Source organism: Sorex fumeus, unplaced genomic scaffold (genome assembly GCF_029834395.1).
Source record: "Sorex fumeus unplaced genomic scaffold, SorFum_2.1 ptg000026l, whole genome shotgun sequence".
Lineage (NCBI taxonomy): Eukaryota > Metazoa > Chordata > Mammalia > Eulipotyphla > Soricidae > Sorex > Sorex fumeus.
In genome coordinates, this window is record NW_026606083.1 from 7,862,501 (window position 1) to 7,983,004 (window position 120,504).

The following is a 120,504-nucleotide window of genomic DNA, read 5'->3' on the forward strand; positions in this document are numbered from 1 at the left end:
TGCAGCCAATCCTGGCCCATTCTTGGGGGCCTTTGTTCCACTTGTCCAACCCTCCTCTCCCTCAGAGCCCACAGCCGTGTCTCAAAGTTCCCATATCAGAGACCCAGCCCTGCCTCAGTGACCAGGCAGCATTCCCTCAGGGTCCCTGTCCCTTAGATTCTGCCAACCTGGCCCAGACCCTCCCTGTGTCAGGCTCCTGGTGCCTGCTGACGTGGCGTCTGGGGAAATGCCCCATTTCCCCCCAACAGCCACGGAGCTTTTCTGGAGAGGCAGAAGTTTCTAAAGAGCTTCGTGAACTTGGATGTTCTGGAATTCCCCTCTCATCCAAACTCCCTGAATGTTTGTCAGAGCAAGTCAGCAGCTCGTGCTTGCCCTGCACCTCACAGCTCCGTGCACGGCTGAGTGAGCCCCTTCTGGCAGCACTCCTGATGCTGCCAGCAGCTCGTGTGACTGTCCGTGGGAAAGGGCCGGAGGAAGAATTAACTCAGGAAGAATGAGGAAAGTGGGCAGGGACCGGATCCAGCAGGAGGTGAAAGGCAGGCCGCAGATCCGAGGATATGGCAGAGGCCGTAGGCAAGGAAGAGGTGCCAGGAACTCTGGAGAGGCAGAGCGGAGCCACCTGGGGCCTCACTGTCCTGCTGCGGCCCAGCCAGGACTCCACGGTTGCCGCCCTGGACAGGGACAATGCCCCCTGCAGCAGCGCACGGCACAGAGGGCCTCAAAACATCCACTCGGGTCAGCCCAGTGGCACTGAGTCCCGGGTCAATGCCACAGTGTTGATGGCCATGTCCATGACTGCACTGGCCAAGCTGACCAGTAAAAACCAACTCGTCCTGGTCCTCTTTCCCGGGTGACCGCATCAAAGGCCCTTTGTAGGAGAAGCTGGTTGGCCATTCTGGACGTCTGCAGGTGGATGTGGGCTTCACGCTGAGTGTAAAGAAAATGCAGAGTGCCCCATGAAGCAGGAGGACAGTGAGCTAGGATGGAGCTGGCCTGGAGCCAGGAAGGACCCGAAGACCATCACCCCAGCAAGCCCTTTGCTCCATCACACCCCATAGCGGGGAATGGGGCTCTTGTCTTAGTCAGCATTAGCAGGGAGGCCATAGAACAATACAGTACATGGATTAAGGCAGGAGATGGGACAGAGGCTGCAGAGGGACAGAACCACTAGCTGAGTGATGGATTGGAGTTCTGTGTGCTTGGCTGTTGGGTTGGATCACCCCTTCTTAGTTTAAGTAACCCCTCTGCTTTGATGACATTTATCAGCATATGAAAATACTGTAAGGGCCTCAAAGGTAGAAGATCCCAAAGTGCTTCAGGAAACTGAGTGCGTTACCACTCACTGCGGAGTCAAGGGCTCTGAAGGAACCAAGATGTTCCTCGACGGATATCTGGATGGTTGTTGAGAAAGCTCTTGAGAAGAAAGGAAACAGTGTGAGCTGTGAGACAGGGTGGCCTGTGTGTTCTCTCCTGTCCTCCAGCCCACAGAGCCAGACCGTGTCCTCCAGGAGGGACCATTGGGCACAGCAAGACTGGCGCCAAGGGTGGGCTAGAGCCACCCCAGACTGCCTTGTGGCTACCGGGGCAAAAATATGTCCTGGAAATATGGGAAGTGAATCCATTGAAGAGGAAGACTGGGAAAGTTCAAGAAAAAAGCTGTCCTTTGCAGGAAATGCCAAGTTTCCGAGTGTTATTTATTTCCCAGAGGGAAAAAACAGGCCCCCGGGAAGAGCCACTGTGAATGTGGGTCTGAGGAGCAGGAGGAGCACTGCTCCCATGAAGCACTCAGGAGGGAGTGGTCTCCGAGCCCCAAGCATGGGTGGGCAGGGCTAGCTTCTGCAGAACCACAGAAGAGACAGGTGGCAACTTGACTCCAGAGTTCCAGAAACGAGGACCCCTCGGAAGGGCCCAGGGTGCAACAGAGCTGGTGCTCGGTGATCCTGAGACACGGGCCGGGCATCTCAGACCAACGGCTCCTGCTCTTCTCTCAGGCCCCTGGGTGCCGCGCGCCTGTGCTCTGCTAGGAGCACCACCAGCGGCTTCCGGTCCCATCCAGCCCAGGGGCTGCTCTGACTGCTTCTCACAGGCTCCTCCCTGATTTCTCCTACTTCACCATCTCCAGCCAGCATGTCCCACCCAGCACCAGCCCGCAGAGCCGGGCACTGGACAGGCCAGTTCACTCACGACCCACTGCCTGCCCTATGGCACTACCCGAGAGATCCTTCCCAACTACATCCGCCAACATGTTCTGGACACGTGACACGTGTCTCTATGTCCGTGGTGCCGGCTTGCCCTTCCCTTGTGAATAGGCATGAACTTCTCGAAGACCTCCTAGAATTGGCACGGCTGGTACACACACATACACTCACCCAGACCCCAACTCCCTCTCCTGCGCCTGCCCCCGGGCACCTGAACAGCTGTTCCATGCCAAGAGTCTCTCTCCTCAATTCAGCCCTCACGAGCTTTCTCAACAGTGAAGGCCCAGGGGCACAATTATAGAAGGAGCACCCAGAAGAGGGGTACAGTCATTATAGGAGCACACATCAGAGGAGCACACATCAGAGGAGTATGCATCAGAGGAGCACCCATTAGAGGAGCACAGCCATGAGAGGAGCAACCATCAGAAACTCAAACCCACTGAGGCTGCCAGACTTGAAAATGTCCCTTGCTCCCTTATGCCAGAGAGGGCGTCTTGTCCAGGCCAGGGAAGCTGGCCTCCACGTCCCTTGGAGAGGAGGTACCTGTGCCCTGAGGTCCCGAAGCCCAAGCATGAAGCATGGATTCTGGGTGCGCCCTGAAGCTGATTCCCACAGGGGAGGCATTGTGGTCTGCTCCGGAAAGGCGCTAAGGGCCTGCATCTCCTGCGGCAGCGCCCCCTGTCCCTCCTGCGGTGCTGCCCTGGGCTGATGTCTGGAGAGCAGCTTCCAAGGATGCCTTGAGCCCAGGGGCCTGAGTCAAGGGGCACTGGATAGAATAAACGTGCCTAGTGGACAGCTAGGGCCCAGGAGAACCACGGGTGCCTGGGGCGGAGGACCAGCACACGCTCCCTCCTTGGTCTGTAAGCTGAACGTCAGCCCTCAGGAGGGATCTGGGCCCAAACAAAAGCAGCTCTTCCTAAGCACGGGACTTCCATGTTCTGGAACCTCCCGTGCTCCTCCTCGCCTCAGAATAGACCACATCTCAGCACCAGGATCGGAGTGTGAGCCAGGATGGGCCCAGTGCTCGTGTTAAGTGCCCCAAACAGGACAGAGCGGGCAGGAAGGAAGGTGTCCAGCAGGACTCCAAGGGACGCGCCGGGCGGGAGCTTGTCCTTCCCTCTGCCCACGAGCTTTGGGCAGAGAGTATAAATGTTGAGGGAAGTTACTTTCTGTTTTGATGATGCGAAGGCATTAAAAACAAAGGACAATTTCCCTTTGTTTAAATTAATTTCCCCTATTTGCTTTTCTTGCAAAGCATTTTAGTGTAGACAGGAACTTTAGGATTGTTTACTAGCTTGGAGTTTCTCAATCAGATTGGAGGGAGGGCCTATGGCTGAGGCCCCCTCCCCCCCCCCAGATCCATGTCACTGTGGAGTCACAGCATGAGACTGATGCAGGCAGGCAGGCAGGGAAAGGCCCTCGGCAATGAAGCCTAGGTCAATGAAATTTCTGGGAAGGAAAGTTCTAAGGCTGACCCAACTTGTGGGTACAGAAAGCAACACACGAGTAAGACCTTCAGCAGCGGACCATGAGGAGATTTGTCCCCTCTTCATGAAGGAAGGGGCTGGAGCGATAGCACAGTGGTAGGGCGTTTGCCTTGCACGCAGCCAATATGGCCGACCCAAGTTCGATTCCTTCGCCCCTCTCGGAGAGCCCAGCAAGCTACCGAGAGTATCTTGCCCGCACGGCAGAGCCTGGCGAGCTCCCCATGATGTATTCAATATGCCAAACACAGTAACAACAAAGTCTCCAATGGAGACGTTACTGGGCCCGCTCGAGCAAATCGATGAACAACGGGAGGGCCTTTACTTTGCTTACTTTACATGAAGGAAATCCCTCAAATACCCTCAGGACCTCTCCCTTAATCCAATTAATTTTAGTGATTCAGCCCAGAGAAGATCCAGCAGGACCAAAAGGAAACGAAAAGGAGTTTCAAAGGCTGCACCCAATTCTACCCATTTAGCAAAAGACTCTTACCTAGGCAGAAGCCCAGGTGGGGCAGGTTGGAGAAACCCTATAAATGCCACTCTGACCAAAATGAGGGCGTGCATATGCTGCCCCAGCCCAGGTGCTGCTTGCATCCATGTGGACGAGCATATGTGTCACCCGCATCTCCCCTGTTGAGATGCGAACCTTCATGCTTTCCTGTCTAATGCTGCGGGGAGGGGGGATGCAGGGGCTCTCTCCGCCCTTGGAGAAGGCCGGTTCTCTCCTGAGCACACTACTCACTTTCTCTCTCTCCTTCCCTTCAAAACCTCCAAATAAAAACTAACTTCACTGCTCGTCTAGTCCTGAAATTCCTTTCTGTGAGGCGAGACGAGACCCCAGTAACCCTTGGGCCTGGGTGGCAGAGGCGGATCAGGAGAAAGTGACTGTCTTTCTCCTCCCTGCTTCACATAAGCCACCCGTGGGGCCACGACTAGGGTGCAGCCTGCAGAGGAAGGAGGAAAGGTGGGAGGGGCCCAGTGGGATAAGACTCAAGCAATAAAGCCACCTGCCTCCGGGTCAGCAGAGGGCAAGTGACCTTGACATTCTTACAACAAAAGAAAAAGAAAACAGTAAATAGCCAGAAGTCATTCAGAAAGATAAGAACCAGCGTGAACCAGCACAAAAATGGAATAATCTCCTGTTAGTCTCTCCCTCAGCCGCCTGTGTGGGTTGCTCTGTGTGTTCCTCAAGTGGGTGTTTTCCTGGGTGCAGGGGACCCTCCCAGCCTTCTGCCCAGAAAAGGCCTGTGTGGCCCCAGGATTATATGCCCAAAGCAAAGTAATTTAAATCAAGGAAAAAATGGGGGTGAAGGGGGCCCAAATAAAATGGGGAGAAGCAGACCTCACGCTCTGTGTGTATTAGGACCACGGGAAATTGGCTCTCTCCCTCTCTCCCCTTCTCTGTCTGTCTGTATCTCCATCTCCCCCCCACCCCCGCCATCACTGTATCACTGTCATCCTGTTGTTCATGGATTGCCTTGAGCAGGCCCCAGTAATGTCTCCTTTGTCCTAGCCCTGAGATTTTAAAAAGTGCCACATTCGAGGCTCTTTCAGGGTCAGGAGAATGAGACCCATCATTGTTACTGGTTTTTGGCATATTGAATACACCACGGGGAGTTTGCCAGACTCTGCTGTGTGGGCAGAATACTTTTGGTAGCCTGCCAGGTACTCCAGAGTAAGAACTAGATAATAAAATGTTGCATGGCCTCGAATGCGGCTGTGCGCTTCCAGGAGCAGGGTTTTATAGGCTCTGGGTCTTGGCCGTTGATGGGAGTTCACGGCGCCAGGGGCAGTTGATGGGTGTAACACCTACATACTGGAAGGTGGGGGGATCTGGGTGGAGGAGGCCCCAATTCCAATCCAAGCAGGCTTGGAGATCTACGCACCGGGTCCCGCACACCTGGGTTCCTCTGACGGTTCCTTCATGCGTGAGGCTCATCCAAATGTGTGGAGAGTGGTCTTAAGCATGGCTGTGGCTGGAACCGGAGGTCTTCAGCTGCCGGGGCTCTGCTCTAGGTGGGGAGGGAAACTCACCCACTCTCCTCCAAGGGGCCCCGGTGAGGACAGCCAGGCGCAGAGGCACCATTTGTAACTTATTTTTTTCCCTCTACTGCTCATGGAAGTGTTGCATGGAGGAAAATTGGGGCTAGAGCAATAGTCCAATGGGGAAGGCATTTACCTTGCACAGAGCTGACCTGGGTTCGGTCCCCAACATCCCATAGGTCCCCAGGCGCCACCAGGAGTGATCCCCCAGCACAGAGCCAGGAGAAATCCCTGAGCATCACTGGATGCAACTCCACCGCCATACAGAGCCCGTGGGGTTGCTGCTCTGCCTCCGGGCCTTGGAGAGGGAGCATGCCAGGGTCTGCTTCCTTGCATGGAAAGTGGATAATAGTGAAACCTCTGTTGTCAGGAATATCGAGTATTCCGCCTGGCATTTAGCACCCGCTGGCTGTTCAATAAATCAGACCTCTCATAGAAAACATCATTCCATTTTTTAACTAGCAAGGGCTCTTTTATTTCTTCAAGGCCAACTTGATGGAGACTGTACTAGTACATTGAAGTGAATTAAAAGCCAGAGTGAGAAATTAGGGGTAGACAGGTTCATAAATTATGAGGAGGCATTGGAATGCCTCCGAGAACTGAATCATCTAGAGAATCTAACCACTGCACAGAAGTTGATAAGAAAACCAGTGGCTATCACGGAGAAGTCTGAAGTTTCAGCTAGGGGTTCACGCTGGTTTAGTTAGACACAGCTACAGTGGTTTCTTGAAAATGCATTAAAAATATGCCTTATGGGCCCACCCAGCCCCCACTCCAGACCCCTTATCTACCACAAAAATTATCCCTTTCCACATTACTCATCTGTCACACTGGGATCATCAGATACCATTATTTCTGAAAAGGACATACCTGTGTCTCCATTTTCTGGGATGGACTCTTAGAGGATGGATCCTCTGCACAGTTGCCTTCAAGAGACTAGGGTGAGAAAAGAAGAAGTCAATGAAATTTGCTTATAAGTGGATGGATGTGGAGAGTATCATGCTAAGTGAAATGAGTCAGAGAGAGGACAGACATAGAACGACTGCACTCAATTGTGGGATATAAAATAACATAGTATGAGACTAAAACCCAAGGACAGTAGAGACCAGAGCCAGGAATATTGCTTCATGGCTGGAAGCCTGTCTCATGAGCTGGGGGAGAAGGCAGCTGGGATGGAGAAGGGGACCACTGAGTCAATGATGGTTGGAGGGATTGCTCGGGATGGGAGACGTGTGCTGAAAGTAGATAAAGGACCAAACACGATGGCCTCTCAGTATCTGTATTGCAAACCATGATGCCCCAAAGTGGAGAGAGAGTATGGGGGAATCTGTCTGCCATAGAGGCAGGGGGAGGAGTGGGGTAGTGAGGGAGGGATACTGGGTACATTGGTGGAAAATGTGCACTGGTGGAGGGATGGGTGTTCCATCCCTGTGTGACTGAAACTCAATCATGAAAGCCTGTAACTGTATCTCACATTGATTCAATACGGTCACGGTCCTCCCGTTGTTCATCGATTTGCTCGAGCGGGCCCAGTAACGTCTCCATCGTGAGACTGTTGTTACTGTGTTTGTTACTGTTGAATACATCACAGGTAGCTTGCCAGGCTTTGCAGTGCGGGCGAGATACTCTCGGGCTCTCCGAGAGGGGCAGAGGAATCGAAATCGGGTCGGCCATGTTGGCTGCGTGCAAGGCAATCGCCCTACCCGCTGTGCTATCGCTCCAGCCCAGTGATTCAATACATAAAAATGAATTAATTAATTAAAAAAAATTAGGGTGAAAAGGTGGGGTAGATGAACCGCAGGACCTGGCAGTGGCATTCTGGGGACCTCCCGGGCCATCACACAGCTTGCAGGATGCCACATGCTGACCCTCAGTGCCTCATGGCTGACACACAGTTCCCTGTCAGGCTGAGAAATGAAGAAACACTAGCACCAGGTGTTTGAATTCAGTGAACTCCAAACTAGATTTCTCTCCCCTGCCTTTTTGTTGACGAATACCACTTGATTTCCCCCCCCGCCCCCCCAGTGGACTTGCTCTTTGAGGAAGAACTACCAGTGACCACGTGTGAATAGGACCTAGAGAGCTTGGCCCAGAACTGTGAAGAGAAAATGGGTGGAGAGGAGTCCGTGGTAGAGCCATCTGTCCTGCCCATTGAGGGTCCCCCCCCCCGCCCCCCCGAGCAGGGAATTGCCAGGAAGCAGGGAGAGGAGAAGTAGGAGGGGCGGGGGTCTACCATCTTCCTCTTGACCCAGTGGTCCCCAGGGAAGCACCTGGAAGAGTTCAGACTTTTGAAGTGCTGTGCCAATGGACATGCATCCCTCTCTTCGCTGGGCAGCTCAGACTGTGCTATTTCCCGTCTGATGGGCCTGGCATGGGAATTAATCCCCAGCCCCAAATTCTCAGCTGAACCACCTGACACAGAGTATTCAGCTGCTTCTCCCTGGATTTCACCCAGGCCGGGAGAAAACAAGTTCTCTTTCCTTTGGCCACTGACTGCCAAGGCAGGAAGCTGGGATCTGGGCGTAGTTCCTCCAAAAGGCATCCTGATTGAGCCATTCCAGATTCTGCCACGTGACTGCCCTCAGCCGCTGGCTCTGGGTAACCCCATGACCTTCCCTTTCACAGGTGTGCAGCTGGAATTTCAGAGCAGGAGGCAGTGGAGGAAAAATGAATGAAACTTCCCCCTTTATACTCCAGCCTGCGCCTTGAAAATCAAGCTCATTAGCAAGAAGCGCAAAAATTCCGATTTTCAACTTGCATTTTTTTTTTTTATGTAGGGGTATTGCTATTTATTCAGCTACTGATTAGGCTGATTGAATTGTGCATGAACTCCACCTTACTTTTTTTCCCCCATTTTTTAATAATTTTATTTATTGAATCACCGTGAGAGCAGTTACAAAACTTTTGGGTTTAAGTCTCAGTCATACAATGAAACACCTGTACCTTCACCAGTGCCCATTCTCCATCACCAAAAACTCCAGTTTACCCCCATCCCACAGCCTCCCTCTACCTGTGGGGCAGTTGATTTCCACATTACTCTCTCTCTACTTTGATTACATTCAATATTTTGACGCCAGACCCACCATTATTATTTGGGATTTTACCCCAACACTCAGATCTGCCGAAAAGGCAACAGTAGACAATTTGTTTCCTATTGCTGGTTATGAATAACATATGATGTCGCACAGCTGCAGTAGTGTCCACGCGACTTTGAAATTCCGAAATTTTAACAATTAAATCTGGAGGGATTTCTTGCCCAAACTTGCTGGGATCCAAGATTTGTTCCTGAGTCTCTGGAATCATGGCCGTTAGGCAGCTTGATCAGGAGCCAGAGAGGCAGTTCATGGGCAGCGACTTGGGGTTTCATTGGGGTGGGGAGCAAAGGACCGACTCCACCTACATCTTGTGAAGCCCCATGTGTCTCATCACTGCAGGCCCAAACCTGACTGTCCAGTGGCCTCTGAAGGATGGCGGCCACCGGATCACGAGGGGGAACAGGCCAAGGCACAAAACCTATTCCCACCTGGGGTGTCAACTTGCAGTCTTTATGATGCCAACCTTCACAGCCACTTGAGTCATCCATTTCCTTCGTAAATGACGAGATTATCACGCAACAGAATGGCCCTGGGGTGCCCACTGCTCTTTCTGAGTCTCTAATAAACCCAAAGCCTGGCTGTGGCCTTTCAAAACCCCAGGAGGTGCAGCGCATCCGTGGAAGAAGCTGGCATCAGAAATAGGACCTGTTGCCCTTCCCAGCAAGGAGTCTTGGGTTGGGGAGGAGTTTGTGTTTTTTGCTGTTTGTGTGGAAGAGTACAGATTTCCTTGGTCTCAGTGATAGACCCAGGTGGCCCTCCTGCTCACTAGCTCCCTAGTTTCACACCCCCACCCCCACCCCATGGGCACCACAGGTACATGGGGATGTTCGAGGGATTGATGTAGGTGGCTCCATGGGCAACTGATGGGAAGTGGGGAGGATAAAGACGGTCACTTTCTCCCCATCAGCCTCTGCCATCCAGGACCCAGGGTTACTGAGTTCTTATCTCACCTGGCAGAAAAGAATTTCAGGAGTAGACAAGCAGTGAAGTAAATAGATTTTATTTGGTGGTTTTTTTAGGGGGAGGGAGGAAAGAGAGAGAAAGAGAGTGTAACGTGCTTAAGAGAGAACGCGGGCTTCTCCAAGAGCAGAGATAGAGCCCCTACACACACCCCAGCATTAGACACAAAAGCATGAAAGTCCACCTCACAAGAGGGGAGATGCAGGCACCACATATGCTCAGGCACGTGGGCGCAAGCAGCACATAGGCTCGGGTGGCATATGCGCCCCTTCCTTGTTCAAGATGGCCTTTATAGGGTTTCTCTAACCTGCCCCCATGTGGGGCCTGCCCCCAGATAAGAGTCCAGAAAGTTCTAAGATCAACCTTAGAACTTTCCTTCCCAAAAGTTTTGTTGACCTAAGTTTCATTGCCAAGGGCCTTTCCCTGCCTACCTGCGTACATCACGACCACCTGGGATGCCAGGGATAGAAGCAGGGCCAGGCACGGAGGGCAAGCACCCCATCTGATGCACTATCTCTGCCCTGATATTTTCACTTTTAATCTAATTTTCCTCAGCAAGTATTTGACCTACAGAGAGAGCCAGCTGGAGGGCGTGTGTGTGACCTGTCTGCTGGCATTGGCCCCCCAACAGAGTCTGGGCAGGTTTCTTCTAACGGGACTGGAAGATGCAGTGGTCACGTGAGGGGTCTTGTTCAGGAGACAGCAAGGCAGGGAGATGGTGTTCCTGAGTCTCTCTCTTTCCAGAGGGCCCCATGCCTAGGAATAAGAACACCTGTGAGGATAATTTTTATTATTTTAAGAAATATTTATTTATTTATTTATTTGTTTTTGCTTTTTGAGTCATACCCAGTGATGTTCAGGGGTTCCTCCTGGCTCTGCACTCAGGAATTACTCCTGGAGGTGCTTGGGGGACCACATGGGGTGCTGTGAATTTAACCCGGGTCAGCTGCATGCAAGGCAACGCCCTCCCCTCTGTGCTATCATTCCAGCCCCAAGGATAGTTTTTAAACTCAAACAGAGAACTGCAGGCATCATGACTCCATGAAAAGAGAGAAAACAAATTTCTGCTCCCAGTCCGACCCCCAATCCTATAGTCTAAAGTCAGAGTACAAATCTCCCTTCACTCAAGACACTTCCGGCCAGCCATCAGCCATGACTGAACTCAGGCAAACACTGGGGAAACTTCAGGAACATGGAACATTATGGTCCCTTCTAAATCTCAACAGCGGATCCCTGGCCGAGACCTATTCTAGGGAAAGTGAATCACTAAATCTTTCAACACATCGATTCCAGGGGATTCACTGCTCTGCCACTTTATAGACCTCAAAGCATCCATCTGACAGTGGCTTGCATTTCTAAATTTGCTGTGTCAGATTTCATTCCATTTGATAATACCTTATAAAAGGCTTTATGGAAGACTACCACCAGTTTGTAACGTGTGGGTTCTATCAGAAGACCTCTTTAAGAAAGAAACGCTTAAGAATGTTCCCACCCAAGCCTGCCTCATGGGCTGGGGGAGAAGGCAGCAGGTATAGAGAAAGGATCACTAGTCAATGATAGTTGGAGGGATCGCTCGGGATGGAAGATGTGTGCTGAAAGTAGATAAAGGGCCAAATGTGATGGCCTCTCTGTATCTGTATTGCAAACCATAATGCCCCAAAGTAGAGAGTATGGGAGAAACTACCTGCCACAGAGGTAGGGGGAAGGGTGGGAGGGGGGGCGGATACTAGGGACATTTGTGGTGGAAAATGTGCATTGGTGGAGGAATGGGTGTTTGATTAATGTGACTGAAACTCAAACATGAAAGCTTTGAAAGTGTTGCTCATGGTGATTTGATTAAAAAAAATTTAAGAAAGTAATAAGAAAATAATTATCATTTTATACTATCAAAAGACAAAAAAAAAAAAGAATGTCCCCACCCACTGGGACACATTTTCCTCATTATTCTCCTGGAGACCAAGAGCTCCACTAACTGAGGTTCCACCCCCAGCTTCAGGCTGGCAGCAGTGTGACAAATGCGCACACAGAAGTGACGAGCACGGAGACAGCAGCTTGAAAGTCGCGCTTGTTTTCTGCTGGAACACAGTGTTCTCAGCTTTGTGACCAGCACGGAGCAGCTGGGAGGCTCCTGCCGTTCGTTAGTGAGCAGTGGCCGGATAGACTGTACAGACTTCTGCAGTCTCCAAAGAAACGGCCAAACCCTTCTCTAAATTGATTTTTCATGTTTATTTCTTTGGATTTGGAACTAGAGTAACTTTTCCATGGCTGGCTTTGAGAGCTGGTTCAAATTACATTAGGCTTCCTTGGGGTTGCAAATAAATGCTCAGGCCCCAGACCCCAAACCTGAGTGGTGGGTGAGGAATGAGGAAAGTGAGCTGACCTGTAAGTCACACGGGGTTGCCAAACACCTCTCTCAGCACACATTTGTGCAAATGCACTCGAGCAGGAGGCAGATGGTTCTACAGGGTTTACAGCTGGAGAAACTCAAGGACAAATTTCACTCGTGTTTAAATCATCTTCATTGATAATCAGGGCACTGATTCATTTCATTACTTAAACTGTCTGAACTTGGGGTGGTGAGAAAAAGAGAGAGTGAGAGTGAGCAAGAGCGAGAGAGGGAGAGAGAGACGGAGAGAAAAAGGAGAGAGAGAGAGAGAAAGAGTAGAGAGAGGGACAGAGAAGGGAGAGAGGGAGAGGTAGAGAGAGATAGGAAGAGAGAGGGAGGGAGGGAGAGAAGGAAAGAGGAGAGAGAAGGAGAGGGAGAGGGAAAGATGAGAGAGGCAGAGAGAGGGAGAGAGAGAGCTAGAGAGAGAGAGAGAGAGATCCTCTTCTACCCCAGTACAACCCCCTCACAACCAGATTCATCCTGGTGACACAGGAGCAGGGATGACGCATCTTTGTTCCTCCACGGTCCCCAGGGTCTTCAATTTTTTTTTCTTTTAGGGTCATACCCGACAATGCACAGGAGTTACTCCTGGCTCATGCACTCAGGAATTACTCCTGGCGGTGCTCAGGGGACCATATAGGATACTGGGAATCAAACTCAGGTCGGCCGCATGCAAGGCAAACACCCTACCCACTGTGCTATCACTCCAGCCCTTCAATATTTATAAAGATGCTCAGATACAGAGTTGTTAAGTAGAAAAGTTTCTAGGAAAGTAGAAGAGAAATGAAAAGGAACTCAAGAGGGAGGACCAGGTCCACGAGGCTCTTCCTGTGGGTTTCCCAGGGACCCTGGGTCTTGGTGTTACAGGGGAGTGAAAGGTGGAGTGGCTGTGTGGCCTGTGGGTGGAAGTCGGGTTCCTGGCACTTCCAGCAAGCCATGGGAGTGTCACAGGGACTGCCCGGGTCCGGCCTTCGTTCAGGTACTCCAGATGAGCCTAAGCTCTGGGCAGAATTTTATCCTGGGCTCTTCCGGATAAACAGGGACTTAACAATTGTCCAACATAAGAGCCCAGGAATTCCCAGGAATCAAAAAAGTAGAACGGGCAGTCAAAAATGAGCCTGCTCTGAATGTTTAGAAACAGACTCTTGGGCCAGAGTGATAGCACAGCGGGTAGGGCATTTGCCTTGCACGCAGCCAACCTGGGTTCAATCCCTGGCATTCCATATGGTCCCCCAAGCACTCAGGAGTAATACTGTAATTACTCAGTAGTACCTGAGTGCAGAGCTAGGAGTAACCCTTGAGCATCGCTGGGTGTGACCCAAAAAGCAAAAATAAGAACAAAAACAAAAACAGAATGGACTCTTGCGGAAATCAGCACATTTACTTGATTTCTGGACCATGCCTGGCGTGGTTCAGCGTCACTTCCAACTGTGCTTGGGAGACCATGTGGTGCCAAGTGTCAAACCCGGGGACCCCGTGTGCAAAGCATGCATTCAGTCTGTTAGGCTCTTGGTCCAGAAAGTATCATGGAGAACAAGAAGCGGACTGGGGTTTTCTGACTCCAGCACACACAAGCTCACTCTGTACCCATAGTCTTTGAATTGGCACGGGAAAAAAGCATTGGGATGTGTACTCTCAAAGTATGTACTTGTTATTGTATTTTATTGTACTTATAAAATTCACACACATGCATATAAAAATTACTTGTAAAGTATGTATGCATAAAATCTTGTTCCATATAAACACATGAATTTATAAGCACATCTAATGTATATTATAAGATATATATTTATATATATTTGAGAGATAAAGAATGAAGGTATAACACAGCGGTAGGGCGTTTGCCTTGCACACAGCCGGCCCAGTGGAGCCAGGTTCGATTCCTCCACCCCTCTTGGAGAGCCCAGCAAGCTACCTAGAGTATCTCTCCTGCACAGCAGAGCCTGGCAAGCTACCCGTGATGTATTCAATATGCCAAACACAGTAACAAGTGTCACAATGGAGATGTAACTGGGCCCGCTCGAGCAAATAGATGAAAAACAGGAGAACAGTGCAGTGCAACAGTGAGAGATAAATAAAATCTCACGAATGGGGTTATTTGTTGAAGGATCTAAAAGCAATTAATACTAACATCTGAGGAAGTTTAAAAAGAGTCCGAGTCCTGGTCAAACATTGTGTGACTCCATGATTTTCATGTAGGCAGGTAGTCAGGAAAAGACTCTAGGCAATAAAACTTAGGTCAACAAAAATTCTAAGGCTGATTCGCCCTGTGGATACGGAAAACAGACCTAATAAGATCTTCAGTAGCTAGTGACCCTGAGGAGATTGGACCCCTCCTCAAGAAGTTCCTCAAACCTTCAGACCTCTCCCTTAATTCTTAACTTTAGTGATTCAGCTCCAAGAAGACACCAGAACATTCCAGATCAAGACAACCTGGGAAGAGCCTATAAAAGCCACCTTGAACAAAAGAAGGGCTCTGCTTTCACCCTCGTGGCCAAGCACATGTGTCACCTGCATCTCCCCTCGTGAGATGTGTACTTTCACACTTTCATGTCTAATGCTGGGATGCGTGTAGGGGCTCTCTCCACCCTTGGAGAAGCCTGCGTTCTCTCTTGAGCGCATTCTCTCTCTCTCTCTCTCTCTCTCTCTCTCTCTCTCTCTCTCTCTCTCTCCTTCCACACTTTCAAAAAACCCTCCAAATAAAATGTGTTTTACTTCACTGCTCACTGCTTGTCTACTCCTGAAATTCTTTTCTGTGAGCAAGACAAGAACCCAATAACCCTGGATCTTGGCTGGAAGAAGCAGATCGGGAGAAGGTGACAGTCTTTCTCTCCTCATGACGCACATTAGCCACCCGTGGGGTCCACTGACATCAATTTTTCTTTTCTTTTTTTGGGGGGGGTCATACCCAGAGATTCTCAGGGGTTCCTCCTGGCTGTACACTCAGGAATTACTTCTAGCGGTGCTCCGGGGACCATATAGGGTGCTGGGAATTGAACCCGGGTTGGCTGTGTGAAAGGTAAATGCCCTCCCTGCTGTGCTATTGCTCCAGCCTCAACTCTGTGATTTGTGGCCGGCATCTAAATTTAGCCTTTCCCACCTGGTTTAATTTTGGACTGTTGTTTCCCTTCTGTCACACACACACAGTTGTTTAGTGAAATGCAACTAAAACAGTTCTCTTTACGACATTTTTATCGGCCAGTCAGAAAGCATTGGGGCTTTTCTCTTTTTAACAACATGGTTCAGAATACTTGAAATTCATTTCTCTAAATCTTTTGAACTGACTATGAAACTTCTTCCAACTGATGTTGGTGGGCCCCATGGATGACTTATGTGAAGTGGGGAGGAAAAAGAGGGTCACTTTCTCCCGATCCGCCACTGCCACCCGGGACCCAGGGTTACTGGGTTCTTGTCTTGCCTCATGGAAAGGAATTTCAGGAGTAGACAGCAGTGAAATTACATAGTTTTTATTTGGAGGTTTTGAAGGGAAGAAGGGAGAGAAAGTGAGAGAGAGGGTGGAGAGTAATGTGCTCAAGAGAACGCCCTCTCCAAGGGCAGAGAGAGCCCCTACACACATCCTAGCATTAGATACGAAAGCATGAAAGTCCACATCTCAAAAGGGGAGGTGCGGATGATACACGTGCTCGGCCATGTGGGCACAAGCAGCACATGGACTCACTTGGGCAGCATATGCATGCCCTTCCTTTGTTCACGGTGGCTTTTATAGGCTCTTCTCGGGTTGTCTTGATCAGGAATGCTCTGGAGTCTTCTTGGGGCTAAATCATTAAAGTTAATTGGATTAAGGGAGAGGTCTGAGGGTTTGAGGAACTTCTTGGGGAGAGATCCAATCTCCTCAGGGTTCGCCGCTGAAGAGTTTACCAAGTCTCTGTTTTCCATATCCACAGGTGGATCAGCCTTAGAATTTTTGTTGACCTAAGTTTCATTTCCAAGGACCTTTCCCTGTCTACCTGCCTACATCACACTGTGAAACACTGTGAAAGTATGAGCACATGGTAATGTCAAGTGATTCCCTTAAGTCGTCTTAAAAAAAAAAAGGAAAGAAAAACCCACTCACAATGACGGAAACAATTTCCTGAGATCCCTTTTTGGGAACTCCCTAGTGAAATCCTTGATATTTTCCACCATAATGTTGTTTTCTTCTCAGGAAGGACAGGGAGGAGGTGTGTCGGCTGCTGCTGGGGCTGTCCGGGTGGCTGCTCTTATTCGGGAAGGTCAGTGACTCGGGGCACTCAATTCTTTGGCAAAAGCAAAAACAACGCGATTTATCTTTCCGTTCTCAGCAACTTCAACACTGGCAAAACCAGCAGTCATGCTCTGAGGGAGGAGTTCTGCGGCCACCTCCCCTGTGATGCGAACGAACTGCAGGAGTAAAGGGTAGTCCTGCCTGAGACCACCCCACCCCTGCCAGCCCAGCCAGCCTGGCCCTGGACGCCGGCTTCGAACCGAACCTTCAGGGTAGAGGTGGGCAGTACCAGGCCATCTCACCCACACCCACAGCTTTTCAGACTCATATTTAAGGGCATCACAATGTTTCTTCTCAAGGCAAAGACTTCCTCAGTTTCCCTCCCTTAGCCCCCCATCAGCCCTGTTTGTCATAGCTGCCTGTTCATGCCAGTCTGTCTGCAGCGGCTGTGGCACCTTGGGTGTCTCCAGGAGGGCTGCTCTCTGTGTGATGTGCAGCTGCTGTCTCCGCCTTGATGCTGCTCACTCAGCGCTGGTCGTCACTGCATCCCTCCTGGAGAACCGTCTCTGCCCTCCTTCCTCTCTGAGCAATGTGCAGTCCACACCAGCCTCTGCTGGGAATGTTCCCCTTTCCCGGCCCTGTCTCAGAGCCCAGGGACCATGGCTTCTGAGGTTGAAGACCCTGCCCGGTCTCGGCCTGCTGGCCCCTTCCTCTGCTCCTGAATGAAGGCCCCCAGGTCACTCTCCCTGGTCCTTCACCTCACCAGTACCGTTTGTCCACAGCTTAGGTGCAGTAACCTCCTGCCAAACACATCTACAGATATGACATGAGCCACTCCACCAACCAGGAGGCAGAATAACAGCATTGCAGAGCGTTATTCAACTGCTAGCGCAGTTCCACAAAGACCTTCCTCTTCTCAGAAGGGCTGGGGGAGCCCCGAGGACAGAGCAGCCAAGGAGCACGGGTTGGGTGGGTGCCCTTCCCTGGAGAGTAGCCCGCGACTCACTGATGCACAGGCTGTGAACCAGCAAGGCTGCTGCAACTCTGCAGCGGGCGGTGTCCTGGGTCAGCTCTGCAGTGGGCAGTCCTGAAATTATAGCTGTGCTATAGCTGAGCCCAGAGCGCGCCAGAAAGCGCCTTGGAGAGGACGGCGTCTTACTCGAGGAGCAGACGAGTGTGTGCGGCCTTCCTCTGCACACCTGTCTCTTCCTGCTCAGTCTACTCCCCACTCAGAGTCCGGCCAGCAGAGCTGCCAGTGGGCTCAGGTGTGGCTGTTTATGAAGCTTGATCAGATCAGCATTTCCTGAAGTCCGTGACACCAGCTTGGGGGGTGGTGATGGGGGGAACAATGCGGGGCATGGGGCCACGTCAGGACAATTGGGGAGTACTTCATTTGTTCTTTTAAAGAAACATTTCCAGAGGTGGAGCTATAGGACAGTGGGGAGGGCGTTTGCCTTGCACTCAGTCAACCCATGTTCGAACCCTGGCATCCCATAGGGTCCCCCAAGCAATGCCAGGATTAATTCCTGAGTGCAGAGTCAGGAGTAATCTCTGGGGTATCGCTGAGTGTGACACCCCCCCCCCAAAAAAAAAACAAAAAATAAACCAAACCAAAAAAGAGAAATATTTCCAGGGAAACAGTAAGTAATTTTTATTTTCTGAAAAGGGGGTGGAGAGGCAAATACATTTGGGGAGAGTCCCTCGTCTGCACCTTCTCTCCATCCCAGTCACCAGCTTTCTGAGAGATAGGGTTCTGATCTACACGCTGCTCTGTAAAATGTCAGACACACGCTGCCCCGGCTTCTCACAATGTTCCTCTTGGTGCTGACAGAGCTCTCTGCTTCATGCCGCCCTCACCCACTGCTTCCCGGTGGAGGGTCACAGGTATGTCCAAGCTCATGAACAACGGCAGTGGAGTTCACCCTAACTACTCTTCAGCTCGCTAAGAATGCACAGCCCTGTGGAATGAGAGCCATTTGCCTGTCAACTGTACTTCATTTACAGCAGTGCTGAAAATAATTAGGAAACAAAAAGTTTCAGTGCCCTTGAGACTCTGCTTCGGGGAAAGATTTACTCCATGAGCTAAACCACTCTTGACTTTAAAGTCGCAGAGGATATAACAGTGCAAACGTTCCAAAATGCTCCCTGGAAATCTGACCTTCGTCCTTTATTATCTATTACAGATAAAATCATCTAGGGTAGAAATCTCACTTTTAAAAAAATCTGAAAATTCAGGCAGCTATTTACTTTTGATTACCCACTTCTAGTTGTATTATATATGTAATTAGGTTTATATAGATCTGATTAACTATACACACATATAATTAGGTCATCCTTGGAGGGTAAGACCTGAATGCTCTCTGATTATGCTAAAGAAACTGTTCAGAAGAGACACAGCCTTGCTGGGTGTAGAGCTGGGAAGAAGCCAGATGAACCTCTTATTCCACAAATGAGCCGGAAGGTTCAGAATGGGGGTGCCATTCTGAGGTCAGCTGGGAAATTACACTGGTAGAGGGATGGGTGTTGGAACATTGAATGCCTGAAACCCAATCATGAACAGCTTTGTAAAAATAAATAAACAAATAAACCCAGTGCCCAGGAGGGCCTGAGTGCCTCCTGCATTTAGCTTTGAAGGAGCCTGTGGCTCCTTGCTTCCAGTCTGCCCAGTGAAGTGCTCCCAACCACACCACGCCCATTAATATCATTTCACTGCTACCCACGTGGGGTCCCATGAACACAACCAAGGGCAGGGGGCAGACCACTCTTGGCACGCCTAACTTCCACTCCCCGTCTCTGCTGGAGCAGAGCATTTCTGTGGCACCATGCCATTAGAAGGACAGGCTCCCCTGGGCTACTCACCCTCCTGCCGTGTGCAGACCGCTCTGGCTCAGATCTGGGCAGGGTCCGTCTGTAGCACCTCTCTGCACTGGGGGGTGGCTGCAGGAACGGAACCACTCCTGGCCCACTAGTGCTCTGCTCTGGGGTGAGGGGCTGGGCTGAGCTTGTGTATGATGAAGGAGAGTGAGAAATTGGAGCGGGGGTCGGGAAGTCTGGCGGGGATGGGCCGTGGACTGTGGGGGTGTCCAGCACCTTGTGTGGTGGCATATTTTGAAGGGATGAGAACCTGCCCTCCTGAAACAGTCTGTCCTTTGTTAAAGGAAGAGAAAGGCAGAGAGGGATGGTGTCTGGGTGACATTCGGGGCGCTACCCATTAGAGGCAGCAGAGGAGACCATGCCAAGGACCCAGTGCCGTGTGCCCTGACCCAGGTCCCAGACCTTGCCACCTCTAGGGGAAGGGAGGAAGGAGGCAGACAGCAGGTGGCTACTGACAGCAGTCCTAGTGCCCTCAGGGGATTCCACAGTCCCAGAGATGGCGCAAGCTGAGTCCAGCTTGCCCATACACGTGGGGCTGGGCAACGGGAGTCTAGGCCAGCACAGAAGCTGAGGAAACCCCACCTGCCGCTCATGCTTCTCTTCACAGACTCCTGGTTCACGTGGAGGGTGGGGACTGCTGAGCAGTTAGGAATGGGCAGAGGGGGCCGTGAGCCTTGGGAGGAATAGGGGCTCTGCTAGCATGCAGCACCTCCCTGCAGCTGGGGACTGATAGGGGGCCTGGGACTGGGGACGGGCCCAGGGGTGCGTGCGCCTCGGGCTAGCGGCCCTGCACCACTGCACACCGTCTGTCCATAGGAAACACAACCTGATTCTGCTGCCCTTATTTTTTTTTCTTTGTTCTGGGTTCTGTGGCTGGGGGTGTCGCTGCTACTAGCCTGGGGGATCCCAGGGGTCAGGGATGGAACTGAGCTTTCTGCATGCAAAGTTCTCAGGCTCCTGAACCCGGACTGTGAACCCCCAAACTCACAGCTCACTGCACTCTGGACCCTCCAAATGCAGAGCAGGCAGCAAAGTGTCGCTAAAGAACCGCGTGATGGAGACTACCAGGCAGATGCAAGAATGAGATGGTGTCTTAGCCCATATTTGAAACCAAGACACCAAGATTTGAACAAATTTATACTGGGCCTAAACTTTTCCTTTTCTTTAGCACCCGGATTTAGAGCAATGGGTTGAAAGCCAGTTTTTAAAATTCCCTGACATAAGGAAAAGTCACATTACAACTAAAAAAGCAAAGCCAAGTGCTTTTTGGTAGGTAAGACATTTAAACAAATCTATGCTGTTGATTGCCAGAATGCTTTGATGTTTCCTTGTGGAACTTTCAAAGAATTTTCTAATTCATTTGAGACTTAATTTTGTGTCTTCATTATTAACTGGAAAGTAAGCAGCCACTATGACAAAACAATTTGCTAACAGTAGCTACCAAGGGATTACACCAGTTCGATTGTATGGTGCCGTTACTCAAGGGGAAACGTTATAAATTGTAATTTCCAGATTGCCAGATTATTGTGCTCTCTCCAATGATTACCCTCCCTCATTGGCTGGAATCTGCCGATTTCTGCACAATTTAATAAGAATATTTGACTTCCCAAACCCCAGAAGAATCTCAGGGGGCAGCGTTTCAACTGAAATGGAAAAGGTTTGAGCTCTTTCTCAGCAGCATGGGCAGCACTTCTGGACTCACCTTCCTGCTGCTCCCCACTCCAACCTCCCCAGTTTCCAAGAACATAATCTGTAGTATTCTCTTCGCATTGAATTAGGGATAGGGCATGCTGGGTTTTTTTTTTTCCCTCTTTCGGTCACAGCCAGCGATGCTCGGTACTCTGGTGGTGCTCGGGGGACCATATGGGATGCTGGAATTCGAACCTGGGTCAGCTGTGTGTAAGGCAAACGCCCTCCCCGCTGTGCTATCACTCTTGTCCCAGGGCGTGCTGTTATTACAGGTTTTCTGCCTGCTGATGGCATTGTGAACACACACCATTTTATGCGCAGATGAAACGCAGCCAGTGTCTTGCTGAGACCCGTCAGTTTGCACAGCATTAACTAAGTCAACTGAATAAAAGTTCTCCCAGATGACCTAGTGAAGAAGTTCTATTTGGCTGTTGCCTGCATGGCGTCCCCACGTAAGGGTGCTCTCTGCAAAATCCCAAAGCTCTGAGGTGTCCCAGGACTATCAGACTCCTGCCCCGTCCACACATTAATTTTACTTTGCTTCACTGATTCATGGATCAAATCAATGAGCTTGTGAGTTGTGTCATACCTCGTGGGTCTCTGCCTCTTTGGAGTGGGGTTGAAACAAGTTTTTTTTCTGTGATATTCTGAGTTGCAGGCATATTGGGTCCTTTTGAGGATTTATTATCCTCAAAGACACATCTACTGGGGAGGCTGATGGAAGGAGGGTAAACTCTTAGAATCTAATCTTACGAACTCATGGTCCTTTACTGAACAATTTGTGAATAGTGCCCCCTGCAGGGAGGGAGGGAAGTCTGCCATGTGCTGAAGGCACCAGGGTGAGAGGGGGCTGCCTGTCCCCCAGAATCCCCATCCCCCCACCTGCACAGGGAACCGGAGTTCACTCTGGGGAACAGATCTCAGAGCCGACACCCCACCCACATCTTCCCAGTGGAGGGTGCGGACGCGCGTGGAAGCAAGGACAATCGGTGCTATTGAGAAGGAAGCTGGCCCCTGGGAGCCCCTTGGCCCTGGCCACCGGGCATTCACTCTGCATTCCCCGTAATGGGAGGTGTGGAATCCAACAGTCACCTGACACACGGAATTCCTCATGTTTGAGAACTGGAAGGAATGAGGGTGCAGAGCAGCCTGGGGCCCAAGCCCAGAGCATTTAGTTCTGTCTTCGTGGGGCCGGCAAGCCGGCACACGGCCCTGATTCCCTCCAGCACCACCACTGAGACTTTCCAGCAGCAAATGCTGCCGTGCCTGGCCCGAGAATGACGGCCCCCGAGTGTCACCACAACCCTTTTGTCCTTATTTTAGCTTATCTGAAAAGTCAACTTGCCCGGGCTTCCTCTCAGCTGAAATTCGCAGACGCTCTACTAGCTGGCGTTCCTGATGATTCTGCGGTGTAGCTCACTGAGGCCTCTTCCCTACAAAGCTTCAAACACCAGCTTCAGCACCCACCCTCTTCACCAGTTGAGTGTGTGCCTCCTCCCGCCCAGGTGTGGTGCAGCTGATACTCCCCATTCTCCCCGGGCGCAGCCACATGCCCACTTTCCCCTGCCTAACCTCCTGCAGCGGGGACAGCAGCAGCCCCCAAAGCCAGGAGAGGAGCAGGGAGTGTGGCGGAATGATAGGCCTGCTAATTAATAGAGTTTGAGGGGCAGCACAGAAAGAAAGGTGGGCTTTGAAGAAAGTTTGGTGTTCATTCAATTTAGCTCTGGAAAAGTGTTCCGATCTCGCGCGACAATAGAATCGTGAATTTCTGTCCACAGAGATCATCACACACAAGCCAAAGAGGACAAGGATATTGGGGAAGTAAGGGAAGACTAAAATAACCACAAGGATGGAGGCAAGAGGTAAGCAGCAGTGTTCAAGAAAAAGAATTGACACAATTCTCGATAAAACACCAGATGTGAGGGGCTGGAGCAATAGCACAGCGAGTAGGGCATTTGCCCTGCACACAGCTGACCTGGGTTCGATTCCCAGCATCCCATATGGTCCCCCGAGCACCGCCAGGAGTGATTCCTGATTGCAAAGCCAGGAGTAACCCCTGAGCATCGCCGGGTGTGACCCAAAAAGAAAAAAAAAAGGCAGATGTGAGCATGTGGCTGCCGAATGCACAATTGCTGGGGATTTGTAAATACAGGCGTAAGTGTATAGCAAAGGGGGCCACAAAACCCAAAGCTGAATAACCCTAATAATGCTGATGCTAAAAAATATGCTTGGATGCAGACAACCACCTCAGAATTCATTTTCCTTTATTAACAATGTGGCTTACAAGTCTTCAAGTAGAAAGGGGTTTTCCATTTAGAATAGAAATTAAAATAGAACTCTGCTATAGATTTTATTTACATGAGAACGTATATACAGAATACAATCTTACAGCAGACAACATGCCCTTTGTCCTACAAACCTCAAAATCCAAAACACCCATTTTCCCTTTCTATGCACTAGAACATACACGACACAGGAGTGAAGCTTCCAGAAAAAAAAATTCAAAGTGGGCGGTGAGCAAGCGGACATATGCTGGCGGTCATTATGCTTCCGGGTCACGCCAGCTCCCTTCCCAACACGATTGTCCTCTGCCAATGAAGACTCTGTCCCACCCCGAGGCTATTCCAGAACCTTCTTTTTCCACGCAGACACCTCAGGAGGTGCTTTTCCCCTGCCTGAGAGCCACACGGATGCCCTGTCCCCTTGAGACCCTGGGAAGGACAGCTTCTGGGGAGAGGAAGTGAGTCCCACGTAAGAGAAGCAACCAGCGTCCGACCACACAGGGAGTGAACTCCTTTGAATTTACATAAACTCTGAACAGAAAATGATAAGAGCATCCTTCTTAGGGGCCAAGACTGCCCCCCCTTGCTTAAGCTGCTGCAGCAGATACACTCAGTGTACCTCGATATCTGCTTTAAAGGCCCTCGAGCCCCTGGTTCCCTTCAGATGCTGTCAGATTTCTACAGGGCGAGACCGCCTCTGAGCAGCAGAGCAAGCCAGGCTTCCAAGGGGCAGCATCTGCATCCAGTTCCCTATGGGAACTGGGGTTTGCACAGGAAAGTCCTCCTGCCTCCAGGACGAGGCCCGAGCCCACCTTCAGAGGAAGCCCTGGGTCACCATTCCAGACACTGCTCACGGGGACAGCGTGTCTGAGTTGAAGGCTGGGGTGGCGAGCCTGACCAAGGAATAGATCACACGAGATGGCCTTCCATGTGACAGAACCAGTGACCACCCCCCCCACCTCCCCACGGTCATGCAGCTCGCAGACTGGGTGGGGCTCAAGGACCCCAACTTCCAGGGGCGATTCTGCAGGGTGATTTCTTCCCAAGCAAAGACTTTTCTGCCCCACCCCAACTCCTTTCAGGTGGGGATTCTTGTGCGTGGGATCTTCCCCACTTGGCAGCTCTGACCCTGCGGGCAGTGAGACCCACACGCTATGATGCACTTTCGTGGCCAATACCCAGACAGCAGAGATGATGGGGGCCCCTAGGGGCCAGGGGCAGAGGTGGCTGGGATAGGGAGCAGAGGCAGGGGGAGGCCTGGCAGGCCACAGGTGATCCTATGTGGGCCTGCAGGAGACTAACTGCAGAGTGCCTGGCTGGGGGCGGATGCTGGGGAGAGGCAGGTGTGACAAGGCAGTGCTCACCTGATCTTGGGGGAATTGCTGGCCTTCAGTGGATGCAGTCGAGAGCTGGGGGGGCTGGAGGGCGCCAATGCTTCCTGACAGCGGGGGGCTGGTGTGTGTGGACACGGGCAGCCTCACCCACATCCCACGCACATTGACACCTGGTATTGCAAGGACTGAGGGTCCAGGATTCCAGGAGCTGCCCGCCCAGGAGGCCCCCTTCCCCCCTCCCCCCCAGGCTATAACCAGGCCTGAGACGGCCCCCTGCCACATGCCGTTCACCGTCCTTCTGATTCACATGCCCAGGCTCAGCCTGCAAGGCCACCACCAGGGCTCATGGGGGCGCTGCCCTACATCAGGCTGGTCCTGGCACCAGCCCCCTCGGATGGGGCCCAGCAGGCCACCTGGCGCCCCCCACTCACTCCCCACCTGAGCCCCAGCATATCCCCAGGCCCAACGCTGAAAGTGGGTGGCCAGAACCTGAGGAACCTTGGCGCCTGGCCGCATACTGTGGGCAGGGCCTCTGCATCCCGCCCGGCTCCAAGTGTGCCACGAGGGGTGGCCAGGAACCCCAGTAAGCGAGGTGCCTGGCACTCTCAGGGCCCGGTGGTGGCCGCCTCTCTGGAACAGTGGGAAGAGCAGCAGGTGAGGGCCACAGTGGCTCGGGTGGGTGGGGGCAGGGACAGGGGCCACAGCACACGCTCATGAGTTTGTCTGCATGTGGCACCACGTGACTGCTGTACCAGCATGTACCACCTGTGTGGGCACACAAGGGCAGTGCCAAGCCGACTCCCAGCGGAGTTGGCCATAGGAGAACCACCAAGCATGTCACTCTTCAAGTGAAGGGACGGGTGTGGTGTGAGCCAACCGGGGCACGGCAGCTCCCACTTCCTGTCCATCCCTCACTCGGGCCAATCCGGACTCTTCCCCTTTGGGCCTGGGCAGAGGCACTAAGGAGCTGGCAGCCGGCGTGGGCACACCTTCCCAACCCCTTCTGCCCACCTGCCTCTGAGAGCCGCAGCTTTTCCTTCTGGGGCAGAATTGGAAACGGGGGCAGTGAATGAGAAAGCTGCTGGGACCCAGGCCCCGAGGGGCTCACGGGTGGGTGGGCACCCTGGGAGTGGCCACTCACTGCCATGCCTGCTGCCCACTCCCACAGGGCCGTCTGGCCCCAGTCTGCATCCAACAGCAGCCCAAGCCCCCGAAGGACCCCCACAGCAGCCTTGGGAGGTCCCAGATACTCCAACCAGGGCCTCCTTGGCACAGCCACAGACGAGGCCGGGTGAGCCCTGGTCCTGGCATTCAGAGGCCATGTGAGGGATCTAGAAGGCAGGTTTCGGGTGCGGGTGCGGAGCAGGAAGATAGACGCGGGGCCCTGATGACTGCAGATGTCCCCACTCCCGGGCAGCCTCCTGTCCCGGGTGCAGGCACACAGCGGGGGCACCATGCCCGTGTCCCAGCGCCAGAAGGAGGTCAGTTGGCATACTGGGCGTAGAAGGCCAGCTTCACTCGCTCGATCTGGTGGCACAGCTTGATGGCGGGGCCCAGCTTCAGCTCCAGGCACTCCTGCACTGTGGGCAGCGTCAGCAGCAGCAGTGCCTGCCCGTCGATGTCCTGCAGGGACAGGTCAGGTCAGGGGGGCACAGCCGGGACCACGGGGCTGCCCTGCCAGTGGGAAGGAGCGTGGCCACCCTGCCTGGCCACTCTCAGCATCCCCACCCCCTGCAGGCCCACAGCGGCCACCTGCTCCTGGAAGATCTTGGCCAGTGGTGCGCAGTCCGTGAGCTTGATGAAGCGCACCACGTCGGTGACCGTCCACTCCAGTGGGTTGCTGTCCAGGACGAGTCTCTCCTCCTCCTCCTCTGCGGGTGGGGCGTCCTGCGGAGGGATGGGCATGGCCACTTTCCCTAGGCCCGCACTTCGGTCTCCTGGGGACTGTGAGGCACCCTGGGTCCGCCTGGGGGGACCTGGGTCTGGACTTGGAAGGGGCAGTTGGGGGGGCAGACAGAGGCTCAGCCCAGACATTTGGGGTCTGCTGAGGACTCAGCCCCATCTGACGGGCAGGGCACAGGCCACAGGCCACATGCCCCATCCAGCCTTGTGGACATAGGCCTGATCCCCATTTAACCCCGAGACGGTGGATACAGACTCTGACCCCGCCCCCCCATCCAGTCCTGAGACTGTGGACACAGGCCCGTCCTCCATTTAGCCCCGAGACCACGGTGTCCTTTTGTTGGACCGATTGTTCTCCGTGGCCGGCCCCTGCACTGACCCGGTTCTCCAAGCTATCCGAGGGCTCTAAAACATTACCCTGGGGTCTTACTCTGGGACAAGACCCCTGCAGCCCTCACTCTGCTCCTTTGGGGGCTCACACCCAGTGGTGCAGGTGACCCTGGGCCGGGTCCCTGTTGCCCCCCGCGCTCTCCCTCCAGCCGTGCTGCCGTACCTCAGCTGTGTCCTGGCCGGCTGCCAGGCCCCCCTGGACGCAGGCAGGGGGCAGGGCCCTGCGGCCCCGATGTGTCCTCTCAGGGGGCAGCTGGCATGGGGGCTTCGAGCTGCTCCTCAAGGCTGTGGCCCCGGGGGCTCGGGCAGCCAGCAGCTCGTTGGACATGTCCGTCTGGTCATCGTGGGGCTCTGAGCCACTGCCCTCGCCCATGCTCTCCTCGTCCGGGGCCTCTGCCACATTGTCCTCACTCTCCTGGAGAGATGCACAAGCATTGGGTAGTGGGGACGGGGCGGGGGGTGCCAATGGGGCTGGCATGCAGGCTAGTGGGGGACACGTACCTCCCCAGAGGCGGCCGCTGCCCCTATGGGGGACGGTTGCTGCTGCCTCTGCGCCAGAAGAGACCTGCGCCGTTTCCGCCGCCGCGCCGGCCTGGGGGGGGCCGCTGTCCATGCTGCGCTCGCCCACCGGGGGCCTGCTGACTTTCCTTCTCTTCCCGTAGCAGTAGGCTGCCAGCGAGAGGGCAGCGGTCACCGCCAGGCCAGAGCGGGGGGGGCCAGACGGGATGGGGCGAGGAGGGTGGGAGCCGAGCGGGCACCAGGTGAGGCCGGGTGGGAGGTGGCCCCCAAGGCCAGAGCGTGGGACAGCGGGAAGGGGCCCCCGCCCGGCCCCCCACTCACTGTACTTGGTCTTGGTGTACGTGGAGCAGTTCTCGGGGCAGTGCTCGGCCACCTGCATGGGGCTGAAGAGGTTCGGGCAGCACTCCAGCCGGGCACACACGCGCCGGCAGAAGGCTGCCACCTGCGCAGCCGTGCGGACGATCTTGGCCACAGCCCGGTAGGTTTTACCTCTGTACCTGGACCCCGGGGGGGAAGGAGCTGGTCAGTGGACCTGCAGGTTTCCCTGCAGTCCCTGCTGTGTCTTGGCCCTGCAGATGCATGGGGCTGGGGTCACTCCCGGACATACCCAACCTGGCCTACAATGCCCCCTGGGCTGGCTGGCCGGCGCTTGGAGTGTGAGGTGTGGAGGAAGGAATTTAGTCTCTGAGTATGAGGACGGACGGGCACCCCTGATGCGAGGCATCTGCCGGGCTCTACCCACATGAGGGGGATGACGGCGTGACTCCCTGGGCACGGCCACTCACTTAGCCTTCAGCGTCTCCTCCTGGAAATCCCAGTGCGGGTCCTCGACCAGTTGCAGCTCACGGAGCACCTGGCCGGGCTTGTAGGCCGCGTTGATGATCATGCCAAGGACCTGCGGATGGGAGGCGATGATGGATGATGACCCCTCATGGCCCTGCTGACGGTCAGTGAAGCAGAGGAGGGGACGGGACACTCTGTGGGCCCCGGCGGGGTTGCCACAGGCCAGACACATGGGGGGCAGGAGGAAGCAGCCCAGTCCCTGGACTAGAACAGGGTGGGGGGGGGCCCTGGTCTGGGGGAAACCAGCTCCTGCAAAGGGCCCTGGGGGCCACTGCCAACCTCCGTCCACCCTCATCGCCTCACTTGCTCACCAGGAGGCCCCATGGCACTCCCTCCCAGCATCTATCACCCAACCCTGAGCCCCAGACCCGTCCGTGTCTGCACCAGAACCTATCGCAGCTGTCTGGACCCTCGGCAGGAACGTGGATACCCTAGTGGGCAGGGCAGGTCACTCTGGGCCAATGGTCATGGACACTACTGTCCAACACTGACCCTCAGAACTGTGTACTGCAGGGCCTCCTCTTCAGGCGGGCGGCCATGGGGAGGAAGGCCCGAGTCTCTGAGGGTCCGCAGAATTCCACTAGAGTCTGAAGTGGGCCCTGCCTTTGTCTCCCAGAACCCTCTCGTGGCCCCAGGGTAGCCAGGGGTGCAGGGCCACGCAAGGGGCATGGCCTAGGGCCCGCCCAGGGAGGCAGGGAGACTCCCGCATCCCGGCCCTTCCACACTGTCCTTCCCAGAAGCCTACCCTCGCTTGTCTGAGCCCCAGGCACCCTCGGCGGAATCTTCCAGAACCCTACTGCTTACAGCTCATGCTCCATTCGGGAGAAACGTGCAGGGGATCCCTTGGGGTAAGAGTGTGCAGGACATTGGGACGCGGGAGGCGCCTGACCCGAGTCAGCATCTCATGTGACCCCACCAAGCGTACCCATGACCCCGTGGAACTCACCTCCTTGAGGACCAGCACGCACTTGCCAGGCCCCACGGAGCGCGGCAGCTCGGCGAGGCGGCCCTTGTTGAGGTAGGGGCCCGAGAAGCAGCGGTGGTTGATGAAGAGCTGCGGGCAGCAGTACTTGCCATTGGCGGGGCCTGCCAAGAGAGCTGGGCTCAGTGCTTAGAGGCCGCTCCTGGCAGTGCCCGAGGGTAAGGCCTGAGCCAGACCCCTGGGGCATCTCCCCAGCCCCGGGTTGAGACTGCAAGCAGCTCAGGAGTCCTTTCCCCTAAGGTCCTGAGAACCGTCTCAGGCCACAGGACAAAAAGCAGAGCAGAGAGGCCCGAGTTGCAGAGGCCTCTGTTGACGCCAAAGGAAGACCAGGTGCTGGGAGCCCACCGGACCGGAGCCACCCACTGTCTCCCCGCCTCATCCCCCAGGATTCTCTCACCTGTGGCGTCCAGGTGAGGCAGTACACAGAGTTCTCTGTGCGGTATCCTCTCCACAGGCACTGAGGAGGGAGAGCTGTGGGCAGAGAGAACGAGAGCGTCCTGGGCCCGAGCAGCAGCCAGCATGCCCCGAGCTTCTGTTCTCAGAGAAGGATCCAGCAGGGTTAGATGTTGTGTGTGCAGGTGAGTGCCTACCTGCACGTGTGCCTGTGTGTACATGTGTCTGTGCACGCATGTGTGTGCATGCATGGAGGCCACGTGTCTGCATGTGCACGCATGCCTAGATCTCAGTACACACACGTGGTGCCTGTGCACACGCATGTGAATGTGAGTGTCCACGCATCTGCACACACCGAGTGCAGCAGTGGAAATGACATCACCCTGGAGGGCGATTCTTGGATCTGCCCAGGTACCCCCAGAAGCCCCCAGCCCTGCCCTGCTTAGGGGTCCCGGGCACGAGGGCCTGGGGCTGTTGGGCTTGCCTTGAGTCGTGGAGGGCAGTGGCGCCTAATCCCCCCTCCTGGTCTAAGGGCAAACATGCTCCAGGCCGTCTTCCAGGGCTCCAGGCTCCTCCCCAGGGGGGGCTCTGTGGGGACCCAGGGGCCCAGTAAACCACGTACAGAGCAGGAGGGCCAAGGGGCACTGGCTCCCAGGGCAGAAGCCACCGGGGAAGGAAGGGAAGCAACAGACAGCTGGGCCTGCAGCATTGCTCAGAGACGCCCTGGCCCCTGCCTGAGTGAAGAATGGGGTCGACAGGGCCCAGCACACACACACACACACACACACACACACACATACACACACACTTATACAGACACACATATATACAGACACACAAAGGTACAAAGACACAGACACACATAAACACATATATACAGACACACACACATACATATACAGGCACATAGACACATACAGAGAACACACTGACACACACATATATAGACATACAGACACAGACACAGAAATACATACATACACACACAGAGAGACACACACATATACAGGCAGAGACACACCAAGACACACAGACACAGACACAAACACAGACACACAAACATATATACACAAACACAGACAGACAACACACATCTACAGGCACACAGACCCATACATAGAGACACACTGAGACACATAAACACATATACAGACACAGACACACACAGAAACACACATATATACAGACACAGAGAGACACACATATAGGCACACAGGCAAATACACACACATACATTTATACAGACACACATATATACAGACACACACACAAAGGTACAAAGACACAGACACACATAAACACATATATACAGACAGACACATACATATACAGGCACATAGACACATACAGAGAACACACTGACACACAGAGACACACATATATAGACATACAGACACAGACACAGAAATACACACATACACACACAGAGAGACACACATATACAGGCAGACAGAGACACACCAAGACACACAGACACAGACACAAACACAGACACACAAACATATATACACAAACACAGACAGACAACACACATCTACAGGCACACAGACCCATACATAGAGACACACTGAGACACATAAACACATATACAGACACAGACAGACACACACAGAAACACACATATATACAGACACATACAGAGAGACACACATATAGGCACACAGGCAAATACACACACACACACACACACACACACAGCCAGTCTAGGAGTGAGAATTCAAACCTGACCTGAGCTACTGGTGCAAACTGGCTGTCCCGTTTCCCTGTGAAACTGTAGCTGGAAGTAACTCCCGGTTACATCTAACCCTGAGTTTAGAAACCAAGAGTGCCCCCAAACTGCTGCTCCATTCAAATCCCAACATGGTTTGACTTGGCTTCGTCCTACTGAAATGCGACTTCAGCTTGACCCGGGCGTGGGGTCAACAGTGCTCTGGGGCTGTTTTTATGAAGGAAGCGGAACTCCTGGCGGGAACCTGCACTACCTCTGTGCTCTTACACAAATACCCAGTCAGCGCCCCCACTGACGCCCTTCAATCAGGGTCCCCCAGTCACTCACCCTGGAATGTAACTTAATTCTCCTATAACCCTGCTACAATGTAACAGACTGCAACTGAGATTTCAGACGGCAGAGTTGCTGTTTGCATCCCCTCTGCAGGCAGCATGACTTCAGCAAGTGTGCTGGTGATGTCATGGTGGCTGCTGACGTCCGGGTCATGGCAGTGCCTGGCCCAGTCTTCTCCTCGAAGGGCCAGACACCTGCAGGGTGTTGAGGGTGTTGCAGGGCTCCCCCGTTAGATCAGGCCTGAGTGTCCCCCAGGAAGCCTGCGAGGGGCATTTACGCCTTCTGTCCCCCTGCTGACCAGGAAGTGCCACCCTGCCTCCGTCCTCTGCCAGGACACACGACCGTCCCCTATGCTCTGAGTGGGAGAAAGGAACTCACTGTTTCTCTGGTTGCACCACCGCAATCTTCCTTTGCTTCTGTGCTGTGGGACAGGCAAGAAGGAGGGAAACACAGTCAGCCTCGCTCGTGGGCGGGGAGGGCGCATCTGAAACAGAGCTCAGCCTTTTCTTTTTTTCATTTATGTGTCCCTCTTTTCTTAATTAAAGAACTGTGATTTACGAAGTTACCAACAGTTGAGTTTCAGGCCAACCCAAGCCTACCACCTGCGTAAGCTTCACCTCCCCCACTGTCCCCATTTTCCCTCCCACTGCAGCCCCTGCCCTGTCCCCCTGTCACCCTGAAAGTCTCCTGACAAGGTTTCAGGGTTGAGCTTAGCTCTTGTGTCTTCAGTGTTGCTGTGTTTGGGTCTGTGGCTCTACTCTCACTCCGTCAGGCATAACTGAAGCCCCGATGCCTGCTCATCCATTATCCCCGCTCTCTTCTCCCTAGATTCTCTCCTTCCCCATCCTCCTCCCTAACCATCGGGGCCCGGGGTGGGGGGTATCCAAGCATCCCCTTTACTACAGTGCATTTCCCCATCCAGTATTCTATACATCACAAATAAGAGATCATCCTGTGTTTACCATTTTTCTTCTGGCTTACTTCACACAACTTCCAGTTCCAACCAGGTGGTAGCAAATTGCCCAATTTCATCATTCCTCGCAGCTACCTAGTGTTCCACCGTGTATCTATATGCCACATCTTCATAATCCATTCATCGAAAACAACTCAGTTAAAAATCACAATTTTTAAAATTGTGATTTCATTCCTGCCCCCCTTTTATTTCTTCCAGCATAAAACTGACCTTGATGCATCAGAAACGAGGACTCAGGAGAATGTGGTGTATTTATTCCTATCACTCAAGCGGCCAGTCTCATATAAAACATGTGTGTAACAAGAAGAAACCGTGCCCTCAGTGACCAGACACTGAAAGAGAGCGCGGGAAGGGACGACTCTCCAGAATGCCTTTCCTCCCGCAGGAAGCAGGAAGGCAAACACTCTCCAAGCAGCAGACACCCGTCAAGTTTAATGATGTGTTCTTACACGAAAACATTTTATTACTGGCGGGTGGATGGGTGCCGAGTGAGTCTGTCTGTGACGTAAGCGAGCCAGCTATGTTTGGGGTACGGACAGCTCCAGTTTATGCTTGTAATAGATCAGAATCACCAAGTCCAGACCCTTTGGCATCTCTCAAGTCTGGCACAGACAGGCTGTGTTTCCCCACACGAGCATCAGTTAACTCCAGAAAAGGTTTGAAAGCTGTCAAGAGATTGGCAGGGCTGGGCTAGAGTACTTGCTTCTTCAAAGCAGAATGGGAGTGAGGATAAAGATGCCTGAGAGAGGCTGGAGCAATAGCACCTTGGGGAAGGCGTTTGCCTTGCACGCAGCCAAGCTGGGTTCGATTCCTAGCACCCCAGAACCACCAGGAATTCCTGTGTACAGAGCCAGGAGTAACCCCTGTGCATCACTGGGTGTAACCCAAAAAGAAAAAAATAAAAGACGCCTGAAAGCTGCCAGTGTGGGGTCACCTGCCTGTTCATGGTCTTCGCATCCAGACGCTGGCAAGGACAAGTGGGAACCTGCCATCCAGGTGGGAAGTGAGCAGAAGACGACTGGCTACTGATGGGGAGGGCATGCCCCATGGTGCTCTGGGGTGAGTGCTCAGGACGAGACACACAGGCAGCTCCCACTTGGGCCCGGGGATGCTGCAGACTCGGTGAGAACACAGCCACGAGGGAAACAGGCTCTCAGCTCTACATTTCTCAGGGAGATCGGGGAGAGGGGAAGGCGGCTCCTCGAAGGGCCAGGCTCCTTGACCCTCCGGAGCCAAGTACAGAGAGGAGCCCCCTAGAAGTCACCTTGACCCACCCTCTGGACAATCAAGGCCTGTCAAGCAGAAACTATCCACCCTGCTGAAGCACTGTCAGTGACTGTCATGGACGCACCTTCATAAATCTGCTGACAGCTGGCTCTGGGAGGCCAGCGAGGAAAGGAACTCCCTCCCGGGCAGATGGGGCCTGTGGTGGGGGCTGGAGAGAAGGCGCGCTTGCAGATGAAGCACAGGGAGAAAGTACTAGAATATCTTTCACGGAAATGAAAACCCTGTCTCTTTAAGGGATGGCAGTTTTAAATAGTGCCCCCAGTTCACCTTAGGGTCAAAGCAGAAATGTCAACGGTGATCAGTCTTGAAGAGTTTTAAGTGGGATCATTAGGTGGCAATGGTCTATAAGAACATTAGCATAGTGTGTGTGTGTGTGTGTGTGTGTGTGTGTGGTATGCGTGCGCACGCTGATTTGTAGTTTCTTTGTTCAAGGTGTGTGTGTGTATGCACAGTGATACGGAGTTTCTTTGCCTGGTGCGTGTGTGTGTGTGTGTGTGTGTGTGTGTGTGTGTGCATGCCTATGTGTGCGTGCGTGTGTGTGTGTGTGTGTGTATGCCAATATCCCAAACCTCTGCCCACCCGATGTCGCCCCCAGCTCACTCACTCGCCGTCTTGAGGGGTGTGGTCAGAGGGTAAGCGTTGGCCTCGCACCAGCCCACCGGGAAGATGTCCATGGACTCCACGTCCACGATGAACTCGGGCACGGGTGTCTGGAGACCTGCAGGGAGAAGGCAGGCACAGGTCGGGTCAGGACAGAGAGTGAGGGGAGAGACATAGGGTGGAGGCGCGGGGCAGGCAGGCCCTGCCCTTCCTCAGAAGAGTCTCGAGGTGAATCAGATGAGGTGGAGGGGGTGGGGTCATGGATACTTAGTAGCTACCCAGACTGCATCTAGGGTAACCCTTAGCATGAGGGCACTGACCATCACACCAGAAGGCAACAGGAGACTGCAGCAATGGGCATTTCTCTGACCATCATACTGACTGCTTACTGACCATCACACTGATCAACACATTGACCATCACACTGGTGTGTGATGCTCTAGAAGACTCCAGTAATGAGAGACTTCTCTGACCATCACATGGACAATCCACTGACTGTCTACTGCACACTGATCATCACACTTACTGTCCACTGACTGTCACATTGATCGACCACTGACCATTCACTGAACCATCACACTGACCATCACAATATCACACTGACCATCCCACTGACTAGCCACTGACTGTCACACTGATCATCCACTGACCGTCCACTAAACCATCAGACTGACCATTACACTATCACACTGACGATCCACTAACTGTCCACTGACTGTCACACTGATCATCACACTGACCATCACACTGTCACACTGACCATCCCACTGACTGTCACACTGACTTTCCACTGACCATCACACTGACATCACACTGTCACGCTGATCATAGCACTGACCACTACACCATGACACTGACCATCCCACTGACCATTCACTGACTGTCACACTGATCGTCCACTGTACACTGACCATCACACTGACCATCTCAAGGCCCTAGAAGATTCAGTGACTCAGGAATGAGACCGCCTCCCTTGGTTTGAGTAGATACTTAAGAAACTACTTCAGCATCACCACAGAGCAAAGGGAAAAGAGAAGACCTGGGGCTAATGGGAGCAGGCTGGCCACGTAACCTAGAGCACAGACACCAGTAAGAGGGGAGACACAGAAAACACACTGAGGCAGTGTCCAGAAAATACCGGGGAAGATGCGAGAACCAGAGTCCAAAGATGGAGCTCGGGCACTCTCGGAGCAGGGGCCAGAGTCGCTCAGCTGCTCGGTCGCTACCCAGAGAACAGGAGAGGAGGGGAGTCGGCCCCATGGCACGCCCATGTCCCCACACAACAGCTGGTGCCTCCCATCATGCCTCCCCCAAATCCTAACTTCATAATCCGCAAACAGAGAGGGTCGCCCCATGGCACCCCAGTGCCCGCCTGCAGTGCTCTGGAATTCCTCCCCCAGCCCTAAAGTACAAGTTGTAAGGATGTTCTTTGATAAGCCCAGGTTCCTGATTTAGTGCCGAACCAGCACACAGGTGCACGGAAAGTGCTGGAATGTTCCACGGCAGTTCCATGACAGACACATCCCTGTTTGGTCACTCTGCACGTTTGTTTTCAGAGAAAGTGAGTGTGAGGCTGACACTCTGTTTGCTAAACTCCCGCAGAAGCAGAAAGATAGAGAACACAGGTGACACAGCATGATCACTGCCCAACACGGCTCAGCCAACAGCAACCATTTCTGCTTCATGTTACGTGACTCATGTTTCATCCCATCACCAAAGACGTCTTCAAATAAGCAAGAGATTCAAAACCAACTAAGGGAGAGTGCTCTCCCAGGCAGCCCTGAAACAAGACCTCAACTTAGTCTTCAGAGCAGACTCCCCCAGGGGGCCAGTGAGGGGGTCCCAAGTCTTCCTCCCTACACAAGGGCACCTTCTCATCTTCAGACTAACAGACACAGGGCATGTTTCTTAGCGACTCAAACCCTCCGCTGGCAGCCTGGGTGGACGCATCTACCGGGGATCTCTGCATGTTCGTCTTCATGTCTGGGCACAGAACAGATTTTCAAGGTCAGCATCTCAGCACAGCAGGGACTGGGGCTCGTTCACCCCTCGCATCAGACGAATGATGACAAGCCTCGGCTTCCAGGCCCACAGGAGCGCCTTGGGAGGCTGTTGTGCCCACGCTCGAAAGCGCTTTGATCTGAGCTGGGAAAGTGTGTGGCTCGAGTGAACAAGGTACCTTCCAGCAACAACACAACCAGCAACTCCTTCCCGAGTGCCAGCAAGTCTTCAGCCCTGTCCTGTCTCGTCCCAGTTCCAGCCCTGGGGACTGATGGGAAGGGGTTGAAAGTTTTCCCACCTCTGACCTGTTTGTAAATACTGATGCTTCCTTCGCTCCCTCAACATTCTAAGCTGGACAGACTCAGAATTACCCTTGAAAAATTACCCTCTGCTTGCTGAATGGTCCAGTGGTGTACAAATGAAACAATGAAAAGGTTAAGCAGTGCTTTCTTGGTTTTCCTAGAAGTTTCAAACTACCGATGCCACACTCCAAGCTTTACCGTGGACCAGAGCAATTCTAATATTGCTACTCCGAGCCCCACCAGGAGTGATTCCTGAGCACCACAAGGAGAGGACCCCAAACAAACAAATAAGCAGAGATAAGAAAGTGACCAGAAAGCAAAGCATGCTGACTCTGGGGCCCACAGCAAGCGCGGAAGCTGGACGCAGAGGGGAAGCAATGGGAAGAAGCCCTGTGCTCTGGGTCTCCAGAGAACATCCATATAGAAGTGCCCTACCTTGTCTTCCTTGCCAAACACAAGCCCCATCCCTAACAATGCCCCCCACCGCCACGACACCGACATCTTCATCCAGCACCCAGCACACTAGCTCCTTTTAAAGGTCCTTAAAACAGCTATCTCACTTCAAGAAGTCAAATATTCAATGAAAACCATCATTCAAATGACCTAAAAGTGGTCAATTAGCCATGTGTTGACAAGATTTCAAGCCAATTTAAAGCATAAAAAAACCCTCGTTCATCGTCATGAAGTGCTTCATAAATCTCAAGTGTTGAACAAATGGCACCATCGGAATAACCATGATCATAAAGATAATTGAACAGACCCTTAGTGACCAGAGCAAATCACTGACCTTCGTCCCAGGACTGAGCCAGCTGCTGAGATAAGGAAGCAGACAAGCCCTGAGTCCTAATCTCTATCCCTTTAGCAGGCAAATGTTCCAGGCAGCAAAGGGGAAAAACAACAACAATAAAGAATGAAAGAAAACCTGACCCAAGCAACATCAGGAGACCAAATGGAATTTTATGCGTGTGCGTTGATTTTTTTATAGTATGAGACATACGCACGCACCGTCTTGAGCAGTATCCTAGATGGATAATATCCACAGATATTATCCAATTTCTAATTTCCTTTCCATGCTGAACCAATTTCCTTTGAATACCCAAGTCTGAAGTGGTGGACTTCCGATGCATCTTCTGATGTTTTCTAAACTAATCTCAGGATGACAGGAGGGAAGTGTGGGGTTGGGGGGGGGGGGGGGGGAACACGAGCCTCCACGATGGATGCAGTTCTTTGTGAGAAAGTTCTCTCCAAATACAAACAACATGGGGGAAAGATAGTCTGAGGGATGCCACACGTTGCTTCCTGTTGTGTTTCCTAAGACTCGGGAGAGAGCTGCAGGGTCGGTGAACTTAGCCATGAACATGATGGCCAGCGTGGTGGGCTGGGAGGAAGCTGGCATGCCCGACACTGAGAAGCACTCAGGGACAGCAAGAGGGTCCCTCCCCTCAACACCAACAGTGTGAGGCCATTAATAGCTGCAAAGCGTTGGGGAGTGCAGGCTGCTAAATAAATAAAGACCACTGAAGAAATGTAACTGAACAGGCTGAAAAAATGTAACTGAATGTGATTTGGAGACATGGGCTCCAAATCGTACCATTTTCTGTTTTCACATTAACACTGTAAACAAGACTCCCATCTCCTGACAAGGCATAGCCGCATCTAAGGTGGCAAATTCCATTTAAGGATTAGGAATGGGAGAGGATCTTGCTTCTCCAAGGGCAGTTGGCTCAACTTGGCTAGTCATAATGTAAAGTTCTGAGCGACACCAGAGATGCTTTTCAGCTCTTCGTCTAATCTTAGCTAATTCCAGCTTGCAGTCCTACTTCCTTGGAATTCCACTCAGCCATCAACTTTGGGAGCATTTCCTTTTATTTCAAATGGATTTTGAAATCCTAAACCACAGCAGGTTTGAAACTAATTTCTGGGAATTAGTGACACAAAGGAAGTACAGCTACAAGCACTGGAGACCCCGTGTAGGTACTCTACACCTTTCAAGGTCATATCACACCGGATCTGACCTTCACCATTAGGAAAGAGACACAGCACCCACAGTATTATCCTCTAAGCTTCCTATGTCAGGGTGGTCCGAGCATGGTGAAGAATGAACCTGCAGACCAGGAGAGCTGACATTAGGACACTGTTCACACTGTCTTGTTTTTCTGTGGGTATCACCAACACTGAGGAAGGGTTATGAAAACGAACAAAAATGAAACTAATAAACAAATATCCATTTTAAATCAGGGGAGACCGGGGGAAACATCAGATATCTAATTTGTTTACATTCTTTCTCATTGAAAATAAAATCTAAAATAAAGTCTTCTATTAAGACCCTAAACCTGATCAAGATATTTGCCCTTTACTTCTGCTTACAAAACACGTGATTCTGAAAAATGTCTGTACAATCATACATAACATGTAGCTTTGATACAGAACAGTTTAAGTATCATTAAACAAACAAGTCTAAACCCTGGTTATTATCTATCTGAAGAGAAAGTCATTTCTGGTTACTATTTTAAGGGGGGAAAACCCCACAAGAACCTCTTGGAAGAAACCAAAGTAAAGGGTATTCTTCACATTAAAATTTACCTTTGTACTTTTATCCTATTAATAGCCAAGACCTCAAATACCCGTTTTAGTGACTCATATTAATTTAATTGTGACATTAGCACTCATAATCATAGATGTAAAGAGTCCTCTGTATTCCAAACATAATCATCCCCTCCCCCTCGGAATCTCATTTCATGGACTTATTAGTTCAGATGAGCGCCTCTGAATGAATTTCTATTTGATTAGCTTCACCTATTTAAGAACACTGAATAATTTAAGATGTTTACCTAAAGGGAGAGTGACGCTCTCCGGAAGATCTGTTCCCCCAACGTGCCCCAACGTGCGTCTCTACGTACCCCAATGCGCCCCAACGATGCGCCCGAACGCACCCCAACGTGCTTCCTAACGCACCCCGACACGCCCAAACGTGCGTCCTAACGCACCCTGACGTGCGTCCAAACGTGCGTCCTAACGCGCCCCAGATGCACCCGACACACCCCAACGTGCACTCGCACGTGCCCCCTAGGTGCCCCAACGTGCGCCTGAATGCGCCCCGACCTACCTTCCAGGTGAAGCCACAGCAGCCTCCCCTTCACGCCCACCACCGAGGCCACGCACAGCTCCCGGGGGTTCCGGGGGTTCACGGCTTCAAGTTTCATGTTCTTTGTGAAGCCTCGGCTGAACGCAGTCTGAAAGACAGAGACGTGGCCCCAAGTTTCAGACACGGTGTGAGCACAGGAGACACACACACACACACACACTCAGTACACATACACACCTGCACACTCACAATACACACACTCACACAATACATACACATATGCACTTACACATGTAACACATAACTCAAATATAAATATGCACACACAATTCAAATACACACATGCACACTAACACACATGCACTCACATAATACATGTGCACAGACTCATGCACTCACACAATACACTCAAACATGCAACACACACAACAAATACACATATACATACAATGTACACAATATAAGTGCACACCTGCACACTCACAATACACACACATGCACTCTCATACTATACTCCCACATGAAACACAACACAAATATACATTGCATAGTCACATATACAATACAAATACACACATGCACACTCACATCACACAATATCCATGCACACATGCACTCACATTCACATGCAACACAACACAAATATACATACACAATACAAATACACATATGCACATGCACACTGACAATACACATGCACACAGACACACATACACTCACAAACTCACATATGCAACATATACAACACAAATATACATATGTACACTCAATACAAATACACATATGCACACACACGCACTCTCATACATGCAACACAATTCAAATATATACATATACTCACAGTATACATACATACATAACACAACACACATGCAACATACAATACAAATACACATATGCTCACATACTTGCACTCACACAATACACATACACAGGACAATACAAATACACACATACACACTTACATACTCATGCAATACACATACACATATGCTCACACACAGGCACTCACACAATACATACACATGACACATAATACAAGCAACACACATACACAACATAAATACATGCACATACAATACACACAATATACATAATCACACACATATGCACTCATGCATATTCACATTCACACATGCTTACTCATGCATACACTCACACACATATGTCCCCCAACCACATTTAGTCACTGCAACAAGACAGTGAATACACTCATACATCCAGCACTCACACACACACACACACACACACACTCGTACACACCCACTTACCCATGCACACTGTCTCACACACACCATGACAAGACAGTGAAACATGCACACACACGTTTGCACAGTGACAGGATAATGAGATCCAAGAATATACAAACCCATGCACTGCTCTGAAGTAATGGACCACACATAATCACAAAGTTACATTACACTCACATACATACACAAACACACAGGCACATTACACCCATACATATCACATTACACCCACACATACACAGCCACATCACTGCCACCCGGCCCCACACAATCACATTACACCCACATACACACACAGTCGCATCACCCCCACCCATATTCCCACACACATATGCTCACATTACACTCACACGCTGCTATAACTCACCTGCCCCTTCACCCACTAGCTTACCACACACAGTCCTCCTCTGCGGGCACAGGGGCCCACGCATGTCATTCCCAGGTTTCCGTCCCCTGGGAGTCCAGAGTGAGGACTCTACTTGGGGTGTCCGTGGGCGAGCAGCCTCCAGGGCTGTGCCCCTTCCTTGCTCTCCCCCTCTCTGTGGGCACTGCCTGGCCCGGCCCAGCTCCGGCTCGGGCAGGAGCACCGCTCACTGAAGCTGTTTGTGTGTGCCTGTGCTGCTCTCGGCCCCCTGGCTCCCGTGTTCTCCAGCCAGACCGTGAACGCGCACTTTTAGGGCGGGATTTGCTTTATGGTGTGTGTATTGTATGTGCATGTATTTATGTTGTGTATGTGTGTTGCTTGTATTATGACGCTATTCAGGTCTCCCAAAGAAGAATAGAAAGAGCTATGCTTGGAATATCACGTTTCACTCAAATGAGAGAACGAATCTGGAGTTCTGACATCCGTCGACGATCAAGGATCAGGGACGCTGTCTCATTTGCCAAGGTGTCGAAAATCAGATGGGCTGGTCACGTAATGAGATTTAAAGACGACCGTTGGACTAGAGCTGTTACTGATTGGATTCCACGGGATGTCAAGAGACCGCGTGGCCGCCCACCTACCAGATGGTCAGACTTCTTCGTCAAGATCATGAACGATCGGTTTGAGGCCCTTCATGTTCCTGGAGCGAACAGATGCCATTGGGCTACACTAGCACGCGACAGGGACAAATGGAGACATTACTGGCGCCCGCTCGAGCAAATCGATGACTAACGGGAAGTTAAGTGATTAAGTGATTAAGCTGTTCTCTCTGCAGCTTCATCACAGGCCCTAGCAGGACCGAGGAACGTGTCCTGTCCCCACGTGGTTCCTGGGGCCCTCTGGACACCACTGGCTTCCTAACTCCTCCTGGGAGTAGGAAGGGCTCCATTCTGGGCTCCGCATTTCCATGACCTCAGATAACAGGGTTAGACATCGAGTTTTGGGCGCTCTGGGTACTCCTACACATCCCGGCAGCTCTTGAGTCTTATAGCAGGCGGCTGCCCGGGAGGGACCACACTGGGGACCACAGGCTCTTTCCAGCTCTCAGCCTTGGCCCAAGATGCTATAAACCCTCATGCACGAATTCTCATGGGAACCCAGTGCCCCTGACGTTGTCTTGGGGCTGCCACAGCAAAGGCGCTCCTCGGGTCATTCGTGCGAGCAGCAGGCTGGTCCTGCCCGTCTCATGGCCTTTCCTGTGCCCGCATCCTGGACTTCTCTTCCCTGCCTACCTCTGTGGAAACCCAAACTCAAACCACAGCCCTCTGCTGAGGTCCCAGGGTCTGGCGGACACAAGTGGGCCATCGACCACGTTTTCACTGCTCGAGAAGCAGCATCAAGGGCTACTTTGTAAGAAAATGCCACTTCAGTCACGCCACTTTCTCCTAGCACCTGCTCCCTCCACGCCCCCTGCTCCTCCCCATGGCCAAGGAAGTTGCCTTATTCCTATTCCTTCCTACCATCTGGGCCATGCCCACTATGTGCATTCCCTCCACCCAGGCTGGAAGCAAAATTCACTCCTGATATTTAAAAGTAAATATCATATCGCTCACTGCTATAAATTTTAACAAGTTTGACAAAATAGTATGACTGCGTCTATTTTGGGCTGGAGCAGTAGCACAGTGGGTAGGGTGTTTGCCTTGCAAGCAGCCAACATGGCCGACCCAAGTTTGATTCCTCCGCCCCTCTTGGAGAGCCCAGCAAGCTACTGAGAGTATCTTGCCCACATGGCAGAGCCTGGCAAGCTACCCGTGATGTATTCAATATGCCAAACACAGTAACACTTGTCACGGTGGAGATGTTACTGGACCTGCTTGAGCAAATCGATGAACAATGGGAGGACAGTGACAGTGACAGTGTCTATTTTGAAATGTATGAACTGAGATCAGGCAACGGGCTCCCGTAAGCAGCCCAGGTTACGCCCTTTTTGTGACCAGTGAAAAGAAACTGGAGCAGTGGGCTGACCCATCTTTCATATAGGCTGAGCAGAAGATGCTATGACCTCTCTACGGAACCAACATGAAACTCTGCAGTGGCCGTGAAGACCCGATGTGCCACTTTCCTTTTGTTCCTTTGGGAACTGGGAGGAAGGATGCTCCAGGCAGGCTATTTCCTGTGACCCACTGTCTGCCTTCCTGAGTGCCGGTGCACACAGCTGCCCAGCTGCTCACAGCTTCACGGCTGCCTGCAAAGCCTCTCAGTCAGTGCAAATGCACTGCTTAGCTAGGGAAAATTACAACCACACGACCTCTTTCCACCCCAGTTGGCAGCCTAAGGGTAATTTATAAAGGATCAATAACTAGCCCACTGCCGGTGCTTGTGTTTCATTCGGCCTCTGCTGGGTGGCTTCATCCCGGGTCCACCCTGAGTGTGAGATATCTCCTGGCCCTGCATTTCACCTCTCCTGAGGACACCTGAGTTGTGTGGTTAAAACTGAATCCATAATAAACCTCCCATTCAGAAGCACTTGCAGCGAGCTCACCACACTCGGCAAAGTACTGGGGATGTGCTACAGCTGCCAATGGGCGGCAACCACGCAACGGGAACAAAGGAAGCAGGTGCTTTCCCAAGGGATATGCGGCACTTCGGCTGGGCAGCCAGACCCTGGGGCTCAGGGGGCGCCTGGATGAGGCTGGGGCTCCAACCATTCAATCCACGCAAACAAGTGCTGGTTGAAAGGGAGCAGAAACTGACCCCCTGGGCATGGCCGCAGCAACGGGCCACACGCACACGAGGGGAAGGGCAGGATTTTCCTCCCTGCACTAACTAGGGCCAGGAGCAGCTCTGTCCAGGCTTGTTTGGCCTCCAGCTGTGCCCAGGAAGCAGCTATCTCCTTCACAAGTCCACAGGGCCAAAGGGGTCTGCAGAGCTGCGCCTGTCTCCTGGAAGCCCCTGCAGAGAGCACATTCGAGAACACGAGCACCCAACTGGGGGCACCGTGCCGGGGGGCCTGCAGCCCCACTGGGGCCAGGGACTGGCGCGGCAGGGGTGAGTCACCGTCTCTCTTCACAGCTCTGAGGGGGGATGAGTTGAGACGGTCATTCCTGAACGACTGATACAAGAAACTCCTGTCACAGTTAAGCCAAGGCACACACGTGCAAACACACACACGTACATACGCATGTATGCACCCATATGCACAAACACGCAAACACACATGCATACACGCGCACACACAAATACATGCACACATACATACACATATGCATGCAAGCACACACACACACAAATAAATACATGCACATACATGCGCACACACCCGCACGCACCCATACCCACACACACAGATACTATAATACACCAGTAACTCTTTGAGAATGAGGAAGGGACTTAGCGTAAGGAGAGCCCAAAGTGGATTCCGAGAAATGAGGATGCTTATGCTTTAAGACTCTGTTTCATCCCCCTGCGTTGGGGCCACACCTGGCAATGCTCAGGGCTGACTCCCAGCTCGGCACTCAGGAGTGACTCCTGGCTGTATGGGAAGCTGGGGATCGAGCCCAGGCTGGTCACGAGCAAGGCAAGTACCTTACCTGCTGTGCTATGGCTGTGGCCCCAAGACCCTTGTATTGATGTGGGGGGGTCTTCCCAGGGGGACTCAGGCCAGGCAGCTCCTGGTTACCCAGGAGGCCGCTCCGTGTTGAGAAGGGGAGGTGCCGCTTACGTTTCTGAAGCAGAAGGCTGGTGCCTCCTCCGTGCCATGCTGCTCATGGTAGTCGGCCCAGTTGAAAGCCCGGCCAGCATAGCCTGCACAAAGTAAAGGAGAGCACGTGAGGTGGGCAGGGCAGGGGTGGTGGCTGGGACCCAACAAGGATGCCTGTGCCTCAGGCAGAGCCTTCTCAGCAGGGAGCCTGTCCTCGTAGGGTCCCTCTCCCTCTCTTCCCTTCACCTGGCATGTGTGCATACATACAGCCCTAGCATGTGTGTGCTCACACATACACTCCATCACATGTGCTGACACACAGTCCACCATGTGTGTACTCACACACACACACTCCATCTCGTGTGCGCTGACACACACACTCCATTGTGTGTGTGTGTGTGTGTGTGTGTGTGTGATATAACAAATCCATCCTGAGGTGCAGGCAAGCCTTGGAAAGACGCTGCTGGGGCCCATGCTCAGGTATGCAAGCGGCCGTGGGGGGTCAGCTGTGCCCCGAGCAGTCGCCTGGTTTGAGGGGGAGCGAGAGAAATCTCGGATTTCCTGAATCCTTCTCAGGGCCTCCTGACCACCTCCTTCCCCAGACACCTGCTGCTCACTGGGCCTTCGGCTGCCGCAGCCCACGGTCTCAGGGTACGCCTGGCTGCCCTGGGGAAACGGAGGCCCCGCAGCCCTTCTTTCCATCTGACCCTCACCAGGAAACAGTTTGTTCCTTCACTTACTGAGCTCAGATGATGGATAGGGGAGGGGCCCACGGGGGGAGTAGGGAGGTGCTCCTGCTGCCGTCGGGGGCCCTACAGGGCCAGGAGTGGAACCAGGTGGTGGGATGCCAGGCACGCACGTTACACCAGCCCCGAGCCAGTCTTCTAAGATGGGAGGGGATGTGGTAAGGGAAGGCTGACCCTCAACCCCACTCCCCGACAGCCATGCATGGAAGAGGGACCCCAGCCCTGGGACACCCCTGTTATTCCATCCCATGGGTCCATCATTCCCTTCCCACAAGCTGCCTCCAGGCACTGCGATGTGATGCATCCTCTCCAGAAGGTTATGGAAAGTTCTGTGAGTCCTCCCTGCATCCCTCCCTCTATAGCCTCCCTCCACCAAGCAGTGTTCTGTGCCCTGCCCATGCCCTGGAAGCTCTCTGAGCCCACGGGGCATGCCCAAAGGTCATGCACCTTAGCATAAGTTCCAGGGAAGAAAAGTAGGTCTGGGCCCATCTCTAAACCAGTGTCTGGCTCTGCTGTCCAGCAAAAGACACTCACAGCAGGATACAGCTGCCAGTGGCAGTGGGGAGCAGGACAGGCTGTGGGATTCACAGCCTGGCAATGGGAGACCCCAGGGCCCACCCCCTCCTGCTCCTGAGCTCCCAAGGGACGGTCTCCATGTGGCCTCCAGGTGACAGCTGCCCTGCCCCTCGGTCACAGCAGAACTCTCTCCTTTCTCTTATGGTGGCCTGTTCCCGTGGCCACTCCCCGGGGGACAGCCGGCCTGGGGGTGGGGGGGGTGGACAGGAGCTGAACTGCATTGGGAGTCTGGCCTGTGAGGCTGCGGGGGACCAGTTCCGTTGATATAGGAGACTTGTGGGGCCCAATGCCTCTCCCGGGGCTGCCTGGCCACTCCAGGAGAGGGAACACGTGTGTATGTGGCAACTCCGGGCAATGGAGGCCAGCATGGCTGTGTCCCCCAGGGACCCGCCCATCCACTCACTCAGGTGGAGTCTGGCATTCCCCAGGGCTGGCATCTGCTCAGAGAAAAATGTCACCTGGCACAGAGCAGTGACTGGGTTTCTCTTACTTGTCACCTCCAGCAGGGCCTCTCGGCCACAGCCTGTGCCCAGCGACCGGCCCTCGCCCTGACGAGCAGAGCCGTCCTCTGCCAGCATCTCCAGGGCGGTCACATGGCGCTGGGTACTGGGAAACGAATTACTCTGCTCTGGACCAGCCTCTCTGCAGCATGGCTTTCTACCCCCCCCCCCCCCCCCCCCGCTTCTCTGAGGGACCTTTATTCACTTCGTCACTTAAAATTCCTTTCCCCTGGCCGATAATGAGCTCTCTTTGGACAGTTGTTTTGTGACAGCTCAGAAAATAACGGCTACATAAAAACAAATTGTGGTGGTTTGGATAATAGAGACGACAGGAGTCAATTAGGCTCATTAATCAACAAAGACAGAACAAGAAGTACCAAGGCCTCACCAGAGCCAGGAAAACATGCTTAATGCAGGGAGGGGGAGAGGGAGGTGGCCCAGAGGAAAGTGGATAAGAGGCCCCACAGCCCAAGCTGGCCAGGGCTGCCCGAGCCGTGGGAGGTGGCTGGACCGCAGCCACTCGAGTTACTGAAGCTTTCATTGGTGCTTATTCTGAATGACGGTCCAGCTGTTACAGGTCACTGGCCATTTCCTGATGATACACATTAATTGGCATAAAACAGTCCCACTCACAACCAAACCCATCAGCAGGTCAGCGGCCAGGCTCGGGAAAACAGGTCGGCAGGGAAACCGTTCGTGAACTTTGACACAACGACTCTGCTTCTGGGAATGTATATCGTTAAAAAACCCAAAATCCAGTAAAAATATTCTCCGTGGAGATACAAAGGCGGTCTTGTTGACGATGATGGGGGGCGGGGCGGGTCTCTGCCATTCGCAGAGGAGACCCTCCTGATGGCTTCCGACGTGAAGCTGGGCAGGCATGAAATCGCACCGTTTGTCGGGGGAAAAAATCGCGGAGAATGATTGTTGGAGGTTTCAATGGAGACTCAGCAGACAGACATGTGGGAACGTGTCCCACGCCGTGGGAAAAGCAGGAGACTGGAAGAACCAGAGAGTTGGAATAATCGCAGGGCCGGGACGCCTGCATCCGGCATTCCCCAGCCTTCTAATCTGTTCCACAGTTTCAGCGAATCACCGTAGGGGCACTTACTCTGACACACGGCCATCTCGGCCCCGCCACTGGCGTCAGTCCAAGGAGCCCTCACATATGGCCGAGCCCCCCAAGTCCATGGTCAGCCTCCTGGCCCTCACGTGCTGGGGGAGCCAGATTCCCCCATTCCTGAAGAAAGTCACCCCCTTCCCCCAGTGCTAGGAAGTGAGTGAGGACCAGCGGAGGCAATGCTGAGTGCCTGAACCCCAGAGCAGAGAGGCTGAAACGGTGGTGGGGGACCGTCACAGGGGTGGGGCTCAGGGCTCTCTAGGGGCTCCCCCACACCTGGACAGGCATGATTCTGCTTCACCAAACACCTCGCAGTCACACATGGTGATCTCGTTGGCTGGCGCCTTCTCCCGACACCCATGAGGGCTCCCATGAGGGCTACAGTGGATTCCACCGCACACGGCACCAGGCTCCCAGCCAGGACTTGCCACCTTTCACCTAGAACCTCTTCCAGCACTTGCACCCTGCCCAGGCAGCAGCTGGTAAAGGTTAATGGTCACTTCTGCTCACACATCACCATGGAAACAGAGCAGCTCAGCCCATTCTAGGGGAGACTCTGGGGATGAGATGTTCCTATCACTGGTCTCTGCCACGACATGCCAAGAAGGGCAGTGATGTCATTTCCACAGAGCACGTCAGATGCCAGAGCTCAGCGGGTCAGGCATGTGCCTGGCATGTTGGGGGCCGGGTTCCAAGCCCTGAGCTCTGAGCGAGGAGGCAACCCTGAGTACTGCTGGGTGAGACTCAAAAATAAAAAGTCACAAAGCAACTCATGGTTGGTCCACAGCCAATAAAGCCCAGGGCGTGTTTCTCCTAGGATGCCTGATCTCACATCTGGTCACTTCTCACTGACCGGCCACCTGCTGGGTTAAACCAAAAGACGCAGCTCTTCAAGGTCTGGTCCCGGCTTACTTGTGGAGCAAACGCTTGGGCACTGGTACCTTGGGAGCTCCTCCCCGCCCCAGCGCCGTTGACTGTCTCCAGGCCAAGAGAGACCGTTTCCTTTTCATATCTTTTTTCTCCCCACTTTTTAAAAACTTTTTTCTATTGAATCACTGTGGGACAGACCCCTACAAAGCTGTTCATGATTGGGTTTCAGTCATACAGTGTTCCAACACCCTTCCCTCCACCAGTGCAAATTTCCCAGCACCTGTGTCCCCGGGTTCCCTCCCATCACCCTCCACCCCCCACCCCTGCCTGCCTCTATGGCAGACACTTCTCTGTCTCTGTCTCTGCTCTGTCTCTGTCTCTGTCTCTCTCTCTCACTTCCCCATGTCCAGTGGCAGAGGTATCTCCCTTCGGTTGCTCTGGTCCACGAGACGAAAGCCGTCTGAGGCTCAGGCCGCACCCGGTAACTGGACCCGCTGTTTTCCATTCTGGCAGAAAACTCAATAACATGACACACTCGCTTGGGGAGAACAAACACAGCACGTGGAAACTCACACTGTGACAGGCCTCCTCACGCCGGCCTTTCCACAACACCCATGTCTAGCGAGCGGGGTGTTCATGAGCACACACGTTGCCCCACATCGAGGCCGCAAAGCATGGGAAAACATCCTGGTACTTGACTCCCAGCCCCGGGGAGCGTGGAGGATGTGCCGGCCAGGGGCCGCTGGGGAAACCCCCGGATCCCTTCCAGCAGCACCTCACAAATCAGCTCATGCCAGCCACAGGCCCAAGTGCAGCCCAGGCACGGCACGGAAGAGCTGCCACGGAGCCACGTGTTCTGAGCTGCAGCTCTCGAACGTTATTCCCCAGAAATGGGATTCTTTGCTTGGACCTGCCATCTCAGGCACAGAAAAGGTTCTGAGAGTCTGACCAGCTAGTCGGGCCTAAGACCACCCAAGTCCCTGCCCACCATGACTCTGAAGAAGAATGGACACAGAGCTCAGTGTGGGTCTGTGAGAAAACGTGTTAGCACATGTGATGGGGGTTCTAAGACCACGTGCCAGCACCTGACAAACAGCTTATCCTCACAGGGTCCTCATTCCCCTTGCACCCAGGGACCGAGGGGTTTCAATCCCGCAGTTACAAAAACCCTTGACCCTTAGTAACGCCTGTTTACTTTTGATAATACATTTAGATCTTTTTAAATGAAAACTTAAGAAATTCTTTCCCCGAGTTTCCTGTGAGCCTTGCTCCCATGTCCCTACTCCTAACGTCACACGGAAGTCAATTTTCCCCGTTTCTCATATCACCTGCCATTTCTTGTCACAACCACGCCTTCAGACTCAACAGGCGCCAGGTGGGGACAGCGCTGGCCCTCCCGAGCCCCTGCACGCACCTTTGGGAGGGGTGAGGTCGGCTCCGTTCCTCAGGCACCACTGGGCGGGTAAGACCCCTGAGGAGTCCGCGTGGCACAGCATGGAGGGAGCACTGGGCTCTGGCCGCAGGTCATCAATGGTCACTTGGAAGAAGTGATTGTTAAAGACCTGGAAGGAGAGAGACAAGAGCCCAGTGTCAGTCTTGGGTGTGGGGACGGCCGTGTCCAGGCATCGTGTGGGCACAGACGGAAGGTCAGACACTGCAGCCAGTGGCTCTGGGGGGCCGGAGTGAGGGGGAGACGAGAGCCAGAAGCCTGGAGCCTGGCCGGAAACTAATGACAGTCACACAGCCCCTCGGCCTCCTGCAATGACCCACACTCTTGTCCATCCGTCCCTGCGATCTGGCTGGTGCTCTGGGACTGCCCTGGGACCACAGCCTTCGCTCTGACGATCTCCCGGAGCATCTCTCGAAACTGTGGCCCAGAAGTTTCCCTCCTCTGACACCCCAAACGCTTTTCCAAGAGGCCCAGCAGCAGTGAAGGGGCGCGAGAGAGGGAAAGGCTGGACCCTGACAGCAGGAGACCCCCAGACAAGGCCGCTGGCTTGGCCCCCATGGGGACGGCAGACCCAGGCAAAGGCCATCCTCCCAGTGCTGAGCTGGACGCTCCGAGTCCAAGGCCAGGAGGGGAGCATGCTCCCGCCTCATTCTCCTGTCACCGCAGCCCAGTCTGAGGTTTGCCCTGAGAAGCGAGTGTAAGGGGCAGAAGCCGAGCTCCCTACCTGGCTGGTCCGCAGGCCCACTACAGCGCTGTCCAGCCCACCCTGGCCCCAGATCTGCTTTCTCTCGGCTGCCGGCCACTCCCATCTGAGCCCAAGGAGGAGACGCTGTGCACAACTTGGGTCACGCTTATGCTGTCCGGGATCCCCACAGTGCTGGGGATGGAGCCCACCATTACTGAAAGGCATGGGCTACACTACTCATCAGCCACTGCGCCCAGAAGGCCGCTGCACCCCAAGTCTGTTCTGCCTGGGCCAGCTGGGGGGAAGCCCCAGGCGCACTCACCTTGGTCACTGACGCGGGACAGATCTGAAAGGGCTCCCTCGAGTTCACGGTTTCCAGCTTCATCCCAACCGTGAAGGAATGGCTTGGCAAATCGGCATGGTCCTGCGGAAGGATGGGACGCGTGAGGGTTGAGGGCAGCGGAAGGCCCCGACCTGACCACGGTGCTCCCGACCACTGAGATGAGATGGAAATGCACACACACACACACACACACAACACATACAATAGACACACATACACGCATCCATACACACATACACACATATACAAACATCGTACATACATATACATACATACATACATACATACACATATATACACACATACATACACATATAACACATACACACATATACACATATACACATACACGCACACACATTCACACATACATACACACACACAACCCTACTGCGATTTCGCTGTGTTTCTGCAGGTGGAGGGGCAGGATGCAGCCTTTGTGGCCAGCCTGGGCAGTGTCCAGTGTCCCTAGGGCTCCCACGTGCCTGACAGACCTGGAGATGCACGGCCAGAGCACGCAGGCAACCGGCTCCTGAGGAGCCAGACGCAAAGGATCCCAGCCCGGCCTCACTGCCTACCGCGAGCACCGAAGGCAGAGAGAAGAGGGGCTGGCACCAGGCCGGGGGAGGCCCTTAGCTCTGAACGCTGCTGGCCAGCTGGGAGGTCAGGACCGAGGGGTCTGGCAGTCTACCCTGGGGCAGGCGCTGTGCGGTCAGCTCCCCTCTGGGTGCGCCTCACTGCTTCATGATTCCTCCTCCTCCTCTTCCTCCTCCTCCTCCTCGGGCCCCACTTCAGCCACCGGGCCCAGGAAAGCGGCCAAGTATCCACGTGAGCAAGGTGGCACACGGCAAAGGGGGTGAAGGACTGACAGCCCGGTCAGCGCCACCCTAGAAGGAGCCTCAGAATGCACACATGGACTTGGGGTCGTGACAATTGGGGACAGAGGCTGGGGGGGGGGGGGCGGGGAGGGTCCAGGAGGATGGCTGGGTATGAGAGGCCATGTGAGGCTTTCCATCTGATCTGAAGTCCCGAGAGGCAGATAAGGTTTAGAAATAATAGCCAACCCACCAAGATACAGGCCGCTGTGTGGGTGTGCAGGACTCACAGTTCCTGAGTGCGGAGAGACCAGATGGGACAGTCCCAACCCCACGGGGCCCTCCGTAAAACCCTAGCTCTGGGGGTGGCCCCCAGGCTCCCAGGAGGAACCAACACTACCCGCCAATTCCCTCCTTGATGGGGCCATGGAGAGCCGCAGATACTGGTCTCACAGGCTGGGGTCAGATGGGGGTCCCCACTGACATCCCAGCTTAAGTGCACAGGCAGCAGGGTGCCTGGGAGATGGAGGGGACAGTAGAAGAGGGAGGCCTGCAGGACAGCCGTGGGTCAGCTGATGCCACTGCAGGGGTCCCCTCTGTGGCCTGGGGCCTTCTCGAATGCTGGATCACGCGTGCGGTGCAGACCCCCCCTAGCTTCCTGTGTAAGGCACATGAGCCAACGTGCAGTTCTGGCCCACAGGACCTTGCATGTGGCCTCTGGTTGGGTCAAAGTGCTCTTTGCCAAGCCTGAGGCAGGTTCACTCGACGTCACGGTCAGCTCTGGAGGGTGGCTGGACACGCCCTCACTCCCGGGCCCAGCGCTATGTGCATCCACCCAGCGGGCATTAGGATGCCAGCCTGATCCCCTCACCAGCGCAATTACGTCTCAATTCCACGGCCCTGAATTAAATTTACTCACTGAAATATTTATAACAAAAGGGCAATAAAATACCTGTAAACTGAACACTAATGAGCATTTCCATTTCTCACTTAGAGATGTAAACAGCAATCTGATTTGCAAGTCACGCAGTAAATCAAGACTGAAAAAAATACTAGGTGAGAAACGGCGCCACACAGCCATGTCCCTGAACCTGAGCTTCAGCCCAGGGAGGCAGGGGCTGCAGGGTTTTGGAGAGATGCGGGCAGGGGAGGGGCAAGGCAGCTGAGGTGGGCACAGTGAAAGTGTCTGTTAGAGGTGACAGCCATGAAGTCCTGCCCCATGCACTGGGGGAGGCCAGGCTGGTCGCAGGACAAGGCCTGGGGTGCCGGCCACCCTCGGGGCCCCCACATGCAGGAGGGGCTCCAAGGCCACCTGTCCTACACCCACCCTCCACGTCCCGCTGACGGCATGAGGGAGACAGAGCAAAGCTGGGCTGGGCTTCCACGACCCTGTCACTGTGGGAAGTGGGTAATGCTGAGGACAGGACCGGGGGTCTGGGGGCTGCCCCAGGAGGGAAACCCAGCAGGAAACCCAGCACGGTGCCCTCATGTGGGACCCCCTCATGTCGGACCCCCAGGGGCTCTCATGTCCCGCAGACCCGCTGGCCTACAGCCACAGGCTGAGCGGGAGCCAAGGACTTCAGTCTGCAGAGTGGGAAACCAGCACTGCCCAGAGGGTCGGGGGTCAGGTCAGAGCAAGGGAGTGGCATCCTAGTTCTGGAGGTCCCCAAGCACCCCCAGAAGGACCCGATCCTCATGGCTGCTGTTTGCAGCTGCCCAGTAAGAGGAAAAGCAATAGTTGCCATAGAAACAGCATCATTGGCCGAGATGGAGGGGGAAGAGCCAGGCCTGGGAACGGCTGCAGAGTGCCCACACGGCCAGCACAGGCAGGTTCAGGCCCCAGGCCAGGACGACAGAGAGGACGGGACAGCAGAGTGCAGCTAGACTCCCAGCAGGGATGGCACTGGCCACACCCTGTCCCCGGGAAGGACCCCAGGGCACAAGCCCCACTCGCTCATATCTCCACAGGGTCTCTCAGGCCCACACCCCCATGTTAGGGGAGCTGAGGAGGGAGGGAGGAGGGATGGGGACAGAGGCGGGAGGGGCGAGGCAAGGATGGGGACGCAGGAAGGGAGAGATGAGGGGGAGGTGGGGATGGGGGAGGTGGGGCAAGGAGCGGGGAGGCAGGTGAGAGGGGGGAGGGGGGCTTTCCAGTTCAAGGCCCTGTCCTTTCCAGTTCCCTTCACTCTGTGGCAACCGCTCTAAATAGCTCGTTAGGAATTCCAAACACAATTTAAACATTCTTGTAAATGAGAAAGAGACTCATGCGGCAGGAGGGGAATGAGTGGGTGGATCTCCCAGGCTCTGAGAACAGCCAGGCTTGGCCCCCATGGGACCTGCTCTACGTGGGATCTGCCTGAGACCCACAGCCTCAGGTCATGCACGCCTGCTCTGGACCCCCCAGCCAACACCCGGGTGGCCTGTGAGTCTGTGACACTCTGGGGAGGTGACACTGGCCCAGGGCCATGACTTGGGCGGGAGCCATGACAGAACAGAACCAAGGCTGACACTAAGCGGCCACAGGGCCATGAGCCCCAATTGTTCTAAAACCCGAGTCAGTCAGGAATTCTCGGGAGCAGTGCTGGGAATGGAGCTCGCAGATCCGATAGGTGGTGGGTAGGTTGGAGGGGCGGAGAGAGCCGGCCAGGAAGGGGGTCCCTGCGGTCCTGCTCAGGCCGGCCTGAGTGGAAGGACTAACAAAGGGCCTGACACTCCCAGGGGAAGCAGCCCCGATCGATGGATCTCCAGAGCAGGAGCCCAGGAAGCAATGGCGAGAGGCGCCTGAGGAAGGGATGGCTGGACGTGGAGGGGACGGCAAAGAAACTGTGACTATAGAGCAACGGCGCCAGCCGAACCCTCAACTGTGGTGCCTGAACTTAAAACCAATGGAAGAAGGCCTGAGCTCTCATCCGAGAAGGGGAAAGGCCGAGACCCAGACCTGTGAACACGGCTGTGGTGGGCGCTGCGGGCAGGCGGGCGGGCTCTGTGGCCCTTCCCAGGCCACCCTCCCGGCATTGCACAGTGCCTTCAGGGTGAATATTCTGTTCCATTCCAATCAAGCTGGCAAACTGGGAACCGCTGAGCCCGACTTGAGGCTCCTCTACAGGGAGACGAGACAGTTCTGCGAGGTTACCATTTGTGAGAGTCAATCAGGTCAGAGAGGGAGTCACACCGCGGGGACCACTGTGAGCGGGAGAACGGGGGCTGCAGACGCGGGTGTGTTGGGCACCTCCAGGGCTGCATTCATTATTTCACCCCAATTTTCAAACGGAACGAGACATTTCAGACCCTCATGCGGGCATCTTGGCGACTTCATCAGACACGAAGCACGCCTCCAGCAGCCACGGTGTGAGAATGCCCATCTGCCGGGGAGGCCAGCGGCCATCAGCTATGAGGACGGCCTTCTGGAGACAGGGATTTTAGTGGCTCAGCACAGAAGTTTCCCAGCGAGGGAGCCGGGTCTGTGGTCACAGCTGTCCGTGGGCAGAGTAGCGTGGCCCCAGCTGTCTTGGTGCTGCCCTCAAGGCCTCTCACAGGAAGGCTGGCAGTCAGGGATGCCCCACTAACTTCAACCACATGCATTTCCTGTCTAACTGGGGGAGGGGGGATCCTCTGGTTCACTAATCACTATCTTTCCATCAATGTCTATTTTAAAGATTTATCTGCATTTGGGTTGGAGTGATAGTACATCAATAGGTCAATTGCCTTGCAAACGGCCGACCCGGGTTCAATCCCAACATCCCATATGGTTCCCCCAGCACTGCCAGGAGTAATTCCTGAGTGCAGAGCCAGGAGTAACCCTTGTGCATCACCGGATGTGGTGCCTCCCCCCCCTCCCCAAAAAAAAGATGTTCTGCATTTTCCAAATTGGTGAGGGAGGGGAGTGTGTGTGTGTGTGGGGGGGGGGTCAGAATTCCTAGCAAAACACAGCATTCAAACACCTGGAAAGCGTTCCTTGGAGCTGGGAGTCATAGCAGAGACACTGAGGCTCATTTTTGTGGCCTAAAACTGGGAGTCAGGCAGAGAGGAAGTGCCTCATCCCAAGGGGAGACACAGGGCGTCCGCCCTCCAGCAGAAGTGTAAAGTAACAGAAAGGACTGGCCAGAAACGCTGCTGGCCCTCAGCCACTTCCGCATCTGCACCCCAATCCCTCTCCGATACGACGCTGCTTTCCCCTGATCCTGGAGAAGGGTGAGTCATGGCGGAACCCAGACAGACATGCACCTTTGACCACGAGGAAAGGGACAGAAATAAGTCGGTCTGCTGAGCAGCGTGATCAGGGGAAAAATAATTGCATCTTATTTTGGACTCAAGAGAATGGCACTTGATGAGTCCTAGAGGTGAGTGAGATTGGAGGGAGGGAAGGACCCAGGGGGGAGGGCAGCTCAGACAGAGGGACCCTCGCAGAGGGGAGGCGAGGTCGTCAGGGGGGAAGGGCAGCGCTGGACCAGATCCTCTGCCTTGGAGTCGGCGAGGCAGCCCGGCACGTCCACTCTGGACAGGGCAGGTGTAGGCGCCCTTACCTTGAACACTTCCATCGGAAGAGGGGACTGGGCAGCGTCAATAAGGGATTTTTCCAGAGCACATTTCCACTCAGAGGCCATCTTCAAAGGACAGATTTCTGTAGCAACAGCAAAGCAGAGGGAAGTTATGGCTGAGACATTCACTGGGAACATCTGGTGCTGCCCAACCTGCCGCCCACCAAGGGGGTCTCTGAAACTCTGACAATGGGGCACTCAGCACCCAGAAAGGAGGCACGAGTGACCCCCTTTCCTTTGGGTGGTCTGGGAGCCATGTCTTTGGCTACTCAGTAACCCCCCATTCCACATCACTCACACTTTTTTTTTTTTTGGTGAATAAATCAGAAAAATGTACTCAGATCTGTGAATAAACCAGAAAACCAAAATAATTAGAAAGATGGAAAGATCTTGACAGAAGGACTGAGAGTGAACGTTAAATTTAACAGGGCTGGAGAGAGAGTACAGTTTTGGGAGGGTACTCGCCTGGCACTCAGCCAGCTCAGGCCGATCCCTGGCATCTCTACCTGGAGTGATTCGGATTTTTGCTTTTTTTTCTTTTTTAATTAAAAAATGTTTATTAAAGAATTGTGCTTTACAAAATTATTGATTCTTGCATTTTAGGGATACAATATTTCAACCCAGGCCCGACCCTGCTTAGCTTCCGAGATCAGACGAGACCGGGCGCATTCAGGGTGGAATGGCCATAGACCAGGGCTGGAGCAATAGCACAGCGGGTAGGGCATTCGCCTTACAAGCGGCCAACATGGCCGACCCGAGTTCGATTCCTCCGCCCCTCTCGGAGAGCCTGGCAAGCTACCGAGAGTATTCGATATGCCAGACACAGTAACAACAAAGTCTCCAATGGAGACGTTACTGGGCCCGCTCGAGCAAATCGACGATCAACGGGAGGGCCTTTACCTTTACCTTTACCTTAATATTTCAACCCGATCCCACTACTAGCCTCGGTTTCCCTCCCACCCATCCCTATCACATGACAAAGGTGCTATGGTCGCAGCTCAGGTCTGTGTCTGCAGTGTTGGGACATAAGGCAGCACTCATCCCTGTCACTGGGCCTGACCCCCACATTTCTAAGCAGGAGACACTCTGGGGGGGGGGCACAGTCCAACACACATGACTAGGTCATCACATCCCCTGTCCACGGGACTCGAGAGCACATGGAAAGGTGGCTTTGAATGGCCAGCTGAGTCTCAGGGGCTGATACCTAGTGGCTAAGACCCACGCATGGCATGGTGTCCCCATAGCCGCTGGTGGCCATGGGAGGTGAGTGTGTGGGAGGGGGGACGGGGGGGTTGATGAATGGCTCATTAGAGGGGATCTCTCCTCAGAGACCACTGTGCAGGAGTGGCAGACTCTGCGGCCCCCAGCACCCTCTCTGCACCTGTGGCATCATCGTAACATACAGCTGCTCAGCCAGGGGCCACACAGGACTCAACCCTGCTCTCCACGTGGCAGCTAGAAGCACGTGTGGGCACTGGCACCTCTGTGCTCACATGAGTGTGAAGCCAGGGAGGGTGGATAGGCCTCCTCCCTGCCACGACTCGGTCAGGGGTAGAAGCTTCTAGAAGAACCCTGTGAGCCCAGTGCTGGCCACTCTCCTGTGTCACACATCCCGTGAGGGAAATGCTCAGTCCTCTGTCTGGTCAAGGCACAGCCCTTCTTCCTCTGACCTTGGGCTACGCCCCTGCCTGCACCCCCAACATGGCATTCCAGTCTGTGAACAAATCTAAGATGGCCTTCTTCATGGGATCTAACTCGGCTGGTGGCACAGAGAGGGCTCCCACAAGTCCTCTGCAGAGAGCAGGCTCCCCTTTGCCCCAGGGAGGAAGCCAGGGAGCCCAAGTGCCCTCCGGGTGAGGCACACGAGGAGACAGGTGCCAGGGCAACCCCTCTGTCTTGAGCCCTCTGGCCTGAGCTCAGCACCGGACCAAGAGCCCAGCGGATTTGATCCCCAAACCAGCACCCCCTCTGGCTTCTCTGGGGTGTCAGGAGAGAAGCCTCGGCCCCATCTCTGCCCAGTCCCCATGCCCAGCGACGACTCACAAATCCAAAGCTAGGCCCTGCAGGAGTGAGGTGCGAGGACCCACTTAGGATGCCCATGACCACATCTGCTGGGGGACATGCTGATGGGGTGGGGGCGAGGGACCTGGGAACAGGCAGTGGAACATGCCTGGATGGACAGCGACCGACCATACTGCACCCTAGTCTCTCCACGGGAACGGCCACTCCTTACCCACCAGCCCCGTGCCTGGGCCTTCCGGGCAGCCTGAGAAACTGGTCACCTGAGGCTCTGCAACACGTCCCTATAGGGCAAGCGTGGTGAGGGCAAACGTCCCCACAAGGCAAACATGGCTAGGGCACAGGTCTCCACAGGGCAAAGGTGGCTGTGTCACACCTTGATGGGGACAAACGTGGCTCTGCCATTGTCTGCATGTGCAAGCATGCACCTCCCACACCCAAAGAGCTCAGGTCGTAGCCCCAGTGCCTGCCCCAGGCTCCCCCTCAGAACCTCCTGACCAGAGGGATGTGGGCCCACAGCAAAAGGCGTTTGGGAGCAGTGACCCTGACAGCACAGCATGCCCAGTGTCATAGGCCAGGGGAGCTGACACAGGTCATGCACATGAGCCCTGACCAGGTATTGTGAGGCTGACCAGGGCTGGGTCATATTCCTGTAGAACCACCCAAGGAGGGCAGGCAGTGGTTTCTGAAAGAACGAGCTTTTCCTTCTCACTATCTGTCTTATTTATGCTGGGGCCTCTGGGGCAGTGCTCAGGGGTCACTTGGCCCCACAACACTGAGGCCTGGCAGTGCTGAGGCTACTTGGGCCAGAAATCGAACCCAGGGCAAGACATGTACCCCACCCCTCACAGCTGCCCCTGGTTTCCTCAGCATCTTCACTTTGAGGGAATCCAAGACACCTTGACCCTGGGAGGAAAACCCTGAGACTCAGGACAGTGCCAAGGGGGTAGAACGGGTCAGGGGTGGGACAGGAAGGGCGGCACATCCCCTGGCAGGCTGGGGATCTGGCACAGGACCTTAGCACATCTCAAGTTTTTCTGCTGTAGAAAGGAATGTTCACACCAAACAAGAAACACTTTCTAAAAAAAAAAAAATCAAAATAAATCAAAGAGTGGGTGTAAAATCACCTGACACTGAGTAAACATTGGAGAATGGTGATTTTGTAAACAATGAGATTTTGGCCCAGTTAGTTATGTCAGAAAAAAAGATGTGTACTGTAGTAGTAGTCACTGTCGTCAGTGAAGAGTCTTTCAGCATTGAAGCCAGTTAAAATCTCTGATGTGATGGAGAGAAGAACGTGGTTGTTCTCACCTTGCTACATTCAGGTGAAAACAGATTATTCAGTGGTGAGCCTGGCTTATACAACTGATGGAGAAACAGGAGGGAGGGTAGGAAGGACGGATGCTGGGGTTGATGCAGGGGCTGGTGGGTGGACGGGATGAAATGTGGTTGGCTGGTGGATGGGAAGATGGAAGGACAGACAGATGAATGGGTGAATGGATAACAGATAGACGAGTAGGTGATGGGTAGGTCGGTGAAAGGATGGGTAGAAAAATAGATGAATGGGTGGGTGGTCAGATAGATTGATGGGCAGGCCAACAGATGGATGAGGATGGATAAGTGAAAGGAAGAATGGGCAGATGTGTCTCAGGTGTGCCTTTTTGGATACCGGTTGTCTGAGTCACTATCCCATGGTGACCAGGGTCCCCTGGTGCGTTTGGGGCTGGTTGGTAACCAGTGGTACTTTATTCATCAGTCTGGAATATTATAAAGAAATCCTGAAGGGTTGGGGCAGAAGTTACACATAGGTGTGGCTGAACATTAACAAAAACAATGGACAGATGTGAAGTCCCTCCTTCAGGGGAAATGCTTCAGGGAGATGCGCCCAGGGGTGGCATTCCATCCAAGGCATTGTTTTCTCCCTTTCTTTACTGGGAATCCATTCAATCATATTACATTTATTTCTTAACAATATTTCTAGTAATTTTGTATAAACACAGTAAGAGATACAGGTTTTTATCTATACCTGTATGATAAAAGATGATGAGATTTTGATAAAAGATTATGAGATTTTATCGAACCCAGGGCAAGACATGTACCCCCCCCTCAAGACATGTACCTCACCCGTTTAAGCTTAAACGATCTCTCTGGTAAAGGGTGGCTTTTCCTGGGGACATCTTGCTCTATTTCGCTGACTACAGTCCTCAGGCCAGGTTAGACTTTCCTAACCCCAATAGGGTCCTTTTCAGTTACTTCTTTTGGATCATGACAGAGTTTTTTCCATGACCATGCTCTTAACCTATTATACTTCTTATGGGCCCTGAGGCTGTCCCATGTTGAAGCCAGGGTAGCTTACAGCTTGCCCCGGGTCCATCCAGTCCCTTGGTGGCACCTCCCTTTGGGGTGTAAGGAACTAAGGTCAATCAAAGAGCAACTGAGATGTAAGTCAAGTAAGTATGACAGATGCCTAGGAGTAAATATTATTTGGAGTCAATTAACTCCCATATTGCAAAAACACAGTATTAACTTTCTTCCTATGTCTATAAAAAAAAAGAACACTGCTCTAAAATAAAAAATGTGCACAGGACACAATGGAAAGGGAAAATTAATATTCCACTTACATATACAAAATCCAGAGCCACCAGAAGGTTTGACTTTGTAAATCTGATCTGCAGATATTTGTGGCTAACAGATGGGGAAGAAGAACACAATGGAGAGGTCAAAGATGAACAGGAAGGACTGGGTGTGCCCCTGGGAGCACTAGAGTGGGAGTAACTCAGTTAACCTAAGCTCCCTGCAGGAGGACACAGGACAACCCAATGTTAAGCCTAAAATGCTTGGAACTATAATCCAACATGATGTATGGGTGGGAGATGGGGAGATGGATATGTGGGAAAAGGATGGGTGGACAGACAGATGTATGGGCAGTGAGCAGAGGATAGATGGACAGGCCAACAGATGGATGGACAGACTGATGAGGGGGTGGATGGGTAGATGGGCATGTGGATGGCCAGACAGATGAATAGAGGAGCACAGGTATGAATATAGACAAATGGATATTTTTGTGCCCACTTGCAATACTATCAAAATACCCCAAATATGGAGAAGATATTCAAGTCCCATTCTGTTGCTTTTTTATTTCCGAACCAATAATTCCAAACAGACTTCCTGATAACCCTTTCTCTTTTTAGAATACCACTGGCTGAGGTCTAGGGTTTTATAGTCCATAGAGAGAATTCTGGTATTTACAAACCTGCGGTTAACATACACTGATGCACAAAACACCACAGAGCTCATCAATTTTCAGAGACACGCTCAGGAGGCCAGCAAGCCTCTCTTTAAGTGTGGATGGGTCAGCAGCTGCCCTTACCTGAAGGTGGGTCCATTCTGTATTTATTCTCTTGACACCAACCAACTGGTCGAAGTCTGTAATCCAAGTAAAACAACCACTGGTCATAGGATTCAGTGTCCTCCAATCCCACATAGCGAAGGCGTAATCTTCCTCCAACATTTTCAATCACACTAACTATCCAGTACTGAAAAGGGTTCTGAGAATCCTGAAGTTCTATTAAGGAACCAACTGTAATGAGGTCTAGAGGGCCTTTCCCTCGCAGAGGCTGTTTAAACAGAAGCAAAACTCCTTATTTTAAACTTTATTTTAAGGTTCCCATGGAAACAGATGACAGCAGAAGATAATATTTTTTTCACACCATCATCCAAGCTACTGGCAAACAGTCTGTCCTCCCAGCACACCACCCCACCCCTCACCCACCACCCCACACTCGCCCGGCACAGCCAGAATCACACTCAACAGGAAATAAGGTCGTGCTCGGCTCTGGCCAAAGAGCCCTTCCCAGATAAAACTGCATCTGTCCAAGGACTCAGGAGGCTCGGGGAAGAGTCACATCTGAATTTGCCTCAAACACGGGGTGGGGTTGCTGAACAACTGCTGCTCCACACAGACACTGGTGTGGAATGATGGATGCAGGCCAGGCTTGATGGACATTCACGTTATAGTGGCCACTGCAAAATAACCAAACCCTCCTCTCTCTCACTCCGTGACTGCATGAGAGGAAGGACAAGCGTGTGCAGAAAAGCCTGGCCCGGCCCATGGACGGCCAGCTCAGTCAGCGAGCTCAGTCGGACCACTATGCAGAATCTTCTAGAAATTTCAGGGGACTCAGCTTAGGAAATATATGAATCTATTGCCCCAATTAAGCCACTTTCTGAATGCAGGTTAGAATCTGAGAAGGGTGTTTGCTCAGCCGGCTTGCTGGACCATTTTTTTTTTTTAAACAAACCAATTAAACAGAGTAAGAAAAGTCATCCTTTTGAAGGGGTGAAAAACCATCATTATCATTAGTTAATGAAATAATTCAATGATTAGTCATTAAGAGAAACAAATACATCAACCAGAATGTGCACAAAATGAGTAACTGTATCTTAAACATGGTAATCCATAGTACCCAGTAAATCCCTTGAGGTAAGGGAAATGAGGGCTCAGGTCCCGAAAGCATCGCCCGGCCCACTCAGGCACCTCACATTCTTCTCCCCTTCTCCAGGATGACCTTCTTAAAACAGACTGGGCAGCTCTGGGAGGTACTGGTGACCGTGGCCTGCTCTGCCTGGCCTATTAGCTAGCTGATATCAAAATGCTCCATCGTAAAGCTATTCTCAACACTTTGGTTCTTTCTCCTGTTGGCACCTTAAATTACCTCTAAGTGGCCAAATCTCTGCTCATCTTCTGAGGGGCTCATGCTAACATGCGTGCTCAAGCAGGGGTCACGCACGGCAGGGGATATTGAACAGGCCGCTGTCAAGGCTCCAGGAGCGACACCTCTCCTGGGGCGGAACCTGCCACAGCGGGCCACAAGTCTCATTTATGCCCACTGACCCAGGGCAGAGGCACAGATGTCACACCCAGTGAGATCATCCCAGTAAGGGACCCTTAGTCTCGGGTGTGGCAGGGGAGGTGAATGTCACCTCGGGGACCCTCAGTGCCATCAGAATCTACATAACCCAGGAGAAAGAAAGCAGAGAGTCTGGCTACGGGCCCCAGCGATGGTGTCATGCAGGAACTGGCAGAAGGATATATGCAGAGGCGCCAGGACATTGGGGCCCCGGAACCGACGGCTCGGACACAGAGTAGCTGTATGACAAAATACATACACCTTCCAGCAGGCTGGCGGGCGCCGTCCGGGAGCCAGTCAGGTCCCGAATGAGGAACTCTGTCCAGTCTGCATACTTCTCTCTGATGGCTGGAAAACAAAGGGGAAAGAGAGAGTGAGGGGGCGGGGAGATGGAGGGAGAGAGAAAATGAGAGCGAGAGAGCGAGCAAGTGAGCGAATGAATGAGAGAGAGGGAGAGAAAGGGAGGGAGAAAGAGAGGGAGAGAGTAAAAAAGAAAGAAAAGAAAGGAAGAAAGAAAGAAAGAAAGAAAGAGGGAGGGAGGGAGGGAAGGAGGGAAGGAGAGAGAGGAAGGGATAGAGGGAGGGAGAGATAGGGAGAGAGAGGGAGAGGGAGAGAAAGTGAGAGCGAGAGAGACAGAGAGAGGGAGGGAGAAAGGGAGCGTGAGGGAGAGAGAAAGAGAGAGAGGGAAAGAGAAAGTGAGAGAGCAAGAGAGAGTGAGAGAGGGAAAGAGAGGGAGAGAGCAAGAAGAGAGAAAGGGGGAGGGAGAGAAGGAGAGAGGGAAGGAAGGGGGAGAGGGAGGGAGGGGAGAGAGCAAGAGAGAGGAAAAGAGAGGGAAAGAGAGAGAGGAGAGAGGGAGAGAGAGGGAGAGGGAAAGAGGAGACAGAGAGGGAGAGAGAGGGGAGAAGGGGGAGAGAGAGAGAGAGAGAGAGAGAGAGAGGGAAAGAGAGAGAAAGTGTCTGGCACTGAGGCAGGCCAGGGTGTGGGGGGGTGGGAGGGAAACTGGGGACACTGGTGGTGGGAAATGTGCACTGGTGAAGGGACGGGTGTAGGAGCACTGTATACTGAAACCTTTGAACAACTTTCTAACTGTGTATCTCACGATGACTCAATAAAAAAGTTAATAAATAAAACCTTTTTTTTTTTAAGTCTGGCTTTTCTTGACTGACAGATTGTGGGTAACCCGTATGACACAGGACAAGGCAGGGAAGTGACATACTGATCTACAAGGCAGCCTCGTCTTGGATAGTCGGGGGCAGACATGCCTTTCGTGGAGAGCACAGCATCCTATGTGGTGGAAGCTGTTGGGGCCGGGGCATTTCTGCACGAGGAGTGTCTTCACCAACAGGCAGCCCCAAGAGACAGCAACCAGCTGCTGACCAGATGCTGACGGGGAGAGACCACACGGGCCTCCTGCCCCCCAGTGTCTCACTATCACCACGGGTCTGCGGGAGCGATTAGTCATTGCTGTAGAAACATCTCTCTACTGGCTTTTCAGAAGAAACATTGCATTGTTTCATCAACTATGCCTTCTCTCCGAGGGTGAGATCATCAGAAAAAAAAATGTACAGCTCTTTCCTCTGATCAAATATCTTCATAAATTCTAAATTTGAGTTGTTAGCTGCTAGAAATTCCCGTGGTGCCTCAAAGAAAACTCTGATAGCCAAACTGCCTAGTGGTGGGTGCCCGGTGTGTGGGAGGCCCTGGGGTGCATCCCTGGCCCTGCAGGGGTCCCAAACACTGCCGGGCACAGTCCCTGGCCCCAGCACCGCCAGCAGTGACCCCAGCAGCACAATCAAACAGCAGTAGCAACAGACCTGGGGCCATGGCATAGCAGGGAGGGCGTCTGCCTCACACTCAGCCAACCCAAGTACAATCCCCGGCTTCCCATATGGTCCCTGACTGTAGAGCCAGGAGCAGGGCTCGAGCACCAGTGGGTATAACCCCCCAAACAAACAAAAATAATTGTTCTGTCCTCAAAGCTACTTCCTACATGAGCTGGCTGGGGCAAGGGTTCATCGTGGTCCCCTCCACTCCCCACCCCAGCACACTTGGGTATGTCTCTGGGGGCCCCTACACCTCAACAGACCCGAGCCCCAGACTGCAGGCTTGCAGAAGGGGGGTCCTGAACACTGCTGGGAAGACCCCTCTCCCAAGGCCACGCACATCACTACAGTAGAGCTCATCTTTGAAATTCCAGGGTGCAAGACACAGGCCCTTCCAGGGACAGCCCAGGGCCATCCAGTCCCCGTCCCCCCCCAACCCAGCAGGACACGGTGTCCACGTAGTTGCCCCCATGATGGAGCTGAGTCTGAGGGGGGGGGGAAGAGCCCCTGGGAAAGTGGGGGCAGCAGGAACTCCCTCCCACCTTGGCTGGGAGCCCAACACACCCCAAAAACAGCAGAGCTAGGCCCACGGCACCCTTCCCTTTCCTGCTGGCCTTGAGGGCAGGACGTGGACTGTGAGGCAACATCGGTTTGTCTCGGACCAGCTCCAGGAAGGAAGAGCTGCCATCCACTGTGCTCACGTCTCTGCGGCCCTGCAGGGCCCCAACAGCCTCCGGCACCACTTACATCCCTTGACATTATCTCACAGTTAGTGCCTGCCAGGAAAGTCCAAGAACAGTCCCTGCCAGCCCCAGCACAGGGCTGGGGACATCCCCAAGTCCCACCAGGTGCAGGAAACCCAAAACAGCAAAATGGGAACTCCTCCTGCCAAGTTTCTACTCGCATCTTTTGAGTCGGAATACAGAAGCGAAGTCTGTAGCTTTTCTTGGGAGTATTTTCCATTTCAGTCTGCACATTCATAGAGTGCCACTGCCACAACTTGAGTCAAAACAAATTCTTGCCTCAGCCCCTTCCACGCTCAAAGCGCGATGCCGGCAGTGGCGGGCAGGGAGACGGCTCTTCAGTCTCTTGAGTCTCACCCTCTCCACACTCAACCACAGTCAGGCACCCACAGGCGGGAAGTGCCCGTGGGAGACCGGGGTACACACCTAGAATATTCTGTGACTGACAGCATGAGGCAGGTGTGCCAACACTCAGGGGGTATGGCTTCACCATGCCAGGGACCAATGCAGAGGGTTGTGGTAGGGACAAGGGCCCCAGGAGAGACCACCCAACCCGCACTCAGGGTCTCATTTCGAGCGGGCCCTTTCTCCTGTCCTCTTTGTTGTTTTTCCTTCCACTCGGGGCCCCGTGAGTCTCAATCGTGGACGTAAGTCTGGTGCTGGGGAACTGCCCAATGGAAGGAGGCTTTGCCATTGTCTCAGCGACAAGGTGGGTTTTCAAACAAGGCCTGAGGTGTGTGGCACTCACGGTTCTGCAGCAACACCAGCGTCTGCATCCTGAGACTGGCGGGGACAGGGGTGGACAGATGAGGGACCAGGCAGGGGGCCTGGGGCTGAGAGTACACAAGGGAGGAACTATGAGGGGAGTGTGTGAGAGACCCTGTCACTATCATTATCACTATCCTCCCGTTGTTCATCGATTTGCTCGAGTAGGTCCAGTAACATTGTGAGACTTGTTACTGTGTTTGGCATATCGAATACGTCATGGGTAGCTTGCCAGGCTTTGCCGTGCAGGCAGAATACTCTCGGTAGTTTGCAGGGCTCTTTGAGAGGGGCGGAGGAATTGAACTCGGGTCGGCCATGTTGACTGCGTGCAAGGCAAACACCCTACCCAATATGCTATCGCTCCAGCCTGTGTGTGTGTGTGTGTGTGACAGTGTGTGCACATGTGAGAGTATGTGTGAGTATATGTGTGTGAGAGCCTGTGTGTGTGTTTGTGTGTGAGAAATTGAGTATGTGTGAGTGTGTGTTTGTGTGAGTGTGTCTGAGAACCTGTGTGTATTAGTGCGTGAGTGTGTGAGAGTGTGAGTGTATGTGTGTGTGTATGTATGTGTATTGTGTGAGAGCATGTATGTGAATGTGTGTATGTGTGAGCATGTGCGTAAGAGTGTGCATGTGAGAGTTGTGTGTGTGTGTGTGCAGGAGAACATTGTGAGTGTGTGTGAGAGCCTATCTGTGAGTGTGTGCGTATGAGATATGTGTATTGCAAGAGTGTGTATAAGTATGAAAGAGTGTATGACAGAAAGTATGTGTGTGAGAGAGAGTATGTGAGGGAGTGTAACAGACAGTATGAGAGAGAGTGCGAGAGTGTGTGTGAGGGAATGTGAGAGAAAGTGTGTGAGTGTGTGAGAGAGTATGTGAGAGAGTGTATGTATTGTGAGAGTGTATATGTGTGAAAGAGTGTGAGAGAAAGTATGTGTGAGTGTTTGTATGTATGAACCTGTGTGGATGTGTGAGTATATGTCCATGTGAGCATGTGTGTGAGCCTGTGTGGATGTGAAAACCTGTATGTGTACATGAGCTTGTAACAGTCTGTGTGTGAGCATGTGTGTATGAGCCTGTATGTGCACAAGCATTACAGGGCTGAGGCACACCTGCGACTCCGAAGGCAATGCTAACAGGCGTTGGTGGCGAAGAGCCATGAACAGCCATGACTTCGCCTCAGAGCTCAGGAGAGAAGCAACGGGCACCGCATCACACACACACATGTGCGCACACACACACACACACACACACACCTGTGCTCACACTCTATTCACACACTCATGCATATACACAGGTTTACACCTACGCCTACATACTCACACATGTATCCAGGCTCACACAGACTTACATGTGCATACACACATGCTTCCGTCCACAGGTAAGGCCTACTGTGATCTGCACCAGGGACAGTTTCCACAGGAAACTGCCTAGTCAGACAGGACTCAGAACCACAGGCGGGGGCTAAAAAGTCTCTGAGAAAGGCCCCCTTCCTTCCTTCTTCCTCCCAGCTGTTTCCTCTGATGTGGGGGCCAGATCTCTGCAGGTGTGGCTCTAGTGCTCACCCTCCCTCTCCACACGGCCCAGGTGGACTTCACTGGGCCCATCTCTTAGCTCCAAGTGCCCTGCAGGGCTGGCTCTGTTCCTGAGGCCCTAGTGGATGCTTGTTTGCCTTCAAACCACTTGTATGCAGTTACCCTGCTAGACTGCCAGTGAAAACCCTGTGGCTGTGGCATTTAGGTCAGAAAACACGCTATCTCCTAAGGCCCAATCTGATCCCACCCGTCAGAGTAGACCAGGACATGCGGGGGACAGCGGGCTGGAGCACGTGCCTTCTGTTCCCCACCATGGGTGTCTTCTATCCACAATCCCCTGCAGTAACTCCAACTCTCCACAGGGCCCAAGCCACACTGACACACTCTCCTAACACCTCATGAATAAACATCCTGCTATTCAAATAAGTTGTGTATTAACTGCTGTCACTCTGATTCAATGCTGAACGGTAAACAGACTCATTCTGGCAAGACTGCAGAGTCTGCAATGCAAATCACAGAAATTTTAATGACGGGGAAAATAAAAATCAGTGGCAGGGTTGTGACACACTGTCAGTGTGCCACTTCTTTGGCCCCCCGCGGATGCGCACGCAAACCCGAACCCCTGGAGAGGCTGAGGGTTCCCACGTGGCTGGTCACCACCACACACTGAGACCCGCTGTCCCCCAGGCCTTGCATGGCCTTGGTAGCCCCTGCTGAACACCAGAGTCCCCCGATACCAGACGGTGACAGTCAGGTTGTTCCATTTCCATAAATAACAGGGAAACGGCCACCGGCTTAAGTGGTTTCCTGCCATTAGTGCCATAAACCTCGGCTCCAGACAGCTGCCTTCACAAGGTTGTCCACACGCAGGCAGACACTGGGTCGTACTGACTGAGGCGGGCATTCTCCATTGCTCCTCTGACCCTAGGCCACACTCTGCGACGCTCTAATGTGGTTGCAGCCTAATACCTCCAACACAAAAGAGGAAGCATCATTTCTCTCAAGAGCAGGTGCAGTGCTCCCTGCGTGGCCAACCAGCCACTGAACCCAGAGCCCCTAAGTGTGTCCTCATCAGTGGAGCTCTCTGCCACGAATTGAACCGCGTTGTGACAACATGGGAGCATCCTCCCTCCCTCATCACGAGTTTGCATTAACTCAGGGGTCACACCCGCTTAGAACAGGAATCTGCCCTGCGTGGCAGTGCCACCAGCAGCTGCGTGCAGCACTGTCAGGAGAGAAAAGACCCCAGGGCAAATCCACAGGCCCCACAACCACAGGGGAAAGGGGGCTCCAGCCCCTCCCGCCTCCCGCCTGTGACCCAAAGCCCAGGGCCAGCACTGGTGACTCGGCTCCCAGCCCGGAAGCGGACCCTTCCCTGAACACAGGGAGCAGGCATGTGCGTGCATGCACGTGCGTGGACGCATGTGCATGCATTTGTGCATATGTGTGCAAACATGCATGTGAGTGCATGCATGCATGCATGTATGTGTGTGCTAGTCTGTGCACGTCAGGGCAGGGGCCTCATGGTCTCTTACCGTCGGGGGGCTTCAGGGCCTTGCTGTTCTGAGTGCACCAGCCCACGGGGTGCAAGTCGGCCGTGAGCACGTCGCTCCAGAAGTCAGCGCTGCGGTCCTCGCCATAGCCGCAGTAGCGCAGGAGCAGCAGCTGCCCGCACGTGGTGATGACCGTGGCCACCCAGTAGGTGTCCGTGCTGCCCTTGCTGGGCACTTCCAGCTTCATGCCTGGCTGGAAGTTGCTCTGGATACTGATTTCCACCTGTGGGACCACAAGGCCCGGAGCCCTTACCGCATGGCGCATGTGGGTCGCCCAATGGGGCAGGGAGCACCAGGCCTGCCCACGGATGGGATGGGGAGCACAGAGTCACCCACAGATGGGGGGGAGCACCAGGCCCACCCATGGATGGGGCAGGGAGCACCGGATCGCCCAATGGGGCGGGAAGTGAGTCTCACGACTCCATGGGAAGCAGACATCCAGGGGAAGCCTCACCTAGATCACAGGACTGGACAGGGAGAGTGAGAGAAGTGGGCGGGCCGGGAAAGGCGGGGGAGGGAGGAGTGTGTGTGTGGTGGGGGTTCTCTGCGCACCTAAACCACAGGGCATCGCCACTGCAAGCAGGAGGGACAGACTACAACAACCCAACTTGAAAATGTGCCAGTCAAGGAGGCAGCTGGGGGTGGGAGGACACCTGGGGACACTGGTTGGACAGAAGTGAACGTGGCAGTGGGATCAGCTCTGGAACACAGTATGCAGGAAAATCAACCGAGAATAACTGTAAGGATACCTTAATATTAAAAATCAGCATACCTTAATACTAAGTTTTTTTTTAACATAAACAATTTTTTAAAAAATGTATTTCTTGCCCGAGCGGGCCCAGTAACGTCTCCATTGGAGACTTTGTTGTTACTGTGTCTGGCATATCAAATACTCTCGGTAGCTTGCCGGGCTCTCCGAGAGGGGCGGAGGAATCGAACTCGGGTCGGCCATGTTGGCCGCTTGTAAGGCGAACGCCCTACTGCTGTGCTATAGGACAGGGGAATTGTTTGCCTTGGACATGGCCTGCCTACCGGCTCCATCCCCACCACACCCCGCAGCCTTGCGGGGGAGGGGGGGCCTGAGACCCTCTGGGGGTGACCACCCAAATCCCAAACTGACACGGTACTTCAGAGCACAGGTCTGGCATGTTTGTGATCGGTTCCACAAGGGCTCTGAGCACCACAGGCCACAGTCACCGTGTGACGACCCCATCCTGTCCCCACTGCCCTGACACAGACCCTGAGCACAAAGCCAATGCCGGGTCCCTCGGAGCCGCCTCAGACAAGGCGGAGGGAATGAGTTTCTGTCTGTTCCCCCCCCCACCCAGCAGCCCCCAATGTCATGTCAGGACCCAGAGGCTGGCGTGGGGGTGGGCGTCTGTCCAGCAGAGCCACTCAGGGCTCACCCCAGCCTGTCCCCAGGCCAGGGTCAAGGGAGCAAGGAGGCCTGAGATGGGCCTGCCCAGCCGGGACACTGACAGAGGGAGGCGGAGACGGAGCAGCCAGGATGAGTCGGGTCGCAGAGGTGAGGGGAAGAGGTGGCCCCACGCCCCCCACCTGCCCAGGGGCTGAACCCACATCCCACCGGGCCCAGCTGCCTGGAGGTTTCCCATCTCTGCCACTGAGAGAGGCCTCCGGATGGCGGCTCGGAAGAACACAGCTGAACTCCATCCTGCTTCATTTTTAGGCTGAAGTATGTTCATGGTGAGGCAGCAATCACCTCATGAGGGAGCAGCAGCTCTGAAGGCAGGGAAAGGCAGATCCAACACGCTCTCTGCTCTCCACTTCCTTTCTCAAGCACATGCTGCCTCCACGGAGAACGTGTTAAACTACAGCAGAGCAGTGGGTCGGGACCAGCCTGAAGCAAAAGGGCGATGGGGGAGCCCACCCAATCTGCTCACAACTCAGACTAACTTTAGTCCTGCGAAAAACTTCAGTTCGGTTTCTTGGAATCAAACTCTCCCTTTCCAGAAACACTGCGGCAGCCCCGGAACACGGTCAGTCTTTGCTCTGCTCATCAGCCATGACCTAAGATGAGGCTCTGGCCTGAGCAAAAATCGGACTCTGAGAAAGTGGCCCCTGGGGCTGGCAGCGGCCAGATATGCTCACGCCCTGCCTGCTAGAGAGAGGACACCTCCGACCCCGATGCCACCTGCGGACCGAGTGTTTGAGTGTTTCTCGGGAAACTCCTCACTCCTTGCTGCCCCCAAAGCCAAGTGATGTCAAACTTGTAGGTGCTGCTTCACACGGAAAATGCTGCTTCACTCTCGCTCCCAAGGACCAGCCACCCGCAGCACCCGGACCATCCCCACCAGACTGGGAGCAAAGCCTGCACCAACCAGCATCCCCGCAGGCTTCCCGCTTCCCTTCCCGCCAGGCCCCAGCATGGAGAGGCGAGTGGGAGCGTCACGTACGTGTCTGAAGGAGGTGGGGGGCGCTGCACAGGCCCCTGTTTCTTCAAGATACTCCCCCCAGTTGAAGCCGACCTCCTCCATGCTTGAACCTTCCTCTGCGAAAAGACAGGACAGGACAGAGGGGCATCAGGCGAGCGACACGGGGAGACACTGGCCGATGCAGGCCATGGCCCTAGGGAAGGGGGGCAGCGAGGCATCTGTCCATGAGCGAGACCGGACAGCAGGGCGGGCTGACAGAGCCGCTGCCATTCCCACCTGGAGGAGAGCAGGCGCCTCCCAACGCCGGATGCTCGGCCAGATGGCCCAGGAGTTCAGGGGCACAGACATAAACAGCTGGAAGCTTGACATGAGAGTGTTGGGAGCAGAAGGGCAGTGAGGACAGAGAAGGAGCCAGTATGACAGTGATAGCTGGAAATGACCATTTGGTCGGGCAGGGATGAGTATGGACAGGATGTAAAGGGATATACTGGTAACCTTTCAGTACCTGTATTGGGTACCATAAGGCCCAAAAGGGAAGAGAGAAAGAGAGAGGGAAGGAGGGAGATAGAAAGAGGGAGGGAGGGAGGAAGGGAGGGAGGGAGGGAAAGTGCTGCCTTAGAGACAGGCTGGGAGGAGGGTGCAGGAGGGAACTGCACTAGTGGTGGGAAAGGTGTACTGGTGAAGTTATGGGTGTTGGAACACAATCATAAACAGCTTTGCGACTATGTATCTCACTGTGATTCAATTAAAAAATAAATTAAAAATTTTGAAAAAATAAGAGAGAAAGGAGACCAGGTGAGCGGCAGCTGTCCTGAGCTGGAGAAACATGGAGGCAGCACCAGGTCCCAGACACACCCCTTTCCCCCACCCCCACCCCTGCCCCCTGCAGCCGCCACCCAGCCCTCCTTCCCCTCACAGCTCAACAGACCATTCGCCTGTCACCAAAACCCCATTTCCAACAAGTCCCGTCTTGTGTCGCACTGGGAACAGTCAGCAGCACTCGGTGGTGCTCGGGTATTCCGGAGACACCCCCCCAGGGCTGAGAATCAGTCTCCCATACATGCTCCCCCTTGGAGCCGTCCCCCCAGTCCCACCCACCCCCCACACACATTTCACTTCACTCCTAACTCTGCTGTCCTTGCTCCCACCTTCACACGGATGATGTCACAAGTCATCAGAGAGGGGGCGAGGGTTCACATGACCCCCGCAACGTCCACACAGGCTCCAGAGCGCGAGGCGGGTCTGAGGCACCCACTCGGAGCCAAGAGGCAGCACGCGGCTGACCCAGGCTTGGTCCCCGGCATCCCCTAGCACCAGCAGGAGGGATCCCTGAGCACAGAGCCAGGAGTAAGCCCTGAGCATTGCTGGGTGTGGCTCAAATCCCCTAAAAGGAAGGAATAAAAGGTCCCTTCTGGGCACCCCCAAAGTCAGACCACAACTGGAAATCATGAGCTTTAATTGAACCCGCATGCCCAGGGCCAGCCACTTTAATTTTGCAGTTTCAATAAAACCATGCAGAAAACAGTGGCTCCTCCTAGCCCAGCTTTGATTCCGACAGCAAACACTGACTGAGGCTCCTGGGGGACCCTGGGTCCCGGGTTTTCTGGGGCCGGGGATGGGCAGCAGATAAGAGCCCATGAGCAGACCAGGGCAAATGTATAGCTGACTCATAAACCCCGTAAACCCATAAATATTTTATCAGGGAAGTTGGCAGTCTCTCTCCTCGGCCTCTCCAGGAGGTAACGGAAACAGATCAAATAAAGTTGCTGAGAAAAAAAAAATAATCCAAATTTAAAAGAAAATAGGTGCTTTCCTTCCTGGTGATCCAGTTTTAGAAAATAATGCTTATGGTACCGTGATATTTCGTAATGAATTTCAAAAAATGGGAACAAGATCAAATCGAGCGATGTCCAGTGAAAAGTGGAGTCAGCCAAGGGCTCCTGCCCCTTCCAGTCACCCCGCCCCCCCGGCCGTTCCCTTTCCTGCCTGGAACGAGGCTGACTTCCACAGCTGGACAGAAACCTCCTAATCGCGCTGGGCCACGGGACAGGGCAGGATTAGGAGGGGACAAAGCTCCTCCTTACTGCAGGGACCTGAGTCTCACCTTTGCCTTTTCATTCTGTGGCGTCAGGAGTGACTCCAGGCCCTCGCGTCCCCCGAGGCACGCGCCCCTTTGTCCCTAAACACTGCACATTGATTTAAAGTGGACAGAGAATCCAAAGACACCACGGGCTGCAGCTAGATAGAACAGCAGCACAACAGGGGAAGACTCAGGGGCGCCCCACGGGGCAGATCCCGGCTCCTACCTGAGTCCGGCTCTTCACTGCCAGTGGCCGGGCCTCCGGGCTTGTCCACGTGGGGTGCTGAAGAGCCCTGCATGGTGGGTGCACTGACGTCCATGCCGAGGAAGGGGCCGCTCCTCAGTCCACCAGCAGGAAGACTCACCTACGACCAAGAGACAACAGGGATTTCAGAGCCTGCTCCCGAGAGCCACTTGCTTCCAAATTGCACCGTGCCAATGCGACGAAGGTTGATGATGGAAGGGGCTGGGAGAGGAGCCACACAGGCAATGCCATGGCACACAGGTGCGCAGGGTAGACAAGGTGCCCACGGCAGAGGTGCCCACAGCAGAGGTGTACATGGCAGAGGTGTATAAACAAGTTCACAAGGCAGAGATGCACATAGCACACAGGTGCTCACAGCACACAGTGCTCACAGAACAGTGCTCACGGCACTGCAAACCTGTTTTTACAAGGCATCATCAACATGGCGTTGAATTTATCTCCCACCAAAGAAGAGAAGCTACATTTCACTCCCGACCAACCCTCGTGCAAGTGTCGAGATGCTGCCACCCAATGGTTGCTCCCCGTAAGTCCATCCGTGGAACCACAAGGCCCCCAGGGCCCGGCACATCCACCCTGGCTGGGCAAGCTGCCCGCAAGGCCGCTGAGAACCAGCATCTCAAGATAAACTGCTTCAGCTGGTTCTCACTGAATCGCGCTACCAGGAAAGCTGGGGCCCCCAGTGTGGCCAGCTGCCATCCTTCCCACGGGCCTCTCCGAATCAGATCCATCTGACTGTCCATCTGACGGCCTGTGGCTGCTCTTGGTGGCTGGTCGCCCTGTCCAAGATTGCATGCTCCTCCTAACGTCGCCCGAGCTTCCTGCAGATTCCCTCTAGCTACAAGGGACAGAGACTGCGAAACCGAAGCAGAGGACATCACGGTGTCACCCACCAACTTCCCTCTACATGCACCTCGCGTGGCAGGTCCCACAGAAGGCGCTGCTGTGTTTCTGTGGGGGCAGTTTGAAAGTAGGCACAGCCTTGAGGCCTGTCACACCTTCAGCTAAAATGACTGCACATCCCTATTCATCTCTATGCTCGGGAACGTCATTTTGCCTCAAGTGTCCTTCTGCAAAGTCCTTCTGTAAAGGTAAAGGTAAAGGCCCTCCCGTTGATCGTCGATTTGCTCAAGCAGGCCCAGTAATGTCTCCATTGGAGACTTTGTTGTTACTGTGTTTGGCATATCGAATACTCTTGGTAGCTTGCCGGGCTCTCCGAGAGGGGCGGAGGAATCGAACTCGGGTTGGCTATGTTGGCCGCTTGTAAGGTGAACGCCCTACCCGCTGTGCTATCGCTCCAGCTGTAAAAGGGGGAAAAGTCCACGGATATCACTATCAAGAAATAGGTCAAGGAGCAAAGGCTTGTGTGGCACTGGTGAGTTTGCAGACCTTTCATGCCTCCTCAGGGACTCACTTTGCCTCCAACCAGACAGTTCAGACCCGTGCTTAGGCCAGTTAGATCAGATCTACAACTCCAGGCTGGGTAAGGAACGCCCCAGAGCACAGCCAGCACCTGGCTGATTACGACCATGAGCTTCCCAGTGTAGGGATGCTGCCAAATGTTTTGGGAAGTGACTTCACCACATTTTAACTTCCCCAACAATGTTACTTTTCCCCCACTCCCAGAATATCCAGCTTCATTCAGAGGGAGCTTGGGAATGTGCCTCTAGGGTCACAGACCCTGACCTGAGACCCCAGGAATCTGACTCTGGGCTTGGGTTGGTTTCTGAGGTTTTGTCTGTTAATTCCTATAGAATTGAACATTCCAATTCACTGCTTAAGTTTCTCTATCCAGAAAACATCTCATCAGGATTCCTGAAGGTATGAGCAGCTGGATAGTTCTGGGCAGACCCGGGCCGGGTCACTTAGCTTCTTTACACTAGAACCAGGCCATAAACACTGAGGCATCTGGAGGGTCACTCTAGGAGAGTCCCAGCACTCAGCTGACTGACCATGGTTGTGGGATGGTCCAGCTTGACACCCTGTCCCCAGCACAGCTCCTTAACCCTCCAGCCCTGCCCAGCCCACTCCTTCCCTCCCACCTCAAAGAGTGACCAAGCCTGCCTGTGTGGTCCCCCAGAGGCGGTAGGGCTCAGCAATGCTCCCTCATTTAGGCATCTTTCTCTTTTCCCTTTTTAGTTTTTGAGCCACACCCAGCTGTGCTCAGGGATCACTCCTGGCAGTTCTCAGGAATCCTTTGGGGTGCCTGAAGCCAGGGTCAGTGCATTCAAGGTGGGCCCTGGAACCTCAAAACCACTCTCCAGCCCCTCATCTGAATCCCTCAGAAGTTTCCTGCAACAAAGACCCTGGCCCCAGCCCACTCTGGAGAGGTGATTTCTGAAAGGAGAGACCCAGAGAGCTTAGATAGATGAACACAGTTCAGCTAAGGGCACATCACAGGTGTCGGGGAAACACCCAAACCCACCTCCGCACAGTCTTATGGGGGGAGAGGGTAGCTTACCCAGGGCCCACTATACTCCCTACCCAAGCCAGTGCAAAAGCCCCATTAGCCTCCTCCTCCCCTTTCTTCCTCCCCATCCTTTCCCTCCTCTTCCTCCTCCTCTGGAGCTCCAGCTCACAGTTCCCAGCACCTCTCCCAGCTCCCACCCCTGGAGAAGCCAGACCCTCCTGGACAAGGCCCCGGAAGCTCTTTCCAACAGCCCTAGGAATCTGTCCTGGAAGCCAAGAGCTGGCAGCCCACACCACACACGGCGCTTTGGCCGTGTCCAGACATCAGGGCTCCTGGAGGAACACATCCTTCCCTCCCAGAGATGGCCCCACTGCAGATTGGGCCCTTTCCCCTCAAGGAACAGGACAAAGATGACAAAGCTGGGGAGGGCAGCCTGTGACCTTTCCAGAGGGGTCCCGGCAGGACAGAGGACAGCCGGGAGGTGGGAAAGAAAAGATTCTCACTTGGTCCAGACCACACAAATGTCCCTGAGCCATAGCTGGGGTCTCTGGTCTCTCTGCATTCCCGGGAGGGGGGATGAGAGAACCATCAGACCTGGCTGACTACCACCCCCCAGCCCCCCCCCCCCCCCCCGTGGCCTAAGTGAATCTGGCTGGTCATGGCTGGAGTGAAATGAAGCCCCAGTCCAACATACCCCATTCCCAGACGGCATCTAACTGGGGCGCGCTGGAGGCCATGCCAGGGGCCTGGGAAAGACGCTGGGCAAAAGCAGTTTGGGGGCTGTGTTTAGTTTCCTACAGGAGAAGAAAATAAAGCAACAAAGAAAACAAATCTGAAGTGGGACCTAGAAAAAAAGCTCTGGTTATGCTCCTCCTGGGAACCAGAAGGGACCCCCAGACAGTCTCCCGGGATGGAGAAGGGACCCCCAGACAGTCCCCCAGGACACCAGGAGAGGCTGGCAAACTGTCTTTTTGTTCATAGCTTTCCTTTTTATCTTCTTCTTCTTTTTTTTAAATCTAGGTGCCATAACTTACAAAGCCCCTAGCAACAGAGTTTTGGGGAAACACATCATTGAGGGGTGGTGGGGTTACCACCCGGGCAGAGCTCAGAGTGCTGTGATGTCAGAAGCATATAATGGGGGCTGACACTGTACTCCGAACCCCATTTCCCAGTGGCCTTTGGTACACAATGCTTTTGCTAGTGTCTCTTCACTCTGTGTCAGTAGGAAGTGTGCTCCCGCAGTCCCATATACGACAGCCAGAGGAAACTTTCTCCAGATCTATAACACCAGACTAAAGTTGATTCTTTCAGGTCTCACGTTAGACTGTTTTTGTTCAGGTTTTTTTTTTTTTTTGGCGGGGTGGGGGAAGATAGGTGGACAGAGGTGGGCAGATCAGGGGAGAGAGAATCAAATCCAGGGTTTCACATTTGCTGGGCTGCGGGAGTGCACATAATTGCCAGCTCTGCTGCTGGGTTATACGTCCCTAAACCCCAAATTATTTTTTTGGTTTTTGGCACTGGGCCACACCTGGCAGTGCTCAGGACTTACTCCTGGCTCTGTGCTCAGGGACCACTCCTGAAGGGGCTCAGGGGATCCAATGGGGTACAGGGGATGGAACCCAGGTCAGCCATGTGCAAGGAAAGTGTCCGCCTCATCTTCCTCCCCACCAATTTTTTTATTTTTTGCATCACACCCAGCGATGCACAGGGGTTACTCCTGGCTCTGCACTCAGGCATTACTCCTGGCAGTGCTCAAGGGATCATGTGGGATGCTGGGGATCAAACCCGGCTTGGCCGCATACAAGGCAAACGCCCTACCCATTGTACTATCACTCTGGCCCTACCAATTCTTTTTTAAAGCACCCTTTTACTTTGGTATCCCAACAAAAACATTTGGATTTACAATGTAGTAGGCCCAGAACCAAGAAGCCAGTGGGTAAGGTAATTACAGATACCGAAGAGGCTTGAAGATAGCACATTAGCCATCTTTGAAACGTTCAGAATAAGAGAAGGAACACATGGAGGGTGCGGGATCCCGGAGGAAAAGAAAAAAGAAAAAACAGGTTCCAAAAAGAGCCGAGAGCACCGGCAAGTTCCAGATGGAGTAGGCGCCGCATCCCGCCTCCCCCAGATGGAACCCTGGTGACCAGAAGCCTCTACAAACACAGCTCGAGTATGCGGGAGCGAGGACTTTTTCTCAAATCTGCCGGACTACACCTCCCAGGTAACCTCTGATCCCGGAAGTCACACCCACAGCCCGCCCCCCAGCGCCATCTTTGAAACGTTCAGAATAAGAGAAGGAACACATGGAGGGTGCGGGATCCCGGAGGAAAAGAAAAAAGAAAAAACAGGTTCCAAAAAGAGCCGAGAGCACCGGCAAGTTCCAGATGGAGTAGGCGCCGCATCCCGCCTCCCCCAGATGGAACCCCGGTGACCAGAAGCCTCTACAAACACAGCTCGAGTATGCGGGAACGAGGACTTTTTCTCAAATCTGCCGGACTACACCTCCCAGGTAACCTCTGATCCCGGAAGTCACACCCACAGCCCGCCCCCCAGCGCCATCTTTGAAACGTTCAGAATAAGAGAAGGAACACATGGAGGGTGCGGGATCCCGGAGGAAAAGAAAAAAGAAAAAACAGGTTCCAAAAAGAGCCGAGAGCACCGGCAAGTTCCAGATGGAGTAGGCGCCGCATCCCGCCTCCCCCAGATGGAACCCTGGTGACCAGAAGCCTCTACAAACACAGCTCGAGTATGCGGGAACGAGGACTTTTTCTCAAAACCGCGCGGCCGCGTACATCTCTCTATATACAAAGTGATCAATGAGAAGTAAACCACCCAATATTTCTCCCTGAAAATCAGAGTTAAGTTTGGAGCATGGCCACAGCCCCAGAAACACAAGGACTTAATGCAGAACCCAGCAGCTTAGAGCAGAAAAGTGAGCGGACGATGAGTTAACCCTGGCCATCATTTCTGCCCAGAGGGGAAAAGGGTGTTGCCCCATTCGCCCTCTCTTCTCTGGAAAGAAGGATGGCGGCCGCATGGGAGCCTTGTGGACAGCAGGTATGAGCCGGGGGTGTGGGGGCGACTAAAACCTCATGGGAAGGGGGGCGTTCCGGTCCGTCCTTCACGCCCTACCGAGGTCACCAGTTGCCCCCCACGAGCGGCTCTCCAGCACGGCCACAGCCCCAGAAGCACAAGGGCTTAATGCAGAACCCAGCAGCTTGGAGCAGAAAAGTGAAAGGACTGTGCGTTAATCCAGGCAATCATTTCTGCCCAGAGGGGAAAGGGTGTTGCTCCCTTCCGCCCTCCTCCCTCTGGAAAGAAAGATGGCGGCCACATGGGAACCTTGTGGACAGCAGGTATGAACCGGGGGTGTGGGGGCGACTAAAACCTCATGGGAAGAGGGGCGTTCTGGTCCGTCCTTCACGCCCTACCGAGGTCACCAGTTGCCCCCCACGAGCGGCTCCCCAGCACGGCCACAGTCCCAGAAGCACAAGGACTTAATGCAGAACCCGGCAGCTTGGAGCAGAAAAGTGAAAGGACTATGCGTTAATCCAGGCCATCAAGTCTGCCGGAGGGGAAAGGGTGTTGCCCCATTCGCCCTCTCTTCTCTGGAAAGAAGGATGGCGGCCGCATGGGAGCCTTGTGGACAGCAGGTATGAGCCGGGGGTGTGGGGGTGACTAAAACCTCATGGGAAGGGGGGCGTTCCAGTCCGTCCTTCACGCCCTACCGAGGTCACCAGTCACCCCTCACGAGCGGCTCTCCAGCACGGCCACGGCCCCAGAAGCACAAGGACTTAATGCAGAACCCAGCAGCTTGGAGCAGAAAAGTGAACGGACTATGCGTTGATCCAGCCCATCAAGTCTGCTGGAGGGGAAAGGGTGTTGCCCCATTCGCCCTCTCCTCTCTGGAAAGAAAGATGGCGGCCACATGGGAGCCTTGTGGACAGCAGGTATGAGCCGGGAGTGTGGGGGCGACTAAAACCTCATGGGAAGGGGGGCGTTCCGGTCCGTCCTTCACGCCCTACCGAGGTCACCAGTTGCCCCCCACGAACGGCTCTCCAGCACGGCCACAGCCCCAGAAGCACAAGGGCTTAATGCAGAACCCAGCAGCTTGGAGCAGAAAAGTGAAAGGACTATGCGTTAATCCAGGCCATCAAGTCTGCCCAGAGGGGAAAGGGTGTTGCTCCCTTCCGCCCTCCTCCCTCTGGAAAGAAAGATGGCGGCCACATGGGAGCCTTGTGGACAGCAGGTATGAGCCGGGAGTGTGGGGGCGACTAAAACCTCATGGGAAGGGGGGCGTTCTGGTCCGTCCTTCACGCCCTACCGAGGTCACCAGTTGCCCCCCACGAGCGGCTCTCCAGCACGGCCACGGCCCCAGAAGCACAAGGACTTAATGCAGAACCCAGCAGCTTGGAGCAGAAAAGTGAACGGACTCTGCATTGATCCAGGCCATCAAGTCTGCCGGAGGGGAAAGGGTGTTGCCCCATTCGCCCTCTCCTCTCTGGAAAGAAAGATGGCGGCCACATGGGAGCCTTGTGGACAGCAGGTATGAGCCGGGAGTGTGGGGGCGACTAAAACCTCATGGGAAGGGGGGCGTTTCGGTCCGCCCTTCACGCCCTACCGAGGCCACCGGTTGCCCCCCGCGAGCGGCTCTCCAGCACGGCCAGGACTCCAGAACACAGAAACCAATTTCTTAACTATCTGACTTTCAGTAGAAATACTTCCAGGGTCAATAGGTAAAAGAGCAGAAATCCAAAACCAACATTTAATTCTTGAACCCAGCCGTAGAAAGCAAATCACTTCACAATGCTTTTACAGCATGTCTGATTTGGGGGGGGGGGTAAACTCTAAATAATAGTGGTGAATCTTTTATTGAAACAATGAATCTAATCAAAGCAGATAGAGTGTTAACTAGAATTCATCTGCTTCACAGGGACGGGGAGGGGTGGGGGTGGGGTTTTACTGGGGTTCTTCATGGTAAAAAATAAGTATTGGTAAAGGGAAATGTGTTTGATATTTGCATGACTGAGACATAAACCTGAAAGCTTTGTAACCTTTCCCACAGTGATTCAATAAAAAAAAAAAAAAAAAAAAAAAAAAAAAAAAAAAAAAGAAGATAGCACATTAACTGCTGGGAGCAAAGATGAAGGGAGACCCTCACCTCATGCGCCCCAATCAATGCATACCACCACCTGGGCAGCTCCTGCCCCAGCCTCCTGCTCGCTGTGGGAAGAGCGGTCTGGGCGGGAAATGAGAAATAGCGCCCCTGCAGGTCTCCGCAGAACGGCACACCGGGAACCGGGTGGGTCCACACTTCCCGCGATGGGTACGGCTGGTTCCCCTCCCTACGCACCCCCAAGGGCGCTCGGCTATTGGGGGGCTTCGGTGTGTCCCCGCTTTCAGCCTGGCGGCCTGCAAAGTCCAGATAAACATCAGGACAGTGTTCATTCAGGGCAAGGAGGAAGCGAGTGTGTGCAAACTTCGTGCTCAGTGGGGAGGAGGTGGTGGTTCTCCCATCCCGGAGCCGAGGGGCCTGCAGACCCTCGTTCCTCCGCTCTGCTCTCCCTGCCTCCCGGGGGAGGGGCACAACCCCGCTGCTCTGCGCCCACCTGCAAAAACCAGCCCGCCCCCATCCATACGCTGGGGCAGGGTGTGCCCCGGTTTCCCGGGTCTCCGGACTCGCCGTGGGCGTGCAGGAGCAACGGGCGGCCGCGATGGAGCCGGATCCCCGCGGCTCTGCAGTAGAGGCGGCAGTTTCCTCACTGTGGGCCGGGAGCTGCAGAGGCTGAGCCGCGGGGAACGCGCCATCGACCCCAGGGAAGGCGCCCTTGGAGCCAGCCACCGGGGCACGCGCCCTCGGAGCCAGGCAGCGCGCACGGGGCCCCAGGACACGCGCCCTTGGCCCCAGGGAACCCATATCTGAGCCGGCCGCGGGAAACGCGCCCTAGAGCCGGGAGGGTGTGTGCTGAGCGCCGGGTCTCCACTGCGCAAAGCGGGGACGCCAGAGCGCGGGGTGGTGGTGGGGAGGAGGTGGGGGGGGGGGGGGAAAGAGATTTGACCACTGCCGACCGCACGAACCCGAGATCTCCACCCCAGGTCCGGTCGGCGCCGTTCCCGGAACCCCATCAACTCTAGAAACCCAGAGATCGTGAAAATCACGAAAGTGAAACTGCAAGGCAGAAGTTTGGGGCCGCACCGAGGGCCCGCGCCCAGGGGTGCACGCGGGTAGGCGCCCAGAACCCGAAGAACCCGCAGTGCTGGGGAGGTGGTCACTGGTGGGGTCCAGCCTCTGCCTGCTCTTCCCCCCAAACGGGGCACTTTGGCCCAGCAGGGACCTCGCAGAACGTCCTTTGTAATCGCTTGTACATTCCTGTCCACATCACTGCTCGGTGCAAAATCTCTGGTTTCGGGGCGCTTAACACTGAGACATTTTAGGCCAAGCAGCTCAGCGGGGACCACCCAAGAGCAGAGCCCTGAGGATGCGCTCAGCCTGGAAGTGCAGGGTGGGAGGAGGGTAGGATCCCTCCTGGACCAAGATCCTGGACACCCTCGCCCTGTGGAGTGTCACTGGCACTGCCCAGGGGTGCGACCCCGCAGACTTCACTGCACTAACCACAGAGCTGGTCAACATCTGACCCCGAAGACCTGAAAGTGTCTGGGACCACCAAGTTCCACCCATTCCCCCCGCCCCCACCAACAGCGAGGGTTCACCCAGTTGCAGGGCCACCTGACTTCCACAAGGAGCCTGCGTCCAGGCCACTGGCCATCCCTGTCCAGGACCCCGTTTCTTGGCTTCCCTCGGAGCTGTGCTTTTGTCCCCAAACTCCACTCAAAGGCACCTCATTGTCCCCCTTCCCCTCCCCCACCTCGCAGCCCCTCAACCCGGAACCAAAGCCTGGATACAGAGCAAGGACCCAGGACCCAAGCAAGCGGCACTAGGTTCTTCCCAGCTGTCCCATGCCCACCTTCCCCAGAGCGCAACTCCTGTGCGTCCCCTCCACCTCCCCTCTCCCCCCAGCCCCACTACGGAGGTGCTCACTCCAAACCTACAGGCTACCAAAGTCCGGTGGCACCAAACATCCTGACAGGCCCTCCTGGCGCCACTACGCGGGTGGCGCTGTACCCATACCAGCTGGGCTCCGGGAAACCCCCAATCCATCATTTCCTCGGCCTCACGCCTCCCGCACCACGGGCCGCCAGTTTGTCACGCCAAAGCAGAGCCGTGGGCGGGCGTCCAAGACACACGCACGACGAGCGCATCTCCCGAGACACCCCGCCCACCCCCACTGCACACGCAGGTGAACACGCACGTCCAAAGCCACGCGGGTGCGCCGGTGCCCGTGCGCCCTGGCCCGCGCACGCTCCTCTGTGCTGCAGCCAAGGCCGGGCGCGAGGGCCTCCTCGCTCACTCGCTCTTTCCCCACTTGATTCACTCAAGGGAGCAGAAAGGAAGGGGTGGGCACCGGCGGCGGGTTTTCTCCCACCTCAAACCCGCATCTCCAGCTTTCACACGCCACCTTAGCCCGCCATGTTGTACGTGGCTTCTCCACGCTCCGTCCCGCAGCAGCCCGCGTGCAAACCAGATGCCCAAATGCCCCGGCCGCGCCCCGGCAGCCCCGACCCCGCTGCTTCCTCCGCCGGCCCCGCTCCAAATCAGCAAACGCATTCAGTCGCCCTGGAGTGTTTTTTTCCCCCTCCAACACATTAAAACCGTCCCAGCCAGATCCAACCCGTCCTTCTGGAAGGGGCCCTAAGAGTGTGGACACCAGCCCCGAGTAACAGGATATTACTGTAAAGCGGTAGGAGGGATGGGGGGGGAGGGAGATAAAAAAAAAAAAAACCTGGAGAAAACAAAGATCACCCGTGCCCTGGAGCGCGCTCCGCAGCTACACGGTCGCCTGTTTCATTGCAGCTGCACCCGCAAACGTTTCCGCGCGGGGGGGATCGCCAACGTCTCCCCAACTCCGAAGCCCCCGAGGGCGGACCTGCGGTGCTCACCCCAACATCTTCTTCCTCGCTCTGCCCCCAGTCCCCGCCCTCCAACACGCGCAAAACAGAAGAAAAGAAAAGAAAAAGAAGGCAGGGGCGCGGGCGGGGGGGGAGGGAGGACGTGGGAACGCGGGTGGCAGGGACAGGGTGAAACTGAGCGCACGCGGGAGGAGCTGGGCGCGGGAGGCAGGACTTTGCAAGCAGGAGTGCCCGACCTCTCTCCAGGCCGGGGCGCGGGCCGGGGTCGGGACCGAGGGTTGGGGGCGGCGCGGAGTTGGGGTTCCGCTAAGCGCGCTCCTGCCCCGAACCCGCGCCCCGCGCCCGCACCCCCGGCAGGTCCGAGCTGCACAGCGGCGCTTCCCGGCGCGGCCAGCCCGCGGGGACCCGCGTCTTACCTGCTGAGGCCTGTCCTCCCCCCGGCTGGGCCACGGCCGGCCGGGGGCACCGTCGTAGGGGTCGCCGGCCTGGCTGGGTCCGCAGAGCCGCTCCCGCCCGCTCGGGTGCTCCGACTCCCGCCGCCGCCGCCTCCAATATGGCATCCGCGCTGTGCGCATGCCCGGCTCTCGCTTCAGCTGATTATTTCGTGTGCAGCCAACTCCTTCCACGGCCCGACTCGGCGCCCGCGCGAGTCCTGACGCCACGGAGAGGGCCGCGCCTCTGGGCTCTGTCCGCCCTCCCCCCGGCCCAGTGCCCTCCGTCCCTCCTCCCGGCAGGGCGCACTCCTCCCGGACCCAGTGCTCCCGGTCCTCACCCTCCTCCAGGCAGGGCGCACTCCTCCCGGACCCAGTGGCCCCGGTCCCCGCCCTCCTCCCGCAGGGCACACTCCTCCCGGGCCCAGTGCTCCGGGTGTCCTTCCCGCGGGTCGCGGGTCCCGGCCTCCAGTCCCCCTCCCCCACCACACACGCCGTCTGCAGAGTTCCCTTTGCGCGCCGGGCCGCGAGCCCTTCTGCGGGGACACCCGGACCAAGCCGGCACCTCCCGGGACCCTGTGGCATCTCGGGGTCTTCCCTCTCAGCATCCCACCATGGACCAAGTGCGCAAACTTGCGCTAGGTACGCCCCGAGAGCTCCAGGGATGCGGGGGGGGGGGGGGCGGGAGAGGCACGATTCTGTCTTGCCCCACAGAGCGTTCACCACGGCCCTTCCCTAAACAGATGCCGCCGTTTCCCGGCCCCGAGAGGTTCTTCCAGGAAACGTGACTCCGGGAGGACGGGAATCCTGTCGGGGCCACTGGGCCAAGTTTGCAGCTGCGTTGCTGCCAGTGCGCAGCGGGACGCAGAGTCCGGGCCGGGCCTGGTGTGTGGGCACCCCTGGAGATCACAGGGCGGGAAAGGGACCGTCCCCTCGGCGGCCCGTCAAGCAAAAGGGGGTGGGGGCGGACCTGTGGACACTGGCCGGGCCCAACGACGGGGAGCACCCCGAGCCCACACTGACTGACAGATCCCCGCGGATGGAGGCCAGACCTAGAACCCCGACGGTGGGTCACGGTCCTGCCGGGAGCCCGCGAGCCGCGTGCGGGAAATGGAGAAACGGCGCGCTGTCACCCTCTCCAAGCCAGGCCCCCCTCACGCTCGAGGGGCACCCGCCGGAACACCCCGCGGCACTGGGCGGGCTCACACCCGCCTCTCCGCGCACCCCGGGCTCGTTCGCGGCTACAGCGCAGCCTCCGTGGGGGCCGCGGAACTGCCGGGGGAGTGGGAGGCGCAGCGCGCGCGGGCCGGGCGGGGGTCCTGGTCCCTCGGGTGTTCCCCAAGGACGGCGGTAGATGCGTGCTCCGAGGCGGCCCCCCGCAAACATCGAGGGGCCGAAGCGCGACCCCGCCGACACGGAGCTCCGGGCTGGTGCTGACGCGGCGCACGCGGGAACACTGCGTCTCCGAGCGCGAGGCGCTGGCAGCAAACCTCTTTCCCTGCCCTGCCCCGCTCCTGAACCCCAGGCACCCTTTCCTGTACCCCTGGAGGGTCAGAGACGCTCGCTGGTCACTCCAGCCTGAGTCATCGTCCTTTCAGCTCCCCAGACCCCTCCCGGGGTCACCAAGCCGAAGCCCCAGCCTTCTCTTAAAGGTCGCTAAAGGCATCACCCCCGTCCGGCGCCTACATGGGCACCCCAAGGATCTCCCTCGGGGTCCGGGGCCTCTCCGGGTTGGGTCCGGATGAGAAGGCGGCCTGAGTATCTGGAATCCGGAATGCAGATTCCCACAATCCTTGGCCCTGGCCCAGCTTCCATACCCCGTCACCTCTGATGGTACGCGGACGGCGCGGCTGGGGAGCCGGGAGGGTCTACGGTTCCCGTCGCCGGTAACGGAGAGCGCGGGAGACCCCACCCTTGACCGTGCCCCTGAGGGCGTCGCCAGCTCAGGCCGCCGGAACAGGCGCCCTGGGTGCGGGTCCCGACGAGCCGGACCGTGACCCGGCTAGGCGCGAGAGTCCCCCACCTCAGCCCCGCAGGGCTCAGTCGCTGGGGTGCGGTCCCTTTCTCGCCCCCAGGCCGCAGGCTTGTTTACCAGTTTGAAAGCCTTTATTATGCACGGAACGTAATTTGGCCAGAACTGAAAGCGAGTGCAAAAGAACCTCTAATCCCCCAGGTCCGCAGAATCTGGCGGTTCCTGCAGTCACTGCGGCTCTTTGTTTGCGCGTACCCAGACCCCAGCAACTTTCCCCGCGCGTGCGGGAGGCGGCGGGGTGGAGGAGGGCGCTGGTGCGGGGGCAGAAAGACGGTCTGGAAGTCTCCCTCCGCTGGGCTCTCGAGAGCAACCCGCTTTGTCTACATCAGAACGGCCTCAAATTCGGTCCGCTCCACGTGACTGGGGAAGGTTCCCGGGCTTTCTGTTTCAAACCCCCCCCCCCCCCCCGCCCTTTCCTTTCTCCAGTATCCAAGGACGCCGCCAGTGAGGCAAATGAAAATTGGTTCGAACACTCCCGGAGGCAATTAAATTGGCCCCTTCATCCCACTCCAATACCTTCCAACTTTCATTTTTATTTCAGAAACAGACACTTGAGGGATATAGGGATCCAGTTCCAGGACCCACCCTAACTCAATTAGAGATGAAAACATAATAAATCCAGCATCCTTAGCAGCTTGCAAGAGCTGTAGCTTCTTCAAAGTGGAGAAAGCAAAATACAATCCAACTCACAGAAATTAAAGCATGTAAATCTTAGGGACCTCCCCCCACCCCCAGTTCTTCATATACTAACATTCATCAAAACTGTGCAAAAATATGCCTTTGATTATACCCTCATACTGTAATTTCATTTCAAAGCTGTGGTGTAACTACAAGTTTCATCACTTTTGAAAGCACCTACACATCTAAGTTATGCCTCCCAAGGGAATTGGGAATTTTTTAATACAAATAAGGCTACATGATGTAAAATTTAAAATTACATTTGTTCACTGAGAAATATTTAGCTATTGCTTCCACATGTTTGATAGTGCAGGACAGATTCAGAATCAAAAGTGACCTGTGGAAAGTTTCTCTCTTTTTGTCCCAGTGTACTACTTCACAAAACTGACTGCAGAGGTGTAGAAAATTGTACACGTATGATTTGTTTTATTGTCCAAAGACATCTGGACGATGACTTTGGACAATAAAACACATTGTGCCTTGATGATTACACCAAGAACAGTGTTAGGTCTGCTTGCTTGCCTGAATTTCGGGTGTGAGTTGGTATTCATGGAGAAAGCGAGGACACTACCAGAGTGTGTTCTGCTTTTTGACCTTCTTTTTTCTTTATTCTTTCTTTCTTTCTTTTTTCTTTTCACACCCAGCGATGCACAGGGTCTACTTCTGGCTCTGCACTCAGGAATTACTCCTGGTGGTGCTTGGGGGACCATATGGGATGCCGGGTTGGCCACGTGCTAGGCAAATGCCCTCCCCACTGTCCTATCACGTCAGCCCCACTTTTTAACTTTCTAGGGAACTGAGTGTTGGAATCACAGGTGGGGCTGTTGTCTTGCATTGAAAGACCTAGTTTCAACCCCTGGGACCACATGTATGGTCCCTCCGGCTGAGAGTGATTCCTGAGCACTGGGCAAGGAGTAAACCCTGAGCACAACCAGGTGTGGCCCCAAAATAAATTAAATAAAATAAAAAAGATTCTCTAACAAGGTACTTAACACATGAACAACTGTAGGTCTGGCATTAGGCGTAAACATTAGAAAAATCTTTTTCTTTACAGGAGGCTCCAAACCAAAATGTGTAGTCTCTTGGGACGCATAAAAGTGTTTTCCCACCAACATAGGGTCACCCAATGAGATTGAAGTTCTCCTTCCCTTGTTGCACCCTTTCTCCTTCTCTTCCAAAGCCTTTGGGGTCCTTGGATGGGGGTCAAAGAGAATCAGGAGTTCCTGGCATGAGCTCCTTTAAGGAGGTCTTCTCCCAGCCACTGTTTTCTGGTGGTTCAATGCGGCTATAGGACCAGATGGCCCAGAGGGTCCTTTCACAGCCCCGGACCCACCAAGCCATACTTCACTTTCTAGTCATTTATTCTATCATCATCTCTGCCAGTCTGACAGAGCCAGGGTTGAAGCTCAGAGATCAGACCCAGGGGAGAACTGAAACAGGTCTCCGAGGGCAGGTGGAGAGAGCTGGGAAGGCGAGGCGGGGGCCATGCATGTGGGAGACCCTGGTTCAGACTCCAGTAGCACACGTGGTTCCCACACGCCACCCAGAGCTGCTCCTCAGATGCAAAACCAAAACCAACAACCAAGCACAGCTCGCATGTGTCGCCGGGGCTTGCTTTTCCTGCACGGACTTCTCTTTCTCCATGAAACTCAGGATGGGGTGGGAGAGGGACCCTCCGACAGATATTTCAAGAAACATCGGGGGTGGGGTACAGCCTCTATCCTGAGAAGGGTGACCAGATCCAAAGGGCAACAGGAGAGACAGCAGGTGGGCATTTGCCTTGATCCCAGGCAATCCATAGAGTCCTCTGAGCCCACCAGGAGTGATCCCTGAGCACAGAGCCAGGAGTCAGCCCTGGGCACTGCCAGCATGACCTCAAGACAAAAACAAAACAAAAAGATATCACCTGGCTCAGTGGCTTCTTAGGCAGTTCCAGAAAGTTCCCACAAGCTCTCACGGAAGCTGCCTGTTTCCGGTGGCTTGGCCCCTGGATTCGGCATCACATGTCCCATGGGATCATTTACTGGAGCAGGGAGACTTCGGGGGCTCTATTCTTCACCTGGAATCCGATTGGCAGAAAACAGTTGAGTTTGGAGGACCCCCGGGTTTGGGAGAGACTCTGCGGCTGCCTGTCTGGCCCTCGCTGCTGGTCCTTTCCTCTACCCTCCCCTCCAGCCCAGAGGAGGCACATGGTGGCACACTGTTGTAGGTGTCTTCACAGGCATGGTAGCAGTGACTAGAGACCCATCTCAGGACATGCTGGATTGTATCCCGGCCTCTTTCAGATGCTCGTGAAATGTGGTTCACACATACGACCTTTGCCCTCCCCCAGCGGGTGACTGGGTCTGCACCGCGAACCCTCCCATTGGTGGAGAATGGTGGATGACACTGGCCGCCCCCTGACTACTGCTTGGGAGTCCCCTAAAAACAAAGCACTGTCTGTCTGTCCTCCCATTTTTCATCGATTTTGCTCAAGTGGGCCCAGTAATGTCTCCATTGTGAGACTTGTTGTTACTGTGTTTTGGCATATAGAATATGCCATATCGAATACGTCACGGGTGGCTTGTCAGGCTTTGCCGTGCGGGCGAGATACTCTCGGTAGCTTGCCGGGCTCTCCGAGAGGGGCAGAAGAATTGAACCCGGGTCGGCTGTGTAGGCCGTGTGCAAGGCAAATGCCCTACCTGTTGTGCTATCGCTCCAGCTCCTAAAAACAAAACAAAACAAAACAAAAAAATCAAAAAGGAGGAGGAGGAGCTCGGAGCTGGAGTCTGACTTGCTGCCCGGAACAGAGGGTGTCATGGCTGCATTGCCTGGAACTGTTCTTTCTCTGCAGATCAGGGGTGCTAACACACACCCCAAAACGCAGCCAGGGGTGGAAATGTGGTTTGTGACCCTGAATCCATCTCTGCCAGTGCACTGGGTGAGATGGGATGGGCATCCCACAGTATCTACAGAACCCCACTGGGCTGGTCAGAAAAACCCTCAGCAAGTTCCATGAAGCCTCCGGATGCCCGCTGGGTTGGTACAGAAGGCCAGCAGTGTTGGCCACTCGCTAAGGACCCAGCTGTGGTTCATGGAGAAGTGGGAGGGCTGGACTCTGGGCCACCCAGTCTTACCAGGGCTTCAAAACCACCGAACTATCATTTGACAGGTCAGTGAGGTTTGATGTTCTCAGGACAGTAAATAACAGGACCCCCGAGTCTGGACGGCTTGATCCACAGTGCCATCTGCTGGATGCAAATGCCCACTCACCTGCAAGTCCTTTTTCTTTTTCTTTCTTTCTTTCTTTCTTTCTTTCTTTCTTTCTTTCTTTCTTTCTTTCTTTCTTTCATCCTTCCTTCCTTTCTTCCTTTCTTTCCTTCTTTCTCTCTCTCTCTCTTTCTCTCTTCCTTTCTTCCTTTCTTTCCTTCCTTCTTGCCTGCCTTCCTTCCTTCCTTCCTTCCTCCCTCCCTTCCTTCCTCCCTCCCTCCCTGTAGGATAACACTGTTTTGTCCTTCCTGCATAGCCTCAGGTAGTTTTAGGTTTATTGGGTTGCTCCCATCACAGCGGCTCCCATTTCTCTGTGTTTATTTGTAACTTCTTTCTTTGTGCTCTGTTGACTTATAAATATTGTTTTTCTCTTCTCCCTAAATCCTTTTCATAGTTTATTCAGAGCAATGTCATTTTTGTATGGACACAAGAAGACAGTATATGCTATGCTTGTATAATGTGACTCTCAGTGATATTTTCCTCCTGGGCATCTGTTCTCTCACCTAAGCCTCAGTTGCCCTTACTTTCTAGTGCCCCCAAAAGCAGGATCCTGATGAGGGACTGGAAGGAACCAGGGCAAGCGGTAAGCTATGTGCTACCCTGGCATTGAGATGGGCCTGGCCAAAGTGCCACAATTCTTAACTGTAAGTTAAGAGCTTGATCATGACAAATTCCGTCATGATCCAAAAGTAACAATGAGACTAGGACCCTGCTAGGGATAGGAAAGACTAATCTGGCCTGAGTACTGTGGTCTGAGATCGAGATGGCCCCAGGAGAGCAATTCTATAAGCTTAATGCACCTCTTACTGTGTCCATACAAAATGATTAATATTATGAATGCTTATATGTTTGTTGGACAAGGAGAGGAGAAACACACCCATAGAATTTTGCCCTTGGGTGGGTCGTCCTGCTGAAAAAGAATCTGTCCTAGAGGAAGCATCCCCTGAGGGAAAGAACTTTAATCCTATTGATTGTGACCACACCTATGTGTAAGCCCAGCCCCTCAAGGTTTTGGAGATTTAACTAGACTGTAAGAGTGGGCTGGGGGAGAAGATTGAGAAGATCTAGAGCCAGAGCCAGGAGAGAGGGGTTCCAGATCGGTCCTGGGAGAGGAGAGAGAGAAAGACAGGAGTGAACGGGGATGAGAATGGAATAAACGGCATCTGATCAATCCACCAGCTTGGCCCTTGCTTCCTCCGCCATCTGCCCCATGGCACAAGCTGTTCTGGCTGGGGGAATGACCTGTGCCCCCCAGAACCTGGGCAGCCAGGGGAAGAGCCATCGGGGCCACCCCCTGACTGCCCTCAGAGTTTTTTTACCCCTCCCTCCCTCCCATCCTTCCTTCCTTCCTTCCTTCCTTCCTTCCTTCCTTCCTTCCTTTTCTTCCTTCTTTCTTTCCATCCTTCTTTCTTGCTTTTCTTCCTTCCCTTCTTTCTTTCTTTCTTTCTTTCCTTCCTTCTTCATTCTTCTTCCATTCCTTCCTCCTTCCTTCCCTTTCTTTTCCTTCCTTCCTTCCTCTTCTTTCTTTCTTTCTTTCTTTCTTTCTTTCTTTCTTTCTTTCTCTCTCTCTCTCTCTCTCTCTCTCTCTCTCTCTCTCTCTCTCTCTCAGTATTCAGTGGGCCCCTGGTATCATCAGGCATTCTCTGTCAATGGGATCAGCTAAAACAATGGGAGGGCTCGAGGGTACAGACCCTGATCACCCGCTGGGGGAGGAAGGGGACAGCCAGGGCACAGGCCTAACCACTAACCTATCTCCAGGCCCCACCATTTGGTTTTAATGCAGCACCAAGGTGAAGGAGCACAGCAGTAAGGAGAGAACTTAGTCCTTCCTCTGGTTCCGGACCATCTTCAAGGGCTCAGCTTAAGATAAACCAACACGGACTCTTCCTGTTCATCCCCAACGCTGAGCCTGGTCTTCTCCATCCCTCAGGTCCGTCATTATTCGAACCTGGGACTTTCCTTTCCCCACATACGCGCCCCAGGCATTCTCCAGGACCCTGGGCCACCCACCACCCCTGAGCCTCTTCCCGTTTGTCCCCAATGCTGAGCCTGGTCTTCTCTATCCCTCAGGTCCATCATTATTTGAACTCGTGACTTTGCATTTCCCACATACGCGCCCCAGGCGTCCTCTAGGGCCCTGGGCTGCCCACCACCCCTGAGCCTCTTCTTGTTCGTCCCCAACACTGCACCTGGTCTTCTCCATCTCTCAGGTGGTACCCCCCCCCACACACACACACACACATCAGGTACCTGTAAGGCGCGTGGCCTCTTCAGAAGTGGGTGTGGTCTCTGCGGATGTAAATTACTCATACCCAGCAATCTCGTGTAACATCTCAGTCTCCATACTACCACATCAACACGAAGAAACAACACAAATCCGCACCACAAGGAGAGGATGATGAAAAGAGTCCAGAAGCCTCATTAGGTGTTACTCACCTAAGGGACCTCTCTGATAAAGAATTCAGATATGAAGTAATTAAGATGTTCAATGAACTCAAAGAAACAGTAACACGGTTATCCAATAAATTAAAGGAGGACTTGAAAGAAACAATGGATTGGAAAATCAAGAAATTACAGGAAGAAATGAGAGCAGAAATTGAAAAGCTATGCACAGAAGCGTCTCGAATAAAGGATTCGGTAGATGAAATAAAAACTCAGTGTGTGCCCTCAACAGTAGAATTGCTACAGCTGAAGACAGAATCAGTGAGCTGGAAGATTAGCTGCAGGAAGCCTATAGGCAAGAACAAACAATGGCAAGAGACCTCAAAATAGCTCTAGAGTGAATCAGAGTCCTAGGAGATGATTTCAAGAGGAATAACATTAGAATCATTGGAGTACCAGAAGTTCAGGGAAACAATCCCAATGAAAAAGCCATGGTTAAACAAATAATTGCTGAAAAAATTCCCAGAGCTGGACAATGCAGCCATTCAGATTCAAGGAGCCCGAAGGGTGCCAGCTAAACGAGACCTTAACAAAACACTCTAAGACATATCATAGTTAGAATGATGGATGCTGTGGATAGAGACACAATACTGCAAGCAGCAAGGTCAAAGAAGGAAATCGCATACAAAGGAGCACCCCTTAGATTCACAGCAGACCTATCAGAGGAAACCCTCCAAGCCCAAAAGCAATGGTGGGATATAGTGAAAAAATTCACTGAAATGAACGCTTCACCAAGAATACTCTCTTCGGCTAAACTTTCATTCAAACTCGAAGGAACTGTACATTATTTTCTGGATAAACAACAGCTCAGGAACTTCATAGACTCAAAACCAAACCTAAAAGAAGGGCTAACGGGGCTACTATAAGACAAGACAAACCCTACAAGCACAACAAGTTCTTACAGAAAGATGACACAAAACCCCATAACAATATTCTCTCTCAACATCAATGTTCTAAATTCACCAATTAAGAGACACAGAGTGGCAAAATGGATTCAGAGACAGAACCCAACATTCTGCTGCCTACAAGAAACTCATCTGAACAGTCAGAGCAAACACAGGTTCAAAAAATTAAAGGATGGAAAACAATCCTGCAAGCAAACAGCTCCCTCAAAAAAGCTGGGGTGGCCATACTACTATCCGACAACATAAATTTCAGGTTGAAAAAGATTAGAAGGGACAGCGAAGGCCATTTTCTATTCATCAAGGGATACGTACAACAGGAAGTAATCACACTCTTAAAAGTATACGCACCTAATGAGGGAACAGCTAAATACTTAAAACAACTGCTAATGGATTTTAAGGAGGACATTGCTAGCAACACAATAGTAGCCAGAGACTTCAACATCGCCTTATTAACTCTGGATAGATCAACAAGAACAAAATGCAGCAAGGAAACATTGAAAAAAATAGAAGAGAAAGAGCTTATAGACCTATACAGGGCTTTGCACCCCCAAAACAAAGAATACACATTTTTATCCAGTGCACATGGAACATTTTCCAAAATAGACCACTTACTAGGCCACAAAACATACCTCAATAGAATCAGAAATATAGAAATAGTATCAACAATTTTTTTAGACCATGATGCACTGAAGATAGAAGCAAATCACACACAGACATGGAGAACCAAATCAAACACCTGGGAATCAAACAACTCAATGTTGAACAATGAGTGGGTCATGGAAGGAAGTCAAGGACGAAATCAAAAGATACCTGGAAACAAATGAGAATGAAGACACGAGCTACCAGAACCTATGGGATGCCGCTAAAACCGAGTGAAGAGGAAAATTTATATCTCTGCAAGCATTTCTCAGGAAGGAAGAAAGGGCCCACATAAACAACTTGACTTAACAGCTCAAGATCATAGAAAAGGAAAAAAGAAAGGACCCCAAACCAGTCAGAAGGAAAGAGATCACATAAAACTTAGAGCAGAAATCAACGACATGGAAACCCAAAAAACAATCCGAAAGATTGATGAAACCAAGAGCTGGTTCTTCGAGAAAATAAACAAGATAGATAAACCACTAGCAAGACTCACAAAGAAAGAGAGAGAGAACCCTACTAAACTGAATCAGAAATGAGAAAGGGGATATCACAACAGAAAATAAACAAATTCAAAAGATAATCAGAGACTACTTTGAAAATCTATAAGCCAAGGAACAAGAGAACCTAGAAGAAATGGATAAATTCCTGAATTCCTATAATCTCCCAAGGCTGAATCAAGAAGATATAGAATACCCAAATAGTCCTATTAACATCAAGGAAATTAAAACTGCAATCAAAATTCTTCCCAAAAACAAAAGCCCAGGTCCAGATGGGTTCACTAGCGAATTTTTTCAAACATTTGAAGAGAACCTATTGCCTGTTCTTCTCGAGCTTTTCCAGGAAATTGAAGAAACAGAAACTCTCCCAAACAGTTTCTATGAAGCTCATATCTCTCTAATTCCAAAACGAAACAAAGACTCCACAAGAAAAGAAAACTACAGGCTGATATCCCTGATGAACACGGATGCAAAGATTCTCAACAAAATACTAGCAAATAGAATTCAACAACTCATCAAAAAGATCATACACCATGACCAAGTGGGATTCATCCCAGGAATGCAAGGATGGTATAACATTCGGAAATCAATCAACATAATCCATCATATCAACAAAAGAAAAGATAAAAATCAATGATCATATCAATAGATATAGAGAAAGCATTTGACAAGATCCAGCACCTGTTTGTGATGAAAACCCCCACCAAAATGGGTATAGAAGGGACTTTCCTCAATATAGTTAAAACCATCTACCACAAGCCTATGGCAAGCATCATCCTCAATGGGGAAAAACTAAGAGCCTTCCCTCTAAGATCAGGGACAAGACAAGGATGCCCACTCTCTCCACTGCTGTTCAATATAGTACTGGAGGTACAGTTAGGCAAGAAAAAATATATTAAGGGCATTCAGGTAGGAAAGAAATAAATCAAGCTCTCACTATTCGCAGATGATATGATACTATACTTAGAGAACCCTAAAACCTCTACCAAGAAGCTCCTAGAAACAATAGATTTGTATAGTAAAGTTGCAGGCTATAAAATCAATACCCAAAAGTCCATGGCTTTCTCATATGCAAATAAAGTGAAATAAATAAAAATAAATAAAAAGAAGAAAGTGACATGAAAAAAACAATCCCGTTCACAATTTTGCCCCAGAAAATCAACTATCTAGGAATCACTTAACTAAGGATATATAAGACCTGTACAAAGAAAACTACAAAATGCTACTTCAGGAAACAAAAGAGGACATGGAAAATGAGGAAATGGAAAGATATCCTCTGCTCATGGATTGGGAGAATTAACATTGTCAAAATGACAATACTCCCCAAAGCATTGTATAAATTCAATGTGATCCCTATAATGATACCCATGAAATTCTTCAAAGAAATGGAGCAGACACTCCTGAAATTCATATGGAACAATAAGCACCCACGAACAGCTAAAGCAATTCTAGGGGAAAAAAAATGGGAGGAATCAACCTCCCCAACTTCAAACTCTACTACAAAGCAGTAATAATTAAAACAGCATGGTACTGAAACAAAGGCAGAGCCGCAGACCAATGGAACAGGGTTGAACAGACATCTCCCCCCAAACATATGATCATCTAATCTTTGATAAGGGAGCAAGAAATGTGAAGTGGAGCAAAAAAAGCCTCTTTACCAAATGGTGCTGACAAAACTGGACGGCTATGTGCAAAAAAAATGGGTTCAGGTCTCTACCTAACACCATGTACAAAAGTAAGATCAAAATGGATTAAAGATCTCAACATCAGGCTGGAATCCATAAGGTACATTGAAGACAACGTTGGCAAAACCCTCTACGACATTGAAGCTAACAGTATCTTCAAAGATGACACACCACTGGCCAAGCAAGTGAAAACAGAGATAGACAAATGGGGCTATCTTAAACTAAGAAGTTTCTGCACCTCAAAAGAAAACAGTGACCAAAATACAAAGACAGTCTACAGAATGGGAAAGGATATTCGCCCAATACACATCCGACAAGGGGTTGATGTCAAGGATATACAAAGCATATATACAAAACATCCAACCCCATTAAAAAATGGGGCAATGAGGCAGGCGATGAAATGAACAGGAACTTTCTCAAAGAAGAAATCCGAATGGCAAAAAGGCACATGATAAAATGCTCTACATCACTAATCATCAGGGAGATGCAGATCAAAACAACAATGAGGTATCATCTCACACCACAGAGACTGGCCCACATCCAAAAGAACAAAAGCAACCAGTGTTGGCACGGATGTGGCGAGACAGGGACCCTCTTTCACTGCTGTTGGGAATGCCGACTGGTTCAGCCCTTTTGGAAAACAGTATGGACGATTCTCAAAAAATTAAAAATTGAGCTCCCATTTGATCAGAGAGGCAAAAAAGTACAGCCAAAATGACATCTGCACGTCTATGTTCATTGCTGCACTGTTCACAATAGCCAAAATTTGGAAAAAAAAAAAAAACCCAAGTGCCTGAGAACAGATGACTGATTAAAGAAACTTTGGTACATCTACACAATGGAATACTACGCAGCTGTTAGAAAAGATGAACTCATGAAATTTACATACAAGTGATTCTACATGGAAGGTATCATGCTAAGTGAAATGAGGCAGAAAGAGAGGGACAGACATAGAAACACTGCACTCATCTTTGGAATACAAAGTAACAGAATGGTAGTCCAACACCCAAGAAGAGTTGAGATAAGTACCAGGAGGTCTGCTCCAGGGCTTGGAAGCTGGCTTCACATGCTGGGGGAAAAGGCGGCTGCTCAGATAGAGAAGGGAATACCAAGCAAAGGATGTTTGGAGGACTCGCTCGGGATGAGAGATGCATGCTGAATGTAGATTATAGATAGAAAACGATAGCCACTCAATACTTCTATTGCAAACCACAACATGTGAGCAAAAGGGAATGCCCTGCCACAGAGGCGGGGTTGGGTGGGGGGGATGAGGTGTGGGAGTGGGAGGGTTACTAGGACCATTGGTGGTGGAGAATGGGCACTGGTGGAGGGATGGGTACTCGATCATTGTATAACTGAAACCCAAGCATGAAAGTTTGTAAGTCTGCAACTGTACCTCATGGTGTTTAGCTAATAAAAAAATAAATTAATTGAAAAAAAAAAGATAAACCAATGCGTTCCTATCTAGTCCCTCCTCCTCTCAACAACATAGGGAGTAAAGATGTGTTTCTTTGAAAAAAAAATCTCTTCTACTTAAAAAAAAATGAGTCATTACTACCAGCTTTTGAATAGTGTTTTGCTTCTCCCTGATCTCTTTAAAGTGATTCTTTTTCACACCTGTAAATGCCTCTGAACTGAGAGTTAATGAATTCCTAAAGGGGTTCCTTTTCATTTCCTATATGTTGGGAGCAGAGAGGAGTAAGGGGCAGAAAAGATCGTCAGATTCTTCAACACTCCCCAGACCAACTTTCGTGGTGTGTGCTTGGGAGACCAGCGCCCTTCTAGGCAATACTCAGCCTCTGCTCAGTGGGATGTGAGGTGCTGCTCCAGCCCAGAAAGTGGGGGCTCCTGGGCCTCCCTGACACTTCTGGGGCCCTTCAGGTGGACTTGGAGCTCGGGGCATATCCCAACTTGGTGGCTCCGTGATGGGAAACATTAATGGTGACATCCTGGGGGCCAGTCAGGAGCCCCCCAGCAGAAGCAGCGCTGCTTCAGAGAGGAGGCAAGAAACTGCCTTTGGGAAACAGGAGGGATTTCAGAAGCAGGGAGGGGATCATGCCAGCACCCACAGCAACCTATCTCTCCACCTGGTCCAAAACACACGTGTCACACAGCCCCAGCCCTTCAGTGCGCTTGCAGCCAGGGGACCCCAAGGCAGAGTGCAGACCCTCGCCCTTACTGTCTTCTTCAGATCTTGACTTTATTGGCTGCCGCTTGCCCAGCACTCATACTTCTAAACGTCTGTTCTAAGAAAACAAGACAATTGCACAAACATGCATGAAGATATTTATCACATGAAAACAAGAACATAATGTGAGACTAAAACCCAAGGGCAGTAGAAACAAGGGCCAGGAGGATTGGTCCACAGTTGGAAGACTGCCTCAAATGCAGGAGGACAAGGTAGTTGGGACAGAGAAGGGATCACTATGACAAAAATCACAGTCACAGTCCTCAATTTGTTCATCGATTTTCTCGATCGGGTCCAGTAACGTCTCCATCATGAGACTTTTTGTTACTGTGTTTGGCATATCAAATACATCACGGGTAGCTTGCCAGGCTTTTCCGTGCGGGCAAGATACTCTCGGTAGCTTGCCAGGCTCTCCGAGAGGGGCAGAGGAATCGAACTCGGGTCGGCCATGTTGGCTGCGTGCAAGGCAAACGCCCTACCGCTGTGCTATCGTTCCAGCCCATGACAAAAATATGTGGAAATAATCACTCTGAATAACTGCGTGCTGGAAACAGGAAAAGGAACAAACATGATAACCTCTCAGTACCTGTATTGTAAACCATAATGCCGCAAGGGAGTGGTGGGGGGATGGGGTGGGGGGTGGGGGAGAGACAGAGAGACAGACAGGCAGACAGATAGACAGACAGACACAGACAGAGACAGAAAAGGAAAGCGCCTGCCATAGAGACAGGCTGGGGGAGGGTGGCACGAGGGAAACTGGGGTCATTGGTGGTGGGAAATGGACACTGGTGGAGGGACAGGTGTTGGATCACTATATGAGTAAAACCATGATCAGCTTTTTAACTGTATCTCACGGGTGACTCAATAAAAAATAAAAATTTAAAATAAAAGATACTTATCATAGAACTATGGCGAATTCCCCTCTATGGGGAACTGATCAAACCTACTGAGGTGCTTATATAGGATGGATTTTAATCCCGGTGTGACTCAGTGGTGAAGCCTCTGACTTACATCCACCACAACAAACAAATTCCAAACAGGAGAAATAAAATTAGGCCAGAGCCATAGTACAGGGTGTAGGATGTTTACCATGCCCATGGCCAACCCAGGTTTGATCCCGGTACCCCATATGGCATCCCCAAGCTCACCAGGAGTGATCCCTGAGTGCAGTGCCAGGAGTAAGCCCTGAGCACTGCTAAGCAAACAAAAAAATAGGTTATGGGATTTATTGCCTTAGAAGTCATCTAAAAATCATCTGTCCCTTGCTCTCCATTGTGTGAAAAGGGGCACCTGTGTCGGCCCTCCCAGTTGTCTGCGTCACCCCTCAGTTTCCTGAGCTCTCGCTCCTTTTCATGATGAGAAACACAATATGGTTAGACTGATTTTAAGAAATAATTACATGAAGATTAATATTAAGTCTGGGGAGTTAACTTAAATGAAGAACTGAAGCAGGAATATAAAAACTTGAATTTTTTTCCCTTCCTCCTTTCACAGATCGATGGACAAGAAATGGGCCTCTTTATTATTTCACATTTATTTAAGTGCAGGATTTTCTTCCCCATCAGACCAACATTTTGGGAAACCAGAGAGATAGTATATGGGTTAAGACACCTGCTTGGGACTGGAGCGATAGTACAGCGGGTAGGGTGTTTGCCTTGCACGCAGCTCAGCTGACAAAGGTTCGATTCTAGGCATCCCATATGGTCCCCCAAGCACCGCCAGGATTAATTTCAGAGTGCAGACCCAGGAGTAATTAACCCCTGAGTATTGCTGTGTGTGACCCTAAAAGCAAAAAAGGGGGAAAAAAAGGCACCTACCTTACATATGGCATACCTGGGTTCTGTCCTGGCACCATAAACACTCCCCTTAGCACTGCCAGGAGTGATCCTGGACATAAATCAAACTGTACAAAACATAAATAAAACTCTACAATTTTGGAGGGCAGAATTGGCGTCATGCATTTCCTCCCTCCAGACTGCCAACATACAATACATAAAATAAGCAAAATGAAATTTCAACTCTAACAGCACGATTCATTAAGAGTTTAAGTGCCATGTGACAGTGTCACTCAAGAGTCTACCATGACTGCTGAGCAACAGGTAGAACCCAGAGGCGTCCTGGCCATCCCCCCCCCACCGGCCCTCATGCCCAAGTCGACCCTGCGGTGTGTGATCCCCTGTTACCCCACCCAGAACCCTCGTCACAGAATTCGCAAGGGAAAGGGAGGGAGAATAGAGCAAATGGAAGAGCCAGGACACAGCAGGCAGGAAGCAGATGGGGAATGAGTCAGGCATGGGGAGGCCTCACATTGGCCTGCAGGTGGGGCCACTGACACTCCCCTCATCCTCCTCCGCTTCCCGCTTCCCCACCATGCTGAACCCTTGACTTGTACAACTCAACCCTCTGACCATCCGGCAAACGCTTCCCTGCTGGGCAGATTAGGAAAACAAGACCTGCAAAGGAAAAGTAGGTGAAACAGACTTTCCCGTGTTCCCTGTGCCAATGAGCTGGAATGTCCCAACTAAGTCCCCTCGAAGTATCTCAGAGCGGGCTTGGAGAAATAACTGAGCTTTAGTAAAGCCTGCGGCGGGGCTGCCCACTGAGGGCCTCTCACCCAGAGCATCTCTGGAGCACCCGCATCTCGAGCAGAGGCCCAGTCTTGCAGCAGTGATATAATCCCCTCCGATCACTAGGACACCTGGACAAGCCCTAAAGTTCGAGCCTGTCAGGAGGCTGTGAGAATCGGCCAGCGACAGGCACAGCCTGAGAAGTTGAGAGGAAATGCAGACCCAGCTTCCTTAGGCCCGATGAACTCCAGGCTCTCCATGCCTAGCGGAGCATGTCCTTTTTCTCTGGCAAACTCCCTGGGAATCCTCGTGGATTCCCTCCTGGCTTCTTTACTTGGGGTCGTTTTCCTAAAATCACTCCCCAGTCATCCTGATCCTCAGGTGCAACTGCAAAAGAATTTTTTAGGCCGTCTTCTCCATGTTATGATAATTACCACCACATTTCAAATGTAATCTTCCTCTAAAAATATGAATGTTAAATGCAACATCTTAGCTGTACACTCTGATTATCCATCATTTCAATTTCTTCATTGATTTTCCAAACGGCAGCAAATCAGCCAGGTATTTATTAGAAGAGCTGCATTTCCTATTTTTTTTTTTTTTTTTGCCACCTGGAGGAAAGATGCATTTGCCTTCTCATTTGAGGAGAGATAAGGCCATTCTAGATTATTTCAACACAGTGGCTCTCAGGGCTGCCTTCTCGTGAGGGGATTAATGATTAGTTAGTATTTAGAAGAAAACTGAAGATTGAACTAGTTCTCTGAATACCCCAATAGCAGTGGACATTCGCTGGTGTGAAGGACGCACCCTGCGTTTGCTGAGTCCAGGTTGATGCCTGGGCCAGCTGGGTCTGCTGGAACAAAACACCTCAATCTGAGTGACACCGACATTTCCTGAGTTTGGGGGTGGGGTGAGGCTCCAGCTCCAGGTGACAAGAGGCTGCCTGCTGGTGGTATAGACATGCCTCCTTCAACCTTCCGACACCGGACACCCGCACACCAGCAGCCTGCGGGTGTAGGAAGGTTGAAGGAAGGGAGGGGAGACTGCTAGTTTAAACAGCACCTCCTTATGGCCTTGTGTGGCCCAGAGCAGGCAGATGGGAGCCGGTGTGGTCCCACTAAGAGGGTCACCTCTGGTTCTATGTACCATCTACCTGCCCTTGGGGGCAGGATCCCAACATGCCATTCGGGAGGGGGCCACTCGGGTCCCACAAGCCTCCAGCCCTCAAAGCCAGATTCCTACCTGGATTGTGGGAGAGAATCTTCTCGGACGTGTCCACATGTGTGGGTCTCTCTGTCAATGCGTTTCCCTGTGTGCCAAAGTGTCAGCTAGAATGTGTGAGGTGCTCCCCACGGCCCCTGCCAGTGCACTAGTGGGCGTCTGTCCCGATGTCACCCCACTGACTGCTCAGCTGAGCTGCCTTTACCTCGGTCATGAACCTGAGTGTCGAGAAGAACCATCCCTGCCTGGGACTTTCTTCGAGTGAGAATTGACTTTGGGGTCTGGAGTACAGGACAGCAGGTAGGGCGTTTGCCTTGCGTGGACTCAATCCCTGACATTCCACGTGTGTCCCACACCCTAAAGAGTTGAATTTTTTTTCACTTGAATCACTTATTCCTTAAGAATCCATAACTGCCTGTGGTTTAAAACTTGGTCAACATGCTGGGGAAAAAAATGTAAGAGCTGGGGCCAGAGAGATAGTACAGAGGGTAGGGTGCTTGCTCTGCATACAGCTGACCCAGGTTCGATCCCTGGCATCCTATATGGTTCTCTGAGCACCTCCGGGAGGAATCCCTGAGCACATAGCCAGGAGTCACCCCTGAGCATCACCAGGGGTGTCCCGCCCCCCCCCAAAAAAAACAAAAGAAAAATGCAAAACTAAGTTTAAGGGCCTCATAATCCTATCTGACACCGGCTTCCTGGGGCCACATGACACATGTCTGTCCATGCAGAGGGCGTGGCATATCCTAGAGAAAACCCTGTCAGGAAAGAAAGGACCATCAGGACAAAACCCTCCCGGGGAGCTGCTGCCCCCCATGGCCTGTCCCCAACAGAAGAAGCACGCTGTTTCCTTCCAGCTGGGAAAGACAGACATAGGGGGCACTGTGAGGACTTGTCCATGCAGGCCACTCTGCCTGGAGAGTGACCGAGATACAGGGGACTGTCCCTCTCTCACTTCCCCTTCCTGCCCACGAAAGGTATTCGGGAGGGCTGCACCACTACCCAACCAGCCAAGGGCAGAATAGAAAGTTTACCCAAGTAACGAGTAACAGCGGAGCAGCATCTGGGATGCACAGAGAGCACAGAGAAAGCCGAGCCAGGAAAGCACAGGTGTGAGCTTCATCAGGTGTGGGCCAGCATCTCCCTCACTGGCCTCTGGAGAGATTTGATTTCATTTCTACACCAGGAGCCAGGCTGTGCCGGTGACATGCTGTGAGTCCCCCAGAGGCTTCTTCAGATCCCCTTTAATATATCTTTCATCGCAGAGTTAGGGTCTGTCTGGTGTGATATGTCTTTCTGGAGATAATTATGTCCCTCTGGTGATTTTTTTGATTCTTTAATAACTTCCACCATGCTGGAACTCCGTCGCTCTTGTTCTTTTATCTCCACAGCCGAGCGTTCCCCTCATGAAGCATCTTTCATCGAGCGTCTTTGATGTGCATCCCAGAAGGCGATGCATTCTCTCACCAGTTGCTGTCCCTGGGAAACTGAGGCAGAAAGCAAAGTGACGCTGCCAGAACCTGTCCAGATTTGACACGAGAGTGAGAGTGCTTAAGGAGCAGATATATTCTTGGCGTGGGCTCCAGAAGAAATTGGGTTTCGAATGTGAGATAAAGGAAGTTGATCAAAAACTCCAATCATAAAGGAGAAACGGCCAACAAAGCTTCACTTCAGCACCACGCAAGCCAGGCACACAGCATATTTCTCATGAAGACTTCGCTGCTAAGTCTCACAGCAGAATGCGTGTCACCAAGCGCTTATTACCGAGCACACAGGCACACATAGCAGGGCTGTTTGGTTCCAGGAACATGTTATTTGAAACCGTTCCAACTAAGTTGCACCTGTCAAAATAAATCAACCAATATACATAGTGATTTAGAATCCATGACTCTTTGTCTTTTTTATACTCATTAATTCTTAATATTCTCTCCCACCATTAATGTTTCATTTCCAAGGGTTCTTTGACCATAAACATGGTATATTAAAAGTGCAATGATGTATTTAATGCCGGATTCTGTCTCTGCATTTATCTCGACGGAGCCTCATCATATGGTATGGGTTTACACAGAGATGCTATATGGGGTTTCACCTATAAAATGTTTTTACAGCTTGATGCTGTAAAAGTCGATCCTGTTGGCAAACCTTGGCTGTTGTCGTTATGCATTCTGTTTGATTTAACACGTTTCTGATTAACAATGCAGCTTCTTGGTGCTGTCAAAATAAGTAAGGCATGAGATGCCTTTCTTGAAATGACTGTTTTTAAAAAGAGGTTAAGTAAACAAGCCATTCCTGCTAGTAAAATAATTGATTATGTTGCTGACTATTTAATACCCTGTTTAGCTAGAACTCCCCAGGGACCGTTTATTACATTAACATAAACAAAGAGAACTGAGGGGCCAGTAGGCTGCGGACAGGAAAGCAGGGAGGCGGGAGATATTCGTGCTCCCGAGAACAAACGCTTTCCTTGTTGCAGGAGCAGACAGACACAGAGGCACACACAGGCTCACAGCGGCAAACAGGCTCCAGTGCCTCAGCTCAGCCAGGCTGTAGGAAAACACCAACCAAGTGTTTTATAACTCCAAGAGCTTTCTAATGAAACCTGCAATTAAGAGACTCCTTAGGGACCTTCTGCTGGCTGCTCCCGGGGGGCTCCTCTGGCTGACATCCCCGGCCTGCCTCAGAGTGGGGGCAGAGCCTCTCCCTTGGGGCTGTTCCAGGGAAACGGGCCCACACCACAGCTCCTGGCCCCCTGCTCACTGCTCTGGCACCCCCGACAGGCAGGGAAGAAAGAACAACCCCAGTCTAATCCCTCAGCATCTTCCTGGGGTCTGACCACAAAGGTTCACCTCTCAGAATAGCAAGAACATGAGAAAATCAATAAGATCAATGCTCAAAAGCCCATCAAGCTTAATAAGCGAAAACAATATTGCCAAAGACATAAAAACATCAGTAAATCTTCATCAAATGTCTTAGTGACACCCTGATGAGAATATTCCTTAAGCACAAAGAAATGATGGCAGAGGAAGTCAACAAAGCACAAGAAAGGATGAGTTGAAATGAAAAAATAAAAATACTACAAGAAATGAGAGAAATGAAGCACATAGTGGTGTAAAAACTTAGTAGGAGCTCTGAATAGCGGAATAACAGCAGCTGATCAAAATATCCAGGAGCTCTGATCTGAGGAAACAGCCTGGAAACAGCAGAAGGTGGAAAATGTTTAAGAAGAATTGAATAGCAGGCCAGAGAACTGTGGGATGAGTTCAAGAGGAAGAATATAAGAATCATCGTGTTCCTGAGGAACAGGAAGGTGAATGTGATGAAGAAATAATAGCAAAAGGAATCATTGCTAAGAACTTTCCAGAGTTGAGAATTATGGAAACGGAGATCCAAGGGGCCTTATGGGTCTCAGCAAAAAATAGACTCAACTAGGATAACTTTGACACATTGTAGTCCAAATGACAAAAGCCATAGTTAGAGACAAAATACTGAAAGGAGCAAGATCAAAAAAAAAAAAAAGAACTTAGTACAAAGTCCATCAGCTGTACAGCAGATCTATCAAGTGAGACTCTATGAGTATGGAGAGACAGAGGACAAAAACTCAAGGAAATGAAAGCCTCCTCAGGAACATTAGGTATCACTAGATACCCAGCTAGACATCACTCAGGTTTGAGGGGATGATACTGAGCTTCATGGACAGGCAACAGCTTAGGCAGTTGAAACCATAATCTTGAAGCCAGTTTTTCTAACAGTGTTTTAAGGCTTCCCTAAAGGACAGGACAAGCTCTCAACATGTGGCACTGACTATGACACTCACTAACTATGCATATGGTTGCTCTCTATGAGAGAAATAAAGGGATGCTTACTCTGAGTTTGCTAAGAAATTTAATACACTTTCAATAGGAAATGAATGCATTGTTTATATTACTTAAAATCATGTAGCAATCATCACAAATTTATTTTTATTGAATTATTTTCTGATAATTCCACTTGCAATTACTTTACTTTTGTTGGAGCAAGTAATATAAAGTAAGTTTATTATATGGCTGTCAAAGGTCTAGGCTGGCAGATGGAGGGGACCTGGGGGCCTTGGTTGAGGGAGGGGCCCACTGGTGGTGGGACTGGTGTTGGAACAGTGTATGTCTGAAATAACTCTCATAGGAGCAATATAAATCATGGTGTCTTAATAAATTTTTTTTTAATTTTGAAAAGAGAAAAAAGAAAATCACTTGGCTGCTAAGATTTATTTTTTATTTTTTTATTTCTTTTTGGGTCACACCTGGCGATGCGGAGGGGTTACTCCTGGCTCTGCACTTAAGTATTACTCCTGGCAGTGCTCAGGGGACCATAAGGGATGCTGGGAATCGAACTCAGGTCGGCCGCGTGCAAGGCAAACGCCCTACCCGCTGTGCTATTGCTCCAGCCCCTGGTTTTTAATATTTAAAATACAGAAAGTTGCTGGTCTGAACCTATGTTTTAGTCTTTATTTGGTTTCCTAATGGTCTTGCCTTCACATGTTAGTTACACGTGAGAAAATCTATTAACCTATTTCCCATGGACTCCTTTCGCGGGATTGTCAAATTAGAAATGAATTCACTCTCCAAGACTCCCTTGCTGAGTTAGGCATAAAGCACATTATTAGGAAATCCGGAGCCAGCTCGCCCCTCCTCGGCATTGTGTGATTCCTGCATCCTCTGGGGCATGGGAATTGTTGGGCTCTGTGTCCATCTGAGACGAGGAAACGCTTGTTTCCCCTGCTGCATCGTATTTTGAAAGGAGGAAAACACGTGTTAACAGAATCTTCCACTGTTTATGAACGCTAGGGGTTTTCTTAAACCTTCCTTTGTTGAACTCTAGCACTCTGAGAGGTCCTTCTTGTCTGCAGATTTACAGCAGAGGAAATCAGGGACGAGCAAGGCTTCGTGATACACTCAAGGGCAGGCAGCAGGTAGAGGGATTTCCAGGCACCTGGACTCACCCTGCAGCAGATCCAGGGCACTGGGCAGATTGTAGTTCTGGGCTACCCTCCCTTCCTGCTGAAGTGTGGTGGGATGGAGGGTGCTGAGGAGCTGGGAGGGGTCCAAGGAATGCTAACCATGGTCACGAAGTTCAACAGTAAGCACAAAAAACCCAATAATGAGACCTACTGTGTACTCAAAAGTCCCACACAAGTTCAACAAAGTCAAACAACACAAGAGCATCAAGCACGATACACCCACCACAGCCCAATAAACCCAACAACATACCTGACACAGGCCAACAGATCCAACAATATAAACAACACAGCCTGACAGATCTGCAACATACACAAACAGCCTGACAAAATACCCGATACAGCCCAACAGATCCAACAATACACCTGACACAACCCAGAGAATTCACAACATACACAACACAGTCCAACAAAATACCTGGCACAGCCCAACAGATCCATCAACATACCCAATACAGCCCAGCAAATCCAATCTGCCTGGCACAGCCCACCAAACCCAACCTGCTGACATAGCCCAACAACAACCCCATCAACAGGCCCCCACGAGTCCAGCCAGGAGCACGATGCACTGTTCAACAACATGCCAGCCCAAGCCCAGCATGGCACCTGCCTGGGCCAACCCCACACAGTCCCCCAGCACTGCCCACTACTACAGCAGTCCTCTTAATACTACCCCAGAAACCAGTGACATATGTTATATGTGAATATCGTGAAACACCCAAAGACAGAAGGAAATCTAAAAGAGAGAAATAAGAATGATCCATCTCTTCCCACCCCTGCACCCCACACTGTCTCTAACTCTCCGAGCTTGGAAACCACCCATCCCCTAAGGAGGAGGGCCCCTGACTAGAACCATCAGTGGAACCAACCCTTAACGGCTTTCAGCTGCAGCTTCTCCCCTAAAGATTCTTTCTGCCAGTGCCCGTTTCCTCCAGCAGAGGCAGACTGTTCCTCATCTTTGGGCTCCTGGCTCATCTGCATGCCCTCCCGGGACACATGGCATAGTGATTTCTAGGTGGATTCTCCTGCAGAGCCGACCCCCCTGGTCACTACTCCCCACCCCGTTTGTCTCTGCCCAGTCAGACTCCCTTTGGACTGTTCCACCTGAGCTGTCTAATCTGCTGCCACATTCTTTCTCTCCGTCCGGCTTTAAATTAAACAAACCCCATGCACCAAAAAGCTCCAAAGTTCTTCTAAACATTGGGCCCTGCACCATGCAGAGCGCGGGCAGTATGCAAGCGAGGGAGTCTGCAGGAAATGGGCAGAATCAGATAGGCTTTGCTGGAAATCAGGAACAAGATCAGGAGTGGCTTCCTGGTCATGGGAGAAATTGATCCAGGACTGAGAAGAATGTGAGCTTGATTCTGGTTCTCGCTGTTTGGGAGTTCTGAATGATGGCTTCAGTGAGCTCATCGGACCAATACCCTTCAGCTAAGTGTCTAAGTGTCTGGTCCCAGCACACATGTGACCGGAGTAACCTCTGAGCACTGGGGGCACTGGACCCCCTCCCTGACAGGAGGGGCTACACACAAGACTTGAGATAGACGGCTACGGGAAAGAAAGGGGTGTGCAGCTGAGTGCCCCAGAATCTTATGCACATCGCTACTTGACCCGCGGCCAGCATGGGTGCCACCTGTGGCCCAGCCTGTGTTGGGCTCCACGCCGTCAGCACTTGTCACAGACCCACCACACGCAGCCACGGGACAAGAGAAAGTGAAACTCAGAAAAGGGAAAGAAAGCACAACTCAGAAAGGGAAGGGAGGAACCAGGGGTGGGCACCAAATCTGAGCCCCAGCACTCGGCCCAGGGCATCCTGTTTGCTCATCCTGGCCTGTCCCTCAGGAAAGCCAAGGCGGGGGCCAGCGAGAGTACCATAGGCTGAGCCCAGGATGGTCTGGGTGGCACCAGCACACCAGGTGCAAACACAGACATGCAGGGCTGACCCGCTGGTCCAATGTCTCCAGGAGTGGCCCCAAGCCCTGCCGGGAGGTGCCCCCAATAAACCCAACTTACCCAGTTGGGATTCTTGGCCTGTGATTCTTGGCACACAGGAGCTGGGGAAATGACTCAGGTTGGAGCATATGCCCACACGGCCCCCAGGACCCCCCACGACCCCTGAGCACTGCCAATACAGCCCTCATGGTCCCCAGCAGCTCTTGGCGGGGGAGACCCCCTGCCCAAATGTAGCCCCAGACGAACACCGACACAGGCAGAGATTTTAGGTGTGTCTGCCTCTGAGCCCCCAGGGACATCCAGCTCACAACTGGCTGTGAATGAAGCCATAATGCCCAGGAACCGGATGTGCATGTCACCTGCGGTGTGCCCAAGACAGCCTGGTGTGCCCATCACGGCTGGCCTCTGCTGCCGATCTCCCAGGTGGAAAACCACACACAGCCGGGCACGAGCACTGCAAGGACTCCCAGCCGAGCACGGGCAAGCAGGGGCTCCCTGCCTGGCATGGAGCAAGCAGAGCCTTCCAGCCAGGCACAGGCACTACAGGGGCTCCCAGCTGGGCATGAGCATTGCAGAAGCTCCCAGCCTGGCATGGAACAAGCAGAGCCTCCCAGCCAGGCACAGGCACTACAGGGGCTCCCAGCTGGGCATGAGCACTGCAGAAGCTCCCAGCTGTGCATATGTCTGTGGACACAGACATAGAGTGCCACCCAGGCTTTGTGGCAGGGCAGCACCCGGTGAGGCCGTGGAGCAGGGAATGGCAGGCAGGACGGGCTCTGCTCGGCAAGCCTGTGGACAGAGCCCGCGTCCAGCACTCTCACACGTGGATGGTGCATCCACCCTCCCGGGCTGCCAAGAAACCGCGCTGGGCCTAGGCAGCTTGAAGGTGGCAGGGAAGCGAAGCCGCTGTCAGGACACGCAGACCCACCTCCCCAGGAAAGGCGAAGGTGGCCCGGTACTTGGGGATGTAGCTCGGTCCCTCAACATGACAAAGCTGTGAAAAACACAGGGCACGGTGTCGTGTCTGTTCCTAGGGATAACCAAGCGGGGCCTGGCTAGGGCTGCCGGGAGGGAGGCTGAGGCGGGAGGCGTCCGTCCCTTAGGGTTATCAGGGGCCTGGACGAGTCTACTCATTACACGCAGGACTCAGCTCAGCTGTCGGTCCTTGTGCCGCGGTGTCGTAAAGGAAGAGGAACAGAGAAGGAAATAGGGTCAGGTGGGCAAAACTGAGGGGGACAGGAAGAGTCCAGGAACACCCCTGCCAGCATTTTCCTTTGTGTTTGTTTAGGGGCCACACCTGGCCCTGCTGTGCAGCCCCCCTGCACGGAGAGCAGACACAGGGTCTGGGAGGAACAGCAAATGCAGCTCTTGGAGCTCCGGGGGGGAGCAAAGGGCCCCAGCGCGGCCCTGCGAACCGCAGCCACAGCCCCGGCCTCTGCTGCCCACTGTCTCTTTCGTGCATGTGAAGCCTGAGCTGGAGATGGCGCCTTGGAATCCCAGTCGCTGGACAATCGGTGGCTCTGGCAAAGGGTCTTTCGGAAGCCTGAGCTGCGTGTCTGGGTGAGAGGCCCCCTCGCTGCCTTATCCACCCCTGCTTTTCTGGAGTAACACCAGCTCCCGTCTGGGGATAAGAGATGATTACCTTTTTGTTTGGAATCCACTAAACTAATAGAGTTATTCTGTTAGTTGCTAAGCAACCGCTCTAGGTCTGCTAGAAAACTCTCCCTCCATGGTCAGCGTGTCGGTGGCTGACTTTGGGGAGTTTTCGTAGGTGGGCAGGAAGCTGGTTGGGAAGGGGGTGCCCTGTGGACTCACCTGCGGGGATTGTCCCGGGTTCTACGGAAGTCGGAGGCCCGGCCTCAGCGGTGCCATATCTGTGTCCCTCCGCCACCTTCGCTGTCCCGCCCAGTGCTGATGCAAACCCGAGGGCTTGAGGTTCATCCTGTGGGATCTCCTGGGAACTTGCCACGGTGGAGTTTTTGTGTTTTAAGAGATTCCCTGTGTGAGAGCGGGTGGGCGTTTGAACTCACACTGCCAGAAGGTGTCTCTCCTCTGCCACACAGAATGCCCCCCCCCGGGTGGGCCTTGGGGTACCACCTCCCCTTCCTGCTTGACCCCCTGCCCCACGCCCTCACTTCTGGCATGTGTCTGCACCCATAAGAATAAGCACTGCACCTTGCTGGACCCTCTTCTCCCCTTGTCCCCAGAGCCGGCTCACGCCAGCTCACATGGGCACAGCCAAAAAAGTACAATAACCGTGATTAGTGCAAACCGTTTAAAGGGCTGTTTAAATCATGCTCTCTCTGTTATAAAATCTAGTACATCTATGTGAGGCTCTGATGAGTGATTGTAAGGCTCCCTCCTGCGGAGTCGCCAACCTCAGGAACTGCCAAGAATCCTCGCAGCCTCGCTGGGCCCAGCCCCACACTCGTCTCCCCTGCCGGCACCTGCTGCCCTCAGTGCCTTGCTTGTCTCTGCACCTGTGTGTGCTGGCTCTCCCAGTTTGTCTTGATCTGGGTGGGGTCACATAGAGTGGGGCCCAGGGACCCAGGCAGTGTGCCAGGGCTGGAACCTGGGCTTCCTGCATACACCAAGCTCCCTCTCAGGCCCTCTTTGCCTTTGTTTTTCTTTTTTAATAGCATATTAACACTCCTTCATTGCTTGAAAAAATTTGCTGAGTTTTGCAAGTTTCTGAGCAGACATAAATGTGTGTCATTTCCATCCTTTCATCTGCCGACTGTGTTCCGAGCAGCCGACTGCCTTCATCGGAGTGCGGCGGGCTGGGAGACGGTCTCCCTCCGTGCTGCTGCTGACGAGCGGGGCTACACGTGGACCCTTCCCCGATGTGAGACAGCGGAAGAGACAAACATTTTCTCCCCTTGTAGATTCTTAACCAAGACAACCCTGGATAATAGAGGGCCGGCCAGCAAGAGGGAAAAGCCAACGATTTCATTCATGCTTGGGTAAACGTGCCCGGACTCTCAGAAGAAGGTGGAAAGGGCCGGTGTTGCATCTTCCTGCTATGACCAGGAACCCGCGAGCCAAAGGCTGGTGGGGCGCCCCCTGGTGCTGTTTCACACAGTCTGCAGCGGCGGGTTCTAGGGATGAAGATGTCTCTGGCAGGAAATCGACTCCCAGCAGGGAAAGGGCAAGAGGATGCAGCGTCACTCCATCCCGGTTGCTTCTTCTGCCACTTTCATGCAAGATGATAAACATGTGTCTGGAGCCCATGGGGGCTGCCAACCCCAAGTCCTGAGAGTCACAAACATGCCCTCCCTGAGGGGTTCAGAGGACACGTGTCTAAAGGGGAGGTCTCAAGACACAGCCCCGTAGCTCTGGGAACTTGCTAGAAGGCACCTTCTCGGGACCTGGGACTGGAGGCAAGGCTGTTTCTGGTGTGCCTGGGGGTGGGAGGGGTTTGGGGTGAAACCGGTGTTTGACCAGTATGTGCAGCTAAGGAGAGTCCTCGGCCTGTGGGTGGGCTCAGCCACGCCCCTGAGGCCCTGAAGAGAACATGGAGTGTGTGTGGGGGGGGAAGGAGCAGAGGTGGGGTCATCCTTGCTCTGACTCTGAGTCCTCCTGGAAGGACACAGGTGTGCAGGGGCCTCCAGCCCGTGGACAGCAGAGCTGGGCTCCCCTGGTCCTGCGTTCACATGAGCCCACAGCTAATCAACATGCCTATAGCTATTGAGACAGATACTGAACAGATAGAGGGCAGAGATGGAGACAAGGCCGAGATCCAAGTGACACAGATGCAGATACAGATGACACAGCATCATTGCAGATACAAGTGATACAGCATCATCAACACAGGTACAAATGATACAGCATCACTGCTGATACAAATGATACAGCATCATTGCAGGTACAAGTGATACAGCATCATCAGCACAGATACAAGTGATACAGTATCAGCAGCACAGATACAAATGATACAGTATCATCAGCATAGATACAAATGATACAGTATCATCAGCACAGATACAAATGATACAGTATCATCAGCACAGATACAACTGATACTGCATCGTTGCAGATACAGGTGACACAATGTATATATAAATGCAGTGCAGACATGGACAATACAGCTAGAGCTGACACAGATGGTGTGAATGCAGACAGACACCACATATAGCTGCCACTGATGCATCTATCTGTAAGTGCCAACTCAGATGCAGACTGATGTAGGTGTGGATGAAGAGCTACAACAATGCAGATGCAGGAGTGCTGCCAAGTTCATACACCTTCACCTGCTATTAAAAGAAAAGTGATCTGTGATTAAGGTTTGAGAATTTGCTGAGTTTTCCAATGTCTCTTCAATACTTGAACTTCCTTGAAAATGATTAGATGCATTTTGCCTTGGGATCAGGAGAGAATCCCCAACAATCTCTGAAATAACCTGGGATGTGCTTCTGTGGCCTGGTGCCCTGAGGTTGCTGGGAAGCAAAGTCCTCAACGTGGACACTGATAAAATCAGAACTCGGGTCTAGTCTGGAAGCAGCGAAGGCACCCACGCCTGCAGCACCAGGCAGGGAGCCCAGATTGCCTTTTTCACGTAAAAATAAGCCTTCCCGGCTGTCTCAGTGGCATGCAAACCTGCTTCCTCCTTTGACCCATACCCCCTGAGTGTACCTTCCTACCTGGGCTCACGGGAGCGTCTCTGCTGAGGGGTGCGGGGGGGCAGGGGCTGAGGTGCCCTGGGCACTAGGAGCCCTTTGTAGTCACTGCTCCAGGCCCTGTATCTTCCTTTCCCTCCTCTGCTTTTCCCCAGAAATGCTCAGGGCTTACTCTGTGTTCAGGGATCAGTTCCTGGTGGAACTCAGGGCCTCAGTGCTCCCCCAGCTGACCCCAGATGGCCCCACCCACCCTCCTACTACTGTAGGGACTCCTGTACCCCCCACTGCTACCTCAGCAGGGAGCTGTGCCCACTCCCGGGCCACACCTACCTCTCCTGCTCTCAGACTGGGCTGGGACGGGCAGCTCCCGTGCCCCTCTGCTCCTATAAGGGGAGGTGCTCCCACTCTTCTCTGCTCCTATGGGGCAGTGCTCCCCACTCCCCTCTGCTTCTATGGGGCAGGGACGAATACTGGTAATTTTTTCCCTTTGTGTGTCGCAAGCTGCTCAGAGTATGGTATTTGGCACAGAATTTAATAAATTTAGCTGCAATTTAGTTCACCTACAGGAAAGTTCTTGGGGAAAAGAAGCAGTTCCTGGTCTGAGAAACACTCTATGGACACGACCCAGGCAGAAACCAGGGAGGGAAGGAGCCTTAAGGCAATGGGACGCGAGATCTTAAGTGGCCAAGGCAGCTCACTGCACATGTCCGGGAGGCTGTCAAGTAAAATGTCATAGACAACATATGCTCTGTGCATATGCACATATATGTGCCTACTTGTCTGTGCATATATGTGCATACATACGTGCTACACATGTGTGCACATATGTAATGTAAGCCCAAATGCATATGTGTATACACGTATGGGTGTAGATGTCTTGACATATATCTATATGTGTAATAAATTCTCTTGTATATGCATGAGCACACATATGTTGTGTCCATGTACATACATGCATGTATATACACGTGTCTCTGTGTGCATGTCCACTGTAATATGCATGTGCGTTGCTGAACCTATATGTAAAACGCATCTGTACTCTAAGAAATATTCTTACAGCAACAGTTTCCTTTTCCATAGTAACAGTTTAAAAGTGATGCAATTTTCAAAGTCAAACATTGTACACATTTAGAGAAGCTCTGCTGGGAACCAGTCACTTCTTCACAAATATTTAAGAAATTTGTATGGACAGGATAGTACACAGGCCCAGCAGGAACCCTTCTCAAAATCTATTTAAAGGGCACTACTATTATACAATGCATTTGAAGTGATAGATTCAGATTTTTTTTTGTTTTGTTTTGTTTAAGAGCCAACCTGGTGTATTTTGTCTCTTCAGAAAGCAGGTCCAATCACTTTTCCAAATGGACCAAGACAACCCCCTGGTGGCTGCTTCCCTTCTGGGCTGTGTTGGTCTGGTGTTAATCACAGCCCATCGCTTGTTTGTTACACAGACAAACGCACCACCTTCTCACAGCGTGTCCTGTCGCTGGAGCCTTAGAGATTTGAACAAAGTAAGCAGCTTCCCCCACCCTCACCCGTGAGGCCAGGAGCTGGATCAATATAGTAAAAGTATAATGACTTTCCCTGCTTTATTTTTGCAGGTTATCTGATCCTATTTGCTTTTTCGGTCTTAGTCAATATCTGTATCTCCTGGGGAGCAGAGATGGTATCTCTGCCCTGAATCCATTTCTCTGCACAAAGCCAGGCAGGACAAAGGAGATTGACTGGGGCTGGTAATTTTTAAGTGGTTCTCCAGCAAATTACAGCTGAGCTTAATTTCTATCCCAGTAATTTCCTTCGCCATCAACCCAAGGGTCCCACCTGGGGCTGCAGCTGCTGTGAGGGGTAGAGACGTGGCTGTGGCAGCAATGCAGCCAGTCGATACAACAGGGCACAATACAACAGGGCACGGAGGGCTCTGGGTTCACCCGGCCCTGCAGTGCCTTGCGAGCACGGGGCTTGCAAAGCACAGGGATGCAGGGATGGCAGCCAGTACTGCCTAGTGCAGCCCCAGAAGAGGAAACCCAGGGCTCTAATGATCACACTGGGGTGCAACTCATCTCTCGCTTCCTTCCCCCCTATACTCCCCCCCACCCGTCTAATTTCATTAAGTGCTGCTCTCAATGGATTGGAACCCTCAAAGAAAAGCTTTGTGGGATCCAAAAAAACCTATAAAAGAATTCAAACCAAAGAGACTTCATGGGAAGCACCAGGACCAGCAGTATTTCCCTGTGAATTATCCTCCCACCACAACCAAGGTCATTATCTGGGCTCCTCTGGACAGTTTCTGGGTGTACACCCCTGCTGCTCCCTGCACCACACACACACATACACACACACACACACACACACAGATGACCCACACATCTTAATTTGTGCCCTGACTGGTTAGAGACTTGGAGGCCTCCAGATCAATGTCTGGTGCCCATCGCTGATTGGTTGGAGGCCAATTGGTTGAAGACTCCAGCTTGGCTAGAGTCCATTTCTGATCAGTTGAAGGCCACATACTGATTGGTTGGTGCTGATCAGGCCAAGCACGCTGCTTGAAGGACTGGCTGACCGGAAGTTGTGTCCTCTGGCTTGCTCTGACACAGCCCAGCCGGGTCTGACAGGGAAGCCAGGAAGAGGGGGCTTCCCTATGTTTGTGTGGCCATCGGTGACATAAAGCAACTATGTGCCCTTGAGTGGACATTGTACAAGGATGAATAGAATTAGATGGACAGGACTTTGAGGTGTCCACACCCCAGAGTTATCATTTTTTGTTTTATTTCCCACCAGACAGAGGGCAGATATTTAAAAATACAATCTGCAGCTTGCACATATGGTGGAACAAAATGCTTATTTTCTTCAATTGCAATTTGCAAGAGGAGGAATACATACAGTCAGGGTCCCCTGACTTTGCCTGGTGGGAGCCTTATCACAGACTGCCTGTCAGGGTGTCCCTGGTGGGTGGCCTGGAAGGAAAGAGCTGGGGAGGGCCTTTCCTGGTCTCCCCTTTCTCGAGGGGATCCCCAGCTTTCACTTGCTGTTTCTGAAACAGGAAGCTGAAGACATTGTCCTGTGGCAGCTTCCTGTCACTTCCAGGCAGCAAGGCCGCCTCTGCCTCCAAAAACCTACTTATCTGATCCACGCAGTGTCTAGAGTAACTCCATGGAATGAACTTGGTTTTTCTCTTTCTTGGCCTGTGCTCCTGGTGAGACTCGGAGGCAGGACAGTGGGGATGTCTTGGCGACTTCCTGATAGATATTCCACTTCATTGATATTCCTTAGCCCAGGCCCATGAGCCCCCTGAGGGAGCTGACAGTGCCATTCCTCCAGGGGTGGAATCCTCTGGAGAGAGTTAAGAAGACTTCCTGTGTGGCTGGTGAGATGGCTCCCGGACTGAGCATAGGCAACTCATGCAGGGGACTAGGATTTGATCCCCAGCACCATAATGCCCCTGAACCCAGGCTGGTAGTAGCCCCAAGTACTGTCAGGAGTGCCCCCAAATACCACTCACCCCCACAAAGAAAAGGCCATTATATGTCTCCTTGCGACTTTGTTTTCACTTGAGAAGAAATATGCACGTTTCCACCCTCAGCGAAGGGGCTCTAGTTCATATGTGCTGCGTGATGCCTCTCATGTACGATTCATTTGTGGGATTCTTCTTCCCATCTGGAAGTAGCTAAATGGCTCGCCTTAAACCAAGACCTTCCCTGGAATTGCTGAGAGCCCAGGTTTAAAACAATCCTAATTTCTTAGCTGTCTATTTGGGGGTCCCCACTCCCCCCACCCCCACCCTGCTGTCTCAGATTGCCGGTACCTCGCTCCTGCCCTGTACATTCTTTCGGGTCCATTTGGTACAAAATCACTGCACTAGTTCATGGGTCTTAAGAAAATCCTTTTGTTGGACTGAGCAATAATATAGCGGGGAAGGTGTTTGCCTTACAGATGGCTGATCCGAATTCGATCGTGGACACCCCACACCATCTCCTAAGCCCACCAGGAGTGATCCCCAAGCACACAGCCAAGAGTAAGAGTAAGCACACAGCCTGAGCACCGCTTGGTTGTGGCCCAACAGCAACCACGACAAGTATCGTTTTGTGAAGTTGTGCAAGGTCGTCAGCCCTTTGCAGATGGCCTGTCTTGGGGGAAGATGCTTCTGTGTCTTTTCTTCTCTCTTTACCAAGCGAGCAAACAAACAGAAAGCTGCTGACATGGAGGAGGCCAGGAGTCAACCCACCACCCCCGACCGGGCAGACGCCGGGCGACGTGGGTCCTCACTGGCCTTTGGTCATGGGGCCATGGTGTATGAGTGGATCTGCAAGCATGGCACGTGTCGGGTCCTCTGCAACGCCCCCACAGCCCAACGTAACACCAGGATGACAGGAAGGGGCCCTGGACACCACGACAGACAGAAGCAACTTGAGAATCCGTAAGGGCTCTCAAGACGGGGCCCCTCCCATGGGGAGCCCCTCCTGTGTGGGGAGCAGGCACCCACAGAGGGCTTGCAGGGTGATGCTTGAGGCAGTAGGAACAGCCTATCCCATGCTGACCGCCGGCAGCCTTCCACCAGCTTACTTACCGAGAGGACAGGCCGGTGACATGCGGACACTAGGTGGCGCCGCTCACCCGCCTGTTGCCCGCCTGCGGGGACAGCTGGCAGGAAGATCCCCCAAGGGTCGAGGGACAGCCCAGGAACCGCCAAACACTTGGGCCCAGCACAGGCCAGGATGGCCTCGAGCTCCTGCCAGCGAACGGTGGGGCAGTGGGAACAGTAGGGCCTGGCAGAACCCCATGCTGGGGTCACTCCAGACCAGCTCAACACTGCTTCCATGCAGGACCGGCCGCTACCCAGACATGCTGCTCTGTCCCACGAGGGTCCCGCCCTGCTCCGTTCCATAGGGTCCCTCTCTGCTGTCTCACAGGGTCCCGCCCTGCTCATCCCACGAGGGTCCCACCCTACTTGTCTCACGAGGGTCCCGCTCTGCTCTGCACCCAGGCCTTCTGGAAACATCTGGTGTCCCCACAGCCAGCTCCTGGGACCAGGTCACTCCCAGGTCCAGTCCGGCCCGTGTAGGGGCACGAAGCCAGGACTCGACCCCTCTAGGTTCAGACCT

The 120,504-nt window shown here is 52.9% G+C and overlaps 1 protein-coding gene across 1 annotated transcript; it reads right to left on the minus strand.

The window, feature by feature from the left end:
- Positions 1-26,028: 26,028 nt before the first annotated feature.
- SFMBT2 (Scm like with four mbt domains 2) lies at positions 26,029-85,884 on the minus strand. Its single transcript, XM_056114579.1, is given in 22 exon segments — positions 26,029-26,175; positions 26,305-26,496; positions 27,065-27,259; positions 27,346-27,444; positions 27,446-27,513; positions 27,685-27,860; positions 28,149-28,258; positions 29,153-29,292; positions 29,586-29,659; positions 32,022-32,064; positions 34,508-34,621; positions 39,913-40,039; positions 45,227-45,309; positions 50,432-50,579; positions 51,475-51,576; positions 56,834-56,931; positions 62,238-62,484; positions 64,037-64,125; positions 70,176-70,416; positions 72,608-72,702; positions 74,893-75,031; positions 85,726-85,884. Coding segments are annotated over 22 exon segments (2,880 nt in total). The 3' UTR covers positions 26,029-26,034.
- Positions 85,885-120,504: the final 34,620 nt, after the last annotated feature.